Source organism: Tachysurus vachellii, chromosome 3 (genome assembly GCF_030014155.1).
Source record: "Tachysurus vachellii isolate PV-2020 chromosome 3, HZAU_Pvac_v1, whole genome shotgun sequence".
Lineage (NCBI taxonomy): Eukaryota > Metazoa > Chordata > Actinopteri > Siluriformes > Bagridae > Tachysurus > Tachysurus vachellii.
In genome coordinates, this window is record NC_083462.1 from 14,403,470 (window position 1) to 14,516,410 (window position 112,941).

The window sequence follows — 112,941 nt, forward strand, 5'->3', positions numbered from 1 at the left end:
TATGAAAGAGTGTTTGACGGGAAACACCAGAATGATCGTGCTGACACGTGGCGTCAAAATACGAGGCTTTTGAGAAACAGAGAATGGAGAGTTTTATAGAAAGGTTTCTTGAGTCAGAGTAAAAGTTGGCAGTAGAATCTCTTGCAGAATGATGAGGGTAGTGTGACCATGTGTTCTTCATCAATTGAGCAAGAAAAAGCCAACACAGGGGGGCACGGTGGCTTAGTGGGTAGTCCTGCTTCATGTGTCCTTTTAGTCATGTATCCTGTTAGTCATGTGTCCTCTTCGTCATGTGTCCTTTTAGTCATGTGTCCTTTTAGTCATGTGTCCTGTTAGTCATGTGTCCTTTTAGTCATGTGTCCTTTTAGTCATGTGTCCTGCTTCATGTGTCCTGTTAGTCATGTGTCCTGTTAGTCATGTGTCCTGTTAGTCATGTGTCCTTTTAGTCATGTGTCCTTTTAGTCATGTGTCCTGCTTCATGTGTCCTTTTAGTCATGTATCCTGTTAGTCATGTGTCCTCTTCGTCATGTGTCCTTTTAGTCATGTGTCCTGCTTCATGTGTCCTTTTAGTCATGTATCCTGTTAGTCATGTGTCCTTTTCGTCATGTGTCCTTTTAGTCATGTGTCCTGCTTCATGTGTCCTTTTAGTCATGTGTCCTGCTTCATGTGTCCTTTTATTCATGTATCCTGTTAGTCATGTGTCCTTTTTCATCATGTGTCCAGCTTCATGTGTCCTGTTAGTCATGTGTCCTCTTTCATGTGTCCTTTTAGTCATGTGTGCTTCATTAATCGGCACAACAGGAAATAAAATATTTGCAAGAAAAATATCATCTCAAAAGAACACTGAGGATGTACTTGATGTGTCCTGATGATCGGCTTCTCCTGAGAGACATGCAGTTATATAGACAGAACTGAAGTCGTGGCTTGACTAAAGCTGAGCAACTGAGAGAAACACCTGAGATCTGACCTGTATATTTCTCTGAGGATGTTCCGGGAGACGGCAATGAAAATAATCTGAAAAAAAACCAAACAAAAGACAAACGACACTTTCATTTCTGTAGTGTCATCAAAAGAACGCTGAAGAACCGCTCGGGGACTTCCAGAGACTCAAAACCACTCCAACACTGCTTGAGCTGTGTTAATCAAGTCAGCCTGAACCTTTACATGTTGCACCCAAGAGCAGATCTTGTTCAAGAGCCACTCTCTATTTGTTCATCCTTTGCTGTATTTCTATGTAATTGGGTTTCTTGTCTCTATCACTTAGTAACACCCCATACCATGATGCTGCTACCACCAGGCTTCGTTGTAGGGATGTTAACAGCCAGGCGATGAACAGATTTCAATTTCTGTCTCATCAGATAAAATTAAAAGCCCTCACAGTGTCCACTAAATGTCTTTTACTCAAGATTGGCTAATGTCTAGTCACCCAACCAAGACCTGAATTATCTCAGTGGAGGACTTCTGAAGTTCTGTTTGAGTTCCTGGTCACCTCCTTGACTGAGGCACTGATCTTGGCTGGATAGAGTCCCGTTAACTCCAAACATCCATCTCAAAATAATGGAGCCTTCTGTGCTCATGGGAACGTTTAGAAATGTTTTTAAACCATTGCCCAGATTTACATCTCAACACAGTTTGAACCTGGAGGATTAGGGAAAGTTCCTTGAACCTCATGGTTTGGGTTTTGGATCAACATGCACTCTGAATTGTGGGATCTTATTCTTATAGATGCGTGACTTTTTTAATTATGATCAATCGCTTGATTATGCCAATGGTGGACTCCAGGGAAGTTTTAGAGACATCTCAAGATAATCAAAGCAAACACGATGCATCTGAGCTCAATTAGAAGTTCCTTAGCCAAGGGTCTGAATATTTATTACATCAATATTTCCTGAAACATATTTGCCATCATGAATTACTGCATGTAGATTACCAGCCAAAACATGAACCTGAACTCGCCGTATATAAAACGGTTATATCTTTTTTTGTGTGTGTGTCTGTGTGTATCTTTCACAGTTCTACAAGTTTCTCCAGAATGTTTTATACTGGGCTCTGTGACTTTGGGCATTTTATACTGGCCTCTGTGTCTTTGGGCTTTTTATACTGGGCTCTGTGTCTTTGGGCTTTTTATACTGGGCTCTGTGACTTTGGGTTTTTCTAAGTCTCTTTCACCTGTAAGCTCTATACACACAACAGAAAAACATCACCCCAATTAGGAATTGAGGGAAAAAAAAATTTATTAGGTTTATTTATATATTTATTATACTTATTGTACTCATATAACTTGGAACATACATTGGATTCCAGGAACAGAGCCAAAAACAATTCCCCGCTCCAACATTATATTCAGCCTAGAAGAAAATTGATGTGTTCATTCAATACTGGAAGTGTCTTTGTCTGGTAGGTATTTCACCACATCTGACAGTGAACCAACAGCTAAATTGTGATGTTCAACACTGGCTTCTTCATGCACTACAGCACAGCTTTCAAACCAGATGCTGCTGTGTAGCTCATAGCACCAAATTTGGAGGTTGTTCTTTTACATGGTACTGATCATGAAGAATGTGTGAGACTACATCAGGTTGTTGGGAACTGGTCTGTACTTGATTTGCATCAGAGTTTTAATGCAGGTCTGCAGGAACCAGAACACAGTTCATCAGTGCTTCCTAGCTCAGAAGAATTATTCTAGATTTGAGAGGGCTGAACTAGTTTGTAAAAGTCTACCAGCACAACTTTACAAATTCACAACTGTTCCACAGGACCACACTTTAGAGTTTTGTCTTCCAAGGGTTCGGTTCAAATACCTTGCCTTATCTTTCAGTGCCTGATGTTCATATACTATGGTTTTTGGATCAGTGGCTCCAAAACATGGTGTAGAGAGTGGTGCTTGTGGCCCCCAAGAAGCCTGCAAGACCTTAGATCCCAGTGGTGGACACAATGCTATTGTAGACCCAGATAACCTCAGCCAGGTTACCCCTGGGTTCAGTGCATGAAGAGCACGTCTCATTTGCTTTCAGGTCAGAAATTACTCCATCACTTTCATCAATGTATTGCTAATTAGCAAATTACACTAAATTTCCATTTTTTTATTAACTGCATAAAATAACATCATTACTAAATGACACAAAAAAAGAAATGCCAGATTATATGCAAGGTAATGTAATGTAATGGGGAACTGGTTCAACGCTGAGCTTGAGTTTCTGTTTGTGACATGTTCGTATTCTCACGTGTCTCCACACAGCATTCCTTTGGGTTTTTCTGTTTTCATCCTAAAAACCTGCTTTTTATTAGATCGACTAGACTAAACTACCCCAGTCCCAACTGTATGTGTGCATGATTCCCTGTATGTTCTGCCCTTGTACTCTGTGTTTCTTCAGTGTTACTGAAGATCAGTGCTTAAAGGTTTTGGACTACTGATTTAAGGGAGTTCGAACTCCAGTACCAAGCTGCCACTGCTGGGCCCCTGAGCAAGGCCCTTAACCCTCAATTGCTCACTGGTATAAATGAGATACACGTAAGTCGCTAATGAATAAGGGCTTCTGCCAAATGCCGTAAACAATGAAATTGGGGTCGACGAATCTACTAAACCTCTGTTGGTTGTAAAACTTCGCTAAAAGGAATCTATACCTTAAACAACAAATGTTTAATTGTTGGTTTCAAAGAGCATCTAATAAAGGAAAAAATCCTGAACAGAGTTTTAGGTTGATGGTATCCTGAGTCTTTGACCTAGTGAACCAGTGTTAATGTATTCATGGACTTAAAAGTACTTTTGTATGTCGCTCTGGATCAGGACATCTGCCAAATGTGTAAATGTTAATGTAAGCTACATTTTGTTTTTTTTTTTTGGTCCAAAAGGAATTAGGGAAATCTCCGTGGTGCTTTTCAGCTTGCAGTCTGCTCGTGGTTCTTCTTTGGCAAACAGCTTTGCAGTGAGAGCCTGTGCTTCGAGCTCCACACCTTGCTCACAGATGTTAGCAAACATTTTCACTAATCAGCTTAAAAAATAAGGTTTACATTACCTGGAATGCTTGCCTTTGCGAGTAGGGTTAAGATGTCAGCCATGCAGAACGCTACATGGTGTTCTCTAACTGTTTATTTATTACATTCAGGGACTTTTACTTGCCAGAGGCACAGCATGCTTCTTCTCTTGGCATTCAGCTGAACATTTCCCTTTTGTTGAAACTGATTTTCAGCATCTTAAACGACTGTAAAGCTGGGTGTGTCTTTCTGTAGGGTTTTCGGCAACAATCACTGGAGTATTAAACTAACTCATGTAAGATGTGTATACATATATAGAAGAGAAATCTTTGAGAGTATACTGAACTCGACTGATCAAAAGCCTTGTCTCAAATTCACATGCACTCTAACTGTCTGAAGAGTCTCGTTTCCATAGAAGGACATAAATAAGAATTCTTTCTGTGTGGCCTAAACCTTTATGACTGGATTTCACTAATCTTGGGCAGTGGTGGCTCAAGTGATTGAGGTGCTGATTGGTGTTCAGGTCCCACTGTTGGGCCCTTATCCTTTTCTGCTCCAGGGGCAGCATCATGGCTGACCTTCTGCTTTGACCCCAACTTCCAAAAGCTGGGATGTGTGAAGAAAGACTTTGACTGTGCTGTAAAGCTTCTTCTTATACCTTGCTCAGGGGTCCAGCAGTGGCCGGTTGGTGCTCCTGGGATTTAATTAGTAGTCCTTGAACACTGATCTTTAGTAACACTGAAGAAATTCAGAGCACGAGGGCAGAACATACAGCTTGTATGAATCATCATCATCCATTACAGGGAATCTTGCACACACACATACAGTTGAGACTAGGGGCAGTTTATCTGATCACATGGAAAATAACGGAATTATTATTAGTGTTCAATATTTACTATTTAACATATACTATTGTTAGTAGTCCAACATGGGTTTATCTTTACGTAGCTGCTTTTACACTGAACAAACTGAAACACAGGGGTTCATTTGAAGAACCTCATGCCCATGTGGATATAATAAATCGGCTCAAGCCTGAGCTTAAAATCTGCTTACTGCCCGCAGTCGGTACTCTGGAGACTACAATGCCTCGTCAGCATTTGGTCTAAAACGAGATTGTCAGCCAATCAGAGCTCGGGTGGAGTCGCTCAGTAGGAGGGGTCTGTGACTCACTGTGTACTAAAGTGTACTAAAGTGGTTTAGCACCCCATAACAAACTTGTTGACTGCGTACTCCTCCATGGGGGGCCCAGAAAATGTGGCCCCTCAGCATCCATTTTAAGTGCAGTGAGTGAAAGGGAGTCTAGCTGGCCAAAAACATCAGATTAATTCAGCCTTGTGTAAATATAGTGCACTCGTGTGCATTTAGTGGCTTCAGGATTAGCGCTTTAAGAGCCAGCGCATGGACGTGGATCATATTCTGGAATTTCCATACCGCCCTTCTCCGCTTGGGCTCTATCGCTGTGTATTTTTGTTGTGACTTTCTGAGACGATGTCTGTCTGACAGACAGACAGATCTCCAACAGCAAAACAAAAAGTGATGGACAAAGGTTTCAATCAAATAACCAGTCAAACAAACAGTAAACATCTTCAGGAAAATAATCTGTATTATACATCTGGACTTGATCTAGAAAACACAACGTATGGAACAGACAGAATGCTGAATCCAAAATCTAAACAGCCAGATTTTACAGAGGCAACACATCAGACAGAATAAAGACAAATAAAAGCGAACATTAGAGAAATCAGGAGTCTAATGCAAGAGTTAATAGTCAGAAAAGACTTTAGCCACTGGATGCGGTTCCCTTCACCGCAGAGTAAAACCCACAATCCCAAATTGGTGCTCCCATTTTAAGATGCTTTGTGAATACAGTCACTTTTTCACGTATACGGATTACACAATCGGTTGCAGTAACTGAAAACAGTAACACGGCTCTGACTTGTCGGCTGCAGACATTCCTGTGCCGCAGTGTGTGTATTTCTAGAACAACAGTATCCTATTATCAAGCTTGTTAAAAATCAACCCTGTATGGGGCGCCGTCAGTGCCGAGCGTATGCCACGGTTATCTCGCACAGGCATGACGCTGTGAGTCAGTCTGACTCTGAACTCTCCTTCTACTGGGGCACCAAGAATACGCTAAAAAAAAAATAATTACAGAGACGTCGCTGCGTGGAAGCCAGTCCAAGTATACGTTACACAGAAACACCACATTCTAGACGTTTGTTTATATCATTATAATTATAATGAGGTGAAGTGCTTTCAAAGGAAAATTCAAAAAGAATATCTACATCTGATTTCGGGTCCTGATGTTTTAGGACCTTTCCAGCTTCCACTGTCACCTCTCAGTTTCTCAAGTCACCAGTGTATAGAAAACAGGGGGAGAAAAAAAATCAAGCATATCCAAATTAAAATCTTGTTCTATTACAGTCCGGTAAAGTCATCACATCTTCATGCCCTTCTTCTTTAAGTCTGCTTTAGCCTCTTGTATCTGTGCCTTAAGTTCTGTGGCTGCTTCTTCACAGTCGTTAAAGGTGGCGACTCTGTAACCCACCGTTGCCAGCGAATAACAACCAAACACCACCAGCAGGTACACCGGCATCGGCCAAGCCACTTCCTTGTACACGGCAGGCAGCCGCAAGCCAAGAAGGTCAAAGGTCACCAGTCCCCAGGCAACAGCAACCAGCGACAGACCCAGAAGCCACTCCAGAAGTTTGGTCATGATGAAGAAGTTTGGAGAAACAGAAGGAGAACCTAAAAGAAAAGAGAAGATTGTTCTACAGGGCTTTAAGGAATTACATGTTTACATGTTTTTCATTATCAGGGTTAGAGGAAGAAGAAAAAAACATGCTTATGACACCACCAGTTAAACTTCCAGTGCAGCTCCAGACTTACATTCCTCAGTCATAACTCACTATCGTACTAACCATGATACTCACAGTCTCACTCACTGCTCCTTTTAGTTTCCCGGACTAATGTTTACACATATACTATATGACCAAAAGTTTGTGCACCCCGACCATCACATTCATATGAAGTTCTTTCCCCAAATGTCCCTGCTGTAGCTTTACAATTTCCTTTCAGTGAATCTAAGATGACCAAACCTGTTCCTGTATGACCACAGAGAGCCTCAGGGACGGTGGGAAGGGAAGCCAGAAATGACCATCAATCTGGTTCCCTAAACAAAGAGCCAATAGGATAATTTCCCTCGTGTGTTTGGATTATGGCAGAATATAAACTCGACAAGATCATCATTCTTATTTTAATCAAAATGATTTTCATAAATAGAAAACTGTTATTCAGCCTAAACACTATCAGCAGAGGTTTTCTCTTCTCAGAACATGGTTTTTTAAATAAAGAGACACTGTGCAAAAACAGACACTTGTTTGTGTTTGAATAAATGAAAAGTTGTAAGTTTACAAGAGCAATTTATTAATATAAACACAACGAGGGCTTAACCAATAGGACTTTTTCTGTGGGTCTAGGTGGTCTAGAATCCTCCACTGCTCGCTTGTCCTACGGGGTTCCACAGGGCTCAGTTCAGGGGCCATTACTCCTTCCATCCTTAGACACCATGGGATTTCCTTTCACTGTTATGCAGATGATACCCACATCTACATACCTGCAAAGTGAAAGGAGGGTTTCTCCGTTGCACATCTCCTTTCATGACTTGATGACAAAGCTTGGATGGCAGTGAATTTTCTCCATTTTAATGATAACAAGACAGAGGTGATGTTTGGCCCAAGTGGCTCCTGTAAGTCCCCACCTGTTGACCTGTTGACAAATTAGTGCAGTAGAGAAGTCCAGCTTTTTTTTCCACCTAAGGCACCTGGCAAAAATAAAACCTCTTTGGGACGGTAATCCATGGTGTTTATTACATCTCGGTTGGATTAGGATAACGCACTTTATACCGGTCTTAGCCAGTCTTCTCTGTCTTGCCTTCAATTCAAGTCCAAAATGCTGCTGTGTGTCTTTTGACTGGTTCAGGGACGTATGACCATATAACACCCATTTTAGACTCACTTCACTGGCTGCTGGTGTATTATAGCTTCAGTTTACAGTGCTATTATTTGTTTTTAAATGTTTAAATGGTCAGACCCCAACATGTCTGGACTGCTTCACCCCTACAGTCCTGCCTTTTTGCTCAGGTCAGCTGATCAAATGCTTCTAGACACCAGAAAGGCAAAGAGGACGCTTAGAGACCTACTTATTCAGGAAACACAACTAGCACTTCTTTCCTTATCTTTTGCATTTAAAAAAAAAACAAAAAAAAACAAAAAAAAAAAAAACACCTTTGACACTTTTTCATTGTAACTTTGAACAAATGTTTTAAACTCATGGTATCTTAAGTATGTAACTTAGTGAGCCAGCATTAATGTATTCAATGCTAGAGATTTAAGCACTTATGTACGTCGCTCTGGATAAGGGCGTCTGCCAAATGCTGTAAATGTAAATGTAGAGGAGACCGAAGGCTTCTCTGTTGCTGCTCCTAGGCTAAGGGACAACTTGCCTCTGACATCAGACAGGCACCCACTGTTGTTTAAAAACCGGCTGTAAACGCATTTCTATTCCCTGTTTTTTATTTAATTCTGATTTTATTGCTGGTATTATTTAATTTTTAAATTACTACTTAATTATTTTATTATCTGTATTTTATGATGTACAGCACTTTGTGTTCAGCTTTGGCTGTTTTAAAAGTGCTTTATAAATAAAGTATTATTATTAATAATAATAATAATAATAATAATAATAATATTATCATTAGAATGTAGTAAATGAGTTTTCGCCATGATGACTTCTAACCTGTTATTGATATATTTTAAAACGTGCAAAATATCTCAGACCTCATTTCAGACATATTAGACAAAAGTTCTTACAGATAAATAGACACAGCCACGCTCCAATGTATCGTGTCAAAGGATGTGGTAGCCTAGTGTAGTACCGGAAGGTTATGGGTTCGAATCCACCAAGCTGCCACTGCTGGGCCCCTGATCAAGGCCCTTAACCCTACAGTAACTAGCTGAAATGCTAACAGTAACTAGCTGAAAGGCTAACAGTAACTAGCTGAAAGGCTAACAGTAACTAGCTGAAAGGCTAACAGTAACTAGCTGAAATGCTAACAGCAACTAGCTGAAATGCTAACAGCAACTAGCTGAAATGCTAACAGCAACTAGCTGAAATGCTAACAGCAACTAGCTGAAATGCTAACAGCAACTAGCTGAAATGCTAACAGCAACTAGCTGAAATGCTAACAGCAACTAGCTGAAATGCTAACAGCAACTAGCTGAAATGCTAACAGCAACTAGCTGAAATACTAACAGCAACTAGCTGAAATGCTAACAGCAACTAGCTGAAACGCTAACAGCAACTAGCTGAAATGCTAACAGCAACTAGCTGAAATGCTAACAATAATTAGCTAAACAAACAATATTTTGGCATGTTATTGACGAACTGACTGGCACATAACATATAACACGAACACTACAGCAATAACCGAGATGTTGAGTGTTACAGAAACAAGACATATATTTAATTACAAAACCGTCTCCTGAATACAATACAGAGCTATTTATCCTCTTACCTTTAAGCCAGCTCACGACTTGTACCGTGGCGCAGAATTATGACGTCAACAACTCGCAAAGACTGCTGGGAATCGTAGTGCACTTTTAGACACCTTTACTTCTACTCCAAATTACTCCTACTATAACCAAATCTAGTGTAATTTATACACTATTTCATAGAGTAGTGACTGTGTCGAGAGTTTTTGTGTTTTTATCCATTTCCATACACAAAAAGAGTACTAAACTGAAACATGAGTATATGTTATATTTTATACCATATGTATTATGGTACATGTTATTATGTACCGTAAGTCAGTTTAAATGTACACAGTTTACACATCCCAAGCTGGAAGTTACATATTATAGTTACAAAAGATGGAAACTGGACAAATGTATAATTTAATACACTTTTTTCTTTTGCCGAGCATTCATCACCTGTAACTGATGTCAATGCAATGTTTCTGTAATAAATGTATATTGTCCATCACTCTTGAAGAAATTGACACATCCACTGTACAGCCCCAGTACAGCTCCAGTGAAGCCCCAGTACAGCTCCAGTGAAGCCCCAGTACAGCTCCAGTGAAGCCCCAGTACAGCTCCACTACAGCACCAGTACAGCTCCACTACATCCCCAGTACAGCTCCAGTGAAGCCCCAGTACAGCTCCAGTGAAGCCCCAGTACAGCTCCAGTGAAGCCCCAGTACAGCTCAAGTGAAGCCCCAGTACAGCTCCAGTGAAGCCCCAGTACAGCTCCACTACAGCCCCAGTACAGCTCAATTGAAGCCCCAGTAAAGCTCCAGTGAAGCCCCAGTACAGCTCCACTACAGCCCCAGTACAGCTCAACTACAGCCCCAGTACAGCTCCAGTGAAGCCCCAGTACAGCTCCACTACAGCCCCAGTACAGCTTCAGTGAACCCCCAGTAAAGCTCCAGTGAAGCCCCAGTACAGCTCCACTACAGCCCCAGTACAGCTTCAGTGAAGCCCCAGTAAAGCTCCAGTGAAGCCCCAGTACAGCTCCAGTGAAGCCCCAGTACAGCTCCATTAAAACTCCTCTATAGCCCCAGTAAAGCTCTAGTGAAGCCACCATACAGCTCCAGTAAAGCTCCTGTACAGCTCCAGTGAAGCCTCAGTGCAGCTCCAGTAAAGCTCCAGTAAAGCTCAGGTGAAGCCCCAGTACAGCTCCAGTGAAGCCCCAGTAAAGCTCTAGTGAAGCCCCAGTACAGCTCAAGTAAAGCTCCTCTACAGCCCCAGTAAAGCTCTAGCGAAGCCACCATAGAGCTCCAGTGAAGCTCCTCTACAGCTCCAGTAAAGCTCCAGTAAAGCTCAGGTGAAGGTCTCTATGAGCTTCTATGTCAGATTTAAGGACACTGGTTTAATGGAAGAAAACATTAATGCTTGTTGGAACATCAGGCTTTTAGGGTGGAATTTTGGGTCCCACTCAGAAGCATGACATCACTGAGAGCAGATGAATCTTTCAAAAAATGTAATTTTATTGTGTCCATGTTGATGACTGAATGTTTTTGTCATGTCTCGCTTCACAGTGGTGTTAATATGAAGCTCATATGAAAGTAGACAATTAGAATTTGTGGTGTTTCATTAGTATTTCTCTTGTTCTCTTGTTTACTAGGGACAACATTTTTATAGAAAAGATCCAGAAAAGACAAAAACAGTTCATTCGTTTTGCTTTTTGAATCCAATTTTGAAGACAATTTTATTTATTTATTTATTTTATATACAGATATGAGTGCAGATTACAATTAATGAATGTATTAATGAATGTAACTTAATTACTTAAAGAGCATCACATTTCTCATGTACTGGTTTTTTGCCTAAACTCAAAGCAAAGTTGTACAAATAAATGTAAATGTTAAAATAAATGACAGTCTTGGCGTCATGCTGCTGTGACTTTACCCTTGCTTACCCTTGACTTTACCCTAAGAACAAACAGCTGACTGCTTCTTTTCTGTCAGACAATGAAATTATTCTCTACGTCCATGTTTTACCCAAAGCCAGGTAGATAAATAGAGACAGTGAGCAGTCTCTTGACATGTAAACCTTGATTTTAACACCAGACCAATCTGCTCTGTCTTTATACTCATGAGAAGCGTTTTTATTTCCAGTGACGTCTGCATTCTGAAAAAGAGACGAAAGAGATGTCACTTCCATCCTGCGAGTTTTTAATCAGCCCAATTGATTGTGTTTACACTTTTAATCTTTGTTGCCACATCCTCAGATAAAGAGCCTCATCATTGTCATCTGCTCTCCTTCTGCTCTCATCTACATCAGATGGGAAATAATAACTGATTTGTTCACTTGACCAAAGTATGATGTTTATTAAGGAAGATCTACATAAATAAGTAACTCGGGTCACAAGATTTTAGATATCTTTAACCCTTTTTACTAATGAGACGTTTTCAATCTCAATGAATCTTCTGATGTGGTGTGTGTGAGTCTGATCTATAATTAATCAGGACCCTGTTGTTCTAGACGTGTGTTTTAGACGTGTGTTTTTCCCTCTGTTGATAATCTTACACTGAATTTTAATGTTGAAGAGAAATCTGAGCTGCTTTTTAGCTGAAAAACAAAGGAGCATCTCAGAGAGCAGAAATGGGTTTGATATCAACATTTACTCTGAAGGTATAAACATTATTGTGAAAAAAAAAGTTTTTTAGGGATCTTTTTTATAAATATATATCAACTCTAGGGGATATATAAGAGAAAAACAGAAATACTGATGAATCACCTCAAATTCTTAAAGTCCTGAGTGTCTACATTCATATGAGCTTCATATTAACACCACTGTGGAGTGAGACATGACAAAGATGTTTAGTCATCAACATGGACACAATAAAACAGGAGGAAATAACATCACATTGTTAGTTAAAGCAGTGTGTAAATCCTTAAACAAACTCCTCATAGGCCAGAAGGAGCGAGCAGAATGTTGGTGAGTGTTGAGTGAGTAAATGGGGAGGAGGAGGAGGAGGAGGACTTTAGTCTTGAACACAGGGCTGCAGCTACAGGTGCAAGCTGAACAGCAGATGACCTTAATGGTGCATTAAATCCAGATGCTTAAACAGACTTAACATCAATCCTCAGTCACCAACCTCAGAGCCACACACAGTGAGTAGGTGAATGTGTGTGTGTTTGTGTGTGTGTGTGTGGACTGTGTGAGAGAAAAAGAGAGAGGGAGACAGTGTGTGTGTGTGTGTGTGTGTGTGTGTCTGTGTGTGTGCTGAGACAGAGAGAACAATAGAGTTTGGCTCAAAAACAGGAATTGTCTGTATCCTGAACCAGAGATCTGAGTCCACTCCTAATCACCCGACACACACACACATGCAGACACACTCACACCCACACACCCATGTCTGTGTGGGTGTGTCTGTGAGTGCGTGTGTGTGTGTGTCTCTGTGTGTGTGCTTGGCTCTGTGTGTGTGTGTGTGTGTATGTGTGTCTGTGTGTGTTTGTCTCTGTGTGCATTCGTGCATGTGTGTGTGTGTGTGTGTGTACGTGTGTGTATGTGTGTCTCTGTGTGCGTGTGCGCTTGTGTGTGTGTGTGTGTGTTCGCGTGCGTGCGTGCATGTGTGTGTGTCTGTGTGTGTCTGTGTGCATGCGTGTGTGTGTGTGTCTGTGTGTTTGTGTGTGCAGTCTTTGCTTTGCCCTTTACACATATGAGGTGTTTTCCTCCAAAGTTAAAACCCACCTGTGCAGCTGCTACTGTACCACAACTGAGCAAAGCAACAAAGGAAAAGAGGAGACAGATGGAAACAAAGGAATATGTCAGTACTTATTTAAACATCCCACAACACGTCTCCCACCACATGACTTTAAACAGGTTTTAAGGCAGAGAAAGACTTTAATGTCATTTAGGAAACATATGTTTGCGTAACTATTATAAATAGCTGAAATTCCTTCCTAACATTAATAAAGTTATCTATCTGTTTTTTTCCCCAATAATAATTCTCATAATGATATTCATCACACTGAATGACCTTTAAAAGATGCTTAAAGGAATAATTGTGTATCTCTGAGTGGGATTTATCCTCTTAAGTTCTGACACACAAACTAATGTCAATTGTTAAACACATGATAAAAATATAATAAATGGAAATGAATTATAATTAATGTTTTAAGTTTCTTTAATCGTGGCTTTTCTTTATTAAAGATTTTAAAGAATTCCAGATGAACTGTGAAAGCAGAAGCTGCTTCTTAATGTAGAATACAAGAAAACAAACTGTTTCTTAATGTATTCATTATATTTATTATCTGAGTGCTTTAAAAGTCTGTCCTGTCCTGCTGGATATCTCTTATAATTTTGTATAACTAGTTGAAGCTCTGTCCTAATTGTAAGCGTTTAGGTCTTATCTACTTTACCATGCACTGTTCAGGGATGTGACCTTTCCTTGACCTTTCCATATTCGGCGTTTTCCTGGGAAAACCGGAAAGTCGCTCTGATTAGTTAGAGAGAAACTCATGTGAGTCGAGATCACAAAAGTCACAAACTGCTCCTCAGTTTTTCCCTTTCCACTGTCACCTCTGGCTTATTATTAAAACATTTTAACCAAAATCTTAATTAACACTCTACAAGAATTTGCATATATTTCTATATAATAACATTGAGTTGTTTTCCACGGTTGGGACCGGAGCTGAGCGTGTACTGATATGTGAGACGTCCAGAGTTCAGAGCACGGGGTCCGATCCACTAGATGATTTTTTTTTACCTTTAATGAGGAAATATTTCATAATCTTGACTCCATCCCCTTGAGGCTAAAGAGAAACAGGCCAGCACGATGCTCCCACCACCACGTTTCACTGAGTGTATGGTGCTCTGCTTCTTATGGTAATAAGCTCTCTTTTTGCACAATCATACAGCATTGTTTAAATTATTGCCAGAAGGTTCTACTTTGGCATCAACAAACCTTAAGACATTTTGCCGTGTGGTTTGATTGGATAACATGGGCTTGCTTTTGTTTTTATTTTCTGTGAGAAAGGGCTTCCGTCTAGACAAATACGAGAGTTTGTCATCTGCCAGATTTTCCTGCAGCTTCTTTAATGTTGTCGTAGGTTTCTTTGCAGCATTCACTTCTTGTTCTTTAGTTTATATTTGAGGAATCTCCAGTTCTTGGAGATGTCTCTGTGATGCCCCATGTTCTCCCCTCAGATTGTAAGATAATTAATAATAATAATAATAATAATAATAATAATAATAATAATAATAATAATAATAGATTGTCCTTATTCACACAGTGGTGGTTCAAGTGGTTAAGGTTTGTGGTTGTTGATTGGGAGATCAGGTTTCCATCCCCAGCACTGCCAAGCTACCACTGTTGGGCAACTGAGCAAGGCCCTTAGCCCTCTCTGCTCCAGGGGCCCTTCATCATAGCTGACCCCAACTTCCTCAGCTGGGCTATGTGTATGTGGCGATAATAAAGGCTTCTTCTTCTTTTGCTTTAAGAGTGAGGATGATGATTGCTTTGTGCTCACATCAATTATTGGTGTTTTATTTAATTGGCACACGCAGGGTATCGCTCCCAGCTGTGTCGTGCCATTTCCACCGGCCGTTTGGCAGAGACAGGAATCAATTTTAACGAGCCCAGTGTGACCTACTGTAAAACACAGCAGGGGTAAATGGCTTTAGTCTAGACCGGAACCCAATGACCTAGTTTTCAATCATTTTTATAAAACCGTACAGGTGGTCTATCAACTCTAACATCACCTGAGCGTGTGGGAACATATCTTCATACACTGAAACAAATGGCTTAGTCTCAGATGTATAGCAGTATAATACTGCAGTAAATCTAGGTCACTCTGGGGTTTGTGGTGCCATACGATGTAGTTTTGTAGTAAAATGCAGGGCTTTTTGATCTGAGCCAAGGTTTAAAATATGTATTAACTTTAGTTAGTCTATTTTTTTTGTATGTCCTTCTTCAAAAAAAAAAATCTGCAAAAGTGTATGGATTGGGTTAAGTGATAAAATGTCACAGATATTCTGGTCCTTCTGAACATATGAGACAAAAAGAAATTATTGACATTGGAACGCTATAATGTCTATACCAGTCTGAAAGATGTGATGAAGGCCTGTGGCGGTGAATATGCACCCTGCAGAATTCTCCGCGTGACAGATTAAACACAGACAGCAGTATAAACGGAGCACAGGACGCTTCCAGCAGCTTATTGACTGTCACAGTTTAGGGTGAAGATAATGGGGTCGATGGCTTTTTTACAGTAGAACATTTAGGGGAATATTTATCTTTATAGATTAAATGAATTGCTTTCTTTATTTCTTCCTGTATCACACACTCATTGCTGTATTTACAGCCTAGTCTTGTCATGCTTGTACATCTGTCATATTCTGTCTATTGTGTTAGAAAGGATTTAAAGGTGCCTTGTGTTTTTTAAGCCAACACTGATCGAAATTTCTTCACCGCTTTAGCTCTGACCGGGTTGGAGAGCTCCTTGGTCTTTGTGTTGCTTGCTTAGTGTCCTTGCAGACGGTTCAGAACAGGTGTATTTACACTGACGTGTCATGTGATGCTTTTGTCACACACAGGTGGAGCTTATATATGGACTTCAACATATTATATGACTTTGGAGGTTAACTGGTTGGAACAGAACTTATTGGGGCTGCACACTACTATATACTTCTGCACTCACAATACGTCTTTTTTTTATCTCTTTCTCAAAAATTCAATCAAACAGATTGGACTCTTTTGTTAGGTCCTCAGCATAAATTCCAAATGCATTTAATTCTAGGTTGTAAAGCAACAAAACAGGAAAACACACCAAGGGGGCGAATACTTTTGTAAGGCTCTGAATCTGAGAATCTTACATTATATTACGTGTGAATGAGCTCAATTTCATCTAAACTGGACATAAGATAAATAAAACCTCTAGTGTTGTTCACCAGAGATGGGGGACTCGAGGCATATGACTTGACTCGAGTCAGACTTAAGTCGCAAATTTGAGACTTGAGACTTGCTTGACAAATATTAAAAAGAGACTCGACTTGACTTTGACTTGACATTCATGACTTGAGAATTACTTGTGACTTGCACATGTGTGACTTACTCCCACCTCTGTTGTTCAGTCTTGTCTTGTTTTGTATTATTAATGATTTGTATTTTTAAATAATTTAATTTCATGAATATTTACATTTACATTTACAGCATTTGGCAAGACTCCCTTATCCAGAGTGACGTACATAAGTGCTTAAATCTCTAACATTGAATACATTAATGCCGGCTAACTAGGTTACATACTTAAGATACCATGAGTTTAAAACATTTCTTCAAAGTTACAATGAAAAAGTGTCAGGTTTTTTTTTTGTTTGTTTGTTTTTTAATGCAAAAGATAAGGAAAGAAGTGCTAGTTGAAGTGTTTCCTCAATACAGTAAGTAGGTCTTCAACCGCCGCTTGAAAATAGCCAGTGACTCTAGGGGAAGTACATTCCACCAGCTCGGTGCCAGAACAGAGAAGAGTCTTGTAGTATACTTGCCTCTTACCCTGAGAGATGGTGGAACCAGTCGAGCAGTGCTGGTTGATCGGAAGGTGCGGGGTGCAGTACGAGGAGTGATGAGGGCTTTGAGGTAAGAGGGAGCTGGTCCATTTTTGGCTTTGTAGGCCAGCATCAGTGTTTTGAATCTGATGCGTGCAGCTACTGTAAGCCAGTGGAGGGATTGCAGCAGCGGGGTGGTATGCGAAAACTTTGCCAGGTTGAAAACAAGCCGGGCAGCTGCATTTTGGATCATTTGCAGAGGACGGAATGCGTTCATAGGTAGACCTGCCAGCAGTGCATTGCAGTAATTCAGTCTAGAAATGACAAGAGACTGAACAAGTACCTGAGCAGACTGTGTGGACAAAAATGGCTGAATCCTTCTAACGTAGTAGAGAAGAAACCGACATGAGCGACATTTTATGTCACATTAGCAACATGAGAGGAAAAGGACAGTTGATTGTCCATGGTTACCCCAAGGTTGCGAGCTGTGGCTGAAGGGGAGATCAGATCGTTGTGCAAGGATATAGCAAGATCATGACCTGGGGATGAATCACCTGGGATGAACAGCAGTTCAGTTTTGTTAGGATTGAGCTTTAACTGATGAGCAGTTATCCATGATGATATGTCTGCCAGACATGCTGAGATCCGATCAGAAGCTGTGGAATCTGAGGGTGGGAAAGAGAAGATAAGTTTTGTATCATCAGCATAGCAGTGGTAAGAGAACCCATGTGAGGAAATAACTTCACCAAGAGAGTGAGTATACAGGGAGAAAAGAAGAGGACCAAGTATTGAGCCCTGTAGGACGCCAGTGGAGAGTCTGCGTGGAGCAGATGTCACTCCCCGCCATGTTACCTGATATGAGCGTCCTTCCAGGTAGGAAGCAAACCATTCCCAAGCTGATCTGCAAATCCCAAGACTCCTGAGGGTGGATAAGAGAGTCTTGTGGTTGACCGTATCAAACGCTGCTGAAAGATCAAGGAGGATAAGGACGGATGACAGTTAGGCTGATCTAGCAGCATGTAGTTTCTCAGAGACATCCAAAAGGGCTGTCTCTGTGGAATGAGCTGCTTTAAAGCCAGACTGGTTGGGGTCTTGGAGGTTGTTCTGTGAGAGATAGACAGACAGTTGATTACAGACAATGCGTTCAAGAATTTTTGAAAGAAATGAGAGAAGTGATACCGGTCTGTAGTTACTAATGTCTGATGAATCCAGAGCAGGTTTCTTTAGGATGGGAATAACCCTTGCTCTCTTGAAAGTAGTTGGTACCTGACCAGATGCTATGGATCTATTGACGATAGTGGAAATGAAGGGCAGAAGGTCTTGCGAGGTGGTCTGGAGCATAGTGGAAGGGAGTGGATCCAATGGGCAGGTGATAGGACTTGCAGGACTGGATGAGTCGTAAAATCTCTTCTGCTGCTACAGTTGAGAAATGCGACAACAAAGGTGTAGGGGAATCCATACTCTGAGTGCAGTCGGGGCTGAAGTGAAGGTCCGGCAGATTTCCTCATTCTTCTCCTGGTAGAAAGAAGCAAAGTCTTCTGCAGTCAGGGAGGATGAAGAAGGTGGAGCCGGGGGGTTGAATAAAACGAATAATAACGGAATTCGGAATTCACACGTGGTTTATTATTAAGATTTCTTTATTCCGTTTTCTAGGGTTTAGGGTTTCTAGGGTTTCCGTTTTCGAGTAGGGTTTAAGAGATTCTAACATTTCTCTCCATTAGTGTACATACGGTACGTCAGTCAGGAGCAGGTTTGTGGCTAAAGGATGTGATAAACAACAGCCATGAATTTGGTAACGTTGATACTGTAAGTTAGTCCTGCACATCTGACTTACATTGTGAACGACTCGTGCTGAACAGGACCATATGTAACCTGCAGCAACCTCGGAACAAGAGGCCAAGCATTCACAATGCAAAACATACAGCGTTGGGGTTCGGAGGATTACGTTTCAGACGCATGGCAGAAGTTCAGCAGAAATGTGTCTGTGTGGCTGAATGAGGTAAATGAACCAGAACGCAACGCTTCAGTCTGGAAACCTGGCAAATTACCTGCAATAAAACAACTGTTTCATATACAAGGAGAGCAAGATACAGACCATGTGGTTAAAGAGAAATAATCTGCTTTGGAGTGATAATGTGATTAGTGCGATGGATTATTTTTCATAGAAGCCACACAGTCTGGAGTGTGTTATTCTACTCGTACCACAGACATTACTGTTTACTTTAGTAACGAAGACCACGTCACACATTTTAACTGTTACCTTAAGATTTAGTGTTGGGGAACATCTGAGAGAATATCTCTCTCTCTCTCTCTCTCTGTCTCCCTCTGTCTCTCTCTCTGACTGTCTGTCTGTCTCTCTCTCTCTCTCTCTCTCTCTCTCTCTCTCTCTCTCTCTCTCGCTCTCTCTGTCTCTCTCTCTCTCTCTCTCTCTCTCTCCCTCTCTCTGTCTCTCTCTCTCTGTCTCTCTCTCTCTGTCTGTCTGCCTCTCTCTCTCTCTCTCTCTGTCTCTCTCTCTGTCTCTCTCTCTCTCTCTCTCTCTCTCTCTCTCTCTCTCTCTCTCTCTCTCTCTCTCTCTCTCTCTCTCTCTCTCTCTCTCTCTCTCTCTCTCCCTCTCTCTCTCTCTCTCTCTCTCTCTGACTGTTACCTGGTGCTTACACTTAGACTCCTTCCTTGAATGTTAAATAAATATCGTATTAGTCCCTGAGCCGTTACTATAGCAACAATATGGTAGATCCAGCACATTAATACTTTATAACCAATTAGAATGAAGAATTTATTCATGATGTGATATATTAAGTTATTTTGTGAAGGTTATAAAAGACAAACTCTTTTTCTTCCTGTGTTACAGCATGTTAAAGTATCGTAGCCCTGTACGGCGCTGCCACAGACACGCTTAATGTGTTAGGACATTCTGTGATATTTTCTTCCTGACCTCAGTGCTCCTTTCTCTCTCGATCCCTGTGGCACCTGCCAACCTTTAACCTTCGACCCCAACTGGCATGGCAGCCAAAACAGAAGCATGTGTTGACTGTGGGCTCCTTCTCTCTTCCTCCTCCTCCTGCCCAGAGGTCAACTTATCTGACTCTGTCTCCATCTGCCTTATGTTTTTCTTCACCTTTATCTTTCTCTCTCTTTCAGTCTATCCATCTCTGTTCCTCCAATTTTGTTCTTCATCACTTTCTCTGTCCACCCTTCACCTTTTCTCAGGTAACTCAAAGTTTCCTCGTGGTTTTTCTTGGCTTTACTTTCTTAAAGGAAAATAGCTTTTTATGGTATAACTGGATCAAGTCAAACAACAGAAACAACATTAATAATAATAATAATAATAATAATAATAATAATAATAATAATAATAATAATAAAAATATAAAAACTGTCTCTATCTCTCTCTATCTGCCCCCCCCCCTCTCTCTGTGTCTCTCTGTGTCTGTCAGTCTCTCTGTCTGTCGGTTTCTCTCTCTGTCTGTCTCTCTGTGTCTCTCTCTCTCTCTGGCTGCCTCTATCTGTCTGTCGGTCTCTCTCTCTCTCTCTCTCTCTCTCTCTCTCTCTGTGTCTCTCTCTCTCTGTGTCTCTCTCTCTCTCTCTCTCTCTCTCTGTCTGTCTGTCTCTCTCTCTCTCTCTCTCTCTCTCTCTCTTTCTCTCTCTACCCCCTTAGTACAGTAATGTGTACACAGCTGGTCTCCACAGAACCTTCCAGCAGTCATGTGTCTTTACGAACCTCTGGTTGATTCTGTGTCCTGTTCTGCTTTGCATTTTTTTTTACATTCCCCAGGAGCAGGAATCTTTACAGTCGTCATGATCCAGCACAGCATGTTTGAGGAGTGACTAAAACCTCCCTAAACTACACATTGCAGAAAAACACACTGTTTCCTTCTAGTTGTTTCCTCTGAACACAGTCTAGTTTCTAATACTAAACTGTACTGAGTTCTGGGTAACAATCCCAATAAACGTCTCCAACTAGTCCAAGATCAGAAGCAAATACTAAATCTGACTTGATGTTTCAGCTAGTGGGAATGACAAAAGTATTAAAAAAGGATTTGTCTTTGAGTCTGACATGTAAAACTTCAGTACAATTCATTTATTGTTAATTTGTTTGGTGTTAAATGATCATGTAGGAAAATGTACAGTACATTAATTTCATTTTGACTTAAAAAGTCATGCAGAACTTACAAAGAACACCAAAATAAAAGATTCCTCTGGGAAATCTGTGTGAGTTTTTCTTCAGGACATTTCCCAATAATTAACTTTCATTATTGTTACTGCGTATAAATCACAATGGAGTTAATGAACTGTACATTTTCATCATTTCATTATTGTTTGCCACCAAATAAATAAAACTAATTACTGAAATGCTATTTAATTAAAAGCAAATGAGTGGTCTGTTCAGCGGGGTTCATATTTTTACTGTGGTCCAAATCTGAGTGGGTTTGTGCCTTATTTTCTTTATTTTTTTTTTTCAACAGGAAAGGGATTAAACAAACACATTCAGTAAAGTATTTCTATTTTCTCTCTCTCTCTCTCTCTCTCTCTCTCTCTCTCTCTCTCTCTCTCTCTCTCTCTCTCTCTCTCTCTCTTCACTTCTGCTCTCCAGACCTGTCTGATCCACCCTGATGCTGTAGATCATTCTGGAGAAACATGGGATTGCTTTAGACGGTAATACTTAGAGAATATGGAGATGACAAACATTTCTGCACTCGAGTTAACTTTAACAAGCTTCTTGTTGTAACTAGAATGAATTTCCTGGTACACACTGTTCCTTTTTGAGTCTCTCAGGGTTTCTTCCTCACCACAGTCACCTCTGACTTACTCATCAATGAACAATTTAAGTTTAAAATTGACCCATGTGTTTCCATTAGATTGTTTAAATGTACTTGTGTTTCTTCATAGAAATGAATTGACATGAGGTTTAAGTACCGAACAGCTGTAGGTCTAACATGATGACTAAACAGGTGTTTTAGTAAAAATAGAACCGTAGGTATGTTATACTTGGCCATCATCTTTATAAAGTCAGACTAAACACAGATTCTCGTAGAACAGCAGTCTAAAGTGAACAAAAATGGAAGTCTTAAATAAAGATGTTTTATAGCTGTAACAGATGCATCCTTTCATTTCAATGAACTGAACCAAATGAGCATGAACTTGAATGTATTTTTTATGAGACTCTGATGATAAACAGGGGTTTTACATGAAATGTTTAAATCTTCCATACATTCTAATCATTTGTGATTCAGCAGAGTGCTATTTATAGATCTTACCTGATGTCCACCTGTGTGTGTGTGTGTTTGTGTGTGTGTTTGTGTGTGTGTTTCTGTGTGTGTGTGAGTGTGTGTGGTGTTTGTGTGTGTGTGAGAGTGTGTGTGTGTTTGTGTGTGTGAGTGTGTGTGTTTGTGTGTGTGTGTTTGAGTGTTTGTGTTTGTGTGTGTATGTGTTTGTGTGTGTGTGTGTGTGTGTGTGTTTGTGTGTGTGTTTGTGTGTGTGTTTGTGTGTGTGTGAGAGTGTGTGTGTGAGTGTGTTTGTGTGTGTTTGTGTGTGTGTGTTTGTGTGTGTGTGTTTGTGTGAGTGTGTTTGTGTTTGTGTGTGTGTTTGTGTGTGTATGAGTGTGTGTGAGTGTTTGTGTGTGTTTGTGTGTGTATGTGTTTGTGAGTGTGTGTGTTTGTGTGTGTTTGTGTGTGTGTTTGTGTGTTTGTGTGTGTTTGTGTGTGTGTGTGTTTGTGTGCGTGTGTGTTTGTGTGTATTTGTGTTTGTGTTTGTGTGTGTGTGTGTGAGTGTGTGTGTGTTTGTGTGTTTGTGTGTGTGTGTGTTTTACATTATTCTGTCTTAGTGGAGATCAACTGGATCCTATTTAGTTTGTTATTTCTCAAAAGGTTCAACATTACAGCTAACAGCATTAACAGCAGTGTGACATATGGCTCTGTTTAATGGTGTTAGTCCATATGGGACAGTATTAGCATCAATCTGTTTCAGGGGAAGAGCAGAATGAAGGCTTCTTCTTCCCCAAACAGGTCAACTAATGGATTATTTTTCACAGCTACTCAGTAGACATTTTGTGACTATTAGGTAAAAGGACGAGTGATAATATTTGATCTATAAGCATCATTTTTCCAGGTGTTCCTATTGTTAAACCCATAATAAACAGGGAGAAATGATCATGACAGCAGTTTCAGCCAGTGCTTTAATTAATATGATGAAAATCCCTGCTATTCCCCTGTCATTGTGTGGGCGGAAACCAATCAAGCTTAGATTAAGGGATTCACTCACTTTGAGGATTACAGATCGCTACCAAAATTTATATTAAATGGTACTGTATGATATAAACAACTATATTGACTGAAATTCAGTTTTAACAAAATTGAAGATACTAATGAATATTTATTACTCCAGAATGAACAGTTCTTTGGCATTCCATGAAATCAGTATTTTAAACCTTATCTCATGAAATATTAATGTTTGTAACTTTATGATATTATGAAATATGGTGCTTTGGAACTTGTACAGTCCAGGAAACTTTTATCCTTTTACTCGTCACACAGTGACCTGGATTCACCAACGTGAGAGGGAACGGATGTAGCATAAAAAGTTCCTTTATCACTACTGACAAAAGAACATTTTAGAAGATTTAGTTATTTGGGATAGAAATGTCTAAGTTAGATGAGATTTCATCAATTATAAAAAGGCTTTGTGGTGAATTGTTACTAAGCATTTCATCATCAATGACAGGTACGAGAAATCATTAACTCAGAAACTTATTTTTAAATATAAATTTTTAAATTCATTTATTAAATATATATAAAAGAGATGATGAATGAAAAAACATCTTTAATCCTGTAAGAAATGGATCACACGTCCCCAGCAAAATATTCACAGACTCACAGAGTGGGCTTTCAAGAAAAGGGCCGGACTTATCAAATGATCACTGCAGCAGGTTAAACAGAGGAAAAGCTGCTGCAGTTTGCCATTTTCTCTCCCGCTGAATGTGGCTAAGGCTTCCTGCAGAGATTAGAGGCTAGCAATACATGTGGTGTTGTGGCTACATACCTTCAGTCTGCCTGAATGCAATCTGTTACAGATTTTTACAGAAAGCGAGAGAGAGAGAGAGAGAGAGAGAGAGAGAGAGAGAGGGAGAGGTTATTGGATGAGAGAAGGAGAGCCAATACAGGTGACAGAAAATGGGAGATGGAATCGGTCTGAGCAGGAGATGGAATGATGTGAGCCAGGTGAAGGAGAAGTCTTGAGGAAACAGATGGATCTGGAGTGAAGGACATGACTGCAGCCATTGCATATGTAGGTCAAAAGGCAGGGTGATTGCTGGAGAGTTAAGAATGAAATAGAGAGAGAGAGAGAGAGAGAGAGAGAGAGAGAGAGAGAGAGAGAGAGAGAGCAAACATCTGCAAAAGCTTTTTTTTTGGAGGTGGTATGATGAATCCACCACAAACCCGATTCACCAGATTCCGACGTGAGGGCCGTGCTGCACGTCTAGTCTTAACTTCAGTCTCGATTCCAAATACTTATAAATTCAGCAATTATTCCTAGGGGAAAATGCACTGGGGTACTCGTTCCTTTTTATTTTTTCTTAAGGTCTGCTTAAACTGAAACATACCACGCAAGATGGCAGCAATTAAAGACACATGCTGGTGTTCACATATGCATTTTCCAAAAGCAGCAAAAAAAAAAAAAAATGCATAGGGAATCCTTACTCTCAAAACTCTAGCCACATTTGGACTGGGACTGATTAAACCGATCCCATGGAAATCCGTAAAGCTATGTTTTATTTTTACAAATTTATGTGGTGGATGCTAAACATGAGCAACTGTCATGGTTAAAAGAAAGTACACCCTCCTTCAAGTCTATGGCTTTAGCCTGCACTAACTTCTATAATCAAACAAATGACTTCAGGGTACAAGAAATTAATTAAATAAATAAATAGTCGGACGGGGGGCACGGTGGCTTAGTGGTTAGCACGTTCGCCTCACACCTCCAGGGTCGGGGTTCGATTCCCGCCTCCACCTTGTGTGTGTGGAGTTTGCATGTTCTCCCCGTGCCTCGGGGGTTTCCTCCGGGTACTCCGGTTTCCTCCCCCGGTCCAAAGACATGCATGGTAGGTTGATTGGCATCTCTGGAAAATTGTCCCTAGTGTGTGATTGCGTGAGTGAATGAGAGTGTGTGTGTGCCCTGCGATGGGTTGGCACTCCGTCCAGGGTGTATCCTGCCTTGATGCCCAATGACGCCTGAGATAGGCACAGGCTCCCCGTGACCCGAGGTAGTTCGGATAAGCGGTAGAAGATGAATGAATGAATGAATGAATGAATAGTCGGACTGTAAAATGGTTAATTTCAGAACATTTTGCAAAGGCCTTCACATGTAATGAGGTTATGCTTACTGTCCTTTCTTCTTGGCATGATGGAGACACACACCTTCTTGGTGATTCATTAATTTTGTGTTTTTCATTAGTTATCACCTGGATGTTAATTCCTGTCCTAATGATTGTGAAAGCAGGAACGGTTTACTTATTTCTTATTTTTTTCTCCCACCTGGTTTTTGATGGCTCTTGTTTTTTTTCACCTGAGGCTGTTTCATTGTTTATAGATGATCTTGAGGACCACATAATTGTTATTTAAACCTGATCAATAAAAATATTAAATTGAAGAAGGCTGTACTTTAACTTTCCCATGAATCCAGGGTACACCAGTAGATCCAGTGTACACCAGTAGATCCAGGGTACACCAGTAGATCCAGTGTACACCAGTAGATCCAGTGTACACCAGTAGATCCAGGGTACACCAGCACATCCAGGGTACACCAGTACATCCAGTGTACACCAGAAGATCTAGTGTACACCAGTAGAATCCACTTTTTTTGACTTGGCTCAGATTTTAGGCTGAGAATATACTGTATATTAGAATAGCGTCTAGAATACTGCTGCCCCCTGGTGTTCAGAACACTGTAGTGCACACAGTGCCTTTCATATGCTGTTCTGATGAAAGCCTGATGTCTGCGGCGCTAAACACAAGGACTCGAATGTTACAGACTTATTCTTTATTTCACATTTTTGACATTTCATCCTTGGAATCTGATTAATATTCCGCCAGCAGGCGTCTACATCCTTTTATTCTTAAAAGTATACAACATTTGAAAGAAGCACAGCTTAAAGAGTACAGCAAAATCAAGCCCACTGTCTTTCTGTTAAAAATATGATCTACAAGCTAGAAATTGCATAAAAGTATGAGGTTATATGCACACACACACACACACACACACACACACACACACACACACACACACACACACCTTTCCTCATCTACATAATGAGGATGAGGTAGCATACTCACATTATACTCTCATACATATGTCTCTTACATATTTCTTTAGTAAAGCAATAGAATGTTCAGCATTAACTCTGTAACCAGAATGCTACTACTCCATTCTTGTCACTGAAAAGAAATAAAGGTCTTTCTACACAGCAAATTAAACTAAGCATCTCAATGAACTTTGACAGTAACAAGTTTTATGTAGCTGGTTTATATTTACAGCCTATGTTCTTCTTCTATGTACCTAAATATCTCATTCAGTGTATTAGCCGTATGTAATCTGTACATTCTGATAGTAGATACGCATCAACTCTGCTGGTTCTGTAGACAACACCAAAGATCAGCTGGCAACGGAATTGAAAATGAAGAGAACAAAACTGACTTTGGTTTTTCGAGTCACTGGAATGATGGATGTACATCTAACACTCAGGCCCGGTATGTGAGTTGTGTAACAAGATTAAAGCTAGAAATCATTTTTGATTACACCAGAGAGAAATTATTATCAAAACCCTTGAGGTGTACTAAAGAGTAGAGGAAAGAAATTCTATTTACAGCTATAGTTACATACAGATAAAGAAGTTATAGGCCACAAGAGTCATTTCATGATTTTTTTTTTTACATTAATTCACAAGCTGTGTAAAGCAATAAAGCCCTATCAAAAATAGTGTAAAACTAGCAAATAATAATAATAATAATAATAATAATAATAATAATAAAGTTGATCTGAATTGCATATTCAGTGCAATTAAAAATGATTCATTTGTAAATATGAAATATAAAAACAACATTATTAAGATAGCCTGGAGTTACTGAGATGTCACCCAGTTAACTACCTCAACTCATTTTAGTGACCCGGGATTGGATGGTGACTCTTCTGACGGGTGTCTGGTCCGCGTTGCGATTCACCACCAGCTCCTGTAGCTGCAGAGCCCCTCCTCCAATGAAGCAAAAGGCGGGACAGACGGGAGCAGAGCAGTCAACTGGACCCTCCCAGAGTGGGCGGAGAGAATGAGCATCATAAAAGGTGACACGGCTCTTCTCGACATCCAGACACACCCCCAGCCTGGGAGGGAGTGGATAAGTGACGCCAGCCGGCGAGGACGGGCTGTTGCCATTGGAGATGTCCCTGTGATTGACAGTCCCATGGTGGGCATTAGCAGAGGCGGGTAGGTAGATCTTACCCATGCCCATTGTGAGGAAAGTGAAAGGGGGCAGAGAGTCTGAAGAATCTTCTGCCCCACTGTCATGGCCACTGTCTGGGTCATACCTGCACAGAAAGAGTTAAATGTTCAGAGCATCTGAAATGATGTAGCAACATGTAGGTGGGGTTTATTATGAAAGTGAGAACCATTTGACATATTCTTCACAAGTTTGACAGTCATCATCTGATTGGTCGGATTCTACAGGATTTCCAGAAAATGGAAACAGAGCCATCATGACGCTCTGCTTCCCTCATGTTTATAACTGTGACATAAATTGCTTTTGAGGATCAGCGGAACGCTGGATTTTACAAATGACGTGAAGTTCATGGTATAGACTTATTTCTTATGTAAACAATCTGCGGTTACACGCCTGCCTGTTGCAGGAGGACATTTTCATGCCCTTGAACATCATGCTGAACAAAACAAACAATAGTTGATTGATTTATATATGAGTCAGACTCCCTTCTGGAGACTGACCCTCACTCTCACTCTTACTCTCACTGCACTCTGACACAATTCAGATGGTGTTGTGCTCATTACAGCACTGCATCAACGCAATGGCAGACTAGTAGTCTGATTAAAAAATATACTGCTAATCTTACTTTGGAAAACTTGATAACCAATGTGAGAGGGGTCGCGGTGTGTCTTTCCAACAGAAGTAACCACTTCTCTACTTTTAAGGGTTTGCTTTAAGACTGGATGAAATGCAATCCCCCAGTCTCACTGTAAGGGCTTAAAGGTCACTGATTGCACTATATTTATCCATAATAAGCAGAAATGAGCTTCATTGCAGAAGTATTGAGGCCTTTAGGCACAATTTCAAAATCTGAATCCTTAGGTTCTCACCGTGGGCTGGCCATGTCTTGTGGCAGATGGAACCATTCCTGAAGCTTTGACTCCAGACCAACACCAACCTTCAGCATACAAACGATGAAAAAGCATCAGAGAAAAGGTCAGGCATAAGATAATACATATAAAGTCCCCTCAGAAATTGGAATGGCAAGGTCGGTTCAGCTGACCTTGGGCTTGAGCTCAAAAGATGTATACGAGATGATTTCAGCTTCAGATGTCAGGATATCATCATTTTCCTGAATGGCACCATTTAACTAATTAGTTTGAACCCATTTGTAAATGAAGAAAAGATTGATTGGAACAATTAACAGCTCTGAAAATTTTCCAAACTATGTGGAGTTCTTATTTTTATATCTTTTTGCTTATTAATTTCTTTAAAAAATGGGCTGTGGTTGCATGCTGGCCTGTTTTTATAGAGATATTGGCTTTACATTTTACATTTCAGTCAGACAGTTATTGGTCCTTGGCCAATAAAAGCTGCTTCTGCCATGATTAAGAATATTTGAACAATTAACAGCTCTGAAAAATCCAATCTTGGATTAAGTCCTGGGATTCAACTGCGAAGACTAAAAGAATAAATCATGAAGAACAGACAGCTGCATATGGAATAAAGCCATTTTGAAGCTGAGAAAAGAAGAACTAACAGATAGAAACAGATAGAACAGGTCAGCTGAGGAAAACAACAGCAGCTGATGAAATACATTGTATGATCTATGAAGATAAACCCAAAAGCAGTCGGTGACATCACCAACAACCTCCACATGGCAGGAGTGAAGATATCACAATCCTCCGTTTGAAGATGTCTTTAAGAGCAGATATATAGAGGCCATAACACATTACAGAGAATTACAGAGATATAGAGCAACAACTGTTCTGGAACCAAGATGAACTAATGTTCTGATTCAAGAGCAGATGAAGGATCTGCTCATGAACCAGATCATATGAGGAACCTAGACTCACAGATCCTACAGAGTGGATCTCTGCCTGGCAGAGAGTGAGCATGATAACAATGAGTGTTTATAAGGATCTGCCAAATGCTAGATTTAACAAATGATCATGGTATAATGGTGAAGTTCATGGTATAGACTCATTCATTTGCATGACTTTCTTAAATGAATTTACGGTTGTAGGCTGCTATGTTCTTACAGAGATATTTACTTTACAGTCTCATGTCCTTAAACATAATGCTGAACAAAACAAACTGTGATTGGTTGCTCTGCCTGTCAGTCAGACGCCCTCTTAGGCAATCCTTGGCAAATAAAAGCTGCTAATGGAGCCCAGACCTTCTGGTGCCAGTGTGAAGGTCTGATTATACAAGACTACATTTAGATTTATGGCATTTGGCAAACACCAGAGTGACTTCATTTATCTCATTTATACAACTGAGGGTTAAGGGCCTTGCTCAAGGCAGAGCAGTGGCAGCTTGGTAGTCCCAGAATTCAAATTTACAACTTTCCAATCAGGGGTCCAACACCTTAAACACTGAGCTACCACTTCTCACTTCACAGATGAGGATAGACCCTGCTCTCGTATGCTTTTGAGCTCATTCCAGTCCAAGATCAGAAAATGATATAAGACTATAAAACACCACCCTCCAGAATAGTGAATAAAGATGATTCTCTGGCAAATGAGCTAAACACCTTTTGCACTTGCTTCCAGCCTGCAGCTATCATTGCTAAATGCTAGAGCAAAAAACCCCATTCGTCATCCGTCTCAGCCCTGTCTCCCAGTAGCCTTGACCTCAGTAGTAAGGTAGTGAAAGTTTGGTCAGAGACTTCATCACCTCTTCACTTAATGACACCCTGAATTCCAATCGCACTACTGAGGATAGCATCACACACCTACTACACACATATCACAGATTTATCTGAACAGCAGGTAGGGAAATGATGTAAAATTGCTGTTTGTTGACTGTAGTTCAGCAAGTTGGAGGTCATGAGACTTAGTCCAGCCCTGTCTCAGTGGAGCTCCAACTTCCTGAATGACAGACCATAAACAGTACAGTGGACAGCCACATCTCTCCCTCCCTCAACCTCAGCAATGGAGTCCCCCAGGGTTGTGTCCTGAGCTTCTGCTGTTTTTACTGTACATCTACAAATGTGTGTCCACTACAAACTCTACCACCATTGTCAAGCCAGCTGGTTCACAGATGAGAAGATCCATAAGGCCAAATGGTGCCAGCAAGATAAAGGAGTTGATTGTGGAGTTCAATGCAAAGCAGAAGAGGAGCTACAACCAACCCTTAAAAACCAAACCTCAGCCCAGTTGACAGTTTCAGATACCAATCAGCTCCCTGACCTGCAGCCTGTCTACAGCAAGTGGTGCTGAACCAAGGCCAGGAAGATAGTGAACAACCTTATCTATCCAAACAGTGGACTCTCAGAGAAACACTTCAGAGGATGTCCTTTTTCCCACAGGCCATACCGGTGCTCAACCAGGACAACACATCTGTACAGTAAATTTCTATTGTAATATTATTGTAGTTCTATTCTTACTATATTTTCATTCTAACTGTTTACAATGCTACATGTCATGTGTGTAAAGTTGTGCATGTGGCAAAATTTTAACTTGAAGAGGAGACTGAAGGGAGAGCCCCCCACCCCTGAAACAAAAAAACAGTGTTATTTACTTTAATACCATCTGTTCTAATACTTTTGCTCACATGAACATTGGATGGTGTAACTCTAAAGGTGTCAAGTTTAACACATGTCGATTGCTGTACCAACACTTTTGGAGGAAGCTGTAATATCAACATCCATAATCATGTTTAGAGTCTCTCATGTTTGTTAGACACTATGTTCAAGTTTGAAGCTGAACTTGCCTTAACTAAGTATGATCCAGGCTCCACTGAGCATGCCCAGTAGTGACGACCCTGGGTGACAGCCACGTCACCCACCAGCAGGTCAGCGGTCAGATGACAGGAAGTTAGGGCTCGGTCAGCTGCCTGCAGAAGAGAGAGGCCTGGCACACTGCGGGCACAGCGCTGCTCTTTACTCACCACTAGTCTATCAGCATGTAGACCCCAACGTGAGTCCAAATAGAAATTTAGTACTGATGGAGAAGTAAAGGAAGAGAGGAGAGGAGAGGAAGGGGAAGAGGAGAGGAAGAGGAGAGTAGAGGAGAGGAGAGGAGAGGAAGAGGAGAGGAGAGGAAGAGGAGAGGAGAGGAGAGGAAGAGGAGAGGAGAGGAGAGGAGAGGAGAGGAAGAGGAGAGGGAGTGGAAGAGGAGAGGAAGAGGAGAGGAGATGCAAGTGGGAATAAATTGCAGTAGAAAAAGTGATCAGCAAAGAGGTGAAAAGGAGGAGAAAAGAGAACAGAGACAAAGAAAGTAGTGGAATTGAGGGAGGGATTGGAAGAAAGACAGTATTGATTGATTTACTGGTAGAAAAGACAAAAGGCAAGGCAGAAGGGCAGCTATCAGGAAAACAGCCAGAGACAATAAAGGAGGAACAGATGGGATTTACACAAACAGACTGCAAATATTCTGTAAAAATCAACAGGGAAGATTTTTTTTGTTTGTTTTTAACAGATTAAGAAGTAAGTAAGATCCTGGGAGATTTCAGTTCACAAGAAATATACAATATGCATTAGTCTGCATTCATTAGGTCATGCTCATTTTACTAGTTTATTATGAATATTTGTCCAGATAGCTTCATGCTTACTTTTGGTATCTGTGGGCTTCCACACGACAGGCAGTTACCAAATTCACTGGTATTCAGTGTACCAGATTATTGTATAGGACAAATATTATCTTATAGCAAAATACATCACAATGACAAGGATCTGAGGAAGAAAGTCAGCTTGGTGGATACAACTCATACACAGTAAGAGAATAAAAAAGCAAGCATAAAAAGCTGACAGAGAAAATGAAAGATGATAGATAAGGAGTAAGAAAAATAAAGGATGAAGGTGCATACAGGAGTACAGTGGATAAAATGTAGACAGAGGAGAGGTGTTGGGCAAAAAGAAGAGAGAAAAGATGAGTTAGTGAGAATCACTTTATGAGTAAGCACTGATCAAACAGAGCACTAACCACACTGGGGATCAGTGTACGGCTCTTTACTTCATCATGTACAAATCATTCTAAAAAGAAAAAAGAAATGGTAACTTAAACATGTAGACCAGCTTAGTAATGATCAAAGGTTCAGTGCAAAATTAATTATGCATGAAATGAGACAATTTGGAAACTGGGCTAAAATGCTGAATGACGTCAGCTTTAATTTGAAAGTATTTTTCAGTCTATAGTCAATTGTGAAATTACTAGGTTTAAATGTAAGTGTTAGTCTCATAGATATAAATATCTTCAAAACACAGCTCATTCATTCACTCACACACAATCACTCACTCACACACTCACACACACTCACACACTCACATTCACTCACACAGTCACATTCACTCACTCACACACTCACATTCACTCACTCACACACTCACATTCATTCACTCACACACAATCACTCACTCACACACTCACACACTCACTCACACACATTCACTCACTCACACACTCACATTCATTCACTCACACACAATCACTCACTCACACACTCACACACTCACTCACACACATTCACTCACTCACACACACACACTCACTCACACACATTCACTCACTCACACTCACATTCATTCACTCACACACAATCACTCACTCACACACTCACACACACTCACTCACACACATTCACTCACTCACACACACACACTCACTCACACACATTCACTCACTCACACACTCACATTCATTCACTCACACACATTCACTCACTCACACTCACACACTCACTCACACACATTCACTCACTCACACACTCACATTCATTCACTCACACACAATCACTCACTCACACACTCACACACATTCACTCACTCACACACTCACATTCACTCACTCACTCACATTCACTCACTCACTCACATTCACTCACTCACACACTCACTCACACACTCACATTCACTCACTCACTCACTCACTCACATTCACTCACACACTCACTCACTCACATTCACTCACACTCTCACACTCTCACTCGCATTCACTCACTCACACACTCACATTCACTCACACACTCACTCACATTCACTCACTCACTCACTCACATTCACTCACTCACACACTCACATTCACTCACTCACTCACTCACTCACTCACTCACATTCACTCACACACTCACTCACATTCACTCACTCACACACTCACATTCACTCACTCACTCACTCACTCACATTCACTCACACACTCACTCACATTCACTCACTCACACACTCACATTCACTCACTCACACACTCACATTCATTCACTCACTCACTCACTCACTCACATTCACTCACTCACACACTCACATTCACTCACTCACTCACTCACTCACATTCACTCACACACTCACTCACATTCACTCACTCACACACTCACATTCACTCACTCACTCACTCACTCACTCACATTCACTCACTCACACACTCACATTCACTCACTCACTCACTCACTCACATTCACTCACACACTCACTCACATTCACTCACTCACACACTCACATTCACTCACTCACATTCACTCACTCACTCACTCACATTCACTCACTCACACACTCACATTCACTCACTCACACACTCACTCACATTCACTCACACACTCACTCACATTCACTCACTCACACACTCACATTCACTCACTCACATTCACTCACACACTCACTCACATTCACTCACTCACACACTCACATTCACTCACTCACTCACTCACATTCACTCACACACTCACTCACATTCACTCACTCACACACTCACATTCACTCACTCACTCACACACATTCACTCATTCACTCACTCACATTCACTCACTCACAGACATATTCACTCACTCACACACATTCACTCACTCACACACTCACTCACATTCACTCGCTCACATTCACTCGCTCACACACACACATTCACTCACTCAAAGACACATTCACTCACTCACGCACTCACTCATGCACTCACTCACGCATGTACTCACGCAAGCACTCACTCAGTCACTCAAGTAGCTCTCAAGACTGCAGCTGCATGTGTTTCTTCCTGCTGAGAACATGCTGTGTGTTTACCTGGAGCTGGGGGAGTGTGTAAGTACACTTCTTCACTGTATTCTCCAAAGCCGGCTTTATTGCAGCCCCTCACTCTGAGCACGTACACGCTGTCCATCTCCAAGCTGGTGATAACTGCGCTGGATCCAGTGACCTCGTCTAATCTCTGCCAGCCCCAGCGGGCTCCAGCCAAACCCCCACGGAGGCCAGCTCTTGTCCCACCCCCTGGCACCACACCCCGGCGACGGTACTCCACAGAGAAATGCCAGGACGGGGAGGACTCCTGCGGCAGTCGCCAGCACAGGAAAAGCTGATCGTAGGCCAGAGTGTGCTGGGTGTCAATCACGGGGGCTAAAGGAGCTGATGAAATGAACAAGGTTTAGTTTGGGTTCAGTCTCACAGCTTTAACCAAAATAAAAAAAAGGGCACATATTTAACATAGGTCAACAAAACTGTGTAAAAGGCTTCTCTGTCAAATTTAGACCTGAGACACCTCTCAGAGATGGTACAAAAAGTAATCTAGGGAGTCACAGTCTTTCTCCCAGAAAATAGGTCATGAAGTCTGGTGAGGTGATTTTGCAGGTCTTGCTATTACTGTTCTAAAGGTGTGTTTATTTTGTGTACATCTGGTTTGATTCTCACCTTGAATAAAGTTTAGGTCAGTAAGAAGTTTAAGCTCTCTGGAGATGTCCAGTTGAAAGTGTCGAAATGAAGGATCAGCAGAGAGAGAGAAACTCTGCAGTGAATGAATTGACTGGGCCAGCCTGCAAGAGACAGAGAGACACACAGGGAGAGCATAATTATCCTTTAATCAGCCATAACATCCAAACAACTGCCAAATATAGTGAAGATCCTTTTTCTCTCACTAAAACAGCTTTGATTAAACAAGGCATTGACTCCATCAGACCTCTAAAGGTGTTCTGTGGTATCGGACAGATCCTTTAAATCCTGACAATCTGGCAGCTTTTAAGTTGCGAGTTGTGGCCTTCATGGAGCAAACATATTTGTCTAGCACATCCCATAGACCAGTCCTTATTCATGTTCCTCAAACCATTTCCTGAGGCTCTATTCAAAATATTTTCTTGCTTAAATGAATTATAGAAGGTTTGGTCCAATTTTCCTATCGGTGAGATTCTAAACAGTTTCAAGAAGACCCTGCCTTTGATACTTCTGGTAGAGTCCACAAAACTGGTTTACACCTGAGAACCTGTAAAATACTTATTTTCATTTTTCCAATGTCTCAGATCACAGATTCTTTTCAAGGTTTACCACTTAATGGCAAACAACCAAATTTTAAAGTCCTGTTGTTTTTGTCTTCAGGACCATGTGTGTTTTTTAAGAAGAATACACGCAAACTCTGGCATAAGGCTATGCCCACACTTGAATGAGTAGCGCCTGTGTCGCTCCTCCTAGGTGCAGGCAATCCAACACATCCTCCCTGCTGTCTCAAATGATAGGACTCTTCTAATTCTTGAACAATACTCCAGGTTGCAAAATTCATCAGCTTTCTGATTCAGTGTGAATGCTAGCCACCCTTTCACACCAGCATGTGGCAGACTTGCTCCTTGAAAGCAAACACAGAGAGAATGAGGAGAAGCTTCTTCCTGCAGGCCATTCAAAGTTTAAACCAGGAAACACCCAGGATCTGGATCTAGATCTGGCTCTAGTACTGGACCTCTCCCCTTCACTGTTTTTCTGCACACCTTTTTTGAACTGACAATTTAACTCTGGACTGTCACTTTAACTCTGGACTTCCACAACACAGTACCACTTTATACACTTTATACACACCATACTACACATGGACACTTTAAGGACAATCATTAAAAACCATACGCATTTATGTATATTTACATGCATTATTTTTCACTTATATTTTCATATTTTATATAGTTTCTTTTTATATAGTTTATACTTTTTTATTTATCTACCTCCTTGTGGTTATTTTTTTTTTTTTTATCCCAGATTGCATTCCTTATGCTTGAATACCGGACAGATGCAAAAAGCATTTCACTGCATGTCGTACTCTGTATGTATATGTATGTGACAAATAAAATTTTATTTGATTTGATTTGATTTGTCAGCCATATTCACGCCATCGATTTTATATTTAAAATAATATGTGAGTGTGTTTGTTCATTCTACCTGTTATATGTATGCCTGGCTGCATGTACGAAGCAGGCTGGATCTGTCTCTTTCAGCAGCTCCTGGGTAAATGCCATTAGGCCAGCATGTTCCAGTAAGCTGCGCCTCTCTGCTACCTGACTGGCTAAAGCCTCGCTCCGCCTCTGGCGCGAGTTTTCCAGGGCCTGAGCCAGGATGACTTGCCGCTCCGAAAGCAGAGCTATCATCTCCCTCACACACTGAGAGAGCTGTTCCCGGGCTGCAACACTGTTCACCTACACACATAAAGACAAACACAGATTCAGATTTATCAGCACATACTCTTTTCCTACATTTTTTTTATTTTGATCCAAACATTTCTTAGATTTTTGTAAATAGCTGGCCGACATGCCTAACATTCTTAAAGCAGTAAACAGCTGGGTAGAACACAGAGAACAAGACTCTGGTGTTTGTTAATACTACAGGGAGCATTACCTCAGTCTGGGTGATGGCATTCTCCAGCTGTGTGATTTGAGTCAGTACCATAGCCTGATTGGACAGAATGTAGTTTAACTCCTTGCTGATTTTTTCCTACAAGAAAACACAAATAGTTCAGTAACAAATTTAACAAATCAATAATGGAAAAACTCATGACCACGCTAAAAAAAAAACTATCCAGTGATGAAGGAATGGAATAAAGTGCATGTCAAATAGTACTAACAAAATGACTACACCAGTTACTTGTGGTTCCCTGAAATGAGGGCATGAAACAGGGGTGAGACTGCAACATCCTAATCAAATACAACATGCACTACTCATAGTAAGAGTTATCAGCTTGAAAGAAATAATTTGCCCTTCACTAATAAACATACACTATATGACCAAAAGTATGTGGACACGTGACCAGCATGCACATATTTTCTTGTTGAAAATCCTATTCCGAATCATGAACATTAATGTGAAGTAGGATCCATAAAAGGTGGAAGGATTTCCATTAGATTTTAGATTGAGGATGTGGGGGTCAGGCATTGTTGTTGGGCAGTAAGGTCTGCTTCACAATCAGTGTCCCAGTGCATCCCAGTGGTGCACAGTGGGGTTGAGGTCAGGACACTCCAAACCACACCGTGGCAAACCAATTATGCTGGAACAATGTTTGAGCCTCTTAGTTCCAGTAAAGGAAAAATGTTAAGTAACAGCATACAGAGACATTATGTACAATTATGTGCTTCAGACTTTGTAGCATCAGTTTGGGGAATAACCTTATATGAGTGTAAAGGTCAGGTGTCTATATACTATTGGCCAGTATTATTATTGCACTGTATAACTGCACTGCTGTGGTGATCACAACTAAATTTGTTGCATACTGTATCTGTGGTTATGTGACATCATTCATTACGCTAATCATCCATCTATATGCCCAGGGGTTCATTAAAACACAATACCTTGAGTGCCTGGTATGCCTGGCTGACAGGGGCAATTTTATGGCCTGCATGAGCACGACGCAGCTTACAGAGGGAGCAGAGGAGCCTCTGACATGTTTTACAGTAGAACTGTAACTTTTCCTGGTCATGCTCTGTACATGTCAACACCTTGAGAGAGAGAGAGAGAGAGAGAGAGAGAGAGAGAGAATGAATACACAAGCCTTCATTTGTCACATATACTTCAGAGTGAAATTCTTTTTTTTCCACATATTCCACTCATTTGCTCATTTGAAATAAAATGATTTGTCATGACCCTGTAGGTCAGTGATTTGAGTTCGAGTTGTCTGTGTGAAATTTCTGTGAGGTTCCCTGGGTTTCTTCCCACCTCCCAGAAACCGTTAATCCCTATGTGTGAATGACTGTGATGGTCTGTGGGCATGGAGCCTTGGCTGTATACCAGGTGTATTCTCACATCATGCCCAGTGATCCCAGGATAGGCTCCTGATCCACCATGACCCTGATCACAATGAAGAGGTTACTTAAGATGCATGAATATATAAAGGTTTAGAGTTTGGAGAATGTGGAATAGCTGGATTAGAAGGTTTATTAGATTTGGTGAGATTTTTTTATCAGCATTTTGTTGTTTCAGTCTTACAGTAGATTAGTTGACATAGAATTTGCTGTAGTACAGTACAGTTACCTGTGAAGCAGAGTGGGATACAGCTACTATACAAAAGGAAATATTTATGAATGATCCAAACCATAAAACTACTACTGACGGGTAACATATTCAGATTTATTTAATCCTTCTGGAGTGTGATGAATGCTCACCTTGGGTCTGAAGTTGAGCGTGGGCTGTACATGTTCATGCTGAGCACGTGGAGTACCCCATGGGTGGTAGAGCTTAAAGCACTCATTACAGAAATTCGCCCTGCAGTCAGCACAGCCTTTAGTGGCCTCCAAAGTCTGAGGAGTCTTACAGAACTGACACATCACAGCCACACTACCCAGACTTACTGTGTGCCTGTACCTGAGAGACACCCAACACACCAGCCACCAAACACTCAGTCACAGTCAGACTGAACAAAAAGTACAACACAAGCTCATATTCCTCTAATAAAGGAAGAATAAACTACAGAAAAAACACCCAGTACAGAACATTAAGTGTATCTAACAGCTAGTGTCTGATATTTCCTAATCAAATCATTCTAACACAATGGTATCTTCACACCTGGTATTATGAAATAAGACATTTTACAATGTTATTTAACAAATGTTCTCTTATTGAAACAAAAGAAAGTGATCAATCTTTCATCATGCCGTGCCCCACTGCTCTGAGCATATGTGTTATTGTAAAACCAGGAAGGAAACCAAGGCCATTACCTTTCCACTATGCGCTCCAGTGTGAGGTTCCTCAAACAGTCCACCAGTCCTCTCTCTCCCAGTTCCACATCTCGACCACAGGGCACACAAGGGAAGAGCATGATCTGGGTCAAGCCCTCCTTACGCCTGCGCCCTGGATATGTCCCAAAACCTTTGAATGAACACAGTAAGCAGCAGGTTATTCATTTGTTCCTCTGTTCTTTTACTTCTCCTCATCTAATGGATATCTTCTATCGTTATTTTTTAACCCTCATACAGTAGTTATTCCCTGATGATGGTACAATTCTAAAAAATTATTGAGAATGGAACTTACAACCTTCCCAATCAGTAGCCCAAGGCCTTAAACACTTAACCACCTCTTTCACAGTCTAATTATTTCAGCCCTACTACATAAACACACACACACCCTTACCGGGACGCAACGGGCGATCTACAAACCGGTGGGCCTGGCGTGGTGAGCGTGTGTTTGGTGTGGAAGCAGGAGAATGGGGCTCCGGGGGCAGCTCAGGCTGAGGATATCCGCTCTGGACCAGCACCTCGGATGCACACAGCAAACAGACGCTGTGCTGGCAAGGCAGAACCACCGGCTGCTTCACAATGTCCTTACACACTGGGCACTGGAGTTCCCGCTCCATGCTCTTCATGTTAGACTGGAGGCAGGAGAGAGAGAGAGAGAGAGAGAGAGAGAGAGAGAGAGAGAGAGAGAGAGAGAGAGAGAGAGAGAGTATTTAGACTTTTTGGCAATAAAATATAAAATATAAACATGTAAAAACAATATGGACTGAAATGTCTTATGCATTAAAAACTGCAGTTTAAAAATGATGTAGTGTCATTTAGTGCTCAGAGCACTGCATGCCTTCCTGTCCTTCAGCAATGTGTAGTCATTCATTTGAAACTTTCTGCTTTCATTCTGCAATCCTGACAAGCGTGATGACCGTGTGAAGCCAACAGCAATCAGTTCTGTTACATGTGGTAAGAGTAGCACACAGTGCCCATACAGATGACTGGAATTCATCAGCTCAGCGAGCTCTGAGTGCTGAGCTCAGGGCTGGTCTCCTACACTGGAAACTCATCACGTTCTCTAAAGGTGCTACATTGGACTGACAGATACTGTCCATTCTGGGAGAAAATAGACCAAATTTTTATGAAGTTAGTTAAGGTCACAAGATGCCACTAAATTTTTCAGGACTGTTAATTGATATATCAGAATTCATGTATGTTTGAGGTAATAATTTAGATAATGGCATTCAAAACCTTCATGTTAGCACTAAGAACACTAAATAAAGAAGTTCCCCATCACATTAAAGGTCTACACACCCCTACAAAAAATAATGAAACCGTGCCGTTATTGGTGCCACACATACATTAGAGAACAGCAGAATATTTTCTTCACATAAGTTTTGGGCTTTAGGGTCAGAGCGCACGGGAAGCTATGATGAAGCACCCCAGGAGTACAGAGGGTTACGGGCTTGATCTGATCAACAACCCAGAGACTTTTAGTGATCAACAACCCAGAGACTTTAGACCCACTTTTAGTGACGTGACATACAGCTAAGTACGGTGACCCATACTCAGAATTTGTTCTCTGCATTTAACCCATCCAAAGTGCACACACACACCGTGAACACACACCCGGAGCAGTGGGCAGCCATTTATGCTGTGGCACCTGGGGAGCAGTTGGGGGGTTTGGTGCCTTGCTCAGGGGCACCTCAGTCGTGGTATTGCCAGCCTGAGACTCGAACACACAACCTTAGGGTTAGGAGTCAAACTCTATAACCATAAGGCCATGACTTCCCCTAAGCACCCCTTGAGCACCACTGCCCCTGAACTGAAGATAACAATGCTGCCAGCATCATGCTGCATTATTTATTTCCTTTTATAACAAACAGACTTTTAGGAATTATTATAACTTTTACAACTGCTACTGTATATTATAACTTCTACAACATTTTATCTTACAGCCTAGACAATTAGTCACATTTTCTTGTAGCTCCATTAATGTTGATGTAGGACTTTTGGCAGCATCCCTGGTAAGTATTTCTCTTGTCCTTTAATGCATTTTGGACGGCCTTGGTGATGTCACTGTGGTGCTCCATTTTCTCTATTTGTTCATGGCGACCAATGAAATCAATGAAACCAAACCACAGAGATGTAAAGAAAGTCCTAGAGAAACAGCTGATGGCCATTTTTAATGGGGGTGTGTAGACATTTAACATCCATTTTAAGACTCTTTCTCATGAATTTTGCTCCTATAAACCTGAATCCCAAATATCTGTCACAGTGAGATACCTGCATATTTTACTTACAGCTCATAAAGGAACAGTTTTACTAAATATCTATACCTTTATCTTCCCGATCCTTCATACTGTATAAGATTAGCATCTTAAATGAATGTTGGGACAATTAGCTAGCTCCTCACAAAACCGGCGAGGATTTGGGACAAACACAAGAATAGCTCTATATAATCTATTACTGAAAGAATAAATATGCCAGACATTTAAATGTAATTTACATGACCTTTACTCTGCCCATATTGTCTAGCTAGCAATTCTACTAGCAATTTTTGTTAACAGCTTGAACTTCACAACTTGCAGCTTGTGGCTTATATGTGCAGTAATTTATGACATTGATGTTTTCATTACCACAAAAACATCTTAAGGAATAAAACATGCTTTTGTCGGCTGACTTTTACATCACTCTTATGGAGTGGACAAATTCACCAATCACAAATGAACTGTTATTTCATTTACTCATAGTTATGGATTTAACAACCAGAAAATAAAAATGAAAAACAGAAGATTTCATGTAGAGTGTAGCTACATTAAAATCATCATTTAACACGATGTAATCTTTTGTACGTGATCACGTGTCAGAGCAGAAACCTCGACCTGCTGACTCACAATCTGGTACATTATGTTTTTTGTTTTTTTTTGATAGAAGAAGATTATAATCATAAACTCGTTTGTTCACCTTAGAATTAGGGATGTAATTAATTTATAATACGTCATTCTGATCGATAACGATCTGACAGGTATGAATAGACACTCTTTAGAAAGCTTGCCTGAACACTGCACAGGGCATCAAAATAAAAGTTTGTCAAATTTCAATGACAATCTCAAAGACACTAAAACTGCATCTAATCTAATCTGATTTGATCCGATCTGATCCGATCTGATTATGAGGCATACTATTTGTGGGTTTTTGTGGTGTTGTTTTGTTTATAATCGGGGGTTTGCTCCTATAATCTGACCTAGACGCCTGAGCACTAAATGTGTATAGCTATGTGCTCTTACATTACATTAGATATCACTTTTAAGGTTCAGGCAACCATACAAGTGAGTGGGAAAGCACAGTGGAGCTTTTAATTCCCTGTTGATCTTATGAATTTATGATAATGACACAGTTGTCCAGCTCCAGCTAAAAACTGACAAGCTGTGCATGTGTTTCAACCTCATACACAAACACATTTGATGACTTGATGGTTTCTCACATGAGCCAAGTTGCCAGAAGAGATTCTATAATTTACACACATTCCTTATGTTTATTTAACAGATTGTACTTAGATGTAGTTTAATGATCAGCTTGTAATCTGTTTATGCTACCAATTTTCCAAAGAGTGACAGATTACATAAAAGAACATATGCATATAATGGAAGTTGGTCAGAGAAATGGGAGACTTGTTAAGACTCGTAAGTGCGAATGCACTGAACTGGTTACTGCAGAATGGCAGAAAAAAAGTCATTCCTAGATCAATATGTTTAAAATTAGGACAGTGCTTGAGTGCTATATCTATAAGTTCAACTGAATGTAACAAGGCAATAAACTATAGGCTATACACAGGACATGATTTATGGCTTGCTCTTTAGGGATAAACATAACTTTAAAATTTAAATTATGTCATTTTTTATTCTGGATTTTAATATCCATAAAGCTCCTTTGAGACGTTAAAATTATTTAATTTAATTGCATTTAACTGAAGGCATCAACCCTGAGATTAGCAACAGGGCTTAAGGTCATACAAGGGAGAGTTTTTAAAAATGTAAATTGTCATTATATTGGTTAACAGTGTTAATTGGTTACTGTTCATGTAAAATCAGTTCATGTTAAAAGCAGAATGAATTTCCTGGTTAAATTTTTGAACCATATAGCACACAGTTATTTATATATATGCATCTCACTATCCAGCGTCACCCCCAGCTGAGTCTGGTTCCTCTCTCAGTGTTTCCTCTAATATCGTTCCGCTTTGGCTTGCTTGATCAGGATACAGGTAATTATACAGAAATACTTATACATTTAAAATGTATATAATTAATGTATATATTTCTGTAATGATACCCATTGTTAAGAGTGCAATAGAAATAAACCTGAATTGAGTTGAATTGTATATATTACACCTCACCTCACAAATTGAAGAAATGTCTTGTTTAAAAAAGGCAACAAAGAAAACAGACCATTTAAAGACAAACTGATAAAGTGTGTATGTGTTTTTATTCTTGCTGTGTCTGTTTTTGTTTCTGTGTCTGTGTCTGTGGTGGTTGTTGCATTTCGGTCATGTTAGCAGTTTCTAATCACTTTTGAATGCAACCTTTACAAACTGCAGTCCTAAAGGAATTTATCAAATCAATATCTGATCATTATCCTTGATGAAGCATTTCTATCCTGAAGGGAGCAGTCTCTCTCTCTCTCTCTCTATCTGTCGCTGTCTCTCTCTCTCTCTCTCTCTCTCTCTCTCTCTCTCTCTCTCTCTCTCTCTCTCTCTCTCTCTCTCTCTCTCTCTCTCTCTCTCTCTCTCTCTCTCTCTCTATCTCTCTCTCTCTCTCTCTGTCTCTCTCTCTCTCTCTCTCTCTCTCTCTCTCTCTCTCTCTCTCTCTCTCTCTCTCCCCCCAATGACACGGCCCAAGTGCTCAATAGTACTACTGCTATTTCTATTATTTATATTACTAATAGTGACATAGTGACGCTGCTTATTAAATAAACAGAATTCACATTTCCAGTGGGACTCTATGGGATTCAGTCACAGTTGTGTCTCACTGTCATTCGCCAATGTCATTCTGCGTCACCTCCATCCCTCACACACACGCGCACACGCGCACACACCACACCACTCATTCCACAAGCCAATAAAAAACATCCTTCTTTCCTTTCCATGATTCATCTACACACGAGTACTATAATGCTTTAAGAATGGTGTAGTTTAATTCAAACAGAGCTGAAAAGCTACCGGTCCCTGAATCAGTGAGCACTGCGCTTACCTTCACCTGGTATTTGTGCGCCATGATGGAACGGTATCCACCCCGTTACCGGTGCTATAAGGTCCGGATGGACACGTACAGCATTACAGTAAAACACATTCAGACCTTCGCTTATGTCTGCCACCATATGCAAGTATGATGCAGTTTCATTACACGGATATTAAAGTCACCTGTCATTTTAAAGCACGATCACAAATACACGCCAGTTGTTACCATTTTTTTGTGTCCTTAAGGGTTTAACTGAAATCTGCACGTCCTTTTACAACCTCCTGTCCTTCGGACTGCAGGGGAATGTGGGTTAGTGGGATGCCGGCGTCGTTTTTCTTCTTCTTCTTCTCCCACGTCCTTCCCCGCCTCTGTGCGACATCCCCGCAGCATCACGTTTCCATAGCGACAAGCGTCTTCTCGCCTCCCTCCATCGCGCATGCGCCGTCCTCCGTCAGAGCATCTGTCAGAGTATAGCTAATTATCACTGTGATATCACATTAAGCTAGCTGAATGAGATTATATGAGAAAGAAACCTTGAGAGGAACCAGACCGAGAAGTGAACCTCATCCTCATTTGGGTGACACTGAACAGGAAATAATGTAAATGTAAATAATTTCCAGCTTGGACTGGAAAAAGTTTGTAGTCCGGTGGAATTGTGTAACCAAGAGCTCATGATGAACTAACAGGTCAGAGTCATTTCTGAGATCATTACAGACTTAACACCGATTCCTTCCTGATGAAGTCTTTAAATGTTCACTGATGAAGACCAGAGCACAAAGATGACCGACACAATGACAGTTTAAAGACTGTGATGGTCTACAAGTGGTTCTGTCCACAGTAATCCCGTGGGTCACGGGCTGTCCATGAAGATCTATCACTAGCAGAGTGAACCACAAAGAGATGAAACTCCAACCAGGGGTAGAGCATCAAAACAACAACACAAGCAGTGTTTAGTGAATTCATGACAGTGTGGAACCAGAACTAGGCAGCAATAATGAATAAAGTGAATGAAATGAATGAATAAAAATAAAGCGTTATTGTAAATTAGTATTACAAAAACCACAAGTATTTATCATTGCAACATTCATTCATTCATCTTCTACCGCTTATCCGAACTACCTCGGGTCACGGGGAGCCTGTGCCTATCTCAGGCGTCATCGGGCATCAAGGCAGGATACACCCTGGACGGAGTGCCAACCCATCGCAGGGCACACACACTCTCTCATTCACTCACGCAATCACACACTAGGGACAATTTTCCAGAGATGCCAATCAACCTACCATGCATGTCTTTGGACCGGGGGAGGAAACCGAAGTACCCGGAGGAAACCCCCGAGGCACGGGGAGAACATGCAAACTCCACACACACAAGGTGGAGGCGGGAATCGAACCCCGACCCTGGAGGTGTGAGGCAAACGTGCTAACCACTAAGCCACCGTGCCCCCCCATTGCAACATTAAATATAAATATATTACAATGAGATTTTTTCTGCTCATTTTAAAGAGACTCTCTACATTTATTTAATAAATCACTCAACATTTTCATTTTTGTCGGGGTAAATTACATTCTGCTGCCGTAAAGACCAAGGAACTGCCGATAAAGATCTTCACAGATTTGGCCTTGAGAAGAAAGTGACCAGCAGGAAGCCACTTCTGAAAAAAGCTAACAGAAATGCACGACTGGAACTTGCGACAGAAATCTGAAAAAAGGATTAAAAAAAAATCTGGAAAAAAGATTTTGAGTCATTTACTCCAAAAGCAAAATGTTTAGCATATACCAAATACAGCCCAACACCCAGGTAACCCAGCTCCTACACAAGGCAGAGGAGGAGCTTCTCAGCAGGAGGAGCTCAAAAATCTTGTTGCCACCACAGAAACAAATACAAGCAAATCCTTGAGAACTTTTTCCAGTTAGCCTGAAATTTGCATGTACAGCAAAAATTTACATCTCAACGGAAAAATAAGCCAAAGCACAGATCAAAAACTCCAGAGGAATAAAAAAGAAAATTGGTGTTTGGGAATGGAAGAATTCAAGGTCCAGACCTCAATCCAACTGAAAATCTGTGATGTGACCTGAACGTAGCTGTTCACCAATGTTATCTATTTAAATGGGAAGAGTTGCTGTAAATGAGTGTTGAAAAATGGAAGAAACTGATTATATAAAAAAAAAAAAAACAATAATTTACAAAAAAAATAAATCTAAGGACATATAAATTATTTATTTTTATACATAAAGAGTCACTTATAAAATATTCAAACAATTTAATCACTAAGGGGAATATTTTCGAGAAGCATTAACTGTAGGTTATATATATTCAGATAATATATTTTATTTATGTCAAACAAATAAAACTCACAAGTAGGAGTATGGTATGAAGCACAACACACAACATCATACACAACATGTTTGTTTTTATTCAATTTCATTCAAAACTCTTTTTGAATTCATCTCAATTTTCATTTGAATTTTCACAATCATTTAATAATCTAACGATGCTTTCACACAGGTTCTTCTTTCATGATTAATTCTGCACAGTTATCAAACTCTGTCACACTTTTACACAATTCTGACTTTCATGACTAAAGCTTTACAGGCTTGAATTTGAGTGGATAGTCATGTGTAGTTATCATCATAGCATTGCTTCACTCTCATGACTCCTACTGAAGGGCGGAGTCCGTCTATAAATTCACAAGCCCACAGTCCTACAGTCTGCACTTCTCCCTCACGCCTCTGCTGTTCTCTTCTTTTCTTCACACTCCTGATTGGTAAGGCTGTATACTGCCACTATGAGCTATGAATGGTTTATCTGTGTAGACGATTAATAAAACAGCTAGTAATTTTTATACTGAGTGTTCTTTCTGCTGTTAGCTGTTTTTAGCCTTGGAGTATAATTTGGCTCTCATCTTTTCATGAATCCACAGCAGTGTAAAAGTCACACACTGATGAATTTGTGACTGAATTCTGTTTATATCTGAGCAGTTTTGCAATGGTTAGAAGCCCTGAGCAGTTTTTTTATTCCAAATAATTATTTATTATTTGTCCAGTTGCGATTGTGAATGGGAGCCTTTGTGTCAGTTTATTTAAAGTTTGGATATTTTGGATAAAACAGTGTATGCAGAATGTACTCTCTGTATCTCTTTCCATCTCTATCCTGGTTTATGTTGTCTGTTTTCCACTTTCTCTTTACCCCATCACCCCCCAACACCCCCCATCATTTTTAGGCCCATAAAGCTGGTCTCCTACAGTACATCATCTAATGTTGGCAAGGATTATTATATCTTAAGTATCATTCTTTTAAAAAATAATTAACCAAATATGTATTTTATATAAACACTGCGGTGTCTCCAACTTCTCTCCCACAACATTCCTCCTGCTTGATTTCCAGGGGTTGAACTCCACACCCTTTTTTCACACAGTCATTCATCAGTTGGGGAATGGTCTTTCTTTCTTTCTTTCTTCCGTCATTCCTTCCTTCCTGAATGAGGTTTCCAGAAACTCAGGCTGGGCAGTGGCTAGATAACTGTATACGGAGTGTGTTATGGTAGTTTTTTAGTAATTTTGCTTTTTTTCTGTCTTTGTCTCCGCCTCTGTCTCTCTCTCTCTCTCTCTCTCTCTCTCTCTCTCTCTCTCTCACTTACTCACACACACAGGAAACCACCACAACCATGCCTTCAGACCTTGAAAAAGCTATGGAGTCCATGATTTTGGTGTTCCACCGCTACGCATCAAAAGAGGGGAACACCAACACTCTGAGCCGGCGTGAGCTCAGGGAACTGATGGAAAACGAGCTCTCCAACTTCCTCAGGGTAATGAGCATCTGTCATCTATGAATATACCAAATGAAGACTATATTTAGTATTATGACTGTGTGAGGTACAGCTTTTTGTTTTAAGTTCCTCTATGATTACCTTGTGACACATCTTCATACAGAGACTTCAGTTATGATGGCCATCTGGTTGGATTTTGTTTGGCTTCTTCTTCTCATATGTTCTCCTCACACTTCTTGCCCACAGTCTCAAAAAGACCCTGGGACCGTGGACAAGATCATGAGGGACCTGGACACAAACCGAGATGGAGAAGTGAGCTTTGAGGAGTTTGTTTCTTTAGTGGTCGGTCTGTCCATCGCCTGCGAACAGTGTTATCAATTACACTTGAAGAAGACTGGAGCCCGAAAATGAAAAGATTAGCAACAGGGAGTTTTTACACTTTTGTGCTGTACGTATGATGTTGTCCTTTAAGTGTAGATTGTCTTTAAAACTGGAAAAGAAAATTGTATTGTATGAATGTGTTAATAAAAGTGAGAGAGAAAAGGAGAAAATGAGGATATTGACAAACTTGTTCGCCGTTATCTCTCGATGCACAGGATTAGAGGTAAAAGTCCACTGGGAATGTGGGCATGGCGTTTTATAACATCCTACACTTTGCCCTGCATACTTTACTTTATAGCTTTCAACAACTTTTCAGCGATTTCAAGGTCTGTGGAGTGCGATTCCCAATACAGGATTCATTCGTTTGTCTTTAAGAAGTCTTTAAAAGTCTTTAAGATGCCTAGATGTGCAAATGTTTGTATTATGGAAAATATAAATCTACAGTCTTAGATTTGGGGAAAAGGTACTAAAAAAAATACAGAATTACGAAATAAGATTTTTTTTTCCTTTTGTTAACTGGATCTGCCTGTGCTGACTGCACTGTGTGCTGGTGTTAAACTTCGCCCTCACACCCATGTGCAGACTCTTCAGAATGTTCTAGAATCTAAACGACACATGACACTATAGATTTTAGGTCAGCGCTGTATACGCATTGGTGCCTAAATTAATACAAGTAACTGGATTAAACCACTGATTAGTCACTGTTTATTTTGAGGATAAATGCTAACAAATGAACATGTAATTGAAGGATTTTTTTTTTCAATGCACATCTTGTTTTTTTCCATAACTTTGTTTTGAGATTTTTTTACGCGTCCCTCCCTGCTCAGCACATTGTGGCCAGGCACTGTTATTGGTTTCCATGCAAACACAAGGTTGCTCAGTGACCAGTCGTTGTTATAGGGCGGAGGCCAGGGACAACTACATAGTTTCCCTCTTTTACCCCTTCCTGAGGGTGAAGACAGAGCTTTTTTATGCTGTTGAATTTTTTTGTCAGGGTATAAGGCACACTTTTATATACAACTGTGTGTAGGCAGGTTAGTATAACACACAACCTACTTAACCCACTACTAACACATTTTATTTGATTTTTAGGTAATGGGTTAATGAGTTATCAGCATTGAACATTTCTTCATATTATTCAGAAGTACAATGTGAACTATAAAGACATGCGTATGCTCCGGGTTCCTTCTGACTCTCTGTGGTATAAGTGCTATAGAAAACAGATGGATAATGTTCGAAATTAACTCCCATCTTAAATGGAAGGAACACAGTCCCAACACTGTTCTATACATAGCTTTAATAATATTAAGAGAAAAAAAAACCTGTGTACACCCATGTGGTGGTAAAAACCCATGTAGTCTTGATTTAGAAACATATCAAATTTGTGTTTGTTTTTCTTGAAACAGTTTGATTTAAACCCTATTGCAGAAGAAGGGGGGGGGGCATAGAAGCCTTTATTATCGCCACATATACATTACAGCACAGTGGAATTCTTTTCTTCACATACCCCAACTGAGAAGGTTGGTGTCAGAGGGAAGGGGCAGCTTTGATACAGCACCCCCGGAGCAGGGAAGGTTGAGGGCCTTGCTCAAGGGCCCAGCAGTGGCAGCCTGGCAGTGCTGGGGCTTGAACCCTGATCCTCCAATCAACAACCCACTTGAGCCACCACTGTGTATTAAAAAGTGTGTGTCATACTGAATCCTCCTTTGAAAGAAAAGTTATTGATTATGGAAGATAAAATATGTGTCACATTGCATACTGCAGTGTTAGACAGTTTGTTTCTGTCGTGTCTCAGCACACGGTTTCAGAGGTTCACCAAACTAACGTAGAATATTGTTCTATTTTACGAGATAAAAGCAGTGGTTTCAATGTAAGAAGACTTCTGCTATCTTTAAAACAGCATTTATTGAGTTCAGTGAATGATTAATCTTCCCTTGTAGATGAACTAAGTCACAGAGTTATGTGCTGTGGAAAGCAGAGAGAGGGGAGTGCAGATATTTCCTCCTAAGACTGTATTCAGTCTCTAAGATTTATCCACAAGGTGGCAGGAGCACTCAACACAGGACCTATTTCTTGGTTTATGAAGCCAAAAAAAAAACGATTTTCCAAAGATTCCAAACCTGCTAGATTTCCTAGTCTTTGAAAGTCTAAAGGCCACAAGCAAAAGGTGAAGGTCTTAGTTTTCAGAAATAAAGAAACAGTCATCATGAAAAACAGGAATACATTACCAAATTAAAATAAATGAATACATTAACACTGGTTCACTGGGTTTCAGACATATAACACAAACACATAAAATAAGCACTAGTTGAAGTGTTTCAGGGAGAGGTAGGTCTTCACCGTCGTCTGAAGATAGATAGTGGCTCAGCTGTTCGGACATCTAGGAGAAGTTCCTTCCACCACCTCTGTGCCAGAAGAGAGAAGAGTCTTGTTGTATATCTTCCTCTTACCCTGAGAGATGGTGGGACCAGTGGAGCAGTGCTGGTAGATCTGATGGAGTGAGCTGCAGTGTGAGGAGTGATGAGAGCTTTGAGGTAAGAAGGAGCTGGTCTGTTTTTGGATTTGTAAGCAAGCATCATATACTGTATAAATGAAGGTACAGTTAAGGGAGAGAAAACTTTTGAGAACATTTTATTATGACACTGGCTGCAAACTGGGTTAAAACTAAATTTCATCAATTTTTAATAACGAGCAATGCTCAGAACCAAAGTTTGATGCTCTGATGTAATGCCAGTGTGACAGTGGAGTGACAACAAAGAGTCTGAAGAGCCCTGGTTCTCAAAATAGGGAGAATTTGTGGTTCACGATGTACAGACAGTGGGCTTGTGATTTATTAAACAGTGGTGAAACCATCCCACAACATTATTAAAGTTACTCAATTTACTACTGAGTTCTTCTTATATTATTAGTCTGATAGTCTGGCTAGACAATTTGAAATTACTATCTAAAATATTATTCTACACATAACAATAAATGTTAGGAAATAAATATATACAGATACATTTTATATATATATATACATATATATATATATATATATATACACACACACATTTTTAACAGTTGAAGGACAGAAAAATCCTTCATTAGTGGACAAGCAGAGGATGAAGTTTGTAAAAAAAACTGCAAGGTGTCACACATTATCAGTCGTGTTATCAGGCACATAGAGTTGTATTTAGAGATTAATGATTTAAATTCACAAGTTAGGTGAATATTTAGAGAGAGTTACGCAGTATTCAGACTATGTTTATGAATTTTTAAATGAAACTTGGTAAGAAGATTTACAACACGGCATCTTCAGAACTAATTGTTCAATGCTAAGTAGGTTTCTGGTGCTTCCTAAATGAATATATCTGTGTACATTTGTATTATGTACAACTGATTCCAGTTCAGCATAGTTCAGTACAGTAGGGTTAAGATCAGGGCTCATTATCAGGCCCAGTCAAGTTCCTCCCACCAAACACAGTGAGGCTTTCCAAACAAGAGGAGGAGTTCTTGATAAAAAGAAATTCAGTAGATTCAGTTTCAATGCCTTGGAGGTGTATGATGTCTCTACTGCCAGAGCACATTATACATGCAGGATCAGTCAGTCCAATATAAAGCTGTACCTTTCAAAAGGTGCATAAAGTTCACCTTGTTTCCTCCTGTGGACACTGATATTTGGATGCTGCTGTATACGGACAGCTGGATTCTACAGCGTATGCTCCTGCCAAAGACCAGGGGTCTCATTTATAAAGCATGCGTACGCACAAAATGGGGCTGGAAACGTACGTACGCCAGTTCCCATGCAAAGGTTGTGATCTATAAAAAACAAACTTGACGGGAGACCTTGCGCACCTTTAAGCAAGAGACGTGCGTATGCACATTCTGGAGACAAAGGGAATTGGCGACACAGATGGTGAGGTCGTGAACTGAAGTTAGATTGTAGAAAATAAATGCGAGAAGAACAATTATAAGAATTAATGACATTTAATTTTCACTCCATTTCATACGTTATATCCACATTATCATGAAGATTAAATCCAACAGTGTTATTTGTGCCGATTGTTTTAGGATATATACATCTAGTAAAATCCAAACATAATTCAAAATGTGTTCAAAAAAATAATAATAATAATCAGCGCTGCCTTACAGTCACATTGTCCACAACAGGAGCAGGAGGAGATGGTGTGACTACATGTGATACAGAATATATATCATAAAATGTCAAAGACTGCAAATACAGTCATGAAGCGCAATCGCTACTCATCATCGCTACTCGCAATCGCTACTCATCATCCTAACTATTACGGTGTTCATTACAAAACCGTCATGAAGAAGCATGTGTTCACTATAACATTTTCGTCTTAAATTTTTGCCCACAAATTAATTCTGTGATTTTATCAAGGTGTTAAAGATCATTCTAATTGCTAGAAACATATAAATCCTCCGGTGACCCGGGTATGTAATGCAAAGCTGATCCTGACCTCCCGGGGGCCCTAAGCAAAATTCTGCTAAGGGGCCCTCCTACCTGACCCATGAGCCATGTAAACCATTTGCCACACATTCACACTTTTAAAAACCTCCCTCCTTTTAAAATAGTTTGCTCCATCTCTCGGTATGTATGTATATATATATATATATATATATATATATATATATATATATATATATATATATATATAATATAACAAAATAATATATATATATATAGATATAAATATATATATATATATATATATATATATATATATATATATATATATATATATATATATATATATATACAGAGAGAGAGAGAGAGAGAGAGAGAGAGAGAGAACACAGCTTTGGATTTGGGGATTAACTTTGGTTCCCTCTACAGTCTGGGCATTTTCAGCATTGTTGACACCAGTCTATTTGGACTGTCTGGAAGAAAGTGAACATTGATTAAGAGACTATAAACATTGTCATTTAGGAGTGCTATCACGCTACTTTTTGTACTGGTCCCCACACAGATGCTGCTGCTCGAAAGCGCGTGTCATTTCGTGCACGATTGCACGTGCATATGAACGCATGTTCACGCGCAGCGCGGTTATCGAGCTTCCGTTTATAAACACCGTTGCCCTTGGGCGTTTATTCACGCTAATGTTCACGCAATAAATTGTTGTGTGACAGACAGGCCAAGAGATGCACTGGCAGCACTGCACAGCTAATTTAACTAGTCAGATAGAGACTAGAGACAGAATCACATCAACTTAACTTTACTGTTATTTGCTCTTGCTGACATCAAACTTGAAGAGAACACAAGTTTACCTGATTGCTGTTCTCACATTTTACTCTCATTTTGTTTCTTTTTTCTCTTTTCATGGCCAGATGGATAGCTCCGCTTCATATTGTCATCTACACAGTAAACATTAACACGCGCTGTAAAATGAGGCAGGGGGAGGCGGGGCCTTGCGTAAATTTGCGGGGCCCTACGCAACTTGCGTAGTGAGCTATAGTGATGTAATGCTTCATGATGGCACTGCTGGCACTGTTGGAGGATTACGCCAATGGCAGAATAAGGAGAGAACGAGTTTTCAGTGACCATGATGATGTCCTGGCCCATTATGATGACTGGCTAATAAGCCGATTTAGATTCCCTAGAGCTGTGCTCTTAGATCTATGTGCTGAATTGGGTATTAGAGAGGGCAACACGCCGGAACCATGCCATCCCAGTCCAAATACAAGTCCTTACCACTCTGGGGTTCTTGGCAACCGGCTGTTTCCAGCGCGAATTGGCAGACAGGTAAATTATTTATTTAAAAAAACTATAAGTAATCCTCAACTTTGTCTCTAAGACCTTTTTGTATATGAAATAATTCTATTGGAATCTATCATCTCATCCTATAGGTCTGGTATATCACAGCCGTCCCTGAGTGCCATAATATCTGTCGTTTTGAATGGTATACTTAATATGGGTAGTCGATACACCAGGTTCCCCTACACTGTGTGAGAACAGGCCGAAATTATAATGCAATTTGCAGCAATGTCTGGTTTCCCAAATGTAATCGGCGCAATTGACTGCGCTCATGTTGCTATAAGTTCACATCTGAAAATGAATTTGCTTATGTTAATAGAAAGCATGTGCATTCTATTAATGTGCAAATCACATGTGACTCCAACATGACCCTCACAAACATTGTGGCACGCTGGTCTGGTTCAACACATGATTCCTTTAACTTGACACATAGCAGTGTAGGGAACAGTCTAAATGCAGGCGCAGTACGTGATGGCTGGCTTCTTGGTGAGTTTAACAATATTAAAAAGTAGAAACTGTAACAATATTGTTTTTAATATAATTATAACAATGTTGCTTTTAATATAATTATAACCTGCAGGCGACAGTGGCTACCCCTGAGACGCTGGCTCCTCACCCCATTTTTAAACCCGCAGAGCGCAGAGGAAACTCATTATAACGAGGTCCACTCTCGTGCCCGCGCAGTTGTGGAGCGTGCCATCGGCATCCTGAAATGGAAACAGCATCCATGAAAATGAAACGGCATCCATGCCTCGGGTGGCAGACTTTTACTTTTAGACAGAAGATAGCATGAAGACATCGAAGGAGTGCCAAAAGTAGCAAGCTCACAGAAGACAGAGGCAGATTATTAAGAGAAACTACTCAGCTGTGTAAGGCCCACTGAGGCACAGGCTAGGAGAGTCAGGATAGGGAAGATGCATGAGGGTATCCAGGTGATTCATTAAAGTTAAAACCTTTTTTCCCCCGACCTAACATGAGAAACAAGTGTTATAATGAATGAAATAATCGATGACAAATAAATAGGTAACCAGCCACATATTTATTTAGCAATAAAACATTAGCAATTTGAGTGTCCTCATCAGTCCATATACAGTAGGTGACAGTTCAGACGGGGAGAAACAGAGCAGTAATGACTGTGATTGTCACAACCTACATGCATGATATGTGCTGATAGGAAAAGACGATTAATTTCCAAATTTTAAATTAAGCTTAAAAACAATATGAGTAACAGATTCAAGATTCAGCAGTTTATTGCCGTATCTACAGGAAATAATTTGTTACACCATACAATGAAATTGTTTATTTAGAACAGAAATTAAGGACATAAGAAAGATGTCAAGTGTAACACAGACAACATGCATGTGCCAAGTCCGGTAGAGGAAGATGGTTATGATCAGAATCAAAATCAGAAAGAGCTTTATTGCCAGGCATTGTTTTCACATGTGAGGAATTTGTTTTAGTGACAGAAGCTCCACAGTGTAACAGAATGACATATACAATATAGACAAAATTGTATGTACACATGTACAGGTGTGAAATGTGCAATTGAAATATACATATACAAATATAGACAATTTGTATGTACAAATGTGCAAGTGTGAAATGTGCAATGAAGTATACATAGTATGTGTTTTAAGTAAATAATGTGTAAGAATAGTGTTGTGTGTTCCATGTGTGTTAATTGTTCATCAGATGGATTGCCTGAGGGAAGAAACTGTTCCTATGTCTGGTGGTTCTGGTGCTCAGGGCTCTGTAGTATCGACCAGATGGCAACAGTTCAAAGAGTTAGTGTGCTGGATGTGAGGGGTCCAGAGTGATTGTCTTTGCCCTTTTGCTCACTCTGGAGAAGTACAGATCTTGGAGAGTGGGGACGGTTGTGCCAATGGTTCGCTCAGCAGTCCGGACTACCCTCTGTAGTCTTCTAAGGTCAGATTTGGTAGCTGAGCTGAACCAAACAGTAATTGAGGTGCAGAGGATGGATTCGATGATGGCAGTATAGAACTGTTTTAGCAGATCCTGTGGCAGGTTGAACTACCTCAGCTGGCAAAGGAAGTACAACCTCTGCTTTGCCTTTTTCACAATGGAGTCTATGTGAATGTCTCACTTCAGGTCCTGGGAGATTATGGGTCCCAGGAATCTGAATGACTCCACTGCATGATGTTTATTTGCATTGAGATGGATGTATGTGTGTGCAGCAAATACAGAGGTAGTTTGTAATCCCAGGCAGCAGATGGGTGTCAGTCACAATTCTGATGGCCTGAGGGTAGAAACTGTTTTAATGCTCTGGTATTAACACTCCTGTAGCATCTACCTGATGGTAATATGTGGTTTAAATGTCTACTGAATGTCGAGAACTTTCCCAGGAACTTAGTAACAAGTTCCGTTTTGAACATTTGCATTTGTAAAAAGCATTTTTTCCCAGCAAAAGTTCTTTTTTCTCTATTTAAAACTAATTGGAGTTCAAGTAACTATGTTACTATAAATACTGTAATATCTGTGAGGCAGAAAATAAAGAGAAAAAAAGACATTTTTGAATATTTCCTCAGCCTTCGGTTTATAACACACATCATGAGCATCACACTGTTGTGTGTGATAGTTACATCACGCCGGTGTGTGTGTGATATTTACATCACGCTGTTGTGTGTGATATTTACATCACAATGGTGTGTGTGATATTTACATCATGCTGTTGTGTGTGATATTTACATCACAATGGTGTGTGTGATATTTACATCACAATGGTGTTTGTGATATTTACATAATGCTGGTGTGTGTGATATTTGCATCACAATGGTGTGTGTGATATTTACATAATGCTGGTGTGTGTGATATTTGCATCACAATGGTGTGTGTGATATTTACATCACAATGGTGTGTGTTATATTTACATAATGCTGGTGTGTGTGATATTTACATCACAATGGCGTGTGTGATATTTACATCACAATGGTGTGTGTTATATTTACATAATGCTGGTGTGTGTGATATTTACATCACAATGGCGTGTGTGATATATACATCACAATGGTGTGTGTGTGATATTTACATAACGCTGGTGTCTGTGATATTTACATCACAATGGTGTGTATGATATTTACATCACGCTGTTGTGTGTGATATTTACATAACGCTGGTGTGTGTGTGATATTTATGAAACCCCATGGGTTTGTATAAAAAGTGTGAAAACAGTGTGTACATATTAAGCTCATATTACTATATAAAACTCACAGAAGCACCTTTATTTTTCCTTTTGTTTTTGATTTAAATGATATATTTACATCATTTAGCAGACTCTCTTACATTTATTTATATAATTAAGGGCCTTGCTCAGGGGGCCGCAGTGGGACTCGAACCCCCAGCCTTCTGCTTGGTAGCCTAACACCTTAACCACTAGGCCACCACATCCCGAATACAGCACCCCAGAGACCGAGTAGGAATTCCGAGTTGACGGCTTATTCCTTATATTCTTTCCGAGTAGGAAGTCGAACGCAGCGTTTACAGCTCAGCTCGTCTCGCGCGCGCGCTCCCGTCACACGGCGGCGCGCCGGTGAAACATGGCGGACGTAGAAGGAGATGATGATCGCGGCGCTCCGACGTGCCCGGTAACGCTGTCCACGGCGTCTCGACACGACTCCGGGGGACAGACCGTGACGGCGGGACCACGTATCGTTCGGATTATTAAATCGGAGTCGGGCTACGGGTTTAACGTCCGCGGGCAGGTCAGCGAAGGCGGCCAGCTGCGCAGCATTAACGGGGAGCTGTACGCGCCTCTGCAGCACGTCAGCGCCGTGTTACCCGGGGGGGCGGCACACAGGGCAGGAGTACTGAAAGGAGACCGGATACTAGAGGTGTACGTCCAATTTCACTCTGTGTACACATGTGTAGGGCTGTGTGGACATGTGTAGAGCTGTGTGGACATGTGTAGACGTGTGGACAAGTGTAGACGTGTGGACAAGTGTAGACGTGTGGACAAGTGTAGACGTGTAGACGTGTGGACAAGTGTAGACGTGTGGACAAGTGTAGACGTGTAGACGTGTGGACAAGTGTAGACGTGTGGACAAGTGTAGACGTGTGGGCATGTGTAGACGTGTGGACAAGTGTAGACGTGTGGGCATGTGTAGACGTGTGGACAAGTGTAGACGTGTGGACAAGTGTAGACGTGTGGACATGTGTAGACGTGTGGACATGTGTAGACGTGTGGACAAGTGTAGACGTGTGGGCATGTGTAGACGTGTGGACATGTGTGGACAAGTGTAGACGTGTGGGCATGTGTAGACGTGTGGACATGTGTAGACGTGTGGGCATGTGTAGACGTGTGGACATGTGTAGACTTGTGGACAAGTGTAGACGTGTGGACAAGTGTAGACGTGTGGACAAGTGTAGACGTGTGGACAAGTGTAGACGTGTGGACAAGTGTAGACGTGTGGACAAGTGTAGACGCGGGAAGAGTTGTGTGGAAATGTGTAGAGTTGTGTGGAAATGGATGTGTGTTTGTGTGGAAATGTGTCGAATCGAACAGAAATGTTTAGAAGTGCATTGAATATAATTGCATAGAAATGAATCGAATGGAAAATGAACATTTGTGTGGAATTTTAATTGACTTGTATAGAAATGAATAGAATTGCATATAATTGTATAGAAATGAAGAGTTGTATTGAAATTGAATTGAAATAAATAGGAATGAATAGGTTTAGTACAGGATTAAATAGAATCGAATAGAAATGTATAGAGGTGTATTGAATGTGATGGTATGGAATTGAATAGAAATGAAATGATTTGAATAGAAATGAATTGAATACATGGCACGAGCAAATCCCTCGAGTCATTAGCATTCTAATCGTTTAGTTATCCGCACAACTGGACTGCTCTTTATTATAAAACCTTAAGGGTTAAAGTCCAGACAGGAGGTGAGTTTTAATTCTTCATGATAGGAAACGTCTCGCTGTAAATAACAGGATTAAAGTCTGCGGTGCTGTTGATAAACAGGGTTTAAAGGAACTGTTCAACTCTAAATTAACAAACTAGGATCTGAATATAAATGTACTCTAGTACCTCAGAAGTCTTTGTTTATTTATTTGTTTATAAATAAGCTGTTTATTGAGCTGTTTGTCCAGGTTTCAGTAGACTGTGACCTCACAAGCAGCTTCCCACTTTATTGTAACTGTAGAAATGTTTACGAATATAGACATAGACGAATATAGAATATAGACTTTTAAAAGTGAATGTTTTGAACTGTAAAATGATTAAAATGCCAAAAAGTCACAGCAAGATTTTCTTGTTTGGATTTGATCAGATCTTTTGGCCTGCAGTTGTTTTGTTGTTCAATCTTTTAAACCTACACAATGTTAATATTTCCCCTTTGTGATCTTCATTTCCTCTTTGTACAAAACTCTCAGCTTAGCCACCAGAGACGGGGGACTTGAATCGTCCGACTTGACTCGAGTCACACTTCGAGTCGAGACTTGCTTGACAAATATTAAAAAAAAGACTCGACTTGACTTTGACTTGACATTCATGACTTGAGACTTACTTCTAAAATCCAGTTTAAAATTCAGTTTAAATCTCAGAATATTAGAAATGAACAAATTTTACATGAAGAAATGTCATGAACAAAAAACGATAAACAATGCAAAACCATCTGCGTAAAAATCCAAACCTAAATTAGCTATAAACAGAGGTTTATAAAAAAAAAAAAAAAAAAAGACCTTCAGGTTTATAGAGCAGCATTTGATGCCCTCTGTGTAACCGTATGGCGTACAGGATTTAATACGTGTCAATGTATTAAATTGTGTATGTGTGTGTTTGTGTGTGTGTGTGTGTGTGTGTGTGTTTGTATGTGTGTGTTTGTGTGTGTGTCTGTGTGTGTATGTGTTTGTATGTGTGTGTGTTTCTTTGTGTGTGTATGTGTTTGTATGTGTGTGTTTGTGTATGTGTATGTGTGTTTGTGTGTGTGTTTATGTATGTGTGTGTGTGTGTGTTTGTGTGTGTTTGTATGTGTACGTTTTATTCTATTTTGTTTATTTCAGCTGTATTTCTGTACTGTAGTTATACTGAGATCAGATCTCCTCTGCTTGCTCTGGTGAGGAAGTGAACACAATAGTTTCTGCTAACAACATTCAGGAAACAGGACACACAAGTGACACTTGAAACAGCACTTTCTATTCTGAAACACTTCTAGATATCTTTTCTATTGATGCCTGTATTTCTTTCTCTGCCGTTTTAAAGCCAGGTGATTATTGTGTTTGAACATCAGACCAAATTACAGCATAATTACAGTATATCTTTCATTCATTTTATTTCCCAGCCACTGAATGCTGAGACTGAGCTGGAAAACTGTAGCTTTAGCCTCCGTTTTGTCACTGTAGTGTTTCGGTTGTGATGTAATGATCTGTGAGTCCTCAGCGTTTTTTATTAAATGAATCATCGAGTCAGCCGGCCGTCTGTGGTGTGATATCGTGTTCAGCCGTGTTGATATTGTTCCATTGCTTGCTGAACTCTGAGTTGAGGACAGTCCACACTTCCTGAACCAGAGCTGATGGGACGGTTCCCTCCTCAAAGTGGACCTGCCTTTTCCTGCCGTCTCCTCCTTTCCTGTGACTGTAGTCGGTTTCTTAGTTACATAAGCGTTCACTATTATTAGTGCGGCTGATGTTTACCTTTCATAAACTCCACTCGTGTTGCTGTTGCTTCGTTTCTATTGCAGAAGAAAAAGGAGCCTTTATTTGTCTCTGTGAAATTGTTCCTCTGTGTATTCCAGCATGTCAGAGACAGGGTCAAGGGCCTTACTCAAGGGCCCAATAGTGAACCCCTGAGCCTTAATCACAGAGCTTGTGCTTCCTACTTCTGGGTCTGTACCTGTACAAGTTCAGGAGGAAGAGCGAAGGAAAGGAAATGACTTTTATACTGGAAAATGTTATGAGCTTCTTTCATTCATGTTCATCTCTATAGTTTAATTACAATGGTTTAGTATCATTTAATGTTCTTTTTGTTTTATACTTTGTGTGTGTGAAGGGTTTCAGCTGGAGATTTCACTCTGTCAGCTTCTCTCGTGACTTTTCACCGTCTTGAGTAACGACTGTATTTGTAGCAATGCTGTAAATATCCACTGTGGGGAAAAACAGGAACAGAAAGGGTTCTGTCTCATGATCCTCACGGTTGTATTGTCACCTTACATTTCAGTTGAGCAGATAACAAGCCAAGCGTGACGGTCCCTAACACACTGCATGCTTCTGTAACTTCCTGTCATCGGGTTGGAGGCAAATTGTGTCCTCACTGGACGTTCGAAGCGACTCTGAGCGTCGTCCGGCTGAAGCGTACAGAGAGTTGGATAAAAACCAACAGAATGTGAAGTGGCATTAAAAGTCTTTTCTCTCTGTTGCCATTGAATTGAAGGATCACTAACTCTGACGTCATTCGGCTCATCGAGTTCTTCCTCAAGCACATTCTCACTTTTTGTCTCACTTTTTTGTCTCACCTTCTCTGTCGCTCTGTTTCTCTGTAGTAGTGTTGCTATAAATTAGTAATGGTGGAAACTGGGCACTAAACAATGTGCACACAAAACAAAGCTTCAAGCTCTTCAGGAGCAACAACATTAATATCGTCATCAATTATTTCATGATGCACTTTTTTCTGTAATATTCTGGGTATCATGGGATAGATATTTATTAAAATTACAAACTCAAAAGCAGTTAAATGATGCTTATTGTTTTCAATTGTACAGATCCTGAGTGACTAATATTTTATCTCATCTTATACAACTGAGGGTTAAAGGCCTTGCTCAGGGGCCCAGCAGTGACAGCCTGGGGGACCTGGGATTCAAACTCACAACCTTCTGATCTAGTCAAACACCTTAACCACTAGGGAAGGATGGGTTGGATGGAAGAATGGATGGGGTGGATAGGGATTAGTTTGTGTGGGTGGATGGATGGGGATGAGTTTGGGTGAATGGAGATAGATCATGGCCATGTACCGGGACAATCTCAGAGTGGTGAATCTGCCAAAAATGTGTTTTTATTTATCATTCATTCATTCATTTTCTACCGCTTATCCGAACTACCTCGGGTCACGGGGAGCCTGTGCCTATCTCAGGCGTCATCGGGCATCAAGGCAGGATTCACCCTGGACGGGGTGCCAACAGGGGAGAACATGCAAACTCCACACACACAAGGTGGAGGCGGGAATCGAACCCCGACCCTGGAGGTGTGAGGCGAACGTGCTAACCACTAAGCCACCGTGCCCCCTGTTTTTATTTATTTATTTATTTATTTATTTATTTATTTAATCATCTTTGAAATAAGAGATGGCATTACAGCAGCACACCATCCAAACACACTTCTGCACAACTCACTTTAGACTATTTTTGTACAGCTCACGTCACAGACCACACACGTCACTCAGCGTCATTGTGTTCACGTCACATATTCATCTCCCTCTATATCGTCTGTGATTATATTTGATCTTGTACAGCCTCCCACCTGAATGTACAGTAGACTGCACCGATTTCCTTATTATTACTATGCTAATCGTACATTTATTAAATCGCGCTTTAAATAACTACGACGACTGCTAACTGCTTAATACGTGAAATTTTGACAGCAGTAACATCAATGAAAAGCCGAACGTTGTGACGAGTCGGAGCATCGAGATGCCGCTTCTCACTCCGTGGTCGGTTTTGACAAACGTATCTTATTAATATCTTTTAATTAATGGATAGCATACATTCATTAAAAAGCATTTTGCCCCACATTGTGCATCTGATAAACAGAATTTGAACACACAAAATCTAAAATCTGTCTTCATTTTTTTTAAATTTCTTTTTAGGAATGGCGTGAGTGTGGAAGGCGCTACACATAAGCAAGTGGTAGACCTGATCCGGACAGGAGAGAAAGAGCTGGTGCTCGCTGTTCTGTCTGTTCCACCACAAGAAGTAGATGGACTGGACTCTGGAGAGGACGGTTCAGCTCCCCTCAGTTATGACTACAGTGACAAGCAGGCTGTGCCCATCTCCATCCCCACCTACAAGCACGTGGAGCAGCACGGAGAAAGATTTGTTGTAAGATCCATGTTTATGTGCACAATACACAATACAGTACGCTTTTAGTTTGATCTATACGCGATCTTTGAGATGTGATGTGATACTGTATGTACACATAAAAATCATGCAGCTGCATGTCTGGAGCTTTGGTTACTCCCCACATCAAACATCAGAATTAAGGAAGTCTGATCTCTGTAAAAACATCCTGTGAGCAGATGTTCTGCAGGCTGAGACGCCTTGTCGAGGGAAATCAAAGAATGACAAGACTGATCTGAGCTTACGTCTGGAGTAAGCTTACAACTGTGGTGAGCAGAAAAGCATATCAGAACAGGCATTTCATCAAACCTTGAGGTGAATGAGCTGCAGCAGCAGAAGACCATGTTAGGTTCTTCTCCTGTGGGCCAAGAACAGGAACCTGAGGCTGTCATGGGCACACACACACACCCAGCCTGGGTAGTTGGACATTAGAATCACTTGGTCAGTTTCCTTACATTGCTTCAGTGAATTGATGTTTGAAGGCTTTGGTTTACGCACACCTCACTCTCAGGCTTTGACTTGGCCGTTTCATCAACTTTCATCACCACAACTTTTATTTATTTTTTGTTTTTTTGTTTTCCATTCAGATGATTCAAATCCAGCTTGAACTTGTAGACAGATGACCTCAGATTTGTCTGAGTACGTTCTCCTATGATGTGGAGATCATTGTTCTTTCAGTGCCTGCAAGTTTCCCAGTGTTTGTGGCTGCAGAACAACCACAAGTCCTCGCCCCATCACCCCCGTGGTTCTCTCTTGGTATGAGGTGTTTGAACGCAAACTATTTTTTCCAGGTGCAATTTTGCAAACCTCTTTGTCTCATGCTAGCATGTTTATTTTGGATCGAAGGCGTTTCTCTGGCCACTCTTCCATGGAAGCCGTACTTGTTCAGTCTTTCAGCGAATTCACCGATTGTTCGGACATGAACTTTTAAGACGCCTGTAGCACACGTTTAGCTCTTGGGCTTTTCCTGATGTCTTGGAGAATTGACTGGACTGACCCAGCTCCTGGGATGACTGGGATCTGTCTGGGAGGGTTTATTTATTTACAGACAATCCTTCTTGCTGCAGAAAGGTGAAGTTTATATTGTTTGGTGATGGTCTTATAAACCTTTTCCAGAATAATGAGCAGCAATAAGATCTTACAACAAGGTGAGCTTCAGAACACCAGACTAGCAAAGGTTCTGCTTTTATAGAGGAACTCACACTTTATGATGATCAACTAATGTATGAAGCATTTCATTAGAAATCATGGCCTGTGTTCATGAAAATAAAGCATCGTATCCCTTAAAAGAGCTCATAAGGTCAAAGGTGTTAGGAGTAGTGAGGAGGACATTTAAGAGGTTTAAGAGTTTCTTTATCAGAGGAGAAAATGACCGAAAGGGAAAAGGGAGAAGAAATGTGTTGTATACAATATGTAATAATGACAGTGAGTTAATAAGATGATACAAGGGTTTATTTTTGACCAATCATATTAGAGATAACATCGCAGACACCGTTCATAAATGACTTCTCTCTCTCTCTGTTGCTGTCTCTCTCTCTCTCTCTCTCTCTCTCTCTCTCTCTCTCTCTCTCTCTCTCCCCCCCCCTCTCCCTCTCTCCCCCAGGTATATAATATCTATCTATCTGGCAGACAGCTGTGCTCAAAGCGCTACCGGGAGTTTTCTATTCTGCACCAGAACATGAAGAGAGAGTTTGCCTCGTACCCATTTCCCAAACTCCCAGGGAAATGGCCTTTCTCTCTCTCTGACCAACAGCTAGATGCCCGTAGGAGAGGCCTGGAGGAATACTTGGAGAAAGGTGAGAGATGGACTTCCATTGCTACCATTGATGTGTGATGTTTGATCTCTTGCGTTTACACACTGATTTCTCCTCGCAGTGTGTTCAGTGAGGATCATTGGAGAGAGTGACATTATGCAAGAGTTCCTCTCGGAGTCAGATGAGGTGAGTGTGTGAGTGTGAATGTGTTGAAATTGTGGATTCTTCTCATGAGGATATTTACTGAAAGGGGTGTGTTTGTGTGTGTGTGTGTGTGTGTGTGTGTTTCAGAACTATAACGGTGTAACTGACGTAGAGTTGCGAATAGCGATGCCAGATAAGACCACCATTTCAGTGAGAGTGCGCAAAAACTGCACCACTGATCAAGTGTACCAGGTAACTCATCTCTCCTGTGTACAGTTACAGTCATGTTAAAGAGGAGCAAGCAGACAGGCGCTTATTTATAGCACCGTCACTCCCAGTTTACTGTAAGACTTCTCTCTGGTCCACAGAGCTGGGATTCAAACCAGAGTAAAGCAGCTCTGCTCTCTCTCTCTCTCTCTCTCTCTCTCTCTCTCTCTCTCTCTCTCTCTCTCTCTCTCTCTCTCTCTCTCTCTCTGTGTCTCTCTGTCTCTCTGTGTGTGTGTCTCTCTCTCATTCTCTCTGTCTCTCTCATTCTCTCTGTCTCTCTGTCTCTCTTTCTTTCTGTCTCTCGCTCTGTCTCTCTCTCATTCTCATTTTCTCTCTCTCTCTCTCTCTCTCTCTCTCTCTCTCTCTCTCTCTCTCTCTCTGTGTGTCTCTCTGTCTCTCTGTGTGTGTCTCTCTCTCTCATTCTCTCTGTCTCTCTCATTCTCTCTGTCTCTCTCTCTGTCTCTTTCTTTCTGTCTCTCGCTCTGTCTCTCTCTCATTCTCATTTTCTCTCTCTCTCTCTCTCTCTCTCTCTCTCTCTCTCTCTCTCTCTCTCTCTCTCTCTCTCTCTCTCTCTCTCTGTGTCTCTCTGTCTCTCTGTGTGTATCTCTCTCATTCTCTCATTCTCTCTGTCTCTCTCTCTCTCTTTCTTTGTCTCTCGCTCTGTCTCTCTCTCATTCTCATTTTCTCTCTCTCTCTCTCTCTCTCTCTCTCTCTCTCTCTCTCTCTCTCTCTCTCTCTCCCTCTCCCCCTCTCCCCATCTGTAACTGATAACTCATTATGTCTTCCTCTTCCAGGCCCTAGTGATGAAGGTTGGAATAGACAGCATCATGGCCAGTTACTTTGCCCTTTTTGAAGTGATCAACCACTCCTTTGGTGAGCAGAAGTCTCTGTTATTGTCCATCCTAAAATGTTTCGTATAACAATTTTTAGAATGAATATGGTGTGAAATGTTGACCTAAATAACCCTGACCCTCACATGGTGCTAAAATCTCCACCAAACAAATGACCCACCCATGGTCTCTTCACCCTGCTTCTGTCTAGACCCTGAAGCAGGTCTCATACCAAGTCAAGTCGAAATTATTTTCTCATTTTAACCACATGTATCTCACTGCTATAGTACGCAATGAATGAAAAGGAAACAACGTTCCTCCAGGACCCTGGTGCTACATAAAATAACAAGGATCTCGGTACAATCTAGTACAGTCTAATACAATCACACAGTCCTACATAAAGTTCTACACAGTACCAGGTTCCATTTACATGGTTTCCTTCCTTAGTTTAAGGCTTTGTGCTTGATCATACATGCTGGTCTTATCTCGTATATGTGACCTCTCTCTGTTTGGTTGTTTTTCAGTTCGTAAGTTGGCCCCTAACGAGTTCCCCCACAAGCTGTATGTGCAGAACTACACGTCTGCGGTGCCGGGGACCTGTCTGGCGCTGCGGAAGTGGCTTTTCAGCGTAGAAGAGCAAGAGCTTCTCCAGGAAAATCCTCTAGCTCTCCATTACTGCTTCCACCAGGTCGGTTTCCACTCCTCGCTCTTCAGAACGTGGCTAATTGGTTTAGAATATATTTATCATTCTTTTGTCACAAATTTCCAGACCTGCCAGCCTTCGTGTACATTGTGTAGGAAGTCGATATATTGTTAACATCAGAGCATTCAACAGAACAGTACAGAAGTCACAACAGAAGATTGCAGCAGTGTGGTGATTGGGTCACCGGCTTAATGCAGATACGGCACCAAATATTACGTGTTATTTACTTTCATTTATTTTAAAAAAAAAAAAAAAAACCTGTTCTAGTACTTTTGGATTTGAAATATCTAGATGTAAAGATCAGGAAACGAAAGCTCATCATTATCTGACGTTATCAGCATCAAGCAAAAACAAGAGACAGCCCTGATGTTCCAATACTTTTGGAGGGGACAGTATTACCCCGGAGCGATTCCCAGTTATGAAGCCGTTCTGCTGTGTCGGCTCATCCGGCGGGAGGCGGAGCACATGGCTAACGTTCATATTGGATATTTCACTTCATAAATATATTATACACAACTCCATAAAATTTTAAACTCCATGCTCACACTGTGCCCTACTTCACTTCAGTTATTAGTGCATCTGTTGGTCTATTACTGAGTGCCGCTGGGGTAGGGAGCGCTCTCGCTCTGACACCATCAATAACACTTAATGACAGGGTTGCCAGATTGAGCTGCTTTGAAATCACTTGCTACGGCAAAATCTTGTTTTATATCAAATAATCACAAAAGTGTAAGCGCAGGCAGTGTGTCAGTGACGTACACAGTCATTTCTTTTGTAAGAGATCATGCACAGATTGGGAGAAGGAAAGGAGGATTATGGAGTAGATCATGTCTGTCCAAAGACGTATTTCTCAGATAGAAGGTGGAAGAAATAGCTCCATTTTTTTTTTTTTTGCCCTATTTATTGGGTGTTAGAGATTTAGCTGAAACCTGTCGATCCTGGGTAATAAAACATACAGCATAAGTCACATGTCTCCATTGATACAACTAAAGATGCCTTGAGAACAACAAATTCTACATTTCATTACATAAAATAAAATGGATAAAGAGCATAACTGCACTAAACTAAAGAAAGTCACCATTTGGTGTAATGAGCCATCAGTAGCCTCAGATACAAGTGTGGTTTTGATGGAAATCGGCTTCTAGATTCTTCGGAGTATCTAAGACAATCTGACAATCTGCAGCTAATCCAAGAGACAAAAACATGAATGCTGACTATCTGGGATTAGCTGCAGATTCGTCGTCAGATTGTCTAAGATACTTGATTGCCGATTTCCATAAAAACCACACAACATTTATGGTCTAAATAAAATGAAAATGTTTGTAGGTCAGTTTAAAAAAACCTACAAACATTTTAATTTATTTTCCTTTTATTTAGGTTGGAAAAGTAATGTTGCAGAACTGGAATGTTTTTTATTGACCCAATAATGCAGAAGTCATTAAATAAACATCTTAACAAAATTAGTATTAGGGAAAATTTACAGTGTAAGACTTTTGTACAGTATTGTTTGTGTTGCACAACTATACAACTTAAACTAGCACTTATTTTTTCTGTTTGTCTTATTTTTTCTGTTTGTCTTCGCTGTGCTACATTTTCTGCTTTGTAGAGTTTTGGGCTGATGATACTTTTGGTCTGTGATTTTATGGATGTAAGCGTCTGCCAAATGTTGTAAAAGTAAACTTAAAGCATATGGATGACATCAGTTAGCTATATATATTAAAGATGAACCGATATTTTGTTAATGACACTAATGATGTCCTCATCAGATAAACACATGTGCAGGCAGGTTACATCAGGTTGTCCTATCGGTCGTCTCCGATTCGGTGTGACGCTGAGATTCCTGCTCCACACAACAGCTTTCACATCCCAAGTTTTTCCTGCAATCCACTTCAGACTAAACCATCAGTGTGAAAACTCTAACGTTTCCTCTCCTGTGCTGTGCTACAAACCTAGAAAAGCTTCATAGCAGAACAGTTTGACGTCGTCACTGGCTTGAAGCAGTTATTGCAAGCAAGAGATCCACCACCAAATATTACGTCTTATTTACTTTCATTCATTTTAAAACAATCTGTTCCTGTACTTTTGCTCAACTAAAACTGGATTTAAAATATCCAGATGTAAAGATCAGGAAACAAAAGCTTACATCAATTTTATGATCGTAAAGCCAGACGTTTTCGGGATAGAGCAAGAACAATAACACACCCTTGATGTCCCAATAATTTTGAGGGGACCGTTTGAAATGAATCTGGAGCAATTTTCAAATCTTTCACCCAAACCATTTTGAAGTCAAATGTAAAACGAGTATAAAAATGAAAGGATACATTTCTGATATAGTCCTGAGACTCTTATCTTATCTTATTATTCTTATAAGTGCGCTTGATCTGAACATCCAGTGAAGGAATCTCTGGAATTTAATTTATATTCTGCTTTTAATAGCGGACATCGTCTAAAAGCAGCTTTACTAGAATAGAAATGACAAAGTGTAAAATGTAAATGTAAACTGATTATTATCTCTAATGAGCAAGCCAGAGGCAACACTGGGAACCTTTGAGAGGATCCATACGGAAAAGAGAACCTCATCCCCATCCAGGTGACCCTGGAGAGTGAGATTCTAAATCTTTCCCTTCTATAACTGTGTGTAATCATGTGCAGAGAGAGAGAGAGACTGCACCAGGTCATGTTTTCAGCCTCCTGCAACATCTGAATCTGTACCACTGTGTAAAATCTTCAGGTTCTCAGCTGACTTCATGTTATTGACTATAGACACAGTCTAATTTTGCTGAACTGACCAACTGAAGCAACCCCAGAACCCCAGACAGGACACTGAGAATAGAGTAAATCTTTACTCATCAGACCATCATGACCTTCATTCGTTTCTCCACGGTCCAGTCTTTACGCTCCCTAGCAAATTGTATTGACTTTTTTTTTTTCTAATTAGTTTCACTAAGTGTCTTTCTTGCAGCCACACAGCTGTTTAGTGTCAGTCCTGTAAGCTGTTTGGACTTTAAATTCCAATTTCGATTTTTATTTAGTTGTTTTTTTTTTTAAAGATCTCAGATCATTTCATTAATTTTTCCCGAACACATTTCTTCCACAAAGTTGACGCTTCATCGCTAATGCTTTAGACCGTACTTATCCTCGTTCCAGTGATTTCAGCGAATCTTCTCAGTGTTTTTTATTCTTTGCTTGCTGCAGGCTAATTACGTGCCCTTTTGAAATGCAGCAAGATCTTTCCCACAACCACATGCTACATCCTCCAACATGGATGATTAAGAAATGAGAAGCTGCTCTCAGTCACAGGATCTTCAGTTTTTTCTTATTGAAATCCAAACAGTGACCTTTAGTTTTAGCCAGGAAGTGTATTATTGATGCAGCTTCTAATATTACTATAATTAATGCGATGTGTTTATTTATTCGTGTCAAATTCAAAATAAATTTTAAAGGAACAGAAGAGTAACTGTGACACCATTTACGTCTCCTCCCCTCAGGCGCAGGACGATGTGAAGAAGGGATTCATCAAAGCAGAGGAAAAGTCCTATCAGCTTCAGAAGTTAGCGGAGCAGAGAAAGATGGCTACGGTAACACGATTCTTCATCCAGCTCTGTTCACCTGAGAGCATATGCTGAACAAAAGACGATTCAAACTGACTGTAAACACCATAGAAATTCATTTAAATAACGCACGTCAACAAATCTGTTAGAATCAGAGCCGATCGGCCCTATACTCTCACTACGCAAGTTGCGTAGGGCCCCGCAAATTACGCAAGGCCCCGCCTCCCCCTGCCTCATTTTACAGCGCGTGTTAATGTTTACTGTGTAGATGACAATATGAAGCGGAGTTATCCATCTGGCCATGAAAAGAGAAAAAAGAAACAAAATGAGAGTAAAATGTGATGACAGCAATCAGATAAACTTGTGTTCTCTTCAAGTTTGATGTCAGCAAGAGCAAATAACAGTAAAGTTAAGTTGATGTGATTCTGTCTCTAGTCTCTATCTGACTAGTTAAATTAGCTGTGCAGTGCTGCCAGTGCATCTCTTGGCCTGTCTGTCACCCAACAATTTATTGTGTGAACATTCGCGTGAATAAACGCCCAAGGGCAACGGTGTTTATAAACGGAAGCTCGATAACCGCGCTGCGCGTGAACATGCGTTCATATGCACGTGCAATCGTGCACGAAATGACACGCACGCTTTCCAGCAGCATCTGTGTGGGGACCAGTACAAAAAGTAGCGTGATAGCACTCCTAAATGACAATGTTTATAGTCTCTTAATCAATGTTACAACAACGTTAATGCAATATGGAAACCAATGGATTTACACTGGAGTGGGCATAATGCCAGGTCAATATGAATGCACATCCCTCAGTAAATAATAACCATCAGGGATCAAGTATTGCTCTCATGCATACTATAAAACACATTGATACGGTATGGCAAGCCATTTTAGCTTTTATACATTCACATGACATGGATTTTTGATATCAATAATTCAGTTTTCAATACTTAAAATGTAAATATTAAGAGTGTGATTTCTAGTAGTAACCATATTTTTGATATCAGGAATTACATTTTACACTAGTAAAAACTTAATTTCTGATATCTGCCATTGCATATTCACTAGTTTAATATTGCAAGAGCCAAGTCATAATATAAATAGTATTTTACATTTGAAAATGGATAAAGAGGAATCTGAGGGAGGCAGTTTAAGTGGGGCCTAATGCAATATATATATAGTATATTTATAAGTATATGAATAGCTTGTGTCCCAAATCACTCACACACGCACACACGGTCCATGCAAGTGAGGAATATTAAAGACACTCGCAGTTTACTTTTTTCTTTACATTGTGGGAGAAGGGCGAGGCTAACAGTCAGTGAAGCTGCATGAGAAAACATTTTTCAGATGACTGACGACAAAAACGTCTTACAGATGTCTTTTTTAGTTAGCTCACGTCGTGGGATTTATTTTTCGCGACTTAAAAAAAAGTCTGCTTTTTTAAAAGCTGCTAAGCTTCATAGATGTATTATGGGGAGAATACAGTGTTATTTCATTTATTTTTTTATTTCTCTCTTCTTTAGTACCTGAATTTGCTCCGCACATGTGAGGGCTATAATGAAGTAGCGTTTCCCCATTGCCCATGTGACTCACGGAGGAGAGGTCATGTGATTGCCGCTGTCAGCATTCACCATTTCAAACTTCACGCTTGCACTGAGGATGGCACACTGGAGGTGTGTGTGTGTAGAGAGCACTCTGACAACTATAATCACAACTGTAGATGTTAATGTTTTTTTGTGCTTCTCTGTGTGTGTGTGTGTGTGCACCTGTGTATGTGTGTGCCTCTGTCTGATAGTAAGTGCCTCTGTGTGTGCGCCCCTCTGTGTGTGTGCCTGTGTGTGTCTGTGTCTGTCTATATCTGTGAGTTGCATATGTGTGTGTCTGTGAGCCTCTGTGTCTGTGAGTGAGTGTGTCTGTGAATGTACATGTATTTGTGTGTCTGTGAGTGTGTCTGTCTGTCTGTCTGTCTTTGTGTGTCTGTGAGTGTATATGTCTGTGTGTGTCTAAGTGTGCACGTGTCTGTGAGTGTACGTGTCTGTGTGTGTCTGAGTGTATGTGTCTGAGTGTGTCTGAGTGTATGTGTCTGAGTGTGCACGTCTGAGTCTACGCACGTGTATGTGCATGTACGCGCGTGTATGTGTCTGAGTTTGTCTGTATGCGTCTGTGTGCGTGTATGTGTATGTGCGTGTATGTGTCAGTGCTTGTCTGTGCGTGTCTGTGTCTGTGGGTGTCTGTGCGTTTGTCTGTGCATGTCTGTGCGTGTCTGTGTCTGCGTATGTGTGTGTCTGTGGCGTGTCTGTGTCTGTGCGTGACTGACTGCGTGTATGTGTCTGTGCGTGACTGTGTCTATGCATGTATGTGTCTGTGTCTGCATGACTGTGACTGTGCTTGTCTGCGTGACTGTGGCTGTCTGTGCGTGTATGTGTGTGTATGTGTCTGTGCGTTTATGTGTATGTGCGCGTGTCTGTGCGTGACTGTGTCTGTGCGTGACTGTGTCTGTGCGTGACTGTGTCTGTGCGTGACTGTGTCTGTGCGTGACTGTGTCTGTGCGTGACTGTGTCTGTGCGTGACTGTGTCTGTGTGTATGTGTCTGTGCGTGTATGTCTGTGTCTGTGCATGTATGTCTGTGTCTGTGCGTGTATGTGTGTGACTGTGGCTGTCTGTGCGTGTATGTGTGTGTATGTGTCTGTGCGTTGGTGTGTATGTGCGCGTGTCTGTGCGAGTATGTGTGTGTCTGTGCGAGTATGTGTGTGTCTGTGCGAGTATGTGTCTGTGCGAGTATGTGTCTGTGCGTGTACAGTACGTGTCTGTGCGTGTACAGTACGTGTCTGTGCGTGTACAGTACGTGTCTGTGCGTGTATGTGTCTGTGCGCGTGTGTCTGTGCGCGTGTGTATGTGTGTGACTGTGGCTGTCTGTCCGTGTATGTTTGTGTATGTGTCTGTGCGTATATGTGTGTATGTGCGCGTTTCTGTGAGTGTATGTGTCTGTGCGTGTATGTGTGTGTCTGTACGTGTCTGTGCGTGACTGTGTCTGTGCGTGACTGTGTCTGTGCGTGACTGTGTCTGTGCGTGACTGTGTCTGTGCGTGTCTGTGTGTATGTGTCTGTGCGTGTGTCTGTGTTTGTGCGTGTATGTGTCTATGCTTGTGTGTATGTGTCTGTGCGTGTATGTGTGTGACTGTGCATGTATGTTTGTCTGTGTGTGTATGTGTGTGTCTGTGCGTGTCTGTGTGTTTCTGTGCGTGTATGTGTGTCTGCTTGTCTGTGTGTGTCTGTGCGTGTCTGTGCGTGTGTCTGTGTGTGTGTCTGCATGTATGTGTGTGTCTGCATGTATGTGTGTGTCTGCGTGTATGTGTGTGTCTGTGCCTGTGTGTGTCTGTGCCTGTGTGTGTCTGTGCCTGTGTGTGTCTGTGCCTGTGTGTGTCTGTGCCTGTGTGTGTCTGTGCCTGTGTGTGTCTGCGTGCCTGTGTGTGTCTGCGTGCCTGTGTGTGTCTGCGTGCCTGTGTGTGTCTGCGCGTGTATGTGTGTGTCTGCGCGTGTATGTGTGTGTCTGCGCGTGTATGTGTGTGTCTGCGCGTGTATGTGTGTGTCTGCGCGTGTATGTGTGTGTCTGCGCGTGTATGTGTGTGTCTGCGCGTGTATGTGTGTGTTTGTGTGTGTATGTCTTTATAGCTGCCAGTGGAACGGCTTCTCTTCTCTGGCACACAGGATGATATTATGCTCACATTCACACAGCTCATTGGGCGGAGTTTTGTAGAGCAGATGGAGGATGTCTGTGCTTGTCTGTGTCTGTGCGTGTCTGTCTGTGTCTGTGCATGTATGTGCATGTATGTATGTGTCTGTGCGTGTATGTGTGTGTCTGTCTGTGTCTGTGTGTCGGATTTTTATTTTTATTTTTTTTTATTTCCCAGAACCAGGTTATAGTTTTCGAATGGTCTGAGATGCAGAGGTGGGACACAGACGAGGAGGGAATGGCTTTCTGCTTTGAATATGTACGAGGGGAGAAAAAGCCTCGCTGGGTCAAGATCTTTACTCCTTATGTAAGTGTCTCTCAAATGCCTTCACACGTGTGTGTTCAGCGCTTCAGTGTGTAAGAGACTTTAAAACTTCATATCCAATGAGCTGTGGGTTTTTCTACAAGTTAAATCTACTATTGACAGTCATAAAGATACAAAGCTCACTGAATATAAAGTGTGCACGCTTGTGTGCGTGCATTTGTGTGTGTGAGTGTGTATGTTTATGCGTGCACATTAGTGTGTTCGTGTGCATGCGTGAGTGAGTATGTGTGTGTGCTTGAGTGCGTGTGTGACGTCAGTCTCTGAAGAAGAACTACATTCTTCTTCCACCCCCATGCTTCACAGTTAGGATGGGGTTGTGTACTGTAGATGGGGTTGTGTAGATGGGGTTGTGTAGATGGGATTGTGTTGTTGGGGTTGTGTAGATGGGATTGTGTTGTTGGGGTTGTGCTAAAGGGATTGTGCTGATGGGGTTGTGCTGATGGGGTTGTGTTGATGGGGTTGTGCTGATGGGGTTGTGCTGATGGGGTTGTGTTGATGGGGTTGTGCTGATGGGGTTGTGTTGATGGGGTTGTGTTGATGGGGTTGTGCTGATGGGGTTGTGTTGATGGGGTTGTGTTGATGGGGTTGTGTTGATGGGGTTGTGCTGATGGGGTTGTGTAGATGGGGTTGTGTTGATGGGGTTGTGCTGATCTGGTTGTGTTAATGGGGTTGTGTAGATGGGGTTGTGTAGATGGGGTTGTGCTGATGGGGTTGTGCTGATGGGGTTGTGCTGTTGGGGTTGTGTTGATGGGGTTGTGTTGATGGGGTTGTGTTGATGGGGTTGTGCTGATGGGGTTGTGCTGATGGGGTTGTGCTGATGGGGTTGTGTTGATGGGGTTGTGCTGATGGGGTTGTGTAGATGGGGTTGTGCTGATTGGGTGTGCTGATGGGGTTGTGTTGTTGGGGTTGTGCTAATGGGGTTGTGTAGATGGGGTTGTGCTGATGGGGTTGTGTTGATGGGGTTGTGCTGATGGGGTTGTGTTGTTGGGGTTGAGCTAAAGGGGTTGTGCTGATGGGGTTGTGTAGATGGGGTTGTGTTGATGGGGTTGTGTTGATGGGGTTGTGTAGATGGGGTTGTGTAGATGGGGTTGTGTAGATGGGGTTGTGTAGATGGGGTTGTGTTGATGGGGTTGTGTTGATGGGGTTGTGTAGATGGGGTTGTGTTGATGGGGTTGTGTAGATGGGGTTGTGTAGATGGGGTTGTGCTGATGGGGTTGTGTTGATGGGGTTGTGCTGATGGGGTTGTGTAGATGGGGTTGTGCTGATGGGGTTGTGTTGATGGGGTTGTGTAGATGGGGTTGTGTAGATGGGATTGTGCTGATGGGGTTGTGTTGATGGGGTTGTGTAGATGGGGTTGTGTAGATGGGGTTGTGTTGATGGGGTTGTGTAGATGGGGTTGTGTAGATGGGGTTGTGCTGATGGGGTTGTGTAGATGGGGTTGTGCTGATGGGGTTGTGTTGATGGGGTTGTGTAGATGGGGTTGTGCTGATGGGGTTGTGCTGATGGGGTTGTGTAGATGGGGTTGTGCTGATGGGGTTGTGCTGATGGGGTTGTGCTGATGGGGTTGTGCTGATGGGGTTGTGCTGATGGGGTTGTGTAGATGGGGTTGTGTAGATGGGGTTGTGTAGATGGGGTTGTGTAGATGGGGTTGTGCTGATGGGGTTGTGTAGATGGGGTTGTGTAGATGGGGTTGTGCTGATGGGGTTGTGCTGATGGGGTTGTGTAGATGGGGTTGTGTAGATGGGGTTGTGTAGATGGGGTTGTGCTGATGGGGTTGTGTAGATGGGGTTGTGTAGATGGGGTTGTGTAGATGGGGTTGTGTTGATGGGGTTGTGCTGATGGGGTTGTGCTGATGGGGTTGTGTAGATGGGGTTGTGTAGATGGGGTTGTGCTGATGGGGTTGTGTTGATGGGGTTGTGCTGATGGGGTTGTGTAGATGGGGTTGTGCTGATGGGGTTGTGTTGATGGGGTTGTGTAGATGGGGTTGTGTAGATGGGATTGTGCTGATGGGGTTGTGTTGATGGGGTTGTGTAGATGGGGTTGTGTAGATGGGGTTGTGTTGATGGGGTTGTGTAGATGGGGTTGTGTAGATGGGGTTGTGCTGATGGGGTTGTGTAGATGGGGTTGTGCTGATGGGGTTGTGTTGATGGGGTTGTGTAGATGGGGTTGTGCTGATGGGGTTGTGCTGATGGGGTTGTGTAGATGGGGTTGTGCTGATGGGGTTGTGCTGATGGGGTTGTGCTGATGGGGTTGTGCTGATGGGGTTGTGCTGATGGGGTTGTGTAGATGGGGTTGTGTAGATGGGGTTGTGTAGATGGGGTTGTGTAGATGGGGTTGTGCTGATGGGGTTGTGTAGATGGGGTTGTGTAGATGGGGTTGTGCTGATGGGGTTGTGCTGATGGGGTTGTGTAGATGGGGTTGTGTAGATGGGGTTGTGTAGATGGGGTTGTGCTGATGGGGTTGTGTAGATGGGGTTGTGTAGATGGGGTTGTGTAGATGGGGTTGTGTTGATGGGGTTGTGCTGATGGGGTTGTGCTGATGGGGTTGTGTAGATGGGGTTGTGTAGATGGGGTTGTGTTGATGGGGTTGTGTAGATGGGGTTGTGCTGATGGGGTTGTGTAGATGGGGTTGTGTTGATGGGGTTGTGTAGATGGGGTTGTGTTGATGGGGTTGTGTAGATGGGGTTGTGTAGATGGGGTTGTGTAGATGGGGTTGTGTAGATGGGGTTGAAACCTTCTGCCAGTGTTTTGCAGGATCCTTCAGGTTTATTCCTCAGACTTCATACAGCACCAGTGATCGTTTTGGGAAACAGCTTTTATCTTATCTCATTATAGGCCACATGTGTACAATATTGTTGATGATGTCATCATGCACGATGGACGTAACAGTGCTCTGGGGTTTCCTTAAAGCTTTGGAAACCTTTTTATATCCCTTGCTTGCTGTGGACTTTTCCACAACACACATCTTTATTCAGCTTAATTACTGAGCTCCACAAAGGTGAGGGGAAATTAAGTGACTGTGACCTTGGGGGAATTCTGTGATTTCTGAGATTGTTTGAGACATTTTAGAAGGCTGTGTTCACTTTTCACTATTCACTTTGACATTTGTTTAACAATGTTGTGTAGATTAGGAGGAAAATGGTATTCTGTTTTAATTCCAGTGTGTAAAGTTGTATGGAGTATTAAAGGGGTATAAAATATTTATCTCCTATCTGTTGATCCATTTAGAAACAAACCTGCATGTATCCAACATGGTCAGTGTGCAGTGATCAAGTCAACAACAGCATCCTGTTAGCTCTGATCATCAGTGGCGTCACAGAACACAGTCATAAGTCTGTACATTCAGTGATGAGACAAATGGGACGATGATTAAAAGAAACCTTTTTTTTATACAATTAAGTCCAAAACGTCCTGTATGTAATGTGCTCCGTGTCCCTTGAGACATGGAAAGAAAGAAAGAAAGAAAGAAAGAAAGAAAGAAAGAAAGAAATTGGCAGTTCTAAATAAATACACTTACATTTTTTTACATTTGATATGTGGACTGGTTGCTTTGAAAGTTTTATTTTTTGACAGTAAAAGCGTAAAAACAGGAAACACTGTGTTTTGTTGTGTGTATCATTATTTTAATGATACACATTGAATAAGTGTGCAAAAGTTCACCATAAAATGTGATCGTAGTGGTCACGACATTGGGGGTTTCGTCCCTCTCCTCTGCATGTCTTTTTATTTTCCTCCCCATGTTCTCCAGATGGTTGATGTGAGGTTCCTTCCTGGTTCTTCAGTTTTCTCCTCCAGGCTAAAGACACAAGTTGTAGGCAGATTGGCCTCTAACTCACTCTGACTAACGACTGACTAAACTTGTAATGAAGGTTTAAAGAAATGAATTTATAACAACTGTTTGTTGATTGTGTTTCCTTACCTATAGTTTAACTACATGCACGAGTGCTTTGAGAGGATTTTCTATGAGCTCAGCTGGAGGAAAGAGGTAAGTGTGTGAAGCAAAAGTCTATCGTTTTATTTTCATTCTCTTTCTCTACGTTTTGGACATTTCTAAGATTTCTTTTTCAATTTAATATGGAAAAGGTGGAAGAGGAGGCTTCAGACAAAGACAACAAGAATTGCAATGGTATGAGACACACACACACACACACACACACACACCACACACACACAGATCACACACAGATCACACACACACCACACACACATCACACACACACCACACACACATCACACACACACCCCACACACACCACACACACACCCCACACACACCACACACACACCCCACACACACCACACACACACCCCACACACACACACACAGATCACACACACATCACACACACACCACACACAGATCACACACACACCACACACACATCACACACACACTCCACACACCACACACACACCCCACACACACACACACAGATCACACACACACCACACACACATCACACACACACCACACACACACCCCACACACACACACACACACCACACACACACACTCCACACACACCACACACAGTTTATTGTCATCCTCGTGTGTACATCATTTATTTATGTCATTTAAATTTCATGTATCCAAAACTACAAACATGTTTATTATCTGCATGCCATTTGAAGCTGTTAGAAATGACTGATATTTCAACCCATCTACCTCAATATTATCACGTTTCACATCGTCTTCATTTCAGAGTACCTCCCTCCACTGGAACAGCAGAAGCGATGGCACCACCTAGGGAAAGAAATTGCCACCACTTAGGAAGACCTTTCTCTGGACACCAGCAAAAACTGACCTGGGTGACAAAACTAGAAGAAAAAAAAAAAAAAAAAAAAAAAAAAACAACCACCAGGTTAACAGCCCAGGTACTTCTGTGCTGCAGAGGGCTCTGAGAGGAATTATTTCCAGGGTAACACATTATAGCTGGTTGTTTCGCTACAGATGGACAGCACATAAAAGTATTGTCATCTTGGCATCAGTAGATAAAGCTCTTTATAAATTAAATTATAAACATCACAGCTAATAATCATTTGCAGAACGTCTGCTAGCAGTCCTGGGAACAGGTTCTCATTTTCCTGTTATCTGGCCATTGCTCGGCTCAAGACGCCATTCATTAAAGAAGGGCACATTGTCACCGTTCATCGTTCAATCGTCACGATCGAGTCCTGAGCCTCAAGGCCGCTGTAACTCATGCCAGCAGATTTAAATTTCAATAGAAAAAGTTTTTATAGGTTGATGGACAGCAGTTCAGCTTGAGGAGCTTTAACTAATATGGGAATTGAGGTAACTAATGTAGGTTTGAGGTTTAGACATAAAGGTAGTTTAAAAGGTGTCATGTTACGTCACTAACCCCAAGGATTAATCTTGAACAATGCTTGGAAAGGTGTTTGTTGGCTGTCAGCTGGTTACGTAGGGTTAACTGTGTGTTTCTAAAGGCGATTAAACAGGCACTGTGTAAAGGTAAGGGCTGTTTGGAGGCTTTAAGCCTGATGCTTGAGATTGAACAGCAAAGCTAAACACACTGAGATTTCAGATACCTATTCTATACTTGTTTCTGGAGATTTTGGACAGCAGTGTGTAGGAATGCTGAGCAATAGGTTGTTGAGGTGAAGTTCTCTCGTCTTCCTATAGGGGGCAGCAGAACTACATATGCACACACAAGGATCTGTCTTCACTGTAATGTGTAAGAATGGAGGGAGAACAAATCGAGTAGGAACAATTTTGATACGTATTTAATTTGTGTTCAGCTCTTAACACAGAATTTGTGTGCTTGTGTGTGTGTGTTTTAACTCTTAAGTGGTTAAAGTTGGATCTTCCAGACTCCTCAGAGCAGTGATTCTCTGGGGGTTCAGTAATCTACCAGAAGCATGGAAGTGCACACAGTTCATATAGGAGTGCAAAAGAGAAGGAGACGGTTATAATAGATACACAAGGTCCGTGTTGCTCTGACGATTTGCATCGAGGCCACCTGAATCACTAGGAAACAGATGGCATCAAAGCAAATATATCGCAGGTTGATTGTATATTTAGAAATTTAAACAAATGCTTTCTTGATGAATATTTCTATCCTTCCTTCATTCCTTCTGTCCTTCCTTCCCTACTTCCTTCCGTCCGTCGCAGCGGTTGGCTGTGACTGTGGGATTCTGTGTGTTCAGTGTATAAGTGGGTCAGTAGATGTGTGTCTGTGCCATAGTGCTTCCTTCAAAAGAGACAAAATAGGAACGAACCAGTTCACCATTCCAATCCTACTTTAGCTAACCTTGAAAGCTGATGCTAAAGCTAATGTCGTTATACCTGCTCTACCTGTGCGTGCTCACACGTCTTCGTCCGTAAACGTCCCACCGTTTGGCAGCACACGACGTCAGCGTCGATTCCAGACTGAACGAGGAAAAACAAACACAATAATAGACATATATTTCACATGTTGAATGTATTGTCTGTTTGTTTTTTTTTTTTAGCAACCATAGGGTTAGCTGGTTATTTTGTGGTGTTTGTTGTGCGTTTATCGTACTGTTAACCAGCGCTACACAAAGTAGGCTGTATGTTTGTGTTCATCCCAAACATCTAAAAATAATATGAACGTACTAGAATGTATTTGCAAGGCAAATGGTTTCCTTTTCCTCGTGTAGAGTAAAATTTTGCAGCTGAAATGTGACAGATACAAAGGGACCACAGCAGGCTGATAATAATGAAAGTTCATTTTTAGATCATATATATATATGTTTTGGTTCTGTTTTATTTCTCCCCCTCAGTTGCATGACATGTTGGAGGGTTTTGTCAGGTGATGCGCTGGTCTGAAAATGCATTTGTCTTTGTGTGTTTTTCTTGTAAGTGTACTGCTTATGTGTCCTTTTGACAAAGCATTCACTGTCACCTTTGACTGAAATGATTAATTTATTATTTCCTTTTCAGTCAGCGATAATGAAGCCTATTTGTGGTAGGCGATTAACTTGAGGGCTTGAAGGGGAAGGGATTTAATTTATAAGTGGAAATGGAGAAACAGTAATGCTTTATTTCATATAGCTTCATAAAAACAGCAAAACAAAATTACAACTGGTAAATGATAGTTTTTATATCTAAAATGTATGATTTCACTAACTAATAAAAAGTCATAAAAGCTTGGTTTGGAAAAATGCCATGTAGAAGAAACATCATAACATCATTTTAAATAAAAGTTATCTATTGCAAATTATTTGTCTTCTTCCAGGATGAAGTTTCTGGGCTCTTTTACTGAGTCTCTGAGAATTTCTTTATTCCCAGATGTTCTTTCAGAGAGATACAAGTCTTTTCTGGAAGCTGATGAAGCTGCTGATTACGCAGTTGAGATTTGACCTGATTTTGAAAGTTCTCAACTCCTTATATGGTGGGAAAGAGATACATTACTGTAGATACACACACACATACACACACACAACAATAACGTTCCTATTGGAAAGTACTAGAACAGAAAGAACCATCCTTTTCTTTTTTCTGTACATGGAAGCCATTTGGGTTTGAGGGGAAAAAAATGAATTAAAACATTTGATCAGAATTTAATGGAACTTTATGTCCAGTACTTTGGAAGAGGTTTGTAGTTCAAGTACAGCAGCAGCAGTGATCTGACACTTTGCCCACTTGCTCCTGTGTACTTGGGGTCTATTTCCAACCTGCGCTCACACAATTACACTCACAGAAGGCCTTTGCTATATTCTTATTATACTACATAAGTATGTACACCCCTGGCCATCACTGCTATTTGTGCTTCTCTTGTAAAAATTCTACAGAACGTCTCTGTGTGCTGTAAAATTTCCATTCACTGGAACTCAGACGGGGGACACGGTGGCTTAGTGGTTAGCACGTTCGCCTCACACCTCCAGGGTCGGGGTTCGATTCCCGCCTCCGCCTTGTGTGTATCCTGCCTTGATGCCCAATGACGCCTGAGATAGGCACAGGCTCCCCGTGACCCGAGGTAGTTTGGATAAGCGGTAGAAGATGAATGAATGAATGAATGAATGGAACTCAGACACAAACCCTGTTCCATCATGACAACGTCCCTGTACACAAAGCACAGAGCTCCATGAAGACATGGTGTGTGAAGGTTGGAGTGAAGAACTTGAGTGTCCTTCACTGAGCCCTGACTCTGACTCAACACCACTGAACACCTTTGTGATGAACTGGAACACAGACTGAACCCCAGACCTCCTCACTCTTACATCATCAGTGTCTGATCTCACTGATGCTCTTGTAGCTGAATGAACACAAATCCACACAAACACACAACATCTAGGGGAAAGACTTTACAGGATAGAAGAGAAAGAGCGAACAACTCGTATTAATCTCTGTGCTTTTAGTCATGTGTCCACATACGTTTGACCACACAGAGATTACAGCATAATACATTTGTCATATTCTTCATTTTAGGATATTTGTGGTAACTTCTCAGTTGTAGGATTGTTGCTCACTTTTTGTGTAAATTTAGTCTAATTGTGTTTCTATATTTTGCCAAACTTCCTGATTAATATTGAGATTGTTGGAAGCCTCCCAGCAGCAGAGGATGTTGAATATGCACGAGGAGCCTTGGATACATGCCAGCATTTTAAGAGCAGCGATGGATGAGAGTCAGAGGCTCCATGAGATTGTGAGTGACCTCTGTTTAGTTGATCAGCTCAGAAATAATTTAGCTCCTTATCTAGAAGCCTTACTAATTAAATTCATCCCTCTCACACGGTTGACTTTTTTCTTGGTGATAAGGGGCACTTTTCTTCTCTTCCAGCAGCATTTATGGTACATGATGTACTCTGTTAAATTAACGGTGCACTTCAAAATGCAGTTGTCCTGTCAGGGGACTTCATAATTGCAGCATCATATGAGTTAAAAAAAAAACAAACAAAAACAAATCATAAGTCTTCTCATAAAAATCTGCTATTATGTGGGATTAAATTTAAAGGGAGAAGCGGCGTTGGCATTCACAGCTTTTCTTTTGACTTAATGTAGAAAAGAAATCGAAAGAATCTTGTAATTTCAAGCGTGGTTTCAGGTTTATTTATTTAATTCCTCTATTTAATCTTTAATCTATTTATGAAATAGAATTATTACATTACAGATGACACAGTGCACATATCTCTAACATTTGGGCTATGATGGACAAAGAGCTGAGAACTCATACCTAAATGAAAGATGTGGTATTGTGCCAGAAGTGAATGAATCCAGCCAAAAAGTCAACTCGAGTAAATGTAGATCCAATTACTTTTATTTGCATAACACTTTTAAACAATGGACATTGACCAAGAGCAGCTTTACAGAAATCCAGAGATAAAATTTTGATTGAATCCAACATGAGCAAGCCAGAGGCGATATAAAGAAGAAACCTTGAGAGGATTAGAACTCATTTCACTTTTATAACTGTAAACTGTAAAGCCAAGAGTTTTACAAGGAACTTCAGTATGAGCAGCATTAACATTTTAAAAAATGTTTTTCGTATCAGATTGAAGGTATCAACTGCGCACTCAAATAAGCTTGTTATAAAAAAAACTGTTATTAGTAATTGCTGGTTTTAAGGCTCTCCATTTTTCGAGGGCTGTTTTCAGCAATAGAGAGTCATTTTCAGGGGATTGAGGCTCCAAGCAGAAATGGGTTCATCAGGATGAGAGAGATATAAGACAGAAGAAAATAACTCTGCTCCTTGTCCTGTACAGAGTGCAAGCAGACATTTCAGCCAAGCTACAGTAACTCTGACGGCAAAACTATAAAAGTGAGATCCAGACACTACCACAGGTATAAAAACGCCCCGGGATATAAAGCAGCCGGCCTTTTCACCATCAAAAAACCTGAGCGATCAACTAAAGAAGTTGTTCCCTTCAGATCTTCTCAAGCCTCGGTTCAAGCCTCAGCTGCCACCTTGGGCCCCTGTGTAAGGTCCTTAACCTTCCCTGCTCCAGGGTCACTTCTTCATGGCTGACACTTGGTTCTGATGTATGTATGCATGTGACCAAATAAAGTCACTTATCTAATTTACTAATTTATCTCATATAAGCTTACCATTTCTTTATTTAAAAAAATTTATTCTCTAGTAGCCACATCATTTCAGTCTGACTTGCTGTCTAGACAATTATGTAAGCTACTAGAATCAATGCTAATCCTCTCAGGTAAACAGCTTAAGTGAGTTAAACGTAGCCAGTTAACATTAGCAAATTAGTAAGAAATTGCTTCAGCATCTTTTTTCAAAAGAGCTCATGCCTTCTATGGAGGAAAAGGAGACACCTCAATTAATACAAGTCTTTGTTTACACCAGCAATTTGAAACCATTTGCTGAGGAAGAGCTGTGACTTCTCGTCCATAAGTTCTCTGGAGTCTGGTGACGTATCCTCAAACAGGAAGAGCTGTAGAGCCAAAAACATAGTGTAGAATGAGACCGTCAACTACAGAAACTGAAGTGAATTGAAATTAAATTGAAAAGGGTTTAAAGAAAAGACCTCTTGAAGGACTAAATAAAAATGTTGAGGTAAAAAGTAAGGTTTTTAATTATTCAATAATAATCATGTAAATTGAAAATGTCAAACTACTGTGTAAGTAACATGTAATGAAACAGAAGTAGTAGTAAAAGAAGGATTGTTACATAAATATAAAACTAGCTGTTTATAGAAATGCTTTGCAAGTGCAGTCCAATCCTCTGGTTAATACCTGATGTACCAAAATAATATTATTTTAAGCACAGTTTGAATAGATTTGTAATTAGCTCCTGATATTGTTTTCATTATATCAGGGCTGCTTTAATATTGGATTGAAATTGCATAGTATAGTATATAGTGTATAGTATAGTGTAGTATAGTCTTGCTATATCCTTGCACAACGATCTGATCTCCCCTTCAGCCACAGCTCCCAACCTTGGGGTAACCATGGACAATCACCTGTCCTTTTCCTCTCATGTTGCTAATGTCGGTTTCTTCTCTACAACATTAGAAGGATTCGGCCATTTCTGTCCACACAGGCTGCTCAGGTACTTGTTCAGTCTTTTGACATTTCTAGACTGGACCACTGCAACACACTGCTGGCAGGTCTACCTATGAACGCAATCCGTCCTCTGCAAATGATCCAAAATGCAGCTGCCCGGCTTGTTTTCAACCTGCCAAAGTTCTCTCATACCACCCCGCTGCAGCGATCCCTCCACTGGCTTACAGTAGCTGCACGCATCAGATTCAAAACACTGATGCTGGCCTACAAAGCCAAAAATGGACCAGCTCCCTCTTACCTCAAAGCCCTCATCACTCCTCACACTGCACCTCACACCCTCCGATCTACCAGCACTGCTTGACTGGTTCCACCATCTCTCAGGGTAAGAGGCAAGTATATACTACAAGACTCTTCTCTGTTCTGGCACCGAGGTGGTGGAATGAACTTCCCCTAGAGGTCCGGACAGCTGAGTCACTGGCTATTTTCAAGCGGCGGTTGAAGACCGACTTATTCAGGAAACACTTCAACTAGCACTTCTTTCCTTATCTTTTGCATTTAAAAAAAAAAAAAAGAAAAGAAAAAAAAATGACACTTTTTCATTGTAACTTTGAACAAATGTTTTAAACTCATGGTATCTTAATTATGTAACTTAGTGAGCCAGCATTAATGTATTCAATGTTATAGATTTAAGCACTTATGTACGTCGCTCTGGATAAGGGCGTCTGCCAAATGCTGTAAATGTAAAGTGTGTAGTATATTACACCATAACAATCTCATAAGAATTGAGTTTTATTTGTATAGAGCTTTTAACAATGGACATTTTCTCAAAGCAGATTTACAAAATTTAAACATTCAGAATAAATATTCCGAAATGTAAAATATGCATTTATCTCTAATAAGAAACCTGAGGCAACGGTAGCAAGAAAAATGCCCTGGGATGATATGATGATGATGAAACCTTTTTTGAAGATTTTGTGTGTCTAGATCATGTCAACAACAAAAGATAACAGCCATGACTTTTGAGAAGCGATTGTTACTGATCATCAGTCAGTATAATGGTTATAAGAACATCTCCAAACAATTATTTACACATGGAGAGACAATCTTCCAAACCAAGGACAGACCATTTCATTCTCATCTCTCTCTCTCTCTCTCTCTCTCTCTCTCTCTCTCTCTCTCTCTCTCTCTCTCTCTCTCTCTCTCTCTATATATATATATATATATATATATATATATATATACTTTTTCTGAAGAGGATAGTAATGAACATAAAGATGCCTGTAGGTCACATTTTATATATATATATATATATATATATATATATATATATATATATATATATATATATATATATATATATATATATATATATAAAATGTGACCTACAGGCATCTTTATGTTCATTACTATCCTCTTCAGAAAAAGTCTGGACAAAACATCAATGAACTTAAGCAATGTAAAGAGGAGTGGAGCCAAATTCCTCCAAAATGATGTTAGAGTCTGATAGAAAAGATTCTACAGAAGACGTTTGCTTACTTACGTTATAGTTGCTAAAGGAAATACATATTGAAATATGTTCTTTGTTTGCTTTATAGAAGGTTGTTTGTTTATATATAGACATTGGTGAGAACCACACCCTGAGAAATTAAAACATGAAACTGATGTAAAGGCTGCAATGTGATGTCTTTTAAATGTATTTTTCACAATGTTTACATGCAGCTTTTGAGTCTTATGGACTTGGAGCATGTTCTGAGATGGTGAACTAATTGGAAGTGTGCATACATACACCAACATACATTAGTAAGACAGAGAGCTTGTATAACAGAAAGGCGTGACACATTAAAGGAAAAACTGAAGTCTGTGTTATGCGGAGAGAGGGCACACTGAATAAACTGATGACTATTAAAATAATGTAAATCACACACTATGGCAATACGATCTCCTTTCATTTATCACTGGGATATGAAGCGTATATTACAAATGTCTGTTTGTAAACTGCACATCACTGTGGCTAAGGTGAAATCCTACCAACAGAGGTTAATTATTTCTAACAGAATAACATTACTTTGCTTTGCATTTAATAAATCATAGTTTGCGTAAATCAGCTCAGGCACTACAATCACACACTGACGCTGTGTATCCCTGCAGTGCCCTGCTGTGGCTGTGCTTCATTAAGAAGATTTATTACCATTTACCCTGTTAATAGATTGCCTTCTATAATACACTGGCCTCATGCACACAGCCTAAGGAAGCACCCAACCCCATGAGGATCTAGAGGCATCTAGAGATTTACCTGCTCCAGTTTCCACTTCATGGAGATTTCGGATATTAGAAGAGAAGTTGGTAAGTTGGTAAGGAGACTTTGAGGACAACATTGAGTATTTGAAGGCTTATTGTATTATTTGAACTCTTCAGTGTTTGTAATGACATATAATCCCACTCAGTGTTTATAATCATTTATAATCTCACTCTGTGTTTATAATATTTAATAATCCCTCTCTCAGTGTTTATAATGATTTATAATCCCACTCTCAGTGTTTATAATAATTTGAAATCCCACTCTGTGAGGGAAATATATATATATATATATATATATATATATATATATATATATATATATATAAGAAGAAGAAGAAGAAAATAACAATAAAAATAAATGAATACATAGAATTAAAATGAATTTACAAAATGTATTTTTTAATCTTTTTAGATAATTATATTCGTATAAACTCATTTTATAATCTTTATAATCTCACTCTCTGTGATTATAATAATTTATTTAATATAGTATTTTATATAATAACCATAAAGGAACAAATGAACTGAATTGAATTAATGGAGAGTTATAAGAGTCTAAGAGTGTTTGTCAAGTTATATTCTTGTTACAGTAATTTCCCTTGCTGCAGTATTTTGATTAGCTTAATTCATGGTTAACACACAGTCTTCATGGTTATTGGGTTGCTTAGGTTAATGTATGTTGTTTTTTATGGATTGGGAAAAGAGTTCCCTAGGTGTGAAAATATAAAGTATCATTACTGTTTTATAAATGATCTAGAAGTCTCTAGAATATGAGTCTATCATAAACAATTGACATTATACCACCAATTATAATGTAATAAAATGAAAGGCAAAATCAAAAAATATGAATTTAGTCAGTAAACAGCTGACACCTTTCAGCATCTGTATCATGTCTGTAAGTTGAGTAGTGTCTGCTGATGAACCTGATGAACTGAGTCTCCTCCGGTGCTTCACACAGTTTAGTGCTGTAGCTGTGGTCCTAATGATTCCTGTCCCCATGGTAGTATCATGGCAGGAAAACATTATGGTAGGAATGCGTCTCCAATAGACTACAAAGAAAAGGTGCGATGTGTAACAAGATGTGAGCAGCAGCTGCTTACAAAACAAAAAATGAATAAAATTGGAACAAATAATTTATTTATAATAATATAATTTATAAGTTACAGTTTTGGCCTATTGCTTACACACTTTTTGCAGAATTTGGCTCATTATGTCAAAACTCTACACACAAGCCAATCAGACATAGCATATGGAGATTAACAACTCACATCTATGCCAAAATGAAACACTGCATTCAAAACTTAACACTCCTTTCTAAAAATGAAATTCTTGTAACAAAACCATACACACAAGCACCATTTGAATTACTCTTTCATATCACCAGCAACACACTGATGCGCTTTATATAAAACACTGCAGTCTTTGTGTTTTTATTTATATTGTAATTTTCTTAGACTCAGTCTTTTGTAAAACTCAAAAGTAGATTTATTTAAAGATTGATTTGTTTAAATGTATTCAGTAATCAAACAAGAGTTTTTACAGAAAAAACATTCTTAATAAAATAAAGAAAAATAGAATCACAAGTCATGACAATTAGCAACAAAAAAGTAAAAAACAAAACAAATACTGGATACACTGCTATTGTGGGAAAAAAAACACACTTTGTTTTGTGTGTGTGCACGTGTATGTGTGTGGTGGGGGCCTGCTGGGGGGGGGGGGGGTTAGGGGGGTCTTATGGATGAGGTGGGATCCTCGCGGGCTAGGCATCGGGGAAAATATCGTCTTGTGTGCCTAATCCACCCTTGGATGGATCCCACCTCAATGTCTCCACATGCCTCTTCCATTGCTTGCAGAAGAGGCATGCGGGCGTGTGGTTGCCGATCATAGACTTTCCACCGCCATGCTGAAAATAATTCCTCGATTGCATTTAGAAAGGGGCTGTAAGGGGTCAGGTATAAAGGTGTAAAATTGTTATGGTTGGTGAACCAATCTTGGACCAGAGCAGCCCGGTGGAAACTAACATTATCCCAGATGACAACAAACCTGGGCTGCTGTGGTTTGTCCTGTACAACTGCATGTAGTGCATCTAGAAATACAATGATCTGTCCTGTATTGTAGGGACCTAGAGTGGCATGATGATGCAGGACTCCTTGGACACTAATTGCAGCACACAAGGTGATATTTCCCCCACGTTGCCCAGGGACATTTACAACAGCCCTTTGTCCAACTATGTTACGGCCTCGACGCCTGGTTTTGGCCAGATTAAAGCCTGCCTCATCCACATAGATGAACTCATGTGGCTGTTCGGCGGCATCAAAATCCAAAACTGTCTGTAACAGAAAATATTGAATAGTGTTACTGAAAACACATACAGTAACTACAATGTCTACATTTTTACACAAGTAGGGGCTGGGTTGGGTTAGTATAGACAAAAACTACAAGATACAGACAGAGCAGGTGGCAGCATAAACCCTCATTCCCACATCACAATATATAGTATGTAAAGTAAAGTGACACATACCTGCACATAATCATGGCGCAGATCCTTGACCCTGACACTGTTCCTCTCAAATGGCACCCTGTACAGCTGCTTCATTCTGAAGTTATGTTTCTGTAGGATGCGACTTATTGTAGAAATGCTGACCCTGTTGATATTGTTGAATACCATTCTATCTGCAATTATGCGCTGTTGCAACTCACGAAGTCGGATTGCGTTATTTTCTTGCACCATTTGAACGATGGCAAGCTCTTGTTCTTGAGTAAAGAGACGTTCCCTTCCACCTCGAGGAGGTAGCCCAACCATTCTGTAAAAAATGCCACCACAAGATGTCATTGGTTATGTTCTTTTTCAAATACTGTACTTTCAAACTGTACACAGTACTGTAACATCACAATGATACTTCACAGCACTACTCATTTTTGAATAGTACTTTACAGTAATACTGTAATATGATACAGAATCATGTGACACATACAGTAGGTACAGACTGGAGCAGAAACTTGAAGATATACCTGTTCTCCAGTCGGAATGTTCTTATTATCGATGCTACTGTGTAGCGACTGAGGTTAGGGTGGACTCTTTGCCCAGCCTCCCTCATGGATAAGCCATGATTTATGACATGGTCCACCAGAGTAGCCCTGATGTCATCCGATACACGTCTCCGCACTGGTCCTCGTCTTTGTCCTCTTCCACGTCCACGTCCAACTCCTCTCTCTCTTTGTCCTCCTCTTACTCTTACTCGCATTGCCTCCATGCTTGCAAAGTTCTCAGAATGTCTTACCTGAGGCCTATTTGTAGTGCTAAGGCTCAGACCGATTGGTGTTCTGTTTTCTGTACGTGTTTTCAGGTGTGTATGTAAGTGCCTATAATTGCCAGATGAGTTTTGCATTTTGAACAGAGTGTTTTCCCAATGATAACAGGTGATTTCTTTTTTGAAAAATGTGTCTAATGTAAGAAAACGTGTGTAGTGTTTCGCAATAAGTGTGCTACAGAATTGCAAACAAAGTGAAAAGTTGACAATGTGTTTCAGCTATGGTTACACTGTGTTTAAACATATGCTACAAGAAATTTAGGTATTGAGGCTTTGGTCTAAGCATTCGGATTTAGTGTGCAAGCAATGGGTAAAAACTGTAAATCAGCTCATTCTTATGGGGCCATTTACTGTAATTAAAATTTGACTCCTGACTCAATTCTATTTAATTATCTTATGAATTTTAGTATAATTTTTTTTACATTAAATCTTTTTTATTCTGTGCTTTGCTCTGATGGTCTTGATGCTTTGACCCTTTCAATGTGAAATGTTTTTTTTACTATAAAATTTGACTCCCTGTTCACATCATTTCAATTATTTAGTGAGTACTTATTATTTATATTTAAAGATTTATCCTCATTATCTACAGTATAATAAAGAGCACAGTGTTGGCAAGCAGTTGGTTTTATGGTCTAGCAATTTGATTTATTATGTTAGTGAGAATCAAAAGGCAAATACTTAGGTCTTGGACATGAACCATTTAGTGTCTTGAGTCATAAAATTTCTTCTAAATATTTAATTAATTGCGCTAAGATTAATACGTTTATTTGAGGTCACACTTACATATTGATTTTTAATGAAAATTGATTCATCGTACTCATCTCATGTACTTTCACTTTCACTTTCATACAGAACTCAAGATGTGAGTTTATCCAAATTCATTTTCACATACTCAATTATACACAGTACGATATGTAGGGAAATCCTTTTTACAACTGCCCTTAATATAAAAAAATAGAGCAAATTAACACTAATGTAAAAGAATAAAAATAAGATACAATATAATAAAATAGAGCATACTGTATAGGGAAAATATGGTGAAAATATCTGAATACTGTGAGGTGAGTACAGGAGTGTTGTGTGTGTGACAGAAGAGTGTCAGGAGTGTTGTTTGTGTGACAGAAGAGTGTCAGGAGTGTTGTGTGTGTGACAGAAAAGTGTCAGGAGTGTTGTGTGTGACAGAAGAGTGTCAGGAGTGTTGTGTGTGTGACAGAAAAGTGTCAGGAGTGTTGTGTGTGACAGAAGAGTGTCAGGAGTGTTGTGTGTGACAGAAGAGTGTCAGGAGTGTTGTGTGTGTGACAGAAGAGTGTCAGGAGTGTTGTGTGTGTGACAGAAGAGTGTCAGGAGTGTTGTGTGTGTGACAGAAGAGTGTCAGGAGTGTTGTGTGTGTGACAGAAGAGTGTCAGGAGTGTTGTGTGTGTGACAGAAAAGTGTCAGGAGTGTTGTGTGTGACAGAAGAGTGTCAGGAGTGTTGTGTGTGTGACAGAAAAGTGTCAGGAGTGTTGTGTGTGACAGAAGAGTGTCAGGAGTGTTGTGTGTGACAGAAGAGTGTCAGGAGTGTTGTGTGTGTGACAGAAGAGTGTCAGGAGTGTTGTGTGTGACAGAAGAGTGTCAGGAGTGTTGTGTGTGTGACAGAAGAGTGTCAGGAGTGTTGTGTGTGTGACAGAAGAGTGTCAGGAGTGTTGTGTGTGTGACAGAAGAGTGTCAGGAGTGTTGTGTGTGACAGAGGAGTGTCAGGAGTGTTGTGTGTGTGACAGAAGAGTGTCAGGAGTGTTGTGTGTGTGACAGAAACGTGTCAGGAGTGTTGTGTGTGACAGAAGAGTGTCAGGAGTGTTGTGTTTGACAGAAGAGTGTCAGGAGTGTTGTGTGTGTGACAGAAGAATGTCAGGAGTGTTGTGTGTGACAGAAGAGTGTCAGGAGTGTTGTGTGTGTGACAGAAAAGTGTCAGGAGTGTTGTGTGTGTGACAGAAAAGTGTCAGGAGTGTTGTGTGTGACAGAAAAGTGTCAGGAGTGTTGTGTGTGACAGTAAAGTGTCAGGAGTATTGTGTGTGTGACAGAAAAGTGTCAGGAGTGTTGTGTGTGTGACAGAAAAGTGTCAGGAGTGTTGTGTGTGACAGAAAAAGTGTCAGGAGTGTTGTGTGTGTGACAGAAAAGTGTCAGGAGTGTTGTGTGTGACAGACAAGTGTCAGGAGTGTTGTGTTTGACAGAAAAGTGTCAGGAGTGTTGTGTGTGTGACAGAAAAGTGTCAGGAGTGTTGTGTGTGTGACAGAAAAGTGTCAGGAGTGTTGTGTGTGACAGAAAAGTGTCAGGAGTGTTGTGTTTGACAGAAAAGTGTCAGGAGTGTTGTGTGTGACAGAAGAGTGTCAGGAGTGTTGTGTGTGACAAAAGAGTGTGTGTGCGACAGAAGAGTGTGAGGAGTGTTGTGTGTGCGACAGAAGAGTGTCAGGAGTGTTGTGTGTGTGACAGAAAAGTGTCAGAAGTGTTGTGTGTGTGACAGAAGAGTGAGATGGAGGTAGCAGAGATGAGGATGTTGAGGTTCTCTTTAGGAGTGATGAGGATGGACAGGATTAGGAACGAGGTCTTTTATGGACAAGGTCAGAGAGACTAGATTGAGATGGTTTGGACATGTACAGAGGCAGGAGAGAGATGGATTCAGTGATTACACTGATTAGATCTGTATATGGTATCAGGGCTGTCAAGTATCATGCATTGAGAGTGACAGTCACGCATTTGGGTCTTTTTTTGCACTCTCCCACCACACATTGTATTTCTCACGAAGAAAAACTTTTTGACTATTTATCATATATTTAATAAGCCGCAGCGCCCAAAATGTATCAGTCCGCACCGCTGTCTCTATGGAACCGGGCAGGAATCAAGCGCGTCTCCCCTGGAGTTCTTAGTCGAGCCTGACACTTATCAGCCAATCAAAAAGAGGCTACACAATAGCCAATCAGAAAATAGCACTATTGCATCTGGGTAAGATTTAACGAGTAAGATTTTTTTTGTTTGTTTTGTTTGGGTTTTTTTTTTTTTTTTTTTAGTGTTGGAGATGTCAATCTTGCCTGACTTCAAAACTTGAGAGCACTGTGGTATAGTCATGTGGTATGAATGGGATGATGAATACGAATATGGAATTTTACATATATTGGTAAACTGAAAAGATGTTCATGTAGTGCAATTGTGCAAAAGTCTGTCTGAGGTAGTGAGGGATGTCCAGGCGCTATACTGATATATTATGAATGTTCAGGTATATTAGCATTGTTGCTTATTTTTAAATGAGTTGTTTACTTATTTACTTGGTTGTATTGGATTTCTTTGTTTTCAGCATTTAAATATTTCAACCCGTTTTTTTTTTTTACCATAAATTTGAACCTTTTTTATGTTGCCTGTGCCTTCAGCATTGAATTTGTTTGTGATGTCACACTCCACAGTAATGCTTATTGGTTAAATTTCAAATCTGCTAGTGGTGAATAAATGTTATGTCTACATTATATATGTGTGTGTGTGTGTGTGTGTGTGTGTGTGTGTGTGTGTGTGTGTGTGTGTGTGTGTGTGTGTGTGTGTGTTTGGTTTAGGTTCTTTTGGTTGAATAAAAAGGAATTAAAAACTCATAAAAAATCTTATAATTAATATATTAATACAAGGGTACATATTTTGCTAATGTGCTCAAAATCTAATTAGCTGGATTACTTTTGTAAAATACTTTGATCATTTTCTTTCAGATGGAACATTCAGTTGTGATTGGTGCAGAGGCTCTTATTGAAGTATACAGATGCCATATAGCTACACTTTTTATATAACAAAGGTTAAAACATAAAATAAAGGGCATAGCAATTATAAAAAGTTTTACAGAGAGACAATTTATTGTAGTAAAAGAGCTGAGAAAGGTCAAGACACAACGGATGCAAGGTGTGCAAGAACTTTTTATTTTTTTGTTTTTATTATATTGCTCAGAAAGATTAAAAAGAAATAACTTGGCTGCTTTCCTTCAACATCTGTGTTTGGCCCTTTTCTTACTCACACACACACACACACACACACACACACACACACAGCTCACGAACAGAGAGACTAAGCAGCTTGCTAATAACCCTTCATGTAATGCTCAAAAGGTGTGCAAAAGGGAGGCAAAACTTATGGGAATGAAGCAGAGGGCAATGAAGTAAGGTGCTTAAATCTTCACTGCCCCAAACACTGAATCTAGTGCCCCCTTTTTAGTGAGATCCTGAGACCTTCTTGTGAGGTACAAATAATTAGGCAGAAACATGTTATAATATTCACATTTGCTTTTTGGTCCAGGGTCTTGGACAGGATTTAGTTACAACTCTCATTAATTTATACTTTTCTCATTGTAGGACAGTAAAATACTCTGAAAATCCCAAACAGAATTGTGACAAATTTGTGTAAAACCAAACAGGGTAAAGAAATACGTTTTTACCTTTACAGCATTTGGCAGACACTCTTATCCAGAGCAGCGACCATTTTTTTCTTATTTGGTACAACAAAGCAGTTGAGGGCCTTGCACCAGTGGCAGCTTTGTGGAAATGAGCTCACAACCTTCTGATTGGTAGTCCAACACCACAGCCAGTAGGCTACCACATCCCCACATGCATTTGCACTGGACATTTGGACAACAGAATCTGCCAAATGTCTTTGGTCAAATCCAGGGTCTAGTAAAAATACACCATTCAGGAGTGTGTACTCTGTGGAAGTCCACACAAAAATGGACCTCCCTATTGGCCTTGGGCAGTATCGTGATTCGGCTGTTTCCATTGCTGTGGGACTCCTCTATTATTCCTGTTTCTGGTATTTTCCATATTAATGTTCAGATAAATGATCATTTTGGCTGCAGAGAACCATGCCAAGAGGAGTATCTCTGTCTGCTATTCTATGAGGTTTATATGGAGGGAGTCAATCCTTGTTGCTCTGGCAGTGGTAGATGGAGAGAGATGATTTCCCCTAGACAGGGGGAAAATGTCAGAAATTTTGGATTGTTACTTGTTAACCTCTGTCCTTCTGAAATTGTCCAGGTGTCCATTTTCAATTGAAGTGGAATCAGCTGTTTGTGGACACTCTGTTCACGGTTCATCTCTCTCCCACTACCATCCCCAGAGCAACATGGTTTGCTTCCCTCTATTGTTTGAAGAGGAACTGCCTGGACTACAAATATTTAAGGGCTTTCTCAACCATTTGTTTCAGTTTCAGCCATCATCATTCACAGACTTATGGATTATGTTCTGAAGCATTTTAATAAATCACTCTACTAACCTGTCTGTATATACTGTAGATGGTAAACACCAGAGTGGACTGTTTTAATTGCTAATAATTCAGACATTTTGTGTATTGTACATGACATGAAGGTTGTGCCTTGGTTGGTCTGTTTTGGGATCCCAACTCGGGACATTCAAAACAGTGCCACTAATACTGTTAGGTCAATGCAATCCAGAGACTGGAAAAATTGTGAAATTTAGTAAAAGTGTTAGAGGGGCGTGGATGAGAATACCAGCTGAGTAATAGGAAGGTGTATTTGAGTACAATGCTTTGCAATAAATGAGCATACACCTGTGTGGGACTAACAGTGTCTATTTACATGTAAATGTGAGTGTGAGTGAGGGAGTTAGTTAGACAGGAGAAAATGTAAAGCCAGACAATAGAGTTGCAGAGCTGATAAATAAGCATGATTTGATGTGCTTTGATGTTGATTTGATGTTAGCATGTTCGCCTCACACCTCCAGGATTGGGGGTTCGATTCCCGCCTCCGCCTTGTGTGTGTGGAGTTTGCATGTTCTCCCCGTGCCTCGGGGGTTTCCTCTGGGTACTCCGGTTTCCTCCCCCCGGTCCAAAGACATGCATGGTAGGTTGATTGGCATCTCTGGAAAATTGTCCATAGTGTGTGAGTGCATGAGTGAATGAGTGTGTGTGTGTATGCCCTGTGATGGGTTGGCACGCCGTCCAGGGTGTATCCTGCCTTGATGCCCGATGACGCCTGAGATGGCACAGGCTCCCCGTGACCCGAGGTAGTTCGGATAAGCGGTAGAAAATGAGTGAGTGAGTGAGTGAGTGATGTGCTTGTATGAAAATGACTGTTTACTTTGAAATATTTATATTTCATTTGACAAGTTGTTCTGTAGTCAAAGAACAATTATTAACTATTATTCATGTCCTTATTATTCTCACAATCGCCGGCGTTATTGAATCAGCAAAGTCTATTGACGTTGCAAAAAATATGCCATCATGGAGACCTTTCTACTTGTCATCAGCAGACCATCCTCAACCTGTATGTGGAGCAAGCCCAATGCTTTTGATCCATGAGGCAGAGCAGTTTGAAACTCTGGAGCTCTGAAAATAGCTCTCTGGAGCCTGCTACAGCAATCACCCAGCAGGGCAATCACAGCAAGCTGAGGTTTGCCAACCCTTCCTTTTTTGTGAAGTTGCAGACAAAGTAGTGATGAAGCAGTTTGTTGCCTGATTACTGGAGAAACATCAGGTCCAGGAAAAGTGTCAGTGATGCCAGTGATGTTTGATGAGGCAATCCAGAGGCAGCATATCCAGAGACAGATGACTTCTCTCTCTCTCTCTCTCTCTCTCTCTCTCTCTCTCTCTCTCTCTCTCTCTCTCTCTCTCTCTCTCTCTCTCTCTCTCTCTCTCTCTCTCAGCCCACTCCCCTTTCTGCTCCTTGGAAATTAGGAGTGCTGTTTTCTTCACCTCTTCCCCAGGTCTGGCCTTTCAGTCCATGATGGTGGTACAACCCAGCTTGATCAGAAGAAGCCTGATGGCCTATTCTCTTTTCTCTAAATGATCCTCCATGTCAGAATACAGAAAGAGATTTTGACTGACCAGGCAATACATTCAGGTCACAAACTGTACAAACTAATAAGGATGAAATCGATTCACACTAAAGTTTACCAACTGCTGGAACAAACATGAAACATGATTCATAAGTTTGTGCTCAATGATTTTCAGAATTGGAATAAATGTTTTGAGCCCCTAATGCTTGCAGTCAAAAAGATCTTGCAAGCCTCCACAGAGTTCTCTCTATTTTTATTTTTATGTAGGCACAAGCCCTGTGGCATCTCTGAAAATAAATTAGTCAGTAAAATGAAATTCAAAGCATGTTTCACCTGAAAGCAGATGTCTGGTGATGATGATTCTCAAGAGCAATGAGCTACATCTGGAGGTGAACATAAAAAATTGGGCCCAAGCCTCCCCAGTCCCATGTAGCAACTGCAGATGGCACCAGCAGTAGTGATCAGTGATTGTTTGTTGGACACAGATGTTTGTGAAAATCTTTATATCAGGAGTTTCCAATCTAGGGTTTGCTTATTTGATTTACAAATAAGTTCATAAGAGAAACTCACTTCACTTTATCTACTCTTTTGTTTTATTCATCAAAACAGCAAAAAGCCCAGATAAGAAGGGGGGAACTAAAAATAGCACAAAATTAATGTATCTAATCCCTGCGATCTTCAGGGTTAGGCCACATGTTTTTGTCAACATCACATCTGATATCATCCAAGGCGATGCACCTGGGATAAAACTGCTTGGTATGTCGGATCCACCCTTGGCAATCTTGAACTGTGATGTCCCTGCAGCCAGCATCCATGGCTTCAAGGAGGGACATCTGGTCATGTGGCTGATGGTCATAAACCTTCCACCTCCATGCAGAAAAGAACTCCTCTATGGGGTTGAGGAAAGGTGAATAGGGTGGAAGGAAGAGACTTACCAGTCTTGGGTGGACTTCAAACCATGCTGTTATTGCTTGCGAATGATGGAAAGCAACATTGTCCCAGGTAATTACAAAGGTCCTCATGTTTTCACCCTCCTGATCCTGCTCTGGTACCAGGCGCTGGTGGAGATCATTGAGAAAGGCAAGGAGGGGCTCGGTATTATAGGGTCCAACCTGACATCTGTGAAGGAGAAATCCTGCATTTGCCATTGCTGCACACATGGTAATGTTTGCCCCTCTCTGTCCTGGCACATCAACTGTGGCCCTTTTTCCAATTATATTTTGTCCACGTCGACGCCTTTTGGATAGATTGAATCCTGCCTCATCTATGTAAATGAATTCATGAGGGGCCTGGTTGGCCTTCAATTCCATAACTCTCTGAAACAAAGTTTATGTACAGTATATCATGTCATTACTGTATACCATACTGTACTGTAACCTATTACTGTGTAGGTTACCTACTTGCAAAGTGCAAAGCTTATAGAACTGGACAATGAATTGAATATACACTATACCTGGACATATTGTCGTCGTAGCTCCTTGACTCTCTCACTGTTCCTCTCAAAGGGAACAGTGTAGAGCTGCTTCATCCGCACTCTGTGTTTGGACAATGTCCGTGTAATGGTTGTGAGGCTGATGCTTTCTATATTGCCAAATATCTCATGGTCCTCCACAATTCTAGTTTTAATTTCATGCAGTTTTATTGCATTATTTGCAACAACCATTTCTACAATTGCAAGCTCTTGATCATTATTGAGGAGCTTTCCTCTTCCCCCAGAGGGTGGAAGACGTTGCATTCTTTAGAGGGGAAAAAAATCAACATATGCATTACTGTATGACCTTATTGACATGTCAAGTGAGAATAGAAACAATCCATATAAAATGCAATACTTACCTGTTGGTTTGTTGAAAGATGCGAATAATGGAGGCAACCGTTGACCGCCTCAAATTGGGTTGCACTCTTTCACCAGCCTCTCTTAGTGTGGTTGATTACATAGTCAATGATAGTGGCACGAATTTCATCACTGACTACTGTTCTTGCAGCCCTTGCAATGCCACCACCACACATTCTTACACCTCTACCTTGCCCTCTCCTTGGGCCTGCTCCTCTTCCTGCACCTGCACCTCTCACTGCACCTGCACCTCCTACTGCACCTCTCACTGCACCTCTCACTGCACCTGCACCTCCTACTGCACCTCTCACTGCACCTCTCCCTGGCCCTGCATCTCTCACTGGAGCTGGTCTTCTCCCTGGGCCCCTTGCTCTTCCTCTTCCACGTCCAAACATTACAGTGTTTGTCTTTTTCTGTTTCTGTTTCCAAAAACATCACTCCTCAAAGTCCTCATTTTATAGTAATAGAAAAAAATAACCCCTGCCACTGAGTCTAAGCCAGACTGGAATCAGCTGTGGTTGGCCCAATTCACCCAACATAAATCAGCTGTGTGTCAATTATTCAATTGTTTGTTTATTATCAGCTGAGATATATTGTTTTTGAACTGATATCATTGCAGAAGCAGAGGTTTTTATACTGTATCTAAGGTTTGGAATATTGTTTTTGCTATTGTGGGATGTTGTGTGTTAACATTCGTGAATACTACAAAAACAATCCATAATTTTGTTGGGAGGTATAGCTTGTCTGTTAAGAAAATGTAAGCATTGTGGAAATGTGTTCACTGATTGCATATTGTGTGAAAACGACATGAAATGTGTGAATGGTATGGCCACAAAAGACTGATGCTGTGCTAATTGTGTTTAGAGTTTTGAAAATGTGACAACTGTTTGGACAAACGCTTGTTAGCGACTGAAAAAAACTGTAATATACAAATTATTATTAGGAATATGTATATGTCCATTCACCTTCCCTAGTTCTTTACAGTTTTTTACAATCGCTATGACAGTTTTTTCAATACATTTAACAAGTTTCCTAAACTCTTAAGCACAACGGTTAGCACAACATCCGTCTTTGTAGGCTATATACAATTAACACATTTCTTGTTGCTTTGATACAAAATGCATACAGTTAACACCAATTTAAAATGCTTGAACTTCTTTTACACACAAGGTCAGCCAAGACCAAAACAATGTCATTTTACAGTCAAATTTACAAATGCTTTCACACTGTATGTCAGAACAGATAACATCATGTTCTAAACATAACTTATATAGACTAAAGTCAAAGTGAACAGCTGTTCATATTGTGAATTGAAACACAAATATATCCCCTGTATTTTATTCCATTGCTAATGAGAAACAGCTTATTGCGGTTATGCAAATATATAAATCACAGCTGATTCCCATCTAGGAACCACACTCAGGTGTTAAGGTTTTTTCAATCGCATGATCATATGTTCTAAAAGAGGACTCTTTGGGCTGATCTTGTGTGGAAAAGGAACAATATAGAGCAACACAAAGAAAGAAAGAAAGAAAGTAAGAAAGAAAGAAAGAAAGAAAGAAAGAAAGAAAGAAAGAAAGAAAGAAAGAAAAAAAAATGTCTGCACGAGGGAGAGGAAGACGAGTACCAGGACAAGGTAGAGGAGTTAGAATGCGTGGTGGCACTCAAAGAAGGACCAGAGCTAGTGTAACTGATCAAATAAGAGCTACTCTCATACACCATGTCATAAACCACGGGCTATCATACAGAGAGGCTGGTGAACGAGTACAGCCAAATCTCAGCCGGGACACAGTGGCATCCATTGTCAGTAATTTCAGGAAACCAACAGGTAGGATATTGCTTCTCCTACAGCAAAGTGTAAATAATTTTACCGTTTACTGTATTAGAGTGACTGTATGCCTCGGGTCTCTAATATGTAACTGTATTTTGTCCCTCTAAGGATTCAACATCTACCTCCCTCAGAATGTGGCCAAATGCAGAAGACCGGGCAGATTAGAAGATTACTTTGTTTTTTATTACAGTATTATAATTCCGGTGCTTTTTCTGCTTGTATATCTTGCAGTCATGTCCTTTTGCAAATAATGTCTTTACTGTAGCAATTCTGTGTCTGTATTTTTTTTACATAAACTGTACATTTTATAAAGCTACTCTGAGATGGTCATTCATTTTTTTGTATTGAATTTCTGCAGCAAAAGAAACAAAATGCATGCATTTACTAAACCCAACAAAACTAAAATTCTGAGAGGATTCAAAAGAAACTACATTGCAAAACACAATCTATGATCAATACAATATACTGTCTATTGTATAAGGGCAGACCTGACACGTAAAATAATGCAGTTTCTGTAATTTTAGCTGATGATAGCGTTTTTTTTTTTTCATTGTGTTATGATTGACTAAATGTTCCTGTTGGAAGAGAACATGTGTTAGTGTTTTGAACAATTATTTGATTTTGAAACATGTTTGCAGTGTTTTGTTAGACATAGTGTATTGTGTTAGTTTATTATTGTATTTTGAAAATTAGTTTTGGGGTTTAGTTTACAATGTGTGATTTTGAGCATGAAATTAACCGTTTTGCCAATTGTGTGTTTTAGGTGTATTGGGGCGTTAAGAGTTTAGGAAACTTGTTAAATGTATTGAAAAAACTGTCATACTGTAGCGATTGTAAAATACTGTAAATACACAGAGTGATGAAAATCAAGAAAATAAGCACAAAATTATGCCAAAACATTTCTGATGAAGTCTGAAATTATAAATCCATGAAATATCAGTAATGGACTGGGAATATCCAGGGTAAATTCTTACACCTTGCACACAGTGTTACTGGGATAGGATTCTGGGCTCCTCATTGACTTGACCAGGATAAAGTGGATACTCATTGTCATGATGGCTTGGACAATTCTTGGTTTGTTTTCTTGTGCCATGTGATTTTGTTTAGATTTATATGTTCTCACGTGTGTTAGTTCTGCACGATCCTTATCCAGTTCTCACCTGTGCACACTCGTTCTTCATGTTAATTACTCTCCCTATTTATACCTGTGTGCTTTAGCTGAGTTTTTGTTATTTGTTACCTAGTGTTCTCTGTTTTATGTTCCTTGTTTTGTATTTCACTTGCCCAGTTTGATTCCCCCTAGTGTTTTCCTGAGTCTATTGATTTTATGATTTAATAAAACGCCTGTCTGTCTTCTATTCCTGCATTTGGGTCTGGATTATGTTCCCACAGAGGAAGCCACACCTGATGGAAGAACTCCACAAGGAAACCATTCACAGACCCAGAGGGATAGCCCCAAGTCGGGCACCTAAGAGTTTTTTTGTAGCAGACTTCTTTTAGGAGTTTTGCTTTTTCTTTTGCTATGGACAGGGATCTGATAGCTTGGACAAGTTTGTTTTCTTGTGCCATATGCTTATGTTTGTTTTTGCCTTCTTAAGCACAACTTAAACTCTAAAACATTTGTTTAAAGTGTGTCTACCTCATGTCTTGTTAATTACCCTATTTATGTCTGTTCCTTGTGTGCCTTTGTCTTTTGTTACCTGGACTTCTCCGGGGTTTTTTTAGTGTCTGTTTTGTGTATCTTGTTTTGTATTTCAATTGCTCAGTTCTTTAAATTTTTTATTTTTATTTTTTTGTACCTAGTGTTTTCCTGTCTGTTATTTTTGTGATGTTATTAATAAACCCCCTATTAAAATATTAATCAAAACATTAACAAGTAAGTGAGTTAAAAAATGTATGTGTTCATAATGTCCTATTGGGGTCATTTGGCAGCTGTAATGAGCTAGAGCACTGTATTGAGTGCATTATAATTGTTAAATGCTGCCTAAAATAAAGAAATAAAATACACTTACTCAGAGACTACATTATATCATATTGGCGGCTGTCCATGGGGCAGGTGGGGTATAGCCCCATCATATAGTATATAAGACATACACATCCTTTCTCTCTGCCAATCTCCACTGTGGAACTTGCACAGGAAAGCAATACTCACTGATGAACCATGAAGCGTTATAATATTAAATGTGGTGAACTCAGAATTTGCGCTGACCCATTGGTTCTTCAGGAGATCTCAGTTACACAACAAACTCCGCATTATTTCCTGCTCAGTGTCACCCAAATGAGGATGAGGTTCACTGCTGAGTCGGGTTCCTCTCAAGGTTTCTTCCTCATATCATCTCAGGGAGTTTTTTCTCATCACCATTACCTCAGGCTTGTACATTAGGGGTATATGTTAGAGATAAATAGTAACTTCATTTAATAGTAACTTCAACTTATTTTTTATTCTGTTTCTGTACTTCTGTAAAGCGGCTTTGAGACAACATCCATTGTTAAAAGCTCTAGAAAAATTAATTGAATTGAATTAAATGTTTTAAATCATTTTACATTCTTCAAATTAATCGTAATAGAGGCAACATTGTACGTAGACAGACCTGTATGATTTTCAATAGATATCCAGTTTGTGTTTTTTTTATTACATGTTTGTGTCTCAAACAAACAAATGTACTTTATGTCTATTTCATTCTCCTCTCTCTCTCTCCCTCTCTCTCTCTCTCTCTCTCTCTCTCTCTCTCTCTCTCTCACACACACACACACACACACACACACACACACAGAGAGAGAAAACTAAGTTTTTTGTTTTTCTCTCTCTCTCTAAGAAAATTCAGCCTGCTTTGTTACAGGGAAACAATAAACTGCTAAATCCTCTGACTTGGTGACGTTCCATAGTTCCAAAGCCTGGCACTGGAGACTCTTTAAAAAGGTCTAAAAACATTTCTCCTCACAGAGTAGTTCATCTACAATGTAATGTTGTAGAGTTAAAAAATCAATCTATTCCAGAAATGGGCATTTTTGCAGCTTAGTTTTCATAAGTCCACCATATAGACAGAGGGGTGAGTGTTTACAAAATATATTAAGAAACTTAATCATAATATTATGTATATTTCAGAAAAATTAGGGTTTTCACTATAGCAGCCCTTTAACCTGCAGGATGTCAACATTATTAGTTTCATAATGAAAGGTCTTTAAGCAGAAATTTAGAATGATTTGAGGAATTAATGCACATTATTTAAACACCCATGATGTTCATATTGTAGTACGTTCCAGCCTCCATATCCATATGCACAACTAATTAAATAACTACATCTTCATTAAAGCCCTGTAAATGTAAGTGGAACAGCTTGGTGATAAATAAAGCAGTTGTGGCAGCCTTTAAGTCTGAATCAATATGGCACTGTTGCCCAAAATCAGATCTTGCCCAGATCTGCAGATTATTCAAGAGCACTTTTTCTGTGCATTTTGTGTTAAAAGGAGTGAAATGCTTGCCTTTGTGTGTGTCTGTGTCTGTGTGTGTGTGTGTGTGTGTGTGTGTAGGTGTGTGTGGTATCTGTTTAAGTTGGAAATAAATGGTATATTGGTATGTTCTTATTATGGAATGCTATGCTAATGTTCCACTTTTAAAGCAGTCAAAACATTTCCAAAACATTCTGACAAAAGTTTTGGGGACCAAACCTCTTGGTTTCTCTTCGTTATTTTTCCAGATCTCTTTCTAGTGTTGAAATAATGAATGACTTTATCTGAGGCACTGAATGCCTGCAAAAACATACATTTTCAACTAGGTTTTTGGTGACTTCCTGGATGATGTTCCTCACTGCATTCTTTTTTAACTACTTCTGAGAAGAGTTTTGGACAACATAGCTCTCACTGATATATTCCATTAACCTTTTTCTCATTTGTTCCCGTATTTCTTTTGATAGTGGAATATTGTGATGCTTGCCTACTTCTCGTTGCTGGAAAGGTTCTATTTAATTGATGCTATTCAACCTGGCTGGTAATAACCAAATGTATTGCCATTTTTTCCCCGAGATGGCAGTGGAGTCTCCCATCATGATGTTCTTGTATTTTAGCATTTAAAGTCTAGTATATCCTGGTGGAAGCATTCACCTTGCTACTTTGACAACTCTCATTTCTCGTTCTCCTTGAAATTATCTTTGAGAGACATCCTACAGCCCATTGTTCTATTGTTCATGAACAGAATCTCAAACAGCTCCACATAGTTTTCAGTTTTCTGTGCCAAAAAACAACTGTGAAAATTCTCCTGAGCCATTCTCCACCCTGGTGAGCTTCATGGGGAATTCTTGCACTCCATGATGTAGTCTGGCACAGATAAAAACACCAGCTTTGACTTTTGCCTCAGCTTAGGAAACTCTTCAATGCACTTAAAAGGAGCCAAAACCTTATCTAAAGATGACAAATTATTTCATTTCATTAATGTGCAGTTGCAGCATCAGCACTTTCCAAGTGAGCCAGAGGAAGGGACAGGTACTTGCTCCCATTATGGATCAGCATGTCATGATGAGGATTAGCAGTAGTTAGGAAAAGCTTCCCACTTCCTATGATTGTACACTTTCATCCAAGAGGTTTCACTTTTTGAGCCTAGATGTCAAAATTTTGGCATTGCACATTGCGAGACAAAGATCTCCAATCACGTTGTTGAGGTCTTTTTGGTTGGGCTAGTATGGCTTTCCTCAGATCTGTAATCTAAAGCTACTCTCATTTCTTGATCATGACTTGCTGCTCACTTTTAAAGATGGCTGCATTCTGTCCAGTGAAGTGAGTGTAGGACATTGTGGCATCAGGAAGATGGATAAAGCAAGGTGCGAAGACATAATAACAGTTTTATTTTTGCCTCAAAGGCAAACTTTAAGGGGCATTTTCTATATGGTTACAAAGGAATTAGGAAATAACACAAACCAAAAAATAAATTGTTACATAGTTAGTGTACTTTATCAGAGACAAATTTAACCTCTGAAAAGAGTCTTAATGGCCTACATTCAAGACTTCAATCATTGAGTCAGCTGCAGATTCTGTCGCCAGACATCTGGCTGTGCCCCTTTTGGCACCTTAACTTCCGATGCCTTCAAAAGGCAGTGCCAGAAATCTTTGATGTTTTGGGGTTGGTCTGGAAGACACTAGGCTAGGAGATGTTAAAGGCACTGGACAAATTAACATTTAAGTTACTTGTTAGATGGATATCTGCAGCAGAGCTCTTGGACTGGCAAACTGAAATGTGGGATCCTATTTTTCTGATTTGTCTTTACTCCTGTTTGTGGTTTTCATGGACAGGATATAAAAACACAGCCTAAGTTGGAGAGGTGTCCAGTATGGTGGATGGAATTAACATCTCAGATGATGTTCTTTTGGCACTATCCAAAATGGACGTATTATCTCTCAGGACATTTTGAAATATAGCTAGTAATGTTTCCACATTTTTAACACAGACATGTGAAAAGGTCTTTTGTCAAAAGTTATGCTGTTGTTATGTTGTGAAAAATGACATTAAACTTTAACATTCAGGTTGCACCCACATGCAAAGAGCTGAGACTGGACATTTTTCCAGAATCATTTTGGTCCAATTTTACCGTTGAGGCAAAGAATACTACAAATCTAGACTGATCCCTTTTACCCTATCATGAAACATCTTTCTAATGGAGTGGATTATTTAAGGATTACAATAACACCATCCATCAACAAACCTGTGTGAGATTTTGGACATAGATGTTACCATCATCAAAACAACTAAAGGAATATCTTTTAGAAAAATGGTTTTCATGCCTCCTGTAGTGTTCCAGAGCATTGTAGAATATATGCCAAAGTGCATTAAAATCATTCTGGTGATTTTAACAAGCTCAATCATGGAACAAGGGTTTCTTGAGAAAGGAGCAGATTTCATTCAAATGCTTTTTCGCTCTGTATCTTTTTTTCTCTAAATTTAACTCTCTGAATCTAAATCATATTACATCATATGAGTAAAAACCAATTTAATTCTAAAATAGAAAAAAGAAACAGAAAGAAAATATTAATAACTGTGAGAGTTTATCAACTTCTCTTATGTGCATATTCTTAAGTGGGTGGAACATGTTCATGTTATTATAAAATCACCAGCAGCAAACTTTCACTTATTTCTGAAACTTCTGGTAGTCCCTCTACAACCTCCCAATAGCCGTGTTATAAGCTACAATCTGATAAAGATAAGGGAATCGGGAATTGGGATATAATTCATGCCTTTTGTTTCTGGAACCTTTGGAGGACTAGACTGCTGTGCATTAAACTGCATAATCAAATGTTGGTAGCAGCCATCTTTTTAAAATGGATTTGTTTTTTAAAAAGGCCTAGTATAGGAGGTTTGGATCACAAGGTAGCCCTAGCACTATTATGGTCTATATCTTGTAACGTTAATTTAAAGCCCAGTAACCCAGTTATATTTAGAAAAATAACTGGTATGTGTTTGTGCCAGTCCCTCTGCTGGTCTATAGAGAGAGACATTTTGAATTCTGGAAAAAAATCTGTTTAGTGATTTAGGTGGTCGATGTGCAGAATAAATCAAGTGTTAAGGGTTTGATTTGAGTGTATCTGATAGTGTGTCTTTAGAAATTAGAGCCACTAACACACTGAAGCAGGCAGAAAAGTGTTCTCCATGATTGGACCTCAATCACCTGTCTTAACCTTCTACATTAGATACAAGAAAGAGAGAGAATGAAGTCAGGGTGACAGACAGTGACAGAGAGCATTTAGCTCTGTCAACTAAAAGAAGTAGCAGGAGACAGTCTCATTATTGGAGACAGGCTGAGAGTGAAAGATTGTGTCAATTGATTCAAGGAACACTCTGTTAACGGACACAAACTGTCTCTATATACTCCCACACATTGTCACACACACAATCTGCACCATATCTGTTACCACTGGTTTATCAGACTATTTAAAGTCAAGCCTACAATCCAGAGAGTAAGGAGATGCAGACCCGGTAATCGGCAAAGAAAGTATACTTGGTCAAAACCAGAATGGCAATAAAAGCAAAACAGTTCTCACTGGAAATTTTACACTGGATAGCAGGATAAATTAAAAGTGATTTATGTTACTGGGAACAGTACTGGTGTGAATAATTAATAATTATTGGACTATGAAGATGGATATGAGTCAGGCCATGTGAGGAATCAGTTGATGTGGTCTGCAGTTCATTTTCTGGTTGAGGATCATGGGAAATGTACAGTGTGTTATTGACTAAAGCAGGTCATTATGTGATTTGCTGAGGATCTGGGAAACACACTTCATTATTTTAGTGAATGACAGAATGCCCCTTGATGATTTCACTCTGGAAACCAACTGTATGTGAGCATATGGTCAATGATTTTGTGACTTTTAAGATAAGAACTTTATTCGTCCCACAATGGGGAAATTTCTCTGTTACAGCAGCAAAGAAAAAGAAACACAAATATATAAAAAGAATAAAGATATAATATTATACACACACCCCACAATGTATAAATACAAAGAAAAGGAAAAAGTCCAAATACTTTCCTAAGAACAGTATCTCCACAGTAGTCTATTTAATGCATACTATCCCCGACATCTAGATTCCAAGACCACCTTAATGATGTAAGCTGGCTGAACTTTAGGACTGTGATGAAGTGATGAGGAAGTTCAGCTTGTGTTCATTACAAGGAATATACATAGAGACCATAACAGTTGACACCTGGAAGGGACTATGCAGTGTTTTATGGGTAGGTCAAGGAAGTTATTTTGTGGATCACATACAAGCTTTTAAAAGGGGCCTTTATAGAGTCATATGGTTAGGCATCTATGTTTTACCCAGCGATCTTTCATTGAGAGCCATACTGTGTCAGCTTTCAAATACACTTTAGGAATTTTTTTTATAAATTGCAGCTTCTAAAACAATACAGGTTACAATATAAAGACATGAAAACCATAACATCAAACAAAAGCCAAAGCCAACATGGCAATCCTTAAATAACCCTCCACCCAAAACAACAAAAAGTCCAGGAGGTTGGTGGGATGGTGGTGGCAGTCTTGGGGTGGGATGGAGCTGGGTCATTGTGCAATGGTGGTCCTGGGCCATGCAATACAATAGAGGTGGTCTTGTATGATTGAGCATCGGTGGACCTGGACCATGGTGCAATGGTAGGACTGTTATGTGGAATTGTGGTGGGTCTGCATCATGGAGCAATAGGTCATGGTGCAATGGGGGCCTGGGCCATCAGACCAGGGCAGTGGAGCTGAAGTTCCTGGTGCAATTGTAAATTTAGTCTGAGGAGCACTGGAGGGCCTGGACCTTGAAGCATTTGCAGACCTGGGCAGTGGAGCAGAAGGTCCTGGTCCAATTGTGGACCTATACTGTGGAGTACTGGAGGACCTGGCAGACATAACGTGAACAGGCTTAGGCCTGAAAGGTGTGTCATGAACTGGCTCCAGCTTGGCAGGCACGACATGAGCCAGGTTTGGCATGGCAGGCAGGACATGAGCAGACTTTAGATTAGTGCCATGTTCCTCCTCCACGACACCCACAGTGAAATCAGAACCACTCAACCTCAAAGCAAAGTCTATGTATTGTTCTAGAGTCCAGTGTGGGGTATGTGATGGCATTGAACATGAACCGTGAAATTTCACTCCATAAACTACATCGGAAAATGTCCTTGAGAGCAGGGTCATCAAATTTGACCTTATAACAAAGTCCACAGAATTCCTCCACAAAGTCCTCTATATTCCTATTCCCCAGACCTCACCACTGGATCCATAGCACGGTCGGTTGTTCTGTAACGTGCGCTGAAAGATGTGGCAGGGGATCCAAGTGCAGGTAGAAGATTTATTAAACAAAAAGTAATCCAGGGAAAGGCAATGACAAAACGAGATGAGAACCACAACCACACATAACAGCCATAAAGGACAACAAACAACCAAGAACATGGAAAACACTCAGGGTTAAATACATACTGGGATCCAATGAAAAACTAGAACAGGAACACATGATTAACAACAACCAATCAGAACAGGACACATACACAAGGCCAGAGAACATAAGGGCAAGGGAAGCAAGACACAAACAATACAGGTTACAATATAAAAGAAATGAAAACCATGAAACAAAGCCAAAACCAATGTTACACCCACTATAATGAAACCAGTAGTCAAGGTTGCTTGTCAAACACACACTGGAAAATCAAATCGATGGCGGTTATATTGGGCATTTTGCCCATATTCAGCCCAGGGCAAGAGTCCCTTGTTGGTTTCACAGAAGGTTGTGACAAATAGACTATAGGTTGTAGACTATATCTTCAGAAATGTAACAATATATGAAGACCTATTGAAATAGTAACATATATGTGCTTTAGGTAAGGGACTAAGACAATTGATCAATAATAACCAGTACTGTGGTGATATTCTGAAAAGAGGGCAAATTGAGAAAATCCTTTACAGAGTGACAGAATCTACTGCTAGGAGCAACAATAGAAATTGGGAAATTGGACAGGTGTTGCTCTGGTAACTGAAGTGGAGCTGGAACCATGAGTAATCCCATAAATATCTGCAAAGTCCTTGAATCTCCAAGCAAGTTCCAGAAACCGTACATTACGTACTTTGGTTTCAGCCCTCCTCCACCACCTTGCTAATGGCATATGCTAGGAAGTCATCCTGGGCACATGAAATTCAAATGTTTCTCCTTTCACAAAGAGCTGGTTCTCCAGATGTCTACAAAGGAACATGTTAAAATAGTGGACATGGGCTTCAAGTGTGTGAGAATAAATCAAGATTTTGTTGATGTACGGAATGATGTTTATTAATGTTTAAAACACAGGGAGGACACTGACCAGTCCATTTGTCTATTACTCCTTTCCAGCATGGCCGAGCAGGGACAGAATTTATAAATCCTTTCATAAGCTACAGTAAATTCACTGTGGCCAGAGATGATACTATAAATCAGACGTGTTCAATCTTATTCAAAAAGGGCTGCTGTGGGTGCAGGTTTCTATTCCGTTAGATAATTTGAGAAGCCACACCTGAGTCTAATGAACACCTGATTAAACATGTGGAATCAGGTGTGGCTTAAGTTTGACTGAAATAAAAACCTGCACTCACACCAGCCCTTTGTGGATAACACTAGAAACCCCCTGCCGTACATAGACTTGCCCTTGTCTCAAATATACATCCGGCTGTAGGCTCTCCTGAGATGCAGCTTGGTGGAAAAAAACAGGAATTTCTTATTTGCATAAGTGTATTGGGTACAGTACTGTGACTTGGTTCAAGCTGTTGTAATCAATACATGGTTAATCTTATACACTCCTCTTTCCCTTTCTACATGAGAAAGTACCTGGCAGCTGTGGTTAAAGTAGATGGTCGAGGCTTCAGTGATTTATTCCTCCATCGCTTTGTTCTCAGAAGCAGACAAGAGATAAACTCTGAAATGGCTTATGGATTATGGAAGTGCAGTCATATGGTGGTGTGGAGGAAGTTAACAGACCATGACATTGCTGAAGACCTGTGAATTGAAGGAATTTTAGATGCTTGGTCAATCTTAGGGTTTTCCCACAGGTGTAGATTTTAGAGGGCAACAATGATGATATTAGAGGCATTTAACTGAAGATGATGTGGGATTTCTCTGTCAGATTTTCTTTGAAATGATCAGTGAAAAGTGAAAAATGTCAATGACAGAATAGCAAAGGTCTTCCTTTTTTCTGCTGAAGACACACATACAGATATGTCTTTAACAGATCAGTCAACATACCCATACAGACATATTCACACAGATAATTAGGCTACAACTTTGCATGACTCACAATGCTCATACAAATATACATTTAAAGACAGAATTATTTCCCTGCCAAAGTGCTGTATAGGTAAATATTCAGTTTTTGTTTATCAGGTTCTCCAATTCTGGATTTGTGTCTTGTCATTTTTTTATTTCATAATCAGCTGTAGCCTGCAGTATCTTTGGGTCAGTCTTTTTGAAGCAATCCAGGTCTTTCCCCATAAATCCACCCAAGGCCAAGAGATTGCTCCCTCTCTCCTCCATTAACTCCCCCTTCATTCCTCTCTTTATTCATATCCTCCC

The 112,941-nt window shown here is 40.4% G+C and overlaps 6 protein-coding genes across 12 annotated transcripts; 2 read left to right on the forward strand and 4 right to left on the reverse strand.

Annotated features, from left to right (window-relative positions):
• Window positions 1-5,560: 5,560 nt before the first annotated feature.
• Window positions 5,561-9,613, reverse strand: dpm3 (dolichyl-phosphate mannosyltransferase subunit 3, regulatory). The gene is made up of 2 exons (XM_060865873.1): window positions 9,551-9,613; window positions 5,561-6,723 (listed from the first exon to the last, which is right to left on the reverse strand). The coding sequence occupies exon 2, from the start codon at window positions 6,689-6,691 to the stop codon at window positions 6,413-6,415; it is 279 nt and encodes a 92-aa protein (XP_060721856.1). The 5' UTR covers window positions 6,692-6,723; window positions 9,551-9,613; the 3' UTR covers window positions 5,561-6,412.
• Window positions 9,614-26,170: 16,557 nt separating this feature from the next.
• Window positions 26,171-44,941, reverse strand: trim46b (tripartite motif containing 46b). Of its 6 annotated transcripts, none has more exons than XM_060865875.1 (12): window positions 44,822-44,941; window positions 39,769-40,006; window positions 39,357-39,507; window positions 38,805-39,003; window positions 37,995-38,141; window positions 37,048-37,143; window positions 36,595-36,848; window positions 35,092-35,213; window positions 34,471-34,809; window positions 31,203-31,432; window positions 28,376-28,443; window positions 26,171-27,594 (listed from the first exon to the last, which is right to left on the reverse strand). In XM_060865875.1, the coding sequence occupies exons 1-12, from the start codon at window positions 44,822-44,824 to the stop codon at window positions 27,162-27,164; spliced, it is 2,280 nt and encodes a 759-aa protein (XP_060721858.1). In that variant the 5' UTR covers window positions 44,825-44,941; the 3' UTR covers window positions 26,171-27,161. The 6 variants fall into 6 exon arrangements, with proteins under 6 accessions (XP_060721858.1, XP_060721857.1, XP_060721859.1 ...); XM_060865874.1 differs by having other exon boundaries at window positions 44,609-44,941; XM_060865879.1 differs by lacking the exons at window positions 26,171-27,594; window positions 28,376-28,443 and adding an exon at window positions 32,414-32,463 and having other exon boundaries at window positions 31,391-31,432; window positions 44,609-44,941.
• Window positions 44,942-47,261: 2,320 nt separating this feature from the next.
• Window positions 47,262-48,914, forward strand: s100a10a (S100 calcium binding protein A10a). Its single transcript, XM_060864918.1, has 3 exons — window positions 47,262-47,361; window positions 48,247-48,402; window positions 48,610-48,914. Exons 2-3 carry the CDS (start codon window positions 48,262-48,264, stop codon window positions 48,772-48,774), a joined length of 306 nt encoding a protein of 101 aa, XP_060720901.1. The 5' UTR covers window positions 47,262-47,361; window positions 48,247-48,261; the 3' UTR covers window positions 48,775-48,914.
• Window positions 48,915-58,029: 9,115 nt separating this feature from the next.
• snx27a (sorting nexin 27a) lies at window positions 58,030-81,941 on the forward strand. The gene is made up of 13 exons (XM_060865880.1): window positions 58,030-58,355; window positions 63,326-63,557; window positions 65,179-65,371; window positions 65,451-65,515; window positions 65,621-65,725; window positions 66,535-66,613; window positions 67,095-67,258; window positions 70,762-70,851; window positions 72,352-72,501; window positions 74,739-74,867; window positions 78,810-78,869; window positions 78,968-79,010; window positions 79,588-81,941. The coding sequence occupies exons 1-13, from the start codon at window positions 58,060-58,062 to the stop codon at window positions 79,653-79,655; spliced, it is 1,674 nt and encodes a 557-aa protein (XP_060721863.1). The 5' UTR covers window positions 58,030-58,059; the 3' UTR covers window positions 79,656-81,941.
• A 7,901-nt stretch (window positions 81,942-89,842) lies between these two features.
• LOC132842098 (uncharacterized) lies at window positions 89,843-91,439 on the reverse strand. Its single transcript, XM_060864772.1, has 3 exons — window positions 91,134-91,439; window positions 90,643-90,925; window positions 89,843-90,451 (listed from the first exon to the last, which is right to left on the reverse strand). The coding sequence occupies exons 1-3, from the start codon at window positions 91,373-91,375 to the stop codon at window positions 89,843-89,845; spliced, it is 1,134 nt and encodes a 377-aa protein (XP_060720755.1). The 5' UTR covers window positions 91,376-91,439.
• A 7,409-nt stretch (window positions 91,440-98,848) lies between these two features.
• LOC132842246 (uncharacterized) lies at window positions 98,849-100,979 on the reverse strand. Of its 2 annotated transcripts, XM_060864921.1 has the most exons (4): window positions 100,338-100,979; window positions 100,054-100,277; window positions 99,674-99,956; window positions 98,849-99,536 (listed from the first exon to the last, which is right to left on the reverse strand). In XM_060864921.1, the coding sequence occupies exons 3-4, from the start codon at window positions 99,953-99,955 to the stop codon at window positions 98,883-98,885; spliced, it is 936 nt and encodes a 311-aa protein (XP_060720904.1). In that variant the 5' UTR covers window position 99,956; window positions 100,054-100,277; window positions 100,338-100,979; the 3' UTR covers window positions 98,849-98,882. The 2 variants fall into 2 exon arrangements, with proteins under 2 accessions (XP_060720904.1, XP_060720903.1); XM_060864920.1 differs by having other exon boundaries at window positions 99,674-100,277.
• Between the last annotated feature and the right edge of the window lie 11,962 nt (window positions 100,980-112,941).

Excerpts from the sequence above, each read along its gene's own strand:
- dpm3 (XM_060865873.1), bottom strand. The coding sequence starts at position 6,691 with ATGACCAAACTTCTGGAGTGGCTTCTGGGTCTGTCGCTGGTTGCTGTT.
- trim46b (XM_060865874.1), bottom strand. The coding sequence starts at position 44,632 with ATGGCGCACAAATACCAGGTGAAG. Across the intron at positions 38,142-38,804 it reads CGCTCAACTTCAGACCCAAG|GTGTTGACATGTACAGAGCA; the intron begins GTGAGCATTCAT and ends CTCTCTCTCAAG. Across the intron at positions 27,595-28,375 it reads CAAGACATGGCCAGCCCACG|GTATGACCCAGACAGTGGCC; the intron begins GTGAGAACCTAA and ends CTTTCTGTGCAG.
- s100a10a (XM_060864918.1), top strand. The coding sequence starts at position 48,262 with ATGCCTTCAGACCTTGAAAAAGCTATGGAGTCCATGATTTTGGTGTTC. Across the intron at positions 48,403-48,609 it reads AGCTCTCCAACTTCCTCAGG|TCTCAAAAAGACCCTGGGAC; the intron begins GTAATGAGCATC and ends TCTTGCCCACAG.
- snx27a (XM_060865880.1), top strand. The coding sequence starts at position 58,060 with ATGGCGGACGTAGAAGGAGATGATGATCGCGGCGCTCCGACGTGCCCG. Across the intron at positions 67,259-70,761 it reads TCCATTACTGCTTCCACCAG|GCGCAGGACGATGTGAAGAA; the intron begins GTCGGTTTCCAC and ends TCCTCCCCTCAG. Across the intron at positions 78,870-78,967 it reads AGCTCAGCTGGAGGAAAGAG|GTGGAAGAGGAGGCTTCAGA; the intron begins GTAAGTGTGTGA and ends AATATGGAAAAG.
- LOC132842098 (XM_060864772.1), bottom strand. The coding sequence starts at position 91,375 with ATGGAGGCAATGCGAGTAAGAGTAAGAGGAGGACAAAGAGAGAGAGGA. Across the intron at positions 90,926-91,133 it reads ACATTCCGACTGGAGAACAG|AATGGTTGGGCTACCTCCTC; the intron begins GTATATCTTCAA and ends CATTTTTTACAG. Across the intron at positions 90,452-90,642 it reads TGCGCCATGATTATGTGCAG|ACAGTTTTGGATTTTGATGC; the intron begins GTATGTGTCACT and ends TTTCTGTTACAG.
- LOC132842246 (XM_060864921.1), bottom strand. The coding sequence starts at position 99,955 with ATGCAACGTCTTCCACCCTCTGGGGGAAGAGGAAAGCTCCTCAATAAT. Across the intron at positions 99,537-99,673 it reads TACGACGACAATATGTCCAG|AGAGTTATGGAATTGAAGGC; the intron begins GTATAGTGTATA and ends ACTTTGTTTCAG.